Below are 109,944 nucleotides of genomic sequence, written 5' to 3' on the forward strand. Positions count from 1 at the left end.
CACAGCACGTGGGATCTTCCCAGACCTGGCATCGAACCCGTGTCCCCTGCATTGGCAGGCGGGTTCTTAACCACTGTGCCACCAGGGAAGTCCCAGCCTCCTGACTTTAATGAGTTAATGCAGTGTCCAAATAAAACGTGTGGCCAAATGATAGCTTAGGCTCTGAGAAGTTTTGGCTCAGTAATATCTGCGAAATTTGAGCTGATATTAAATATGCCTTAAAACAATACATTTGGGATTTGGCCTCGGGCATCAGATCAAGTCTGACTGCTACACAGAGTCGACTGTTTTGCCTCAGGTCCTCAGATGTTTCTCACTATAGGACTATAGAATCAGCAAGAATATCATTATTGCTTTAGTGAAGGAAAACACCTCAGTTCCTATTTAATTTACGGAACCGTCTTCTTTCCGATTATTTTATTTTCCTGAAATTAGAGAATCCTGCTATCTCCTGCACATACAGCTATCTTCTCCCACCTGCAGCCCAATCTAGTAATTTCTTCCCAGCCTCACCTTTCTCTCATTCTTAGTCATCTAAGTGGCATCTGTCTAACCTTGGACCATCTCTTTCTGTACGTGTTTAAGTAAGCCAACCCTAGCATGGCTGTTGATGTGACAGGTCACAGTTCCAATTGTCTGTATCTCAGAATAGATGAAGGCTCAATCAGGACAGCAGTGGCTATTTGACTGGTCATTAAGTCTGGCCGCAGCAAACTGTTCTGACCGGCTTGGCCAGGAGCCATTTGTGCAGATTAGAGGGTTGGATTTTATATCCTCTCAGAGACAACTCCCTTTCCACTTCAGCCTGTTGATGAGCTAACCATGGTCTCTATGGGGCCACATCCTCATCTTCTGGGTGGCTCACAGAGTGAACAGCCCATTTGGGACAGGGTGGTATTTAGCTAATGTACTTTAATTAAGGCTATACTTGAACTACTTTCTTAAGTTATGGCACAGTTCCTGTCTCGGCCAAGCACAAGAATTAATAAACATGGGACATTTAACAAACCCGAGATAGAAAACATGTTTGTTAAGCCAAACTCATAGAGGCAGAAAGTAGAACGGTGTTTGCCAGAAGCTGGGGAAGGGGGAAATGGAGAGTTGCTATTTACTGGGCATAAAGTTTCAGTTATGTAAGATGAATAAATTCTAGAGAGCTGCTGTACGACTTCGTGACTATAGTTGACAATACTGTCATGCATACTTAAAAATTTGTTAAAAGGGTAATGTTAAAGATCTCAAGTTACATGTTCTTACTACAGAAAAAGAATTTATATTTAGTAATTCCACTTGGATTTAATTGGAAACGAACATTTCAATCCTCTAGCTCTTATTTCATGACAGGAGTTTGTAGATATTAAGATCTCTTAATCTCCTTAAAATATCTGTATTCTTTTTTTTTTAGGACTTTCATATGCAGAGTAAATGGTGATTAAAATGTGCAGGATGACAAAATGGAGCAAACAGTGCTTGTACCACCAGGACCTGACAGCTTCAGCTTCTTCACCAGAGAATCTCTTGCAGCTATTGAAAGACGCATTGCAGAAGAAAAGGCTAAGAATCCCAAACCAGACAAGAAAGATGATGACGAACGTGGCCCAAAGCCAAATAGTGACTTGGAAGCTGGAAAGAACCTTCCTTTTATTTATGGAGACATCCCTCCAGGGATGGTGTCAGAGCCGCTGGAGGACCTGGACCCGTACTATATCAATAAAAAAGTGAGTGTGTTTTATCAGGCATATTTTGCTGCTAATTGCCTTACAGTATACTTTGGACTGTTATAGCACCAACACAAGCCAAGTTAGCACAAAGTCTAAGTATCCTTCTGTTTAGGAAATAAAACACATTTGCACATGTTTTATGCATATACATGACAAATAAATTGATTATATCATAACAGATGGAGCTGTCCCAAATGCACAGTAGATACTTAAAAATAAATGTAAGTTGTAGGCAGCTAATTTAACAAATTAAAAACATCTCCCCAAAGACTGTATTTACTATTTATGGGTTTTCTGTACTTGAAAATCTTGAAATTATCACAAATTATAAAGACCTCAAAAATATTGGTATTCATTTCTCATGGAACAAAATTTGATGCCACAAGGGTTTTCAGTTTCTATATTATATATAAATATTATGTTATATATAATATATCAGTTAACTTCCTGAAGACACTTTTTTTCATTGGGAAAAGACATTCCTATACAAACAATAGTTTAAAAAATTATTTAATCTTTTGGTGGAAATATATTGATATTGGTAAGGATGACCAAAAATATAGTATTCTGAAGAACATATAAATGATATTTGAATATCCATGCTTGAAATGAAAATAGTAAGCACCCAGCCTTTCATTATGACCATGATTTCACCAAACCAAGAAGAAAAGTGTAGAAAAAGATAAAATCAAAAAAGATTATTGTATTGATTTTAGATTAAATTTATGACTAGTTAATTTGCAATATTTTATTATCCTTTTTACCTAGAATAATATATTTGTGAACTCTTGGTGGAAAGGTACAGCACAAATATTGTAATTAAGCAAATGAGATCTTTTAGTTGAACATGGGCCTTAAAAATACCCCCAAAACGTTTAGGGATGCTTTTAGTTGCTGGCACAGTTATCGTGTTAGTTTTCATCAAGTGCATAAGTTTGGAATTTTAGTATTTGGATTCGAGACAGTTTTGTAAATACATTCTCATTGACTACTACAACTTTCAGAGGTAAAAACCTCATAATGTTCAGATTTTTAAAAAAACTTTTCAGGATATAGCCAGCTTAAGTGTAACACACTTTTCCTTTTTAAAAACTGATTTGACCATTTTACTGTGAAGGAAGAGATTAATAATTTTCCATAGATTCATTATCTTTTATTTAACTTTGCTTTTTAACATTGTATTATTAAATCTTAGTAGGTAAGCCATGATCTGTTTCATAACTTCCATTTAAATTATGAGAAAAATTGAATTTTGTCATTAAATCACTCCTTTGGAAATTAATTTAATATGATATCTGAAAAGCTAAAACCCAAATTAAGCAGACTACGAGGGGTTTATTTGTATAAAAAAAGTAAAAATGTGGATAATCCAACTATTCATACATATTAACTTATTTAAAATTATTCTATTATTGAAATAATGACTCTGATGTGTTCTAGCCAGAAATTCATTAACACTAAAGTATGTTACTTTATTTATAGCCATTGGACATAGGCAATCTATTTAGAGCTGCTATTACAGTGGGTTAGTGGGCTCCATGCTCAGCAGGCATTTTGCTACTCCCAGACATCCAGCTCCCACCTCTCCAGTAGTAACCACCATCTAAAAATTATTAAAGCCACCCAGAGTCTACCACTTCATCAAACAGGGCTGAAATCTAGCATCCCATCTCCTGTGCTCTGTCGTTATCTATAAAACAGTAAATGCATACATTGAGAAAGACCAAACTAATGCGTGTTGACAAGGGCAGCTATTCTTCAAGTAGAAACGAGATCATCCAATTAATCTTTTCCTTTAAATTAAAGAGTTTTTAGACTGATAAAAGTTGTCATCTTGAGGGAGTGTCCCCAAACAAAGCCATCCACAATTGGTTTATAATGAATGAGATATAACAAAGGATATAAAGGCAGATGGAAAGCAAAATGATGCAAACCCATCCAAATAGTTAAAAGAAAGGTCTTAAAACTGAGGGTAAAAGACCAATCCTGAAGGAATGACTAGTCAGTCAGATTCTTGTGGTGAAGTAACCCTTATAAACTTTGTTAGGTTCACATTCAAACTTGCCTTTAACATCTTCTGTCCTTATCTTCAAATGTACATTGTGTGAGGAAGGAAAAATATTTTGGTATTTTGGAACAAATCACAGAGTGTAAGTAGCACAACCTGGTAAGAGAAATATTGTTATCAGGAAGGAGGTTTCCCCAAGGTGAGGCACATCCATTGCTTTCACATTGAGCTGACATCCAGCAAGTCTCCAAATGTAAGTCATTCAACAGAAATACAAGTGAAACTTTTTGCAGTACTGAAATCCTTAAAAACTAACATGGCATGCTTAGGACATGATTGAGCTATGTGTTGGAAATTTCCTTCTTTTGCACTTACATGTTTTATAACTTTCTGTGGTTGTGTGTACACTCTTTCTAGTCTTAAATTTTTGTTCATAATTGGATTATTTCAGTATGGAGGAATAGTCTTAAATTCTGAATTAGCTTCCTCTGATTGAAGCTGGAATCCTTAGAAAAATAATAACCTTTTAAAAATGATGAATATTTCCTTTTTCTACTTGATGACCAATTTCACTTTAGTGACTTGAGTGTCTGAGGATGGCAGGGTGATCTTCTTTAAACAATGCAGTAGACATGCACAGTACTCCCAGCATAGATAAAGGGTCTAATGATGGAAATGTCACTGGGGAAAATGCTTCTTAGGATGAAATCTCCCACCATCACTGATATTGGGGATGTGCATTTTATTGCCTGAGTGGATTGTAATATGCAGATATTAATCAGGCTAGTGACTCCCCTAAGTTTAAACTCAAGTACAATACTTAATGTGTCCTTTGTATGTATATCCCAAGTCTCTGGTTTCTTTCTTAAAAATATATAGAATAAACAAAGCAAGCCTATTACAAAAAATGGTGGCAGAATCTATGTTAAGTTTTCAGTTAAAGTACAGTGGTGTGTATATATAAAGAATCTACATGTAAGCAATAGAAAGGACACAAACCCCAGTGAAGCTCTCTGTGATCTTCTACAGTGTCAGTGAGCTTATGACAATGTCACTGCTGATGGTGTATTTTCAGATGGCATATGCCCACATATTTTTATCTTCTTTGCCCTAGCTTAAAATGTACAAATTATATAATGTTCAAATTTTCTGTTGAAATTGCTAAAATAATTTAATCCATGGTCAGTGATATTGTGGTAGTAACTCGAGAAATAGTAGCAACTGTCTCATGAACACTCACGGTACATGGAAGCACTTCCAGACCCTCAGATGTTTTAAGCCTTCAGAAGTCCAAGGTAAGAACTAAGGAATAAAATAACAGTGCTATCAGAGGAGAATCACAGAATTTTCCATACCATGTTAGCTCTGGTCCCGTGGTCTTCAGAACATGATTCCAGGTTGGGTTCCTTTTGTTTGTTTATTTACTTTAGCATTGTGACAAGGCACATTTTAGCTTGTGAACACACCTTTATTTCCTCATGGGATTTTTTTTTTTTCACAGTTTCGTTTCATAGCTTCGGCTGATTTTGCACCATTTGGCTATACATTCAAATTCTTCACCCACTCTTTATTACAGAAAACTTCTTCCTTCTCATGTTCTCTTAAAATTACAGATGACTCATTAGTACCATGGAAGAAAATATCCTTTTGACAGTGTGACAGGGTACTGGAAATAGAATGAGGTGTGTTAGATCTGTAGTGAAAATGCATGTTTGTTAATTCTGGAATGTAGAAATGTATCCATTTAAAAATGTGCTCTTTCCTTGATTGTCTCTTCGATGTTTAAAGACAATTTATTCTCCCTTTTTATCAGCTCTTCTAAAGAGATGCATGCTCCCTCTTTACTGGGGCTGCACGAAGAATCATACAGGAACTTGTGGTTTTAAATTCATGCCTGGTTTGTCATTCCACAGGAGTTTTTAATTGTTACCTGGGGTAGGGAGAGTTGTTTATTTTGTTTTTAATTGGGATTAGGGAGTTTTTCTTGAAAAAGGAGTTTAGGGCTTCCCTGGTGGTGCAGTGGTTGAGAGTCTGCCTGCCAATGCAGGGGACACGGGTTCGTGCCCTAGTCTGGGAGGATCCCACATGCCGCGGAGCGGCTGGGCCCGTGAGCTATGGCCGCTGAGCCTGCGCGTCCGGAGCCTGTGCTCTGCAACGGGAGAGGATACAACAGTGAGAGGCCCACGTACCGCAAAAAAAAAAAAAAAGGAGTTTAAAAGAAAATCAGAAAAGTAGATGGTAAAAGCTCAGGATTCCATGAATTGTCATATTTATGATTTTTCTTTGTATATCATTAGCTCTTCTAGAATTACCAGTCACCCAGGCTCTCCCTTACTTGGAAGACACTACAGTTCACTTCCAAATCTTTCTCTTACCCATTCATTATTTCTTCCTTAAGTCCCTTTCTTCTTTGTCACCTCCCTGTCTCTGCCTCAGAAACAATCCCAAAATGATGAGGATGGTAGTAAAATAATGATTGCATTTATTAAGTACCTGTCATATTAATAAGTTTCCCTTCAAGTGAAAGTGACCAAAAACCAACAGAAAGTAGCTTTTGAAAACAAACTAAGCAACAAACAAATAAATGTATGTGTGGGGTAAATCTCGTCTTAATATCAAAGGATCCAGTACCTAAAACAACATCATCAGGACACAGTCCTTTTCCATTTTTGGTTCTACTTTCACCTATGCTGGCTGCATTCACAGGCTGGCTCTTCCCACAAGATGATAGAAATAGCCACCAGTAGCATGAAACTAACATCCTACAGCCTAGTAACCCCAAGAAAAAGAGCTCTCTTTTTCTTCAAAATTTCTTGCACAAGTCCTGAAATTCAGTCTAATTAGGTCACATGGCCTCTTCTGAACCAACCACTGTAACCAAGGGTTTGTGATGCTCTCATTGGCCAGATCAGCATCACATGTTGACCAGTGTTGCCAAGGGGTGGGTCAGCTCCATCCAAGCCACATGGCCAGACAATGAGGCAGAGGTTTTCTCTAAAAGGAAGAGATGGAGACTTTGAAGAAGGTCAGCTAGGCAAGCAGAAACAGTAGCTCTGCCGTATGCACTGTGCATTAGGAAATTTACAGTTCTTATTTAACCGACATGTCCTTCCAAGATAATTCTTCTCTTTGTTTTAAAATGATGAAAGAAGATATGGTACGTATATACAATGGAATATTACTCAGCCATAAAAAGAAACGAAATTGGGTCATTTGTAGAGATGTAGATGCATCTAGAGACTGTCATACAGAGTGAAGTAAGTCAGAAAGAGAAAAACAAATATTATATATTAATGCATGTATGTGGAACCTAGAAAAATGGTACAGATGAACTGGTTTGCAGGGCAGAAATTGAGACACAGATATAGAGAAAAAACGTATGGACACCAAGGGGGGAAAGCTGCAGGGGGGTGGGGATGGTGGTGTGATGAACTGGGCTATTGGGATTGACATGTATACACTGATGTGTATAAAATTGATGACTAAAAAAGTAAAATAAAATAATGAAACTGAGATACAGTTAATTTTCCTAAGATCATAAAGCTACTAAGTAACAGAGACTAGATTTAAAACCAGATCCGTCAGCTTCCATGGCTCATCACCATGCTACTCTGGGTTTGCAGTTGTCACACTAATGATACCAGTGGAGAAGAGAAGTCAGTGATAGACTCTAAATAAGCCTGTCACTGCTTTTCCTGCCCCTCCACTCATGCCACTTTGCCATCTGTACTCCTCATCTCTTAGGCTGGCAGTATTTCCCAAACCTGACTTGTTGCTTTAGTACTTCTGCTCAATCAGGGGCATCCCCTGCCTTTATAAAAACTAAAATCTTTGAGACTCAGGGGGTCTGGATCAGCTTCTAAAATAATTAGAGAAGTACATTTCCCACCAGATTCTAATAGGGTGATAAGCACCTTTTTTTCAAAGAGGACAGATCCAGGAAACTTAAATTGTATGCTTCTGTAAAGAAATGGCATTTATATTGGGATCTCAAGGGTAGAAAGAAGAAGGGAGAGAAACCTTCCAGGGAAAGGGAATAGCCCATAAGAAGACATGTAATATAGCAGGACTGTAGTAAGTAAAAGGCAAGTAAGATGTGATTGGGGAGGTGGGCCTGGGGCTAGATCAAGGCTCCTTTTAGGACATCTTAAGGAGTTCGAAGTCTAAGGGCAAAATGAATTCTCTGAAGACTTTGGGTAGAGAAGTCACAGTGTCCATTTCACTTTTTTTTTTTTTTAATAAATTTATTTATTTATTTTTGGCTGTGTTGGGTCTTCGTTGCTGCGCCTGCGCTTTCCCTAGTTGCAGCGAGCGGGGGCTACTCTTCATTGAGGTGCATGGACTTCTCATTGCAGTGGCTTCTCTTGTTGCGGAGCACGGGCTCTAGGTGCACGGGCTTCAGTAGTTGTGGCACGTGGGCTCAGTAGTTGTGGCACACGGGCTTAGTTGCTCCGCGGCCTGTGGTATCTTCCCGAGCCAGGGCTAGAAGCCGTGTCCCCTGTGTTGGCAGGCAGATTCTTAACCACTGCACCACCAGGCAAGTCCCCATTTCACATTTTTAAAGATCAAATTGGGAGTCTTTATGGAGGCTTGGTCTAGATTTTTGACAATGAAGACAATAATGGATGGGATCGGAATCTATTTTGGAGGTGTAATGCTTATCAGATGGGAACAAATGGATAGCATTGTTTTCTGAATATGAAATTTGGGAGGAAGGAAACTGAACGGCAAAGTTCGAGTGAGAATTGGCGTTGCTTTCAAGTACACAAGTGTTTGTATGTGTATATATTTGAGAACCAGAGAGACACACATTTTTAATCCTTTAATCCTTAAGTGTATATGGCACTTTGAATTCATTAAGGGGATTCTCATGTTTTATTTCATTTTGTTTCATTTCAGCCTTTAAACAACCCTGAGGTTAGTATTGTTATAATCTTCATTCAGATGTAGAAATTGACATGGAAGAGTTTGCCCAAAGTTCTCACACAGAAAAGTCTGCAATAAAACTGGGCCAATTAGTCCTTTTCTGTCAATGAAAAATTTGCTGAGCATATAATAGTGTACCACACCCATGCTATGGGCTGAAGATAACAGGGATGAGAAATATTTGACCCCCAGATTTTATCATTTCACCCTCTGGCTATAATTTTTTCTCTCTGTCTGAGATAGAGGCAGAGCATCTGTAACCCTGGCTGATAGGAGCCCAGCTGGGGAACTCTCCAGCACTGGCCCCACTGCATCTGTTCTACCCAGCTAAAGCCTAGGGACCAGCAATTTTACAGACTCTTTTCTGGGTACAACTTTTTCTCTTTTGCATGAACTTAAAGCAAAGATAAAAAAACTCTAAGGCCTTGAGCCCCCAGACACATTTTTGTTTGCCTCATGCAATACTGTTTACAAGTTTGAACTAGTGTCTGAGATTTATAAATCAGAAGATTGCACACACACATGTATAATCGTGCATATTTAGGATTTCTCATACTATATCAGATCTAGCATCAGTGATTTGCATGCCCCAAATTGGCAGCTCTCTCACACTGCCTAGCCTCTGTGGGGCGTTTTGGTTTGTGATCCCTGGCTACAAGACCCCTGTGCAATTAGATGAGGGATGGATATTAATGCTTGGTGGGCCACAGGAGGCACAAGTCCACAAGTTGTTCTTTAGGCTTATTATCCCGCATCTAAGGGGAAAGACAGAATGAGATTGGGAGAGAAAACATTTTTTAAAATATTGCACACTAACTTCAGAGTCAGGTAGAGAACCTGTGAGAAAGCTTTCCATCTCCCAGTGAGCCAGAAAAGGAGGAAAATCTTGGCCTGAATCCACAGGTTATTAAAAAAAAAGATAGGCAAGGAAGTAGGTGAGACCATTTAGAGAGCTCACAGGAAAAAAAAAAAAAAGAATTAGATGCCTTGGAATTGGCCCAGAACAAGAGATGTCCCCAGAGATGTGTACTAATCGGAATCTCTTGTCTATGCAGTTCTTTACACCCAAAGCTCTGCAGCATCCCTCCTCCTGCCATGTGGTCTCATTCTGCCTTTTCCCGATGGAACCTCTTCTCGAGCCAGCAGCTTAGAGCTAGAAAAAGTTGACCCCACTTCTGGCAGAAGATAGAGCCAGGGAATTTCCCTAGTTTGAATGCCAAGGCAACATCGAGGAGAGAGAGGTATACCTTGCAACCCAGCTTAGAAGTCTGTTACCATTTTCAGAGTCACACTTGCTTATACACAGGGATAAAATTTCACATTGTCATTATACAGAATTCTATTTAATTAGGAATTACATAGGTTTTTGAATCTATGTGTAAAAATATATATATATATATGTATCTCCTTTCTTTGGGAAAATATGTTCGAAGTTCCAAACAATTGACCTCCAAACACATTTTTGGATCACAGTGTAAGTACAAGTTGAAAATTGCCTCTTTAAATTTTGAGGCTAAGGCATAAGTGGAATCAACCAATAGTATATTCTGCATTTTTCTATTGTTCATGATCATCGCTCACCTTCCTCTGTTATTTCTTGCTTTTGCCAGTACATTTAGAGCAGTGAAATTGCAGTAAATTTGGAGTCAATCCTGTGATTTGGCAATTTTTCAATAATGTTTAGATAAACACAAAGCTGAGCATTAGGTTTAAACCATTTAAGGAACAAGACCCCTAGAGTGAAAGAAAAGTTAAGATAATGGACATATTTTTAAAAGGGAACTGGAAAACTATGGCTTGTTAAATTCAGTGTCCATCCTGAGTAAAAAAAAATAAGCAAACACTTTCTAAAAACCCAGAGACAAAAAAAGACTACTAAATAGTAATGGGTACAGATTCATAAATAGCAATCCTACCAAACTATTATAACCTAAGTGTTTCCTTATTGACTATGCAGTTAGATAAAGGGGAAGGATTTTATTCCAGGTACACAACACGAGAACTGTTAATAAAAACAGATTCACAGCTCTCCTATTGCAGACTCACCTGAGTTATTTATTAAAAGTACAGAATACAAGGCATCAGAATCTGACCTACTGAATTGGAATCACAACACCTCTGTGAACTTAGTGTACTTATTCCCATTTTTCAAAAGAGGTAAATAAGTCACAGAAAAGTTAGTAACTTGTCCAGGATCTCAGTGCTGGAAGGCAGCACAGCCAGATTTTGTGCGAGGCATCCAACTCCAGAGTCTGCACTCAATAAATACGTAAGTTAAAACAAATCCTACTTATGTTTTTCTAATTTGCTTTCCAGACTATTAAGCTTTGATTATCAGGGGTGTTTACCTGTTTGGGTTTTCGTTGTTTCCTTTAAAGCTAGAATTGACTTTTACCTGGCAAGGCTTGCTGAAGAGAGTATGAACTGGCAGTACAATGAATGGTTTACACCTAGGTCTGCGCTGCCCAATTCAGTGGACATTAGTCACGTATGGCTATTGTACTTGAAACGTACTTGAAATGTGGTGAGTTCAGTCTCTGAAGACGTACAGTTGGTATGACAAGCGGATGTAAACTATCTCAATAATTTTTAATACTGACTTCATCCCCAAATGACAATTTATTGGATATATTGGGTTAAAGAAAACATTATTCAAATTAATTTCATCTGCTTCTTTTTCTTTTTCTAAACATGGCTACTAGAATATTTAAAATCACATATGTGGCTTAGATTTGTAGTTCATGTAATATTTCTATTGGGCAGCTCCAGTCTACGTAAACCTTCACTTACCCTTCTAGATTTTCTTCCATTAGTATAGATAGTTGAACATTTACCAGTTTTCAAGCTTCTTGGGGTCATAACTTACTATTTACTCCAAACTACTTGGGGGCCTTTGTTTTCCCTATAAACTTTAGCACAGAGCTTTGCAAATATTGTCCTAAACAATTAACACAAATCTTCTGCATTGAAGTCAATTGAATTAACAATTGAGCTGAGAATTAGATCCAGGCTGCTTTCCAGGTGTCCACCACGCTCATACATATTAACAGCTTATCATATAGGAACTTTATAAATGCTACTTGAGTTTGGTAGCTATACATGAAGAGATAAGTGACAAGCCTGATCAATATCTAGTATGTGAAGAGAGTTACATTCCTACAAATGTGTCTTTAAAAGTGATATTTTTATATATAGAATCTCATCTCTAATTCAGTCAAAATGCTGTTTTGAAATTGGTTCTGAGGCACAGTGTTATTCTCAGGTTAAAATGATTTCATGAGTTTCCTACAGCCTTGGGCTGTAAAAAAAAAATAAAAAGCCTGTTTCAAGCTGGATACTACTATACCAGCCGTTTCTCCTCCACCATCAATTTTGAAGTTTTTCTTTTCTACTGAAGTGACGTAATGCAATAAAAATTGTCCTGAGTAGTTATGTTAATGAAATTTGTATTAAACTAATTAGATTTAAAGGATGCTAAAATACTTTCCTCTAATAAGCCATTCAGTACATTCTTTGAAAAAGTCAACACTGGACTTGTACACTTAGAATGGACAAGATGGTAAATTTTATTTTATGTGTATTCTACCACAATAAAAAAAATGGGGTGGGGGTAATAGTAACATCTTGGCTAGTCTTTTAATTCTTTCCTTTTTGATCCCTTTCTTATCTGTGAAATGAGGAAGGCAAATATCTGTACGTTTGAAAATTCTAGAGTTACTTGACCACTTGTAAGTAAACAGTGTTCCCTTCTGACTCTCTTCTCCCTTCAATACTATCAATACCATTATTTGGGGAAACATGTATTTGAGAGTCTTTAGGGGCAAGTATCCTTTCATTAATCCTCAACACTTAGAAACTAAATGTTTGGCTTCTTCTCTGTGCGAGTAAATATGAGGAGGATGGATACAGGTAGATGAGGAAATAGATAGAAGATCAGTTACAAATAGCAAATTTGAAGTTCTAAATGGAACTTATTGACATAAAAATGGTAACAGAGTCAAGATTCTAATATTGGACTGCTCTGTAATTCAACTGTTTAAAATGAATCCATAAACACTTTAAAGCAACATTTGTGTAGTTTGTATGTAAATATATGTTTCAACCTGGGAACAGCAAAGTCTTCACAGAAGAAACCCTCTGAAATAGTCCCTTAATGCCGGTGTTATCCTCAGCTTCCCAGGAGCTCTATCAAGGATGTCTTATCTATCTATACGGCTTGTGAAAAATTAAAGGAGAACAAATATTGCTGTACAGGAAAATCTCATTAATTCCATTATACATTCTAATTGTAAGCACTTACACACTGTACACATACTTCTTATAAATATGAAGTTAAAATACATTCTTTGAATTTTTTAAATAAATAAAGAGAATATACCCTAAAAGCAGTAAAAGTTTCCATCTAAGGCTTGAACAATTGGGAATTTTGTCGTTTTGCCTTTCACTTTTGTGTCAAAATATTAATTCCTCTATATGAAAGGACTTTTAGATTGAGAATTATTTATCAGCATCAGGGTGCCGTGGCTTTCGTTAGCTTTACCCTGCTGAGTTCTGACCCTTTGCCCTGCCTTTTTGGGTTCCTCTTGGTTCAGCTTCTGAGTCTTGCTTCTTTTTCTTCTTGGTCCTTAGTGCAGAATTTCTTTCTCTCTCCAACCCTTTCTTTTGGCCTCTGCAGCTTTGCCTTTGGTTTCATCACCCTCTTCCTCCATCTCTTCTACTTCTTCTTTTGTTAGGTCTGCTCATGGTTTGGGCTGGAGGGTGGCCACAGAGCCGAAGACACAGGTCATCTCTTCTGCACGTGGTCTCCTCTCCTCAGGATGAGCTGGATTATCATTCTTATCCACTGAGTGACAATCAGTACCATCTTCATCCCCCTCTTCCTCCAGCCCATGATTTAGGTCCCGTATGGACTGTAACTTCTTTTCCAAAATTAGGCTTGTAATATTATTTGAAATGAGGGAATTCTTATTTTAAAAAGATATATTCTACATTATGTTTTTACTGGGTCTCCCACTCCCAGATCACAATATTTCCATCAGGTTTTACTCAGCATAATTTTGGGGAAAGGAAGCATAGGCAGTTGGTTTACAAGGTGGACCATATTCGGTCCTGATTTAGCTCACTCAGAGCCTTTCTGTGTCCTTGCATGTGTGTACTCCCTAGGGCAAAGGCATTTGCATTGCAGAAGTCTGTGCACATTTTATGATGATCTCACAATGCCATTTAGGGACAGCGGCACTGAATGAATCAGAGAAAAAGAGCACTAAGTAGACACGGGTGATTGCTCCTCCAGTAAGCACAGGTGAAACTCTCCCCTCCTATAAATGGACGTTATGACACAGTTTTCTTTGTACTCTGGACCCACAGTCCATCAAAGATGAAAGTGGAAATATGGAGTCAAAGTTAGATGTAGAGCAATGCACCTCAAACTCTCTGTTGTGAAGGTGTGGTTGCCATTCTATAAAATACAATAAAATTAATTTCCAGAAAGTTGAAATGAAAAACAGACCTGCAAAATACACCCTGTCTTTTTATTATTACATTCAACAGATGTAAAATTAGTCTGTCAAATTGTCTTACAAGTTTCTAAATACTTACTCTCAAATCTTGTCACAGATCAGGAACAACTTGGAGACCAGCACTGGTTGGGGGACCATTTTCACAGCCCTGATTTAGGGCACTCTGACATATACCAGCGAGGAAGTGCTATTTTCAAACAGCAACTCAGTAAATGTTTTGGAGTAATTACTCTATTTCAATTTAGAAAACCCTGAAGGTAGAGGAGAAAAGAAATGAGAAATCTATAAATGACCTGCAGACTAAATGTAGAGAATAAACCCTTGTCAAAGATTTTTAGTAGAAAGTAAACATAAGGTTAATGCTTGCTATGTCATAATGTGATCTACACAGATATGTGTCCTCAGTCAGAAAAACAGTATTTTTGGAGAATGGGGTTTAAATTTAAAAGATTTGGAGTTCCCTTCTCAAGATATGTTCTTCATAGAGAAATAGGTTCCACTCCCCCCAGTCTGAATGTACACAAAGGTCTTAGGAAACACTGAGTCAGAATCCTTGATACACGATTGTATGTTGCTGCTTTGTTTTTTGTTGTTGTTTGTTTGTTTGTTTTTGTCCACACACTGCTAATTGTGCTCAGATATGTCTAATTTTTAGAATGCCAGTTCCAATCACATCCATGGATCCTAGATTCTGCAGGGGCTTTGAGCTTTTCCTCTAAGAAAGCACTACATGAAATAGGCAGCCAGTTGGGACTAGAATTCAGTGTGTCAGCTAACTCAGAAATCCCAAAACAGAGTTTAGCACTCCTGGTCAACAGATACTCTCCAGGGAGCTTGGCCTCCAGAACTCAATTATTGGATTACATCCATTTAACCCAAGACCGGGTTTGATGGTGGCTGTGTTTATTTCCTATTATAAATAGAGTGATAATGTTTATTTTATAAGCAGAAATGGTAAAAGAATATTTATTTCAAAAATATTATTTGTTTTACTAAATGATTTTGCATTCCAGAGCATTAATTTTCAAGATATTTGAAATGGAAAAGCTGAAATCGCTGTAAAAGGAATGTAGTGTCCTAAGATCTGTAGAATGAAATGATACGTGCACCCATTTGAGACTTTTTCCTTTAACTCAGATATTTAAAATATTAAGAAAATAAATAAATTATCTTGGCTAGCTGTCTTATATACGATAAAATTGCAGGTAAGTATCAAGTCAAAGGTGAGTTGTACCATTGGATGTTGTCTCTAGTTAAGAAGAGATCCAGTAACAGTTTGTCTTCATGGTGCACGTCGGAAGTTGCAACATTGGAATAATTCATTTTGACAAATGATAGAAGGTGGGTAATAGAGTTTAAATGGTTTATACTTTTATACTTCTATGTGTTCCTATCTTACAGACTTTTATAGTATTGAATAAAGGGAAGGCCATCTTCCGGTTCAGTGCCACTTCTGCCCTGTACATTTTAACTCCCTTCAATCCTCTTAGGAAAATAGCTATTAAGATTTTGGTACATTCATATCCTTTTCATGTGATCAATATCAGCTATTAGTACATAATCTATAAATGCTTTGTAGCTAAATATAAAATTAACTTGGGAAATGTCCATATTCTGTGGTTTTATCACCCTCATTTTGTATTTTCTTTGGTCATGTAAGCCTTATTCTTAAAATTTATTACATAGATGTCACTGAAACTTACATAGTCTTTAATATTATATATGTACTATATATATATCTTTCAAATATATATTATACATCAAAGTCTTTAACATTATATATATCTTTCTAAAAACATATGTATCAAGTCCTACAAATCTAGTGTAAAATAGCCATATTTATTTTTAAGATATGGTACAAAGTTTCTGATTTTCTAGAATTTGCAGTGAATAATGATATATAGCAAAAAATTTCCATCCAGAGCCAATATAGAGCTCTCTATAATACAAAGCATTTTAGTGTGCCTTAGAATTAACCTTTAAGCATATTTTCCATGGGAGAAGATCAGGGGGCTTTGGCCAATATTCAGCTAGTTTTTGAACTTTCCTAATGAAATCTGTGAGGAAGTACTGGAATATTGGCTTAATTTCAAATTTAAGTCATTGAATTATGACTCTGCTGTGCAAAACTGATTGCTTAGTAAAGGCTTTGGAAGTTAATGAAAGACGCTAAGATTGTATTTCCAAGTGGTCTTTAGGGATTTGGCTTTGAGATTCTCATTGGTGTTAAAAAAGGATTCTGCAACTAAATTCATCTGTTCATATTCATTGGCAAAAACCTTCACTTCTGATTATGTCTCATTTGATAGCTTTGGCAATAATAAATATAGAAATATAATTATCATAAACTTACACTCCTGATTTTTTGAAAAAAGACTTTAAAACCTAAAAATCCGTTCTATTTCTAAACTGATAGCAAGAGATTTCTTATGGTATAAATACAATATTAAAAATCAAAGATTTGAAACACAAAATTTATATGTTCGGGGTTTTTACATTTATGGAGGTTTCATCATCCTAGTTTGTGTTCCTAGTGCCATCATGTGGTCATTTGATGAAAACTTTCTTTTTCACACACGGAAAATTTTTGCTTTGGCAGTAAACTGTAGTGGAAAGAATACTGGATGTGAAAGTAATAAACCTGTGTTTTAGTCTGTGGCCAAGTTATCTAATTTCTTTAGATCTTACGCATTATTTCTCTGATTTCTAAAATATAGGGATTAAACAGTTGTTTTTTAAGGTCCCTTTCAGCTCCATAATTCTGTTATGTCATAGTTAGTCATTGGTTTTAGCTAACACTTAGATCATGTCTACTAATATACAGACCTGTTCCAAGTACTTCACATATATTAACCCATTTAATCTGTACCTCAAACTATGAGTTCCATACCTGATTAGCTCCACTACATAAAATTCAGTAGAGATACAAGAAGCTTCCATGGCACAGAGAGGCTGAGTGACTTGCCCAAGTCACTTTTATGTTGCTAAGATCACCTTTATGTTGAATATTAATTACATTCACATCATGTTAAGTCATGGCCTTGAAGAATATTCACTTTCAATCTTATCCAGTGCTGCTACACGTTTACAAACTCAGCTGAAATAGAGCAACCCGACCCTTAACACCATGCTGTACTTTAACTACATAAATTTTAATGTATTCAACTATATTGTATCACATGTATTTAAGAAGTTACAATTCTGCAAGGATGTGCCTTCCTCAACAATTTACTATTTTAATCAACTAAATTAGTTCAAGTCAGTGCTCTCTGCTCAAAAGCTGTACCACTCCAAAGTGCCCACAGGTTTCCCCCTAAAGTCTTCTGGGAGGTAAATAGATTGATTTAATAATAGTAGCAAAAGCCGCACTTTATACTTTTATAAAGCTTTCTCATACATTATCTCACTTAATCTATACAATTACTCTGTGAGGGTGATATTATTATCCAAATTTTATGGATGATAAAAATGAAATTTAAAGAGATTAGATGACTTGCCCATAGGGTATTTGTCCCTGAGTCCTGGCCAAACTGCAGGTTGAGCTTTTCAATGTTAGTTTTATGTAATATGATACATGGATTTGGGTTTTCTTTTGTGTGTTCCTTAACAATGACCTACATTATTCAGCATGCTAATTATGTGCACTATTTTGACGAACTGTGTGTTTATGACAATGAGTAACCCTCCCGACTGGACAAAGAATGTAGAGTAAGTTCAACTTACGTTTTAAGCGACCTACATGAGTATGTATATGTGTGTGTGTATAGATAAATAGACATACAAACATATATATCTATATATATATGTATTTAGTATTTAATCTCTCTCCTTCACATGTACTTGGTGGTTACCAGAAGCCCATTATTCTTGAACACTCGCCACTTTTCCTGTAGGATCTACGGTGACCAAAGCAAATGTTACGAAAGTACTCACAGAAAGGAACCAATATGGTAGACCTTGGTTCCAGTTCATTTCCAGATGAATTCAGTGAGTCTTACACTTGCCCTAAAAGGATAATATTGAGCCTCACAGTTTTCACTTCCATCAGACACATCCACTCCATGCCAGGCCTATATCAGTTTCAAACGTGGTCACCAAAAAAATTGCTGAAAAAAAAAGCCCACAAAATTTGGGATTTTCAAACTTGAAAATTTAATTGAGGGCTAAGCTAACCGAAGTGAAAGTTAGGGTAGGATTTTCAGAAACCAGATGCATTACTAACTGTATTGATGGGCTCTGTTCTGGGATACTTTTGAGGACAGAGAGGCCAGATGTGTGATAAGTGCTGCTGAGTCTGCTTGCGTGGCCGACGTGGTAGCCAGTATTGCTCTGTGCCTGCTGACCCTTAAAACAACCACCACGGGGGTGTTTCCAAGGGCTTTTTCCCTTCATGGAAACTTCCAGGTTGGACCCAATCAAAAAAGGGATAAAAATTCTGAAGAAAATAAAAAATTTATAAACAAAGGATTTCTAAAGTATTAAAGCTACCATGTGAGGCCCACAGGTCTCAAGTTGCCCTAGTTGCCATGATTTCATTCTCCAACTTCTGAGTCGAAGATTAAAACTTTGGAAACATCTAAGTTTCTACTCGGAAATCTCTAAATTTCTGCTCATTTAAACTGAGTAGAAGATTTAAATTTTGGAAACATCTAAGTTTCCAGTCTAAGACTCAGTATTTTATTCTAAACTAAATTTTCACCTCTTATGACCTTAATTAAACTTACCCACTTTTGATGTTAACAAAATTCTTTTTTCCAAGTAAGTTAACCCAGCTTATCTTAAAGAAAGAGAAAAACTTGAAACTAATTTGTCAATGTTCCCTTATTCATAAAACCTGGCTGAAATTGAGTTTTTTTACTTTCTAAAGGAAAATCATTTTATGCTTCTGCAATATTGTTGATCAGCTACTCCATCGTGTGAATGTACTGGGAAATTCTCAGAGGCTCTCTTCATGTATGTCAATACTAAGACATTTCAGATACACTTTATACAGTGTGTGGTTCTCACCCTACTCTTAGGACAATTTAAAGCCAACTCTTCATGTGTTGGGGAGTTGAATTTAAATTTACGGCTATGTTTTATTTCCCTGAAAATAATATTAACTTGCTTAGATTCTTTTTATAATATTCATCTGTTCCCCTAATAGAGTGACAATTAATTGAAATTGCTGTGAAAGATAATGATTAGTTTATCCATTCTTTTTGGATACTTGTCTCCAGGTACACTTTCACAGGAATATATACTTTTGAATCACTTATAAAGATTATTGCAAGGGGCTTCTGTTTAGAAGATTTTACCTTCCTTCGGGACCCATGGAACTGGCTTGACTTCACTGTCATTACATTTGCGTAAGTGCCTTTCTTGGAAGCTTCAAAAGAGACTATATTTTGGCTTCTATAAGTGCTCATGCTTTTAAAGAATAAGCTTGCTTTAACTGTAGAATATTTCAGTGTGATTTATATATTTAAGCTCTGGATTTTAATTTAGCGCAACAGAGGTCAAAGTGGCATTACACTTTGGCATAAAGGCTTTGCAGTAACTGAAATTACAACTTTCACATGTAACAAACATCTGTCAGCAAATTTCATACATGCTGCTTTTTCAACAGGTGCACACACACACACACACACACACACACACACACACACACACACACCCCCTATGAAAGCATAAATGTATTCATAATACATCTGTGAAAATGGCTTTTTAAAATTACAGCCAAAAACAGTTCTGCTGACCCTACAGATTTCAGTTGACCTTACCCACATCACACACTCTCCCCAGCTTCTTTGGTAGAATAATAGAAAATAAACATCAAAACATTCTGACAAATCAAACTAATAGAAAAAATAAGGTAGTTAATATATTATGTATTTAACACTAAATTGTTATTTCATCAGTCAATTGATAATTAAGACATATAAACAAAACACGCTGTCTCTGCCTCTTCCTATATCTTACCTGATCCCTTTCCTTTCTTCCTCTCTTCTTTCCCGTTATAATTTTCTTCATCTTTTTCTTTATATTAACCTTCTTATCCTTATTTCCCATCCAGATACACTCAGTATTGTGCACAATTTCTGCAGTCCTGCTTATTTTTTTTCTTTGTCTAGTAATATACTTCCCCAAGGAAGAAGACACTCAGAAAAGTAACAGAAAGCTACTCAGCAGTAGGTAAAATGAGAGTGTGGAGGAAGGTGGAGCAATACAGTTCACTCTCATCCTTCAGGAGCTGACATTCTTGGCCTCTTACAGGTGTAAGGAGGTGGATGGATGGGCAGAGGAGAAATGGTGCTGATATTCTCGGGGCTACGGAAGCTGCCTATCTCATCTTAATTCCATATCTAGTCAGGATGGTTCTTCACCATTCCCTCTGGCCACAGCTCAGAAGAAGGCATATTGGGGCTACTGTTTCTTGAGAATAAAATAGCAGTAATGGCAGGAGTAACCATTGGGCCCCCATAAAATATTGTTCTTAATTTGCCTAGCTTTCACTTAAGAGTTACACTAGGAAATCCTGATCACATACAGATAGGCAATAAGTCAACCTGTCTAAATTTCTCTTGGATGATTTCATGATTTTCATGTATTTTTTTAAACTAATTCCATGAAACTATAGCCAAGAATTATTTTCTTTTTACTTAATTCTCCTAAATTATACATGATATCGACTGTATTGCTTTTTGAAATGACAACAGGATTGTGTACGTTATGAAGTTTACATCTAGCTAACAGCCTTAAATTATCTGAGTAAAGAAAACCATAGTGATAGACCCAAATTTCTAAATTGTTACTTACAATATTATCATTCAAAATCACCAAGAAGGTCTTTATAAAATACCCAAGCAAATAATATAAATCCTGCTTAAATCTTGAATAACTCTGATTTAATTCTACAGGTATGTAACAGAATTTGTAAGCCTAGGCAATTTTTCAGCTCTTTGGACTTTCAGAGTCTTGAGAGCTTTGAAAACTATTTCTGTAATTCCAGGTAAGAAGTGATCAGTGTAAAGCATAAGGATCCTTGCACCTACAGCTCTTTCTTTGTATTCTGTTATTGTGTTTGTGTGTGAACTCCCTATTACAGATATGTGACAGAGTTTGTGGACCTGGGCAATGTCTCCGCATTGAGAACATTCAGAGTTCTCCGAGCACTGAAAACAATTTCAGTCATTCCAGGTGAGGGTTAAACACTGAGGCTCACCCGTCATGTTTTTTTCAGCAGCCATCTCTTTTCTTGACATTCAGCATTACAGAAAATCAGGGGTCATAATCGTTAAAATCATCAAAATCATAATTATAAAAATCGGGTGTTACTCAGAAAATGACTTATTATTTGAACATAAAATTTTATGTTTTCACATTTTTCATCAGCCTTGGAGCTTAACAATTTCTTGCATGAGACACTGTAATATACAGTCTATGTGATTTGCACTTAGAGATGTCCTGGGTTTTTTTCTCCACATCAGTCATAACAAGGATTTGTTCCATATCAAATGTACCAATCTGTAATTTCTTGTTCATTTTAGGCATTGATGACAATGTATATACAATGTAAATCTTAATATTGCTTAAAAAGGAAGGGAATAAGATAATAAAGAGTAGCATGGGTCTGCATGGAGGATTATTATTATTATTATTATCATTTTTGTTTTGGCCATGCCATGCAGCTTGTGGGATCTTAGTTCTCCAACCAAGGATTGAACTCGGGCCACAGCAGTGAAAGCGCCAAGTCCTAACCACTGGACAGCCAGGGAACTCCCCAAGGAGTTATTATCCTAAAGTGCAATTATACTCCAAACCACTTCCAGTTTTATAGCAAAACCTTTCCTACTTATGAATAGGAATTTTAAAATATTTTTCTTCACGTAATTTGTTATAGAACTGGCCCCAATGAAAGAAAGTATGGGGCAAGTTTCATCAGCAAAACAGAGAAATACAAGACCTTAATATAGGCTTTGTGAAGACCATGAACTTCCAGCTATTTTCTCCCAACCTAATGGGATATGGATCTTCATTTCATGGTTTAGATTTTTTTACATTTCCAGAGTTTATTTCCATAAGCACTTCAGCCTTCCATGAAGTGTTGCTCTCCCACTAGCACTGCAATCATTTTCACACTTATTCATGGAGTGTATGTTTTCAAGAAAATTGTGTGAAGCTTTTGGTATTTCAGACATTCTAAGTCTTCATAGTAATAACCTTCTTTCTTTCAGGCCTGAAGACCATCGTAGGGGCCCTGATCCAGTCTGTGAAGAAGCTCTCAGATGTCATGATCCTGACTGTGTTCTGTCTGAGCGTGTTTGCACTGATTGGGCTGCAGCTCTTTATGGGCAACCTGCGGAATAAATGTGTACAATGGCCTCCCACCAATGCTTCCCTGGAGGAACATAGTGTAGAGAAGAATATAACTGTGAATTACAATGGCACACTTGTAAACGAAACTCTCGTTGAGTTTGACTGGAAATCATATGTTCAAGATTCAAGTAAGAATTACTGTTACGTAGGTTTATTTTTTCATTGTTGATCGTCTTTCCATCTAGGCATGGAAAATTTTTTAAATGATTGCATAACAGGTTGTGATCTCTTAATCACCTTCTAATGGTTTGCACATACATTTAATTATTTTATTGATAACTATAATGGCTATTTTATTGATAACCCTATGGGAGGCTGAAAAATTCAGCTTGAAAGAAATTTTCTTAGGATATTGGGTTGCTGTACATTCTTCTCATCACAGTGTACAATGCTGTATATTGTCTCATTTGAGACAATCAAATGACATAAAATATTTGAAAACCCTTTGTAAACTCCAAAGTATTATGTAAATGTAACCCATTAAACACTAATTGCAGAATGTGTTTTATGTACCAGAAAGTGCACAGGATGCTGGGAGAATAATGGTGATGGCACATGATTCCAGGGTGCTTATAGTTTACCAGGTTATTTTTATTGTTGTGTTATGGAAAGCAAGTGAGACCTAAAGGTTAACATTATTCTTACACTTGTAGAATAAGAATTAAAAGTAGTATTACATCAAAGAGAAGGAAATGAGAGTCAACGTTTAAGAGAGAGAAATTAAAAATGTCATAAAACTGTGAAGTTATGAGAATCAGTTTATCTTTATTTCAAGAGTTTAGACAAAATAGTCAAACGTTTAAATAGTCTACTCTAAAAGGATGAAAAAATAACTGGCCTGATATCCTCTTTTTAAAGTGACAAAATTAACAATCTTTTTCTATCATATAATTTTAATATCTGCCAGTAGCAATATTTCAAAAGCAGAAAGAACCTGACTCATGAAAGGGAATGTCCTTTTAAAGGAAAATATGAAATATATAAGACTTAGACTCTAGATGTGCTTAAATATAGCTGTATCTATTATTTTAAGGTGATGATTAATTCTTAGGAAAAAAATCAAAGAAGAAAGAAAGTCTTAGTGACTGGTTATGTGGAAGAAGTAGAATTAGTCATAAAGTTTACTTACTGGTGGTTTGATAATTCTTAAAGTAATGATAGCATAATAAAAAAAAAACTAATCAGTGTCTTTTTATAGTTATAGATCTGGAAAATACCTTGGTTGATACAGATGTACACTTCCATGATGTTAGTGACATGCCAACAAATAATTTGCAAATAATTGTAAATCGCTGGATTAAGAAAAATGCCTTAAGAAAAATACATGTCAGAGGAATACATGAAATGTCCCTTTTTTACTTCACATGATCCTTATAAGCCCACTGCTGTCACCAACTCCCTGAAATCTGTTTTTTTTTATGTTGTTGTTTTAATCTAAGATCAAGGAACTGATTATGAGGATGTCACTTAGGATTTATTCACTCTACGGAAAATTTATTGGACTCCATTTTTGTTACATTCAAAATAAAAGAAGTCAAGAATATCTGAGGCTACTTTCCGCCCTAAAAATCTGTTTCTTGTCATTTTCTCTAATAATATTCCATTTGTTGAACAAAGATTATTTTAAACCAAATGCAAATATAAATAAAATGGTTTATTTTTGAAAGTAATAGAAAATTAAATTTATTAAAATTAAAGATAAACATTATGACTGAAAGTTATATTTTCTTCAAATTAAACTTCTAGATCAGTGAGTTTAATGGATAAAACTTCACTTATAAATATCTGGTATCAAAACTTTGTCCAAGGCTCCCCTGGTGGTGCAGTGGTTAAGAATCCGCCTGCCAATGCAGGGGACACGGGTTCAAGCCCTGGTCCGGGAAGATCCCACATGCCACAGAGCAACTAAGCCCATGTGCCACAACTACTGAGCCTGCGCTCTAGAGCCCCCGAGCCACAAATACTGAAGCCCACACACCTAGAGCCCGTGTTCTGCAACAAGAGAATCCACTGCAATGAGAAGCCTGTGCACCTCAACAAAGTGTAGCCCCCGCTAGCCGCAACTAGAGAAAGCCTGTGCGCAGCAACCAAGACCCAACACAGCCAAAATTAAATAAACTAAAAAAAAATTTATCCAGAAACTGTCATATTCCTTTCACATTGTTTAATTTCATTTAAAAGTTAAGAAATTGTATCTTAATTTCTTATGTTCAGAGAAGTAAAGACATTGAAAATTAAAATAGTTCCATTATGTATTTTTGTATCTCTTACAGAACTATACGTAGAGTAAATTTCTCAGAAAATTTAGCATCTAGAAAATATTTTTCCTACAAAATCCAAAATTGTCCTTTTTACAAAATGACTCTTTAATTCCATGTGTTTCTCTTTTTGTCACCCCTTCACTTATTAATTCAATAAACTTTATTGAAAGGCTACTAGGTCCCAAACACTAGTAATATGGAAATAATTAATGATTAGACTTTTTTTTCAAGAAGGAACAGTATTTGTAAGCAAATAATCACAATACAAGACAGTGAATGTATAATAATGGCTATACATGTTACTGGTAGCACAGTGAGAGGATTTCTTAATTTTGCTAGTCTTTAAGGGGGAAGAAAGTAGAAGCTATCAAGGAATAATTCACAGAGGAAGTGACACTTCAACAGGACGTTGAAAGAATCTAACGAATTTGCCAGAGACAGAAAACTTTGAGATAATGAAATAGTCACCTATAATAATTATTTTAGCTTTAGTACAACATTTTAAATTATTTTTTATTTCACTTGTTTTAGCAGTTGACATGATTTATGCATCTTTTACTAAGCTGCCTATGATATATTCTATAAGTTGGTAGAATGTAAATTATAATTAATTATTAGTCATTTATAAAGTGTTAAAAAATACAGAAGACAGTTCAGAAAAGTTAAAATCCCTTTATTTTGAAATATGTAGCTGTTTTGAGAACGCAAAGAAATCCCTGTCATTCTTATCTACTTTTACAGAATGAAGTTTTTTTTTGTTTTTTTTGTGTGTGTGGTACGCGGGCCTCTCACTGTTGTGGCCTCTCCCGTTGCGGAGCACAGGCTCCGGACGCGCAGGCTCAGCGGCCATGGCTCACGGGCCTAGCCCCTCCGCGGCATGTGGGATCTTCCCGGACCGGGGAACGAACTTGTGTCCCCTGCATCGGCAGGCGGACTCTCAACCACTGCGCCACCAGGGAAGCTCCCAGAATGAAGTTTTTATTTTTCATGAGGAGGGTAAAAAAACACTGATACCTTTTAAAATACTATGTTAGTACCTGTGATTATCACTAATTTTACATTCATAAAGAAAAAATGCTTTGTACTATTAACTAAGTATCCAATCTCCTTAATATAATATCTAATATTTAGAGGGAATAACACTTGTGCCTTTGAATAAATTATATAATGTATTTAAAACTATAATATATTTAAAATTATAATAATGTACTTAAAATTATGAACTTTAAAAGAGCGGCCTGATCTTATTCTCATTTTGCAATGTCATGCAAATATTCATCGTGTGACTTTTTTTCCTAAACAGGATATCATTATTTTCTGGAGGGTTTTTCAGATGCACTACTGTGTGGAAATAGCTCAGATGCTGGGTAAGACAATCATTTGTGTGTGTGTGTGTGTGTGTGTGTGTGTGTGTGTGTGTGTGTGTGTATTTTCTCTTTTTTTATACAAACTGACAGATAACAGCCAAGTAACTTTATTCATACTAATTTGCTATAATTAAGCTTATTTATAAGGTGGGGGATTATTTAAATATTAGACAAGCTTTCACGTTTCATAAAACAAGAAGTTATACTTTAGCTCTAATGCTGTTTCCCTTAGATGAGTATATGTGAGCTATGAGACAACTCTGGATTATCCATGGTAGGAAAATGAACTAGACATATGTTAACACACTAATTACCAACAGAAAATAGTTTTGTAAAATATAACTAGAAATGCTATGCAATATTTTAATGATGACATCAAGTGGATAGTAAAATTATGTTAAGTCAAAAGTTGGGAAATGTATTAATTGCTTATTTATCATACTTTTATCCCTTGAAATAGCAAATCTTCCTGGCTAGACAATATCATAAGTATAGCACGCTACCAGAATAAAAAGACAGCAGAATTTCTTATAATACTTTCTTTTGCCACGTTTACAGTCAATGTCCAGAAGGATACATGTGTGTGAAAGCTGGTAGAAATCCCAATTATGGCTACACAAGCTTCGATACCTTCAGTTGGGCTTTTTTGTCCCTGTTTCGACTGATGACTCAGGACTTCTGGGAAAATCTTTACCAACTGGTGAGAACCTGAAGAGACACATATTGTGTTTAATTGGAAGTATATAAGAAAACCAGCTTAGTTATGAAATCCAAATCAATTACCCTATTGATTATAACACATATTAAGCATAGCAATGCCAGGAGCAGCAATTCTCTCTCATTTCCCCTTGGCTCAAAACCTATTTCCCACCCTTCCCAGACACAGATCCTCCTAAACAGAAGGCATATATTCCCCTCAACTCTGTTTACCCGCTCAAGTATCATCCTTCAGGTGGCAGGTGATGAAAATGAATAAGCAGATGTAGAAGGATAACTTTGGTCTCTTCCTTAACTTTATTCAAAGCCTCAGCTCTTTGATGGAGATCTCCATGGTACTTTATTTGACTCTGCTTTATTCCTGATAAATCCAAGAATTCCCTCCTACACATCAGAATGTTGAATGCATGAGTTAGGGGAGAAGGAAGAGGATGATGTTAAAGAAACAGACAGTCAACGAGGTAGGAGGGGCTGTGAACGTCGTCATTATTATTTATATCAGAGTCCTATAAGACACACAGTAAGTTGGAGACAGGTAAAGCCACCCGTTAGTGAAATAATATTGAAAAAAAATAATTCTGGTGTTCTTATTTTCAGACATTACGTGCTGCTGGAAAAACATACATGATATTTTTTGTGCTGGTCATTTTCTTGGGCTCATTCTATCTAATAAATTTGATCCTGGCTGTGGTAGCCATGGCCTATGAGGAACAGAATCAGGCCACTTTAGAAGAGGCAGAACAGAAAGAGGCTGAATTTCAACAGATGCTTGAACAGCTTAAAAAGCAACAGGAAGCAGCTCAGGTAAATTCACCAAATCAACTCAGGTAAATTCACCAAATCAAATATGTCCTGTCTCATGGTACAAACTTTCTTTATTGTTTTGGTTGTTACAAAAATACTGGAGAGAAAGTGAGAGACAGATAATTGTTTGTACTTAAGAGAAGCTGGTAGTATAGGGGATTAGTAAGGATTTCTACATTGTTTTCATCATCTATAAGTCATTTAGTTTAATTATTCTAAGATGTTTATGATATGGACCACAATAGAACTCTCTCATGCTATTTTAATCATCATAAAATTTTTAGAATACAAGGGAAAATGTGATTTTGGGGTCTTCTCAGGTGAGAAACTTACTGAATGAGTATACTGGCATTAGAAGAAAATCCTAAGAAATCATCTTTTCTTAGAAAAAAGTTTATTGGTTATTATATAAAAAGATGTTCATGTGGTTCTTAGAAGATTGTCTATTACTTTCTTTAACCAAAACTATGTTGCCTTTTAATGTGGTTGCTTAATTGCCTTTCTTACATAAATAAGAAAGTGATTGACTATTGTAATGTTCTCTGATACAGCAGTATCCAATAAGCATATGAAAGTCACCAATTTTTATGGAGATCGGGGAACCTAAGAATTACTTGTTCTTATAGTGAGGTGTCAGTACTCACAGTACAATAAAATGCCCTTCTTATCCCTTCCATCTTTCCTTACTCTTTCCGTTCAGCATCGAAACTCACTGTCTTTACTAAAGAAGAAAGTTGTTTGGGGAGTATTAATTTATTTGCAAGAGTCCTTGTATTGAGAGTACTCTTGGAACAATGATAATAATCAAAAAGTGCCAACCTAGGGCTAGTACAAGTTGTGATCAAAAAGCATTGTTTTCATTCCATGACCATGTGGCCAGCAAGAACCAGTGCCGAATTAAAGAAGTTGGGGATGGTCTTTGGAGAAGTGAACATCTTGTCTTGCTTAGACGAAACTTCTGACCCTCCCTTCTCCAGTCTTCTGAATAGAGTATTGTGGAGGGGTAAGGAAGGGATTTTATCACCTTCCATAAATTTTATTGATAATATTGTGAGAGCATTGGACAACCCTGTTTCAATAACTGGAAAGAGGATCTCAGCTCTTTATCTCATTCCTCCTATCTTTGGATTAGACCCCAAGTTACTGATCAGCTTTTCTTCCATGCTCTAGTTCTTTTTCAGTGGAAAAAAAAAAAAAAACAGTGCTAATTAGATACCAATTTTTAGAGTAAATCAAATCCCAAAAGTAATATGAATTTATGTTCTTGTTATTGTCTGATTGATCCTTTTGAATGTGCAGTCTGTAAAACATCATACAAATGTAACCAATGTTAGCACAAAGAAAACCAAATTAACTCTAAAAGCCTTTATTAGATGGAAAGAAAAAATTTTTCTTTTATACTTGCAGAGTTTCTTCCATGTAAGATTAGCTGGAGTCAGCTAAATTATTTTTAAAATGCTTTGCAAATACTTTAGCTATTTTTTTAAAGGTAAAGTCTTCTCTAGTTCCATGCTAAGACCATTTCTCCTCAATGTAGCAGGCAGCAGCTGTAACTGCCTCAGTGCATTCCAGAGAACCTAGTGCAGCAGGCGGGCTCTCAGACAGCTCATCTGAAGCCTCCAAGTTGAGTTCCAAGAGTGCAAAGGAAAGAAGAAATCGGAGAAAGAAAAGAAAACAGAAAGAGCAGTCTGGTGGAGAAGAGAAAGATGATGATGAATTCCATAAATCTGAATCGGAAGACAGCATCAGGAGGAAAGGGTTTCGCTTCTCCATAGAAGGGAATCGGTTGACATATGAAAAGAGGTACTCCTCCCCACACCAGGTATGGCACTGCTGAGTTAAATGATGCATGGATGGAAATTAGAATACTGAAGAGAGGGGTAGGAATTAAATACAACTTATGAATTTTTTTTAATCTTTATTGGAGTATAATTGCTTTACAATGGTGTGTTAGTTTCTGCTTTATAACAAAGTGAATCAGTTATATATATACATATGTTCCCATATCTCTTCCCTCTTGCGTCTCCCTCCCCACCGCCCTCCCTATCCCACCCCTCTAGGTGGTCACAAAGCACCGAGCTGATCTCCCTGTGCTATGCGGCTGCTTCCCACTAGCTATCTACCTTACATTTGGTAGTGTATATATGTCCATGCCTCTCTCTGGCTTTGTCACAGCTTACCCTACCCCCTCCCCGTAGCCTCAAGTCCATTCTCTAGTAGGTCTGTGTCTTTATTCCTATCTTACCCCTAAGTTCTTCATGACATTTTTTTTTCTTAAATTCCATATATATGTGTTAGCATACGGTATTTGTCTCTCTCTTTCTGACTTGCTTCATTCTGTATGACAGACTCTAGGTCTATCCACCTCATTACAAATAGCTCAATTTCCTTTCTTTTTATGGCTGAGTAATAGTCCATTGTATATATGTGCCACATCTTCTTTATTCATTCATCCAATGATGGACACTTAGGTTGATTCCATCTCCGTGCTATTGTAAATAGAGCTGCAATGAACATTTTGGTACATGACTCTTTTTGAATTATGGTTTTCTCAGGATATATGCCCAGTAGTGGGATTGCTGGGTCATATGGTAGTTCTATTTGTAGTTTTTTAAGGAACCTCCATACTGTTCTCCACAGTGGCTGTATCAACTTACATTCCCACCAACAGTGCAAGAGGGTTCCCTTTTCTCCACACCCTCTCCAGCATTTATTGTTTATAGATTTTTTGATCATGGCCATTCTGACTGGTGTGAGATGATATCTCATGGTAGTTTTGATTTGCATTTCTCTAATGATTAATGATGTTGAGCATGCTTTCATGTATTTATTGGCAATCTGTATATCTTCTTTGGAGAAATGTCTATTTAGGTCTTCTGCCCATTTTTAGATTGGGTTGTTTGTTTTTTTGTTATTGAGCTCCATGAGCTGCTTATAAATTTTGGAGATTAATCCTTTGTCAGTTGCTTCATTTGCAAATATTTTCTCCCATTCTGAGGGTTGTCTTTTGGTCTTGTTTATGGTTTCTTTTGCTGTGCAAAAGCTTTGAAGTTTCATTAGGTCCCATTTGTTTCTTTTTGTTTTTATTTCCATTTCTCTAGGAGGTGGGTCAAAAAGGATCTTGCTGTGATTTATGTCATAGAGTGTTCTGCCTCTGTGTTCCTCTAAGAGTTTGACAGTTTCTGGCCTTACATTTAGGTCTTTAATCCATTTTGAGCTTATTTTTGTGTATGGTGTTAGGCGGTGATCTAATCTCATACTTTTACATGTACCTGTCCAGTTTTCCCAGCACCACTTACTGAAGAGGCTGTCTTTTCTCCACTGTACATTCCTGCCTCCTTTATCAAAGATAAGGTGACCATATGTGCGTGGGTTTATCTCTGGGCTTTCTATCCTGTTCCATTGATCTATCTTTCTGTTTTTGTGCCAGTACCATACTGTCTTGATTACTTTTGCTTTGTAGTATAGTCTGAAGTCAGGGAGCCTGATCCTTCCAGTTCCGTTTTTCTTTCTCAAGATTGCTTTGGCTTTTCAGGGTCTTTTGTGTTTCCATACAAATTGTGAAATTTTTGGTTCTAGTTGTGTGAAAAATACCAGTGGTAGTTTGATAGGGATTGCATTGAATCTGTAGATTGCTTTAGGTAGTAGAGTCATTTTCACAATGTTGATTCTTCCAATCCAAGAACATGGTATATCTCTCCATCTGTTTGTATCATCTTTAATTTCTTTCATCAGTGTCTTATAATTTTCTGCATACAGGTCTTTTGTCTCCTTAGGTAGGTTTATTCCTAGATATTTTATTCTTTTTGTTGCAATGGTAAATGGGAGTGTTATCTTGATTTCACTTTCAGATTTTTCATCATTAGTGTATAGGAATGCCAGAGATTTCTGGGCATTAGTTTTGTATCCTGCTACTTTACCAAATTCATTGATTAGCTCTAGTAGTTTTCTGGTAGCATGTTTAGGATTCTCTATGTATAGTATCATGTCATCTGCAAATAGTGACAGCTTTACTTCTTCTTTTCTGATTTGGATTCCTTTTATTTCCTTTTCTTCTCTGATTGCTGTGGCTAAAACTTCCAAAACTATGTTGAATAAGAGTGGTGAGAGTGGGCAACCTTGTCTTGTTCCTGATCTTAGTGGAAATGCTTTCAGTTTTTCACCATTGAGGATGATGTTGGCTGTGGGTTTGTCATATATGGCCTTTATTATGTTCAGGAAAGTTCCCTCTATGCCTACTTTCTGCACGGTTTTTATCATAAATGGTGTTGAATTTTGTCAAAAGCTTTCTCTGCATCTATTGAGATGATCATATGGTTTTTCTCCTTCAGTTTGTTAATATGGTTTATCACATTGTTTGATTTGCGTATATTGAAGAATCCTTGCATTCCTGGAATAAACCCCACTTGATCATGGTGTATGATCCTTATAATGTGCTGTTGGATTCTGTTTGCTAGTATTTTGTTGAGGATTTTTGCATCTGTGTTCATCAGTGATACTGGCCTGTAGTTTTCTTTCTTTGTGACATCCTTGTCTGGTTTTGGTATCAAGGTGATGGTGGCCTCGTAGAATGAGTTTGGGAGTGTTCCTCCCTCTGCTATATTTTGGAAGTGTTTGAGAAGGATAGGTGTTAGCTCTTCTCTAAATGTTTGATAGAATTTGCCTGTGAAGCCATCTGGTCCTGGGCTTTTGTTTGTTGGAACATTTTTAATCACAGTTTCAATTTCAGTGCTTGTGATTGGTCTGTTCATACTTTCTGTTTCTTCCTGATTCAGTCTTGGCAGTTTGTGCATTTCTAAGAATTTGTCCATTTCTTCCAGATTGTCCATTTTATTGGCATAGAGTTGCTTGTAGTAATCTCTCATGATCCTTTGTATTTCTGCAGTGTCAGTTGTTACTTCTCCTTTTTCATTTCTAATTCTATTGTTTTGAGTCTTCTCCCTTTTTTCCTTGATGAGTCTGGCTAATGGTTTATCAATTTTGTTTATCTTCTCAAAGAACCAGCTTTTAGTTTTATTGATCTTTGCTATCGTTTCCTTCATTTCTTTTCCATTTATTTCTGATCTGATTTTTATGATTTCTTTCCTTCTGCTAATTTTGGGGGTTTTTTGTTCTTCTTTCTCTAATTGCTTTAGTTGCAAGGTTAGGTTGTTTATTCGAGATGTTTCCTGTTTCTTAAGGTAGGATTGTATTGCTATAAACTTCCCTCTTAGAACTGCTTTTGCTGCATCCCATAGATTTTGGGTCGTCGTGTCTCCATTGTCATTTGTTTCTAGGTATTTTTTAATTTCCTCTTTGATTTCTTCACTGATCACTTCATTATTAAGTAATGTTTTGTTTAGCCTCCCATGTGTTTGTATTTTTTTTACAGATCTTTTCTGTAATTGATATCTAGTCTCATAGCGTTGTGGTCGGAAAAGATAGTTGAAACAATTTCAATTTTCTTAAATTTACCAAGGCTTGACTTGTGACCCAAGATATGATCTATCCTGGAGAATGTTCCATAAGCACTTGAGAAAAATGTGTATTCTGTTGTTTTTGGATGGAATGTCCTATAAATATCAATTAAGTCCATCTTGTTTAATGTATCATTTAAAGCTTGTGTTTCCTTATTTATTTTCATTTTGGATGATCTGTCCATTGGTGAAAGTGGGGTGTTAAAGTCCCCTACTATTATTGTGTTACTGTAGATTTCCCCTATTATGGCTGTTAGTATTTGCCTTATGTATTGAGGTGCTCCTATGTTGGGTGCATAAATATTTACGATTGTTATATCTTCTTCTTGGATCAATCCCTTGATCATTATGTAGTGTCCTTCTTTGTCTCTTCTAATAGTCTTATTTTAAAGTCTATTTTGTCTGATATGAGAATTGCTACTCCAGCTTTCTTTTGGTTTCCATTTGCATGAAATATCTTTTTCCATCCCCTTACTTTCAGTCTGTATGTGTCTCTAGGTCTGAAGTGGGTCTCTTGTAGACAGCAAATATATGGGTCTTGTTTTTGTATCCATTCAGCCAATCTGTGTCTCTTGGTGGGAGCATTTAGTCCATTTACATTTAAGGTAATTATCGATATGTATGTCCCTATTCCCATTTTCTTAATTGTTTTGGGCTCATTATTGTAGGTCTTTTCCTTCTCTTGTGTTTCTTGCCTAGAGAAGTTCCTTTAGAAGTTGTTGTAAAGCTGGTTTGGTGGTGCTGAACTCTCTCAGCTTTTGCTTGTCTGTAAAGGTTTTAATTTCTCCATCAAATCTGAATGAGATCCTTGCTGGGTAGAGTAATCTTGGTTGCAGATTTTTCTACTTCATCACTTTAAATATGTCCTGCCAGTCCCTTTTGGCTTGCAGAGTTTCTGCTGAAAGATCAGCTGTTCACCTTATGGGGATTCCCTTGTGTGTTATTTGTTGTTTTTCCCTTGCTGCTTTTAATATGTTTTCTTTGTATTTAATTTTTGACACTTTGATTAATATGTGTCTTGGCATATTTCTCCTTGGATTTATCCTGTATGGGACTCTCTGTGCTTCCTGGACTTGATTAACTATTTCCTTTACCATATTAGGGAAGTTTTCAACTATAATCTCTTCAAATATTTTCTCAGTCCCTTTCTTTTTCTCTTTGTCTTCTGGAACCCCTATAATTCGAATGTTTGTGCGTTTAACGTTGTCCCAGAGGTCTCTGAGACTGTCCTCAATTCTTTTCATTCTTTTTTCTTTATTCTGCTCTGCAGTAGTTATTTCCACTATTTTACCTTCCAGGTCACTTATCCGTTCTTCTGCCTCAGTTATTCTGCTATTGATCCCATCTAGAGTACTTTTAATTTCATTTATTGTGTTGTTCATCATTGTTTGTTTCATCTTTAGTTCTTCTAGGTCCTTGTTAAATGTTTCTTGCATTTTGTCCATTCTATTTCCAAGATTTTGGATCATCTTTGCTATCATTATTCTGAATTCTTTTTCAGGTAGGCTGCCTATTTACTTTTCATTTGTTAGGTCTGGTGGGTTTTTATCTTGCTCCTTCATCTGCTGTGTGTTTTTCTGTCTTCTCATTTTGCTTATCTTACTGTCTTAGGGGTCTCCTTTTTGCAGGCTGCAGGTTCGTAGTTCCCGTTGTTTTGGGTGTCTGTCCCCAGTGGCTAAGGTTGGTTCAGTGGGTTGTGTAGGCTTCCTGGTGGAGGGGAGTAGTACCTGTGTTCTGGTGGATGAGGCTGGATCTTGTCTTTCTGATGGGCAGGTCCATGTCTGGTGGTGTGTTTTGGGGTGTCTGTGGCCTTATTATGATTTTAGGCAGCCTCTCTGCTAATGGGTGGGGTTGTGTTCCTGTCTTGCTAGTTGTTTGGCATAGGATGTCCAGCACTGTAGCTTGCTGGTCGTTGAGTGAAGCTGGGTGCTGGTGTTGAGATGGAAATCTCTGGGAGATTTTCACCGTTTGATATTATGTGGAGCTGGGAGGTCTCTTGTGGACCAGTGTCCTGAAGTTGGCTCTCCCACCTCAGAGGCACAGCACTGACTCCTGGCTGCAGCACCAAGAGCCTTTCATCCACACAGCTAAGAATAAAAGGGCGAAGAAGTAGAAAGAAAGAATTAGTAGAAGTAGAAAGAAAGAAAGAAAGAAAAGAAAGAAAGAAAGTAGGGAGGGAAGGAGGGAGGGAGGGAGGAAGGAGGGAAGGAAGGAAAGAAAGAAAGAAAGAAAGAAAGAAGATAAAGTAAAATAAAATAAAGTAAGATAAAATATAATAAAGTTATTAAAATAAAAAAATAATTATTAAAAAAAAGAAAAAAATTAAAAACGAAAAATAAAAGGAAGGATAGAGCCCTAGGACAAATGGTGGAAGCAAAACTATTCAGACAAAATCTCACACAGAAGCATACACATACACACTCACAAAAAGAGGAAAAGGGGAAACAATCATAAATCTTGCTCTCAAAGTCCACCTCCTTAATTTGGGATGATTGGTTGTCTATTCATGTATTCCACAGATGCAGGGTACATCAAGTTGATTGTGGAGCTTTAATCAGCTGCTTCTGAGTCTGCTGGGAGAGATTTCCTTTTCTCTTTGTTCTCACAGCTCCCAGGGGCTCAGCTTTGGATTTGGCCCTGCCACTGCGTGTAGGTCGCCGGAGGGCGTCTGTTCTTCGCTCAGACAGGACGGGGTTAAAGGTGCCGCTGATTCGGGGGCTCTGGCTCACTCAGGCCGGGGGAAGGGAGGGGCACGGAGTGCGGCGCGAGCCTGCGGCGGCAGAGGCCAGCATGACATTGCGCGGGCGTGACGTTGCACCAGCCTGAGGCGCGCTGTGCGTTCTCCCCAGGAAGTTGTCCCTGGATCCCGGGACCCTGGCAGTGGCGGACTGCACAGGCTCTCGGGAGGGGAGGTGTGAATAGTGACCTGTGCTCGCACACAGGCTTCTTGGTGGCAGCAGCAGCAGCCTTAGCGTCTCATGCCCGTCTTTGGGGTCCGCGCTTTTAGCCGCGGCTCGCGCCCGTCTCTGGCGCTCCTTTAAGCAGCGCTCTTAATCCCCTCTCCTCTAGCACCAGGAAACAAAGAGGGAAGAAAAAGTCTCTTGCCTCTTCGGCAGGTCCAGACTTTTCCCCGGACTCCCTCCCGGCTAGCCGTGGCGCACTAACCCCCTGCAGGCTGTGTTCACGCAGCCAACCCCAGCCCTCTTCCGGCGCTCCGACCGAAGCCTGAGCCTCAGCTCCCAGCCCCGCCTGCCCCGGCGGGTGAGCAGACAAGCCTCTCGGGCTAGTGAGTGCCGGTTGGCCCTGATCCTCTGTGCGAGAATCTCCCCGCTTTGCCCTCTGCACCCCTGTTGCTGTACTCTCCTCCGCGGCTCCGAAGCTTCCCCCCTCCGCCACCCGCAGTCTCCGCCCACGAAGGGGCTTCTAGTGTGTGGAAACCTTTCCTCCTTCACAGCTCCCTCCCACTGGTGCAGGTCCCGTCCCTATCCTTTTGTCTCTGTTTATTCTTTTCTGTTTTGCTCTACCCAGGTACGTGGGGGTTTCTTGCCTTTTGGGAGGTCTGCGGCCTTCTGCCAGCGTTCAGTAGGTGTTCTGTAGGAGTTGTTCCACGTGTAGATGTATTTCTGGTGTATCTGTGGGGAGGAAGGTGATCTCCACGTCTTACTCTTCCGCCATCTTCCCGGAAGCCCAGCCAAAGCAATCTATATATTATTCTTTTCTGATAATTCTTTCAGTGTATCCCTTCTGGCTTTGTGCAAAGCGATTCTTTGTTTTGTACCTCGCCGCTGCTGAGCTCTACAGATCCCGCTCCTTCCACACAGTTCGCCAATTCTGTGGGCCTTACTCAACTTATGAATTTTTATCAACTGAATTGACTGCTGTGTTTATTATATTTAAACCTATCCTTTCTGTACATAGTTATGAGAAAATTTTAGTTTGCACAGGTAAATCTACAGTGGGGTGTAGTTGAGATAACACTGCATTGAAAGTCAGGGGACCCAGATTCTCACCTGAACCTGTCTGCTGGTACTTGTTGTAACTACTGACATTTCATCTTTCTGGTCTGCAGCCTTTTTAATGAGAAAAAAAATTGTAGATAACTGATCAGTAATCTACAACTCTTTGGTTATTTTATATTGTTTTTTCATCCCTGACTACTTTATAAACTATCATGCATGCTTCTGAAAATATTAGTCATGGTATACTTTATCAAAAAGCACATCACTCTGAATTTCAGAAGTCTTCAAGTTCCAACAACACTGTGCCTTTTAGCTGAAACAAGAACAATAATTAATTTAAAGTGATTTTAGAAAGGTGGACTAAAACAATTTGTGAAAAGTGTTAGAATTTCTTGAAGGGAAAGAGCAACGGAAACAAATGTGCCCCTGTTAAGGTCATGCTACTGATATTTATTGAGTGTTTACCATGTCCATAGTAAGGTACTAAAGATGCTTCCTTTTGAATATGAAATACGGTGGTTCAGGGTTTTGTTTTTCAATATCTTTAAGTTGCGATCTATCTCCCCAGTCATTAATGTCAAGGGCTAGAAATCGTCTCTTAGAAAAATAATTTAATTTAATCCGAATGCACATAAAACGAGAATGTTAATCAAAAAAGAATGAGTCACATTCTGTTTTGAATGCTGAAGTCCCCTTCAACTTAATCTTGCAAAATAAAAGCACATTCCAAATGGCCATATTAATATTATTTTATTATTATTTGTTTTTGATTTCAAACTTTTAGTCTTTGTTGAGCATCCGTGGCTCCTTATTTTCTCCAAGGCGAAATAGCAGAACAAGCCTTTTCAGCTTCAGAGGGCGAGCAAAGGATGTGGGATCAGAGAATGACTTTGCTGATGATGAACACAGCACCTTCGAGGATAATGAAAGCCGCAGAGACTCCTTATTTGTGCCCCAACGACATGGAGAGCGACGCAACAGTAACCTGAGTCAGACCAGTAGGTCGTCCCGGATGCTGGCTGTGTTTCCAGCTAATGGGAAGATGCACAGCACTGTGGATTGCAATGGTGTGGTTTCCTTGGTTGGTGGACCTTCAGTTCCTACATCGCCTGTTGGACAGCTTCTACCAGAGGTGATAATAGATAAGCCAGCTACTGATGACAATGTAAGGAAGTTTTAAATAGTTCAGGCATGGCTGGCTCATTATTGCTGCACCAGCCAGTGTTTCTACAGAATGGAACCCCTTGAGAATGATACCTGGTTGGTCAAGCTGTGAATGCACCTGCATCTTTTAATATCTTTAAGAGAGTATCCAACTAAAACTTAAGGCTTCAGCACCTTCTTGCATAACACCTGAATGCATTTACTTATTAAACGTGCTAAGGATTAATTAAACACAATAGTAAATGACTGCTTCCAGTTGGAGGATTTGCTATATACCCATGCTGAACTTAGACAGCAGGACATCCTCTAAAGCTCTGGTGTAAGAGTAAATGAACGATTCTTATGTTTAACTGTAAAGGGTGTATAATAAATCTTTCCAACGGATTCTTCAATATAGCTCTGCTTTAGTTTAGAAGATTTTCAAGAACACTGTGCCTGAATAGATAGCTTCAATATTATCTTAAAATTTCTAGTACTCATATTTGTCTTACTAAAAAGAAAATGCTGATATAGGTCTTCTCAAAACTAATCTGAATGAAGAGACACAAATAAAAATATTAATACAGGCAGATAAAAGAATTGTCTGTGTACAAAGTTATGTTATGTGTTTGTGAATGTGTACCCAGATGAGGAATTTCTAAACATATGCTGCCTCTTATTAGACTTGGAAATATATCAGCATGGTGAGGCATGACTAAGTCAGAATTAGATGACTTATTGCTTTGGTACCCTGGATGAAACTGTTGTCCATGCAGCATGTGTTGTTATTTTTTTAACATACAGTTTGTGTTGTCAATGATCATCTATGTCTTGTGTCCAGAAAATGAGATGGCAGCTACGAGTGTTGTAATTATTTGTACTTCTTTAAAAATAAAGGGCTACCTTCTCAACATAAAATGCCTTGATCATTTAGATGTCGTTTCAAATCACTACCTTTTACTATTAGTTCAGAAATAAGGAAATTGTTAAATATGTCTCTCACAAATTTATCAATCATATCCAAATTACATTATGTCTCATAAAATTATGAAATCAGAGGGTAAAAAAAAACAACCCTCAATTTTTGCTGTATGAGGAAATGGTTAACAGTTTGGACATTCCAGGCTAATGATACAATAAGTCAGCAATGTCTGCCATCACCAATTAACTATGAACGTGCATGTCGCATGTGTTTCATGAATTTCACAGCGTCACATTGGTTGTTCACTTATCATATTGCTCAAGTTAATCATTTAATACATTAGCATTTTCTTTACAGGGAACAACCACTGAAACTGACATGAGAAAGAGAAGGTCAAGTTCTTTTCATGTTTCCATGGACTTTCTAGAAGATCCTTCTCAAAGGCAAAGAGCAATGAGCATAGCCAGCATTTTAACAAATACAGTAGAAGGTTTGTAACAAATTCCGTTTCCGTTTCAGTTGTTTTCACTGAGCTTATATTGTCTCATTCGAAACGAATGTCTCTGTGAGTTGGAAGCAGTGTATTCTAAAGAGAACATAACAGGTCTTATTTAAGAGTTATTTGTTATACTTACTCCTGTATTCTAGAAGCTTTAAAAAAAGTTACTTAAATTCCGTGATATTGAAACTAAAGAATGTATCCTGTGTGTGGCAACTCCTTGAAAATGCAGAATAAAGCATTTCTGTTAGGGGTTTCTAATCCCATTAGTCATGGTGTTCCTCTCTTCTGTTCCACTTAGCGTAGGACTTCCTAAATACTCTCAAGATTGGAGGGGAGGAGTGGGTCATTCTCACAAAATAAAAACAAATTAAAAAGATGATTCTTGGCTCTACCCTATCTCTCTGTCCTATGTCTTATAGCCTGAGGATGACACCATAGCCAGACATTAACATAGGATTACACACAGTCTACACTACTCCAACCCATATTCTTATTGAGACTTCATTTAAAAGACCATTCACTTAAGGCAAAGTATGGAACCACAGGATCAATGCATAAGAGAAGAAAACCATTCTTTGCTACCTCTGTTCTATGTTTATGTGTGAAGAAATATTTTGGGCCGTCTGAAGATTAAATTGTATAGTTTTTTTAAATCAAGTATAAAAGAGGTTGACTGTTGCAAATGGAAATGTGTTGGTTACTAAAAAGAAGTCTAGTCGATTTGAAAGGAATATATGTGTGTAAAAATATCTTTTGGTGGTTGTTTTTATTTATTTTTTTTATATCTAGAACTTGAAGAATCCAGGCAGAAATGCCCACCCTGTTGGTATAAATTTTCCAACATGTTCTTAATCTGGGACTGCTCGCCACATTGGTTAAAAGTGAAACATATTGTCAACCTGGTTGTGATGGACCCATTTGTTGACCTGGCCATCACCATCTGTATTGTCTTAAATACTCTGTTCATGGCCATGGAACACTATCCCATGACGGACCATTTCAATAATGTGCTTACAGTAGGAAACTTGGTAAGCATATTAGAAGGTAAATGTGTTCAGTCTTCAAACTTTCTGTTTGAGAAACTCTTTACATTGAATAACTTACAGCAGTCTTTCCACCACCCTTTCTACCTCCTGGCTCCCAAAAGATGGGAATTATATCTAGCTGGATATATCCTACTTTTGCCAAAAATAACAGCCCTTAAGATCAAAGCAGAAACTGAGAAAGAGAGCAATAGGCACAGGCCTACAGTACTACTTGAAAAGTCAATATTGTTATTTATAACTATTTAAAGCTACAGAAGCAGTCCATAGTTTAAGGACACACTTTTTGAAATGATGTTATCACAGTTTCCCTACCTGTAGAAGGCTAAAATAAAATTACAGACCTTTTTATCTTGCTTAGTCATCATCATTATAAGCAATAGTTTAACAACTCAAAAATGTCTCCAGCTTTTCCACTTCCAGGATCTAGGTAGACCATGTATTGTTTAATCCATCTATTTTAGATCAAATCCATAAAATATTGAAAACGTCCAGTATATTTTGTGTATTATATGATTAACAGTGCCACTTTTGGTGAAGGTTGCCACTAAATTCTTTCTCTTCTGTGCTTAAAAACCATAAATTATTAAAGTGTTTGTCTGTTGACTCAACATAGGAATATTAGCTTTTGTTTGCTGAAAGAATGGTCTCTAAAATAATGTATGCATTTTCCATAATATTTGTTTTAGGGTTTAAGGTTTTTGATGGTGGAAAGCAAAACATGTAAAGCATCCTGAATTATAGTATTTCTATTTTTAAAGCTTTAGTATTTATATAAGTTTAACCAAAAAGTTTGTTCGGATTTTTCTGTAAGATGTTACATAAGAGGATTGGCCAACCCAATACTATGGAAGTAAATTAATTTTTTTCATGTGCATAACAAATACTGATAATAGTAATGCACATATTATAATATAGTTACATATGTATAATGACAACTATCTGATTAGAGGGAAATGTGAATAAGCTTATAGATACATAAAACTGTTTATGGGAAAATCTTGTCAGTAGCTGTGCTGTATGAAGTCTGAAGGAAAATGCAGTTTGATGTGATGGAAAGAACACTGGTTAAAAACAGATTTGCTCTCAATCCTAGTTTTGCCGTTTTCTAGTTGATATTCGGCAAATCATTGCACCCATCTGAAGACCTGTTTCCTCATCTGTAAAGTCATGGTTATAATTCCTGCATTATGTGTTTAATAGTGTTTTTGTTGAGGATAAAATGAAATAACTTATATGAGAGCTTTTCATCAACTATAAATTACTATGCAAATGTAAGCTAGTAATATAATCATGACTAGTATAAACATTTTGTTCTAAGAGCAAATATTATGTCATTCCACTTTATCATTATCTGATGGAATTAGAGTAACTTTGTTTTGATCTTAGGTTTTCACTGGGATCTTTACAGCAGAAATGTTTCTGAAAATTATTGCCATGGATCCTTACTATTATTTCCAAGAAGGCTGGAATATCTTTGATGGTTTTATTGTAACGCTTAGCCTGGTAGAACTTGGCCTGGCCAACGTGGAAGGATTATCAGTTCTCCGTTCATTCCGATTGGTAAAACAAAACAAAACAAAACAGCACAAAGACAAAAACCTTTCCAACAAGCATCATAGGTTTTACATCATAGGTTTTACCACACACCATTAACATTTTAAGTTTTTGTGTGACATTTGCATTGTCAAAAACAGTCCCTAAATGGAAAACAAAATTGTTCCCACTTATTTAGAAAAAACTTTATTGCAAAAATCCTAGTCACATAAAGTTTCATATATTGCTCAGTTACCATTCTGACTAATTATTGTTTCTAGATATGACTATAGTTAATATTTCTGGATCTAAGAAAATAATGAAAATGTATCACATTTTAATAGGGCTTTAAAAATATAAACACCCTTATATAGTGGTGGATGACAATCAGATATAAGATGTGCATGTAGAAACTCTTCCTAATTCTACCTCTGGAAAATATGCTCCTTCCCAAAATCAGACAAGAGAAATCTGTAGGATTACTTGCTATGTCCACTGATTCACATATATGTCCTTGCAAATCAGGGAAAGAATTATAAAGTCATGGGAAGTATTCCAGGTTTTTAAATGCAGGTACATCTAGCTATGTCAGTGCTCCAAAGGAGCATTATGAATAATAAACACTTTTCTCTACTTATAGCAGGGCTCAATGTGATGGTACTTTGCATGCTATTGACAAATGAGTATCTTTGAGCAGAGATCATTGAGATCACATGTTAATATTAGTGTCAGGCCTGGTATGCCTTACAACCACCTTCACAAAACAAATTAAGGACAGTTGGTCCCCAAGTAATCATTAAAAATTCACTCTCAGGGAAATTGATCTCAAGGTTAAAATATGGAAGAATCAGATTCTTCCTAGGGGGAGTCCAAAAATTAGCCATGCACCTGAAAGTCATCAAGGGCAGGGCAGATGTAAGAGAGTCTTTTTGTTTTGGTTTTTTTGTTTGTTTTGTTTTGTTTTTAGATAAGAAGCTCCCAATGGGAAGACCTTTACTTCTTATTTGGTAAAGTGCAACATTTGCTCACAGCTCTCTGTCCTTGATAGATTAGGAAATGTGTCTTGGAGTAAAGACAAGCACTGACACAAAGACATCCAGACAGCCTGCTCTCCATGCCTTTTGCTTAGGAGAGTGGTGCTATGACAGTGCAGTGGCACCAGGTCATTTCTAATTGGTTAAGGTCCAGAGGTGGATGGATTTAAAAGTTTGGAAAGCAAAGTGCAAGAATGCAAGGTGGCTCTTGCATATTTCCCCAGTGAAGATTCGTAGATTGTAAGTTCTTCAGTCAGTAGTGGGTAGATTGTAAGTTCTACAATCAGTAGTGGTCCAGGATATCCACTAGCTTTTTTTTTTTAATGTCTTTTGTTATAGATATATCTTTCTTATTGAGGTATAATTGATATAACATTATATTAGTTTCAGGTATACAACATATGATCCAATATTTGTATATATTGCAAAATGATCACTACAGTAAGTCCAGTTAACATCCATCACCATGCTTAGTTATAACATCTGCATAGCAGATGTTGTAAGAAATTCAATTTTAATCACTTCTTAGTAAAGCTCAATATATGTAATGCTTTTAAAGATTGATCATAATAATATACATTATTTTCTTAATTTTCCAGCTCCGAGTTTTCAAGTTGGCAAAATCTTGGCCAACATTAAATATGCTAATAAAGATCATCGGCAATTCAGTGGGGGCTCTGGGAAATCTAACCTTGGTGTTGGCCATCATCGTCTTCATTTTTGCTGTGGTCGGCATGCAACTCTTTGGTAAAAGCTACAAAGATTGTGTCTGCAAGATCTCTAGTGACTGTCAACTCCCACGCTGGCACATGAATGACTTCTTCCACTCCTTCCTGATTGTGTTCCGAGTGCTGTGTGGAGAGTGGATAGAGACCATGTGGGACTGCATGGAGGTCGCCGGTCAAGCCATGTGCCTTACTGTCTTCATGATGGTCATGGTCATTGGAAACCTGGTGGTATGTACCCATTTAAGAAATGTGTTTCAGAAATACATTAAGAGCATAATGAAATGATGACCATTTTGTCCAAAACAAAGACTATGATTATTAATTTTAATATCAAAGTATCAAAGTCTATTACCTTTGATACACTTACAGTCTCACTTTGACAACATAACCATATAGCAGTGACCATACAATATTTATACTCAACTCCATTTTGTCAGTCATTTCATGTGAATTCCAATAGAGTATCATATTGAAGACAGGTCTAGTAGGAAATGTTGGGAACATTTCATAAATTCAGATCCAAGGAAGGGAGAAGTCTGAAGAATAAACTTAGAGAAAGCCCAGTCTTACTTGACAGTATAGTACTAAAAAGTGGTGCCTTTAAATGTTCCTAGTTATTTCCCCTTTTCCTTGCCCCTTCATGGTAGTTAGCATTCAGTCACTCTATGTCATATGGCAGATGCGTGAACCAACCTGGATTAACCAATCCTTTAGTGGCTCTATTAACCAAACAAAGGTTGGCTAATGATGCCTGAGATTACCCAAATGGAGTAACTGATCAATCTTCTCTCTTAAGTTTGGAACATTACTGTTATAGTACAGAAATATATAATATACTCCAAAGGATATGTACATTAATATTACAGTCTCATGGAAATATTAGCGACTGATTATGAACAGTTGCCTAATTAGTGAACAGTGGAGTATGAGAAATGCAGTAGATCAAGAAAACATGTGTTGATGCCTATGTTAAGCTCATAATTCTCGTTCTGGGTCATAATGGTTATTTTTCAATTAATATCCAATTTAATATCTCTCTTCATCAAAAAAAAGAAACTAAAATGCATTTAAAGGCATAATCTTAAACACTAATGAATTTTAAGTTTAGAACTCTTATATAGAACATGTATAAATCTTGTTTCTTATATTCGTACAATTTTAAATTTAGTAAAACCATAGGTCAGCTCATTCAGCATCTTCATTTTATAAGTAGGGGAACTTGAGACCAACAGAAATCATGTCTTTGCCCATGGATGAACAGTGAAGTAGCTATTGAACCAGACCACAAATTCAGATCACCCAATTTCTTTTTTTTTTTTAATTAATTAATTAATTAATTTTGGCTGCGTTGGGTCTTCATTTCTGTGTGCGGGCTTTCTATAGTTGCAGCTAGCGGGGGCTACTCTTTGTTGCAGTGTGTGAGCTTCTCCTTGCAGTGGCTTCTCTTGCTGCGGAGCATGGGCTCTAGGCACACAGGCTTCAGTAGTTGTGGCGCACGGGCTTAGTTGCTCCACGGCATGTGGGATCTTCCCAGACCAGGGATCGAACCCATGTCCCCTGCATTGGCAGGCGGATTCTTAACCACTGTGCCACCAGGGAAGTCCCTAGATCACCCAACTTCTGATCACTGTGCTGTGGTGTTTCTTGTCTAGTTGTTAGAACTTATAGTTTCCTCCACACTTTGAGAAATAAGTGATCTCAATCTGCTCTTCTTCACATTGGGGTGAGATTATAATGATGTTTGTATTATTTTTAAGGTCCTGAACCTCTTTTTGGCCTTGCTCCTGAGCTCATTTAGTGCAGACAACCTTGCAGCCACTGATGATGATAATGAAATGAACAATCTCCAAATTGCTGTGGATAGGATGCACAAGGGAATAGCTTATGTGAAGAGAAAAATATATGAATTTATTCAACAGTCCTTCATTAGAAAACAAAAGATTTTAGATGAAATTAAACCACTTGATGATCTAAACAACAAGAAAGACAGTTGTATGTCCAATCATACAACAGAAATTGGGAAAGATCTTGACTATCTTAAAGATGTAAATGGAACCACAAGTGGAATAGGAACTGGCAGCAGTGTTGAAAAATACATTATCGATGAAAGTGATTACATGTCGTTCATACACAATCCCAGTCTTACTGTGACTGTACCGATTGCTGTAGGAGAGTCTGACTTTGAAAATTTAAACACAGAGGACTTTAGTAGTGAATCAGATCTGGAAGAAAGCAAAGAGGTAAGATTTTATAGATGTGGGTGGGTATAAATGTATATGTGTATACTTGTATTATATTGCCTGTATTTATGATTATATATTCTCCATGTAGAATATTTTTGCCATCATATAAAATATTTTTTCATTGAAGAACCAAAGATTTAAGCTCAGTGAGGTGATTAATAAATTGAAGAGTAATATAATACATATATAAGTTTTCTCATCCTAAGTAATGGATATTTGTTAGATAATGAATGAATGAATGATCCAAGAAATGAACAAGCATCATGAGATTTAATCCTTGTAATAACCTCAAAAGGATGTGTTATTTTTCTAACTTTTCAGATAAGAAAACTAGCTTAGGAAGTTTAAGATCATGTAGCTAATGAGGGAGTATAGCTGAGAATTGAATTCATATTCTTTGTTTATGCATTCTGTATATCTGACACCATACTCGTTAGCTCACTTACATGGAAGAGAACTGAGCAACAAGAAATAGTCTATGTCATTCCTCCGATTAAAATTACACTGATCTGCATATTAATCTTCCAGGCTGCCATAACGATGTACCACACACTGGGTGGCTAAAACAATCAAAATGTATTTTCTCACATTTCTGGAGACTGGAAAGTCCAAGGTCAAGGCGCTAGGAGGGTCAGTGTCTGGGGAGAGCTCTCACCTTTGGGTGTGGATAGCTGCCTTCTGTGTCTTCATTTGGCCGTTCCTCAATGCATGGGCATATGGATAAATAGCTCTGGTCTCTCTTCTTCTTATAAGAGCACCAGTGCTGCTGGATTAAGATTGCACCCTTATGACCTCACTTAACCTTTATCACTACTTCACAGGACATATCTCCAAATAGAGTCACATCGGGAGTTAGGGCTTCAAAATATTAATTTTGAGGGAACACAATTCAGTCCATAGTAACTGACTTAGAAATATTAAGCTAAAACTCTAATGGATATAAAAGATAATTCTGAAGAAGTCTAGAACAAACCACCTTCATTTCCCACTTATTGTGTGGAAGTCCCAAAAATGGTAAGGTGCCTTAGGTTACACAGTCCAAATTTTTAAATATTTATTTAAAGACTATTTTTTAGAACAGTTTTACGTTTTCATAAAAATTGAAAGGAAGGCAGAAAAATTTCCACATACTCCCTGCCCCCCACACATATATAACCTCCCCCATTATCACCATCCCCTACCAGAGTGGTATATTTGTTACAGTTGCGGAATCTACATTGATGTGTCATTATCACCCGAAGTCCATAGTTTACATTTGGGTTCACTCTTGGTATTGTCCGTTTTATGAGTTTGGACAAACGTATAAAGACATTTATCCACCCTTATAGTATCACACAGAGCAGTTTCATGGATCTAAGAATACTCTGTGCTATGCCTATTCATCCTTCCCTCTACGCTAACCCCTGGCAGTCACTGATCTGTAACTGTTTTTGCCTTTTCCAGAGTATTATATAGTTGGAGTCATATAATATGTAGCCTTTTCACACTGGCTTCCTTTATTTAGTAATACACATTTAAGTTTCTTCTGTGTCTTTTTATGGCTTGATAGTTCATTTCTTTCAGTGCTAAGTAATATTTTGTAGTCTGGATGTTTAGTTGTCCATTCACCCACTGAAGGACATCTCGGTTGCTTCCAAGTTTTGGCAAATGTGAATAAAGCTGCTGTAAACATCCATGTGCAGGTTTCTGTGTGGATATAAGTTTTCAGCTCATTTGGTTAAGTACCAGGGATGGCAATTTCTGGATGGTATGCTAATGTTTTGTTTTGTAAGAAATTGCCAAACTGTGTTCCAAAGTGGCTGTATAGTTTTGCACAGCCACTAGCAATGAATGAGAGCTCCTGTTGCCCCACAGCATTTGGTGTTGTCAGTGTTCTGGATTTTGGCCATTCTAATAGATGTGTAGTGGTACCCCATTGTTTTTTTTTTTTTTTCCCCATTGTTTTTTAATTTACATTTTATGATGACATATGATGTGGAGCATCTTTTTATATGCTTCTTTGTCATCTGTATGTTTTCTTTGATGAGGTATCTTTTAAGAGCTTTGACCTGTTTTCTGATCAAGTTGTTTGTTTTCTTATTGTTAAGTTTTGAGAATTCTTTGTACATTTTGAATAACAGTCCTTTATCAGCTTTGTTTTTGCAAATATTTTCTCCTAATATGGCTTGTCTTCTTACTCTCTTGACAGTGTCTTTCACAGAGCAGATATTTTTAATTTTAATTAAATCCAGTTTATTAACTCTCTCTGTCATGTATTGTGCTTTTGATATCGTATCTAAAAAGTCATCACCTTTTCCAAGATCATTATATTTTCTCCTGTTATCTTCTAGGAGATTTATAGCTTTGCATGTTTACCTTTAGGTCTGTGATCCATTTTGAGTTAATGTCTGTGAAGGGTATAAGGTCTGTGTCTAGATTCATTTTTTGCCTGTAGATGTCAGTAGTTCCAGTACCATTTGTTGGAAAAGACTATCTTTGCTCCAAATATTGCCTTTGCTCCTTTACCAAAGATCTGTTGACTAGATTCATGTGGGTATATTTCTGGGGTTTCTATTCTATTCTGTTTATCTGTTTGTCTATTCTTTCACCCATACCACACTGTCTTGATTACTATAGCTTTATGTATGTCTTTAAGTCAGGTAGTGGCAATCCTGACTCTTTCCTTTTCCTTTGGTATTGTGTTAGCTATTCTAGGTCTTTTGCCTCTTCATATACACTTTAGAATCAGTTTGTAGATATTGACAAAATAACTTGTTGGGAGTTTGATTGAGATTGCATTGATCAATAGATCAAGTTGGGAAAAACTGATATCTTGACAATATTGAGTCTTCCTATTCATGAACATAGAATATCTCCCACTTTATTTAGTTCTTTGTTTCTTTCATTAGAATTTTATAGTTTTCCTCATATAGACCTTATACACATTAGATTTATACCTAAGTATTTTATTTATGCAGTGCTAACATAATGGCATTTTTTAATTTCAAACCCCACTTGTTAAATGTTAGTCCATAGGAAAGTGATGAACTTTTGTGTATTAACTTTGTAATCTGCAACCTTTTTATAATCACTTATTAGTTCCAGGAGGTTTTTGTTTTTGTTTTTGTTTTTTTATGTTTTGTAGATTCTTTGGATTTTCTACATAAACAATAATGTCATCTGCCAACAAAGACAGTTTTACTTCTTGCTTCCTAATCAGTTACGTTTTGTTTCCTTTTCTTGTCTAATTGCATTAGTTATGACTTCCAGTACAGTGTTGAAAAGGAGTGGTGAGAAGGGATATACTTGTCTTGTTCCTGATCTTAGTAGGAAAGCTTTTAGTTTCTCATAATTAAGTACAATGTTAGCTATAGGTTTTTTGTGAATGGTCTTTATCAAGTTAAGAAAGTTTCTCTCTGTTCCTAGTTTACTGAGAGATTTTTATCATGAGTGGGTGCTATTTGTTGTCAAATGTGTCCTCTGCATCCACTGATATCATCGTGTGATGTTTCTTCTTTAGATTATTGATGTGATGGATTACATTAATTCATATAGTCTAAATATTTTAAAATACTTTAAATACTAAATATTTAAAATATTCAGAGGATCAAATACTATCAACGATATTTTATTAGGGATAAAGTTCTACTAGAATATTACCATGTCCAAGGTAATGCATTTTGACAATTGATCAAGTAAGATATCATAAGCATGTGAATTATTGCCTATGTCCCTTTAAAGATGTTTCAAGCTTTTATAAGTCTCTGAATAGGCTAAGTCATCCACTACTCTTCAGAATGGAGCTAATATCGGAGCTGGAAGCTGCCACCTTGACCCCAGCCTGTGGGCTTCCTTAGGTAAATCAGATTTGTGTAATGATAGGGGGAGAGAAAGCATGTAGAGATGTAATTGTGGGTAGATCCTCATTACATTTCACATGTCTATGGAAATGGATTTGGGAGATAAAAATTACAGATCATTTTTGCAAAGCATTGTAAAATTTTTTCAGGATTTTTAATTTGAATATTATTTCAGTTCAAACTTTGTTCATTAAAAACTTGAGTTTTGCTAAAGAATCTGATGGAGGCTGATTTTTTTAGTTGTTACCTTTATATTTAAAAAATTGGTTCTGAAGTTCTGTTAAACTTGGCAGTATTCTTCCTAGTCTGATTTTCTTTGTCTTGAATCTTCATACCTTTATTTAATATTTGATGAAGACTAATAACTACTCCATGCTATCTGTTGCATTAAAACATGTTTTTCTTTTTCTACTGAAGTATAGTTGATGGACAATATTATATGTTACAGGGTACAATGTAATAGTGATTCACAATGGTTAACAGTTATACTACATTTATAGTTATTATAAAATATTGGCTGTATTTCCTGTGTTGTCCTATATTTCCTTATAGCTTATTTTCTGACTAATAGTTTGTACTTCTTACTCCCTTACCCCTATATTGCCCCTCCCCTCTTCCCTCTCCTCGCTGGTAACCACTAGTTTGTTCTTTATATCTTTGAGTCTGCTTCTTTTTCATTTATTCACTAGTTTTTTTGCATTTTTTAGATACCACATATAAGTGATATAACACAGTATTTGTCTTTCTCTGTCTGACTTATTTCACTTAGCATAATGCCCTCCAAGTCCATCCATGTTGCTGCAAATGGCAAAATTTCATTCTTTTTTATGACTGAGTAGTACTCCATTTTATGTATATGCCACATCTTCTTTATCCATTCATCTGTTGACAGACACTTTGGTTGCTTCCATATCTTGGCAATTGTAAATAATGCTGCTATGAACATTGGGGTGCATGTATCTTTTCAAATTAGTTTTTGTTGTTGTTGTTGTTTTCAGATATATTCCTGGGAATGGAATTGCTGGGTCATATGGTACTTCTAATGTTAGTTTTTTGAGGAACCTCCGTACCTCCATACCACATGGCTGCACCAATTTGTATACCCACCAACAGTGTACAAGGGTTCCCTTTTCTCCACATCCTCACCAACATTTGTTATGTGTATTCTTTTTGATGATAGCCATTCTGACAGATGTGAGGTAATATCTCATTGTGGTTTTGATTTGCATTTCGCTGATGATTTAGTGATGTTGAGCATCTTTTCATGTTCCTATTGGCCATGTGCATTTCCTCTTTGGAAAAATGTCTATTCAGCTCTTCTGCCCATTTTTTAATCTGGTTGGTTTTTTGTTTTTGTATTTTTTGATGTTGAGTTACATGACCTGTTAATATATGTTAGATAGTAACCCCTTATTGGTCATATCATTTGCAAATATTTTCTCCCATTCAGTAGGTTGTCTTTTTATTTTGTTGATGGTCTCCTTTGCTGTGCAAAGGCTTTTAAGTTTAATTAGGTCCCATTTTGTTCACTTTTGCTTTTATTTCCTTTGCTTTAGGAGACAGATCCAAAAAAATATTGCTATAATTTATGTCAAAGAGTGTTCTGCCTATGCTTTCCTCTAGGAGTTTTATAGTATCCGGTCTTACATTCAGCTCTTTAATCCATTTTGAGTTTGTTTTTGTATATGGTGTTAGAGAATCTTCTAATTTCATTCTTTACATGTAGCTGTCCAGTTTTCACAGCATCATTTATTGAAGAGACTGTCTTTTCCCCATTGTATGTTCTTACCTCCTTTGTCATAGATTAATTGACCATAAGTGTGTGGGTTTATATCTGGGCTCCCTATCCATTGATCTATGTGTCTGTTTTTGTGTCAGTACCATACTTTTTGATTACTGTAGCTTTGTAGTATAATCTGAAGTCAGGGAGCATGATTCCTCCAGCTCCATTTTTCTTTCTCAAGATTGTTTTGTCTATTTGGGATCTTTTGGGTTTCCATACAAATTTTAAAATTATTTGTTCTAGTTCTGTGAAAAATGCCATTGGTATTTTGATAGGGATTGCACTGAATCTGTAGGTTGCCTTGTGTAAGATGATCATTTTAATAATATCAATTCTTCCAATCCAAGAACACGGTATATATTTCCATTTGTTTGTGTTATCTTCAATTTCTTCAATTTCTTTTTCCAAGTGCAGTTCTTTTGCCTCCTTAGGTAGATATATTCCTAAGTATTTTATACTTTTTGATGCAATGGTAAATGGGATTGTTTTCTTAATTTCTCTTCCTGATAGTTTGTTGTTAGTGTATAGGAATGCAACATATTTCTGTATATTAATTTTGTATCCTGCAACTGTACCAAATTCATTGATGAGCTCTAGTAGTTTTCTGGTGGTGTCTTTAGGGTTTTCTATGTATTGTATCATGTCATCTGCAAACAATGACAGTTTCACTTCTTTCCAATTTGTATTCTTTTTCTTCTTTGATTGCCATGGTTAGGACTTCCAAAACTGTGTTATATAAAAGTGGCAAGAGTGGACATTGTTGTCTTGTTCCTGATCTTAAAAGAAATGCTTTCAGCTTTTCACCATTAAGTATGATGTTAGCGGTGGGTTTGTCATATATGGCCTTTATTATGTTGAGATGTGTTAACTCTCTACAAATTGGGTTTATCATAAATAGATGTTGAATTTTATCAAGAGCTTTTTCTGCATCTACTGAGTTGATCATATGGTTTTTACTCTTCAATTTGTTAATGTAGTGTATCACATTGATTGATTTGCAGATATTGAAAAATCCTTGCATCCCTGGGATAAATCCCACTTGATCATGGTGTGTGATCCTTTTAATGTATTGTTGGATTTGGTTTGCTAGTATTTTGTTGAGGATTTTTATATCTATGTTCATCAGTGATATCTTTGTCTGGTTTTGGTAGCAGGGTGATGCTGTCCTCATAGAATGAGTTTGGAAGTGTTCCTTCTTCTGCAATATTTTGGAATAGCTTGAGAAGAATAGATGTAAACTCTCCTCTAAATGTTTGATAGAATTCACCTATGAAGTCATCTGGTCCTAGACTTTTGTTTGTTGCGAGATTTTCATTACTCAAAACTATTTTATTACAAAAACCATCCATAATGAATACTTTTCTGCAAAAATTTGACATAATTTATACTCATACATTTTCATTTGTATTGATTAGGGCTAACAGGAACACTGATTTCTTTATTAAGCAGTGATCATCCACTGAACCACTGGAGAAAGTTCTATTTCTTCATACTCTGTCATTTTATATCTTCAAATACTGCATTAATTGAAAATTTAAATGTTTAGTAGAAACTTTAGAGATAATTTAATGCACTATTTCTCAAATTGTGAGTCATAACCCAGTAAGAGTTGATAAACCAATTTATTGTACCACTAATTAAAAAATTTTTTTAATTTAATAAAATAATGATATCAGAGCACACTGAACATTTAGGAAGAACTAGTGAGTGACGCTCTTGTTGCCTGTACTGAACTATAATGCACTGCTTTTCTAATAGAGTACAACCACTAGGTCCATGTGTAGGGCCTGAAGTTCAGGAGTTCTTAAGTGTAAGAAATGCTGTTTCAGCTCTTTAAAGGTAGTGATCATGGAGTCTTCCTGACCTAGGCAGAATGTGTGGCTTCTTTTTTGGTTCCCAGAGATATAAGGCACAAAGTGTGGGTAATAAGCAACTCATGCTCTAGGCTCATGCATCTTACAAAGTTATCATATTATTTTATTATAACCACTGATATGCATGTATGTCTCTCCTTTTATGTTGCAACGTATATACGTGTGCATTCTTGGTAAAAAGTAGGCACTCAAATCAAACTTTTCCAGCTCACTTAACTGTTTTTAATAGAAGCAGTTTGAAGGTATTCATCACAGTTACTCTGATGAGAGCATTCTTGAAAATAAAGTTTTGTTTCCCATCATCCAGACTCCATTTTTCTCTTGATTCAATCCAATATTGAACTTTGTTGTTTTTATCTTTGTTAAACATTTCACCTTGTCAATTTATATTGGGCTTCAAGGAAAGTAATAATCCCTTATCTTTTTCCCATGAATTGCTGTTGAAATACAGTTGTTTCTCATCCAGTTGGTATTTTTATATTAAATACTGAAACTTCTATTCATCCCCATTATATTTCAATTTCTTTCATTCATTTTTGAATCTGGCTTTCTATAAATATTCTTTTATAGATTATTGTCCCAATTTTCTTTTACCATGCACTTTTCTTTACCATGTCTTCCTTTTTGGTTAGAAATAAACCCATACAAAATTGTTTCTCTTCATTGCTCCCCTAGTCTTATATAGTACTCACTTCATCAAAGCAAGGCACAAATCATAAGATGCTCTGCTTTTAGTGGAATTAAACTGAAAATAGATACCCCAGAAGATGAAGATTCTTTATTCTGCATTAGGAATGCAGCCTATAATACGTTAAAGTAGCTTTGCCCTTTTGATTTTTCTGTTTTGGCCTTTACTCTTTTGCCTACCTTAATTTATTCAACAGTTACCATGTGCTAAGAAATGTATTAGATAATGAAGGATACAAATGAGCCATGATTCTGCTTATATATGTACATATATGCATTTAGAAAGATGACTCTCTTCATAATTATATATGTATACAAATACACATTTACATGTATCCACACACATACATACATTTGCATTTTAGAAAGATAACTTTCAACCTTTAAATATGCATTTCCATACTGGAACATACCTTATTGACTAAAAATATTACCTGTCGTGACCTCTGTTTGACCTATTCCATTTTAATATATTAATGTTTCCATTCCTGAATTTCAATAACGAGTCTTATCTACAATGGGCATTATTGAAATTATATTAGTGCCTTGGGTTAAAATTACCAGTGCTCATAGTTTATTATCCATTTTTGAAGCATTTGTTTTTAGACATGTGAGGCTAATTATAAAGTTGTTGGTAATGGAGTATTCTCCGAAGCCAAATACTGGGTTATATAATTCTATTTTAGCCACATACTGTGTGACCTTACTTGACTATCCAATCCTCAATTTCCTCATCTCAAAAATGGGGATAAAATCCCCTACTTTTGGGGGAATATTATTAAATGAAATAGTAAATGTAAAGGACTTAGCACAGTGTCTAGCAAATTGTAAGTATTTGATAAATTGTTATTATTATTATTTCTAGTAGCATTCCCAACACTCTGTTCCTGGTAAGTTTTCTCTTAAGAACTACTAGTAACATTCTACTATTTGTCCTTTTTTGCTGTTTGCCTTCTGCCCTCTGTCATAAACTGTTTTACGTTTATCTGGAGAGAGTGATAAATTTTGTATTTTCTGTCTAATTTTTAAACTGTTTTCATTAAATTCTTGATAATGGTTAACATTTAAAATATTTTAAAAAACTATTTTTCTGAAGGGCATTCCAGTAAGAGGGAATAAATGAACAAAAACCTAGAGCTATGAAGCATAGAGTGTGTTTAGAAATAATTAGTAGTTTGCTGTTGCTGGGACATAAAATCTAGATGAAAGTAGAGGCATAAGCAAGGAGCGGATAGTCTGTTTCCAGGAAACCAAGAATAGACTGATATGAAGAAACACTGTAAAATGGAGGCTGGTACTTGTTTTACTTCCTCCATAAGGTACATACTCATGCATCACTGTCCCCCATTCCAGGACAAACTTGAGAGCTATCTTTTCTATATTTTCCCCCTTTTGGTCCCCCAAAGCAGAAAAGGCATAGCGTGGGTCACATTTCCTCACCTTTTTAAGTCCCAATGGACCTCAACCTTCAAAGAACATTCGGATAATCTAAAGTATTGTTTTTATTTTTTATTTTTTGCGGTATGCGGGCCTCTCATAAGCTAATGATGTAACCATAGAAGTGCTTCCTAATTATTTGGAAGATTCTTATAGGTAGAATTAAACTCAGAAGGGTATCTTCCTAAAGCACAACTTTGAGTAACCATAGTTTCTAAGAATAAGCGCTCTGTAATTAGGAGAACTCCACAGGTCAGAAGCAGATCAGTGTAAATTACAGGCCAGCAGAGGAGGGAAAGGTCCCTCCAGGACTGAGGGAGACTGAGATTCTCCTGGCTATACCATTAACCTGTGCCCAGTGATGAGGGCTTGGTAGTCAACACCAACTCTACAGTGGATACCTATTCTTAGGTCTTCAATAAAGTGTCAACGTGGGCTACCAACTCTACAGTGGATACCTATTCTTAGGTCTTCAATAAAGTGTCAACGTGGCCTCTCGCGTTGCAGAGCACAGGCTCCAGACGCACAGTCCCCGGACGCACAGGCTCAGCGGCCATGGCTCACAGGCCCAGCCGCTCCGCGGCATGTGGGTTCTTCCCGGACCGGGGCATGAACCAGTGTCTCCTGCATTGGCAGGCGGACTCTCAACCACTGTGTCACCAGGGAAGCCCTAAAGTATTGTTTTTAAAACCTCAGAAAGTTTCTTGACTCATGGAAATAAATAGCTAGAAATATGGGTTTCTACTGAAAAATAATAGTAAAGAATGGAGGCTTGGACAGATTTTGAGGAGTTTTGAAAGCTGGGCAAAATCGCTGAGACTATGCAAAAGACAAATAAAGTCATATCTCCCCAATTAGAAAGTAAGTTGTTTTGGCAATGAATTGTGTTTTATATAATTTTAATCCTCTGAAGCACCTACTGTAATGTTGGGTGCATAATAAGGACTCAATATCTTTTTGCGTTTGGGCTGATTTTTATGAATACTAGACTAAGAGTCTGGTGGTCTTAACTCTATTATGGGCAATCACTAACTCTATATTATCCAGTTTCCTAATTTATAATAGGAATACATCTGTTCTGTGGTGCTTATAGGAATGTTATGAGGATCTAAAAGCTGTTTAGAAGTTAAAAGGACTCAAAAAACATAAGGTAGTGATAGCTACTGATAGCGAAATTACTACTCTAATCTGTTTAAATAAATACTTTTAAAATGAATTATTAAACTTAGGCCTCTTTGGAATAAAAACATCATATTATTAAAGTAGTTAGGAAAAAGTACGCTTGTTTTTGCAATGAGTGAACTCCAGAGTGAGTAAAAATGTCATTCGAGTCTTTGTGTACAGTTCGTGTTAGTAACAGGTATCATTTGTTGGATGCTCACCATGGACAAAGCACTGTTTATAGGGCTTTACATGTAGTGTTATGTCATTCAGTCCTCACACCATGAGACAGATACTATTATTCCAAACTTACAGATAAGGAAATTGAACTCAAAGAGTTTAAGTAGCTTGCCAAAGTCACACAAATAGTAAGGATTGATCCTGACCTAGAATCCAGGCTGTCAGTTACAGTCTGTGTTCTGAACCATTACATTAAATTTCCTTAACAATGTCTAAAAAGGTACTATCTCTGACCTCTATTTGAAATGAATGACACTTTATTGAAGACCTAAGAATAGGTATCCACTGTAGAGTTGGTGTTGACTACCAAGCCCTCATCACTGGGCACAGGTTAATGGTATAGCCAGGAGAATCTCAGTCTCCCTCAGTCCTGGAGGGACCTTTCCCTCCTCTGCTGGCCTGTAATTTACACTGATCTGCTTCTGACCTGTGGAGTTCTCCTAATTACAGAGCGCTTATTCTTAGAAACTATGGTTACTCAAAGTTGTGCTTTAGGAAGATACCCTTCTGAGTTTAATTCTACCTATAAGAATCTTCCAAATAATTAGGAAGCACTTCTATGGTTACATCATTAGCTTATGAAGCCTTTGAGAACAGGGAAAACACCAACCATGTCTTATTCACCTTAAGTCCACAGCACATAAAAAATGTTTATTAAATGAATGAATAAATGCATAATGAACAGTTAATTCTAGATCTCATTTGTCCTCCCAATGATATTACCTGTGTTAAAATAATATTTACTTACTGCTTTGCTGATATTTTCTTATTTAATACTTTTATCTTTACTGTACATGGTATAGATTGAAGAACACATGATAATTTTCAACCTGTTGTACATTACTGAATATCAGCAAATTAAATTTGTGCTACCACATAAAGGTCTGCAGTGAATGCCTTATGTGAATAATAGTTTTAAAATGTGCATAAGAACAGGAATTAAGCTTATTTCATATCACACAGTATGGCCCACATTCATCACAGTGCCTAGCATATAGTAAGTAAATGTGTGTTAAATAAAGAAATAAGAATAGGAAGTCTTTGATTAATCTTGAATCAAATGGATATATACCAAAAATACAATATATTTTACAAATATCCAAGTTTACTAACATCATGATAACAATTTTCCCTGTAGAAAAATGTCAGACAACGTATCTGGGGATATTAAGAATCTACTGGGAGATAGGTATATATGCCTCCACACTTTTTTATCTATACTGTCTCTTAACCTCATGGTCTCTGATACAGCAGGTTTTGCCTCCATCTTGTATTACAGTTTCTTCTTCTCTCTAAGCCCTTACCACAAGCTTGTTTAAATGGTCAAGACTCTCTCATTCTAAAATAAAATAAAATCATGTAAATTTTAAAAGTTATTCCTTTGATTTTATCCTTTTCTTAAGTTTCTTTTGTAATTTCTTCCTTGAATTCGTTGCTGATCTTCTTTAAAAGATAACGTGCTCACTGTCTCCCATTTCCACTGCTCAGTCATCTTAAAGCATCATCTCTGGTTTCCACCTTTACTTTTCTCTCTCAAAAATCACGAGTGTTCTCTTAATTGCCAAGTTCAGTGGCCCTATTTTACTTGATATCTGCATCATTTCCTAATTCTTTAAGAGTCGTCATTCCCTGGCTTACAAAAGTCCAAGCTACTTTCCTCCCAACCATATGATCTTCTCAAATAGCTTACAAGAAGCCTGAAGTCCTTCTCAACTTCTCTAATTGGAAGCCCCTCATCAAATTTACTGCCAAATCCTGTAGCTTTTATCTCCTAAATCTGTCTCCAATCTTGACCATCCCCCCACTCCTCATCCTATTATTTCACCAGTATCAATAGAATTACCATCTGAAACACATTTCCATGGTGGGGAGAAGGGCAGTCTTTATCATGAGCAACTTGATTGTCTTGAGATCTATTTCACCAGTCTAATATCTCATGACTTATTTCAGTTCTAATCACATAGTTCTATGAAGTTTATACCTTTTGACTCCACAATTTCTTATTAGAAATTCTCTTCTTATCCCTGTCATTCTCTGCAAAATCTAGCAAAACAAAAAAAGGAACTTTGAGTTGTCTTTCAAGACACTGTCAGTTTATTCATTCAAACATATTGTTGTTTGTTGCTCATGATACCTAGCAATTCTTATTCTGGGTAAGGCTCTGAGACTCCCCTAAGTACAATTACTACCTGCATAACATGAAATGTCTATATTGCACTCTATTTCTCTGTTGTGTATCTGTCTATCCTACTTACTAATCTTGTGAGCAACTTGAGAACAAGACCTGTGGTCATATACACCTTTGTACTTCTAGTAACTAGCACTGTACCTGGCACAAATGAGGTGCTTGATCAATGTTAATTGGCATCATGTAAGTTAATCTCACTTTTCCTGAATACATTTTTATCAGTTATATTTTTTGAAAGTGTACAGATAGAATAAACAAAGCAAGCCTATTCCTAAGTCAAATTAAGTTAGCAGCTTAATCTTTAATGAAGCTTTTCCTCCCTGGGGAGAGGGCAGGGAGGAAGGAAGGTGGAGGAGAAAAGAAAACAGTCAGAATTTTCGTATCATGGCCTGACAGATGCTCAGGGAACACTTTGTAGAGTCCCATCCGGGTATTGACTGGGGGTGTCCCCTTGCCTATTTCCTTGTCTTGAGCTATATAGTTCCTCAGGACCATGATTCCTGTGAGATGGCAACTACTCTGCATGAAGAGTACTACCATCTAGCCAATGGATACCCAAATTCCCTCTCCCTTATTACACCTAATTGATCACCAGATACAACCAGTGCTACCTTGTCTTTGTCTACTCTGCATCCCCACCACCTCCACCCAATGTCAGACCTCCATCATCTCTCAGTTTTACTGCTACAGCCTCCAAAAAGGGCTCCCACATTCATATTCTCCTCACTAGTCCAGTTCCCACATAATGATAAGTGGTCTTTCTAAAAGGTAAATCTGGCCATAGCTCTCTCAGCTTTCTAACCTTTCAGGAGCTTCCCATTGCTCCCAGTCTATACTTCTTAACATGGCCTACAAGTACCTGCAAAAGTGACCATTACTGACCTTTCCAGCCGCATGTAATAGTACTTCCCACCCCTCCCCAGCCAACTACACTGATCTATTGTTTCCTAAAACTCCTCATGCTTTATCAGGTTCTGATCTTCATTCCTGTTCCCTTTATCTGGGATATTCTCTTACCCCATATTTCTTCACCTGACTCACTCCCACCCCAACTCATCCTTCTGGCCCCAAATGTCACTTTTTTCTACCCTGTTCTTCTTAGACTGAGTTAGGTGGTGCTCTCAAAATACCCTATACTTACCCTATCGTAGTGTGTAGCAATTGTTGCTTGTCTTGTCTTATTTTGAGCCCATTAGGTACTGGGCCTATTATATTCACTATTTTATTTTTTCAGGTCCTAATTTTGATGTTTAGCATATACTAATATTTTTTAGCTGAAAAGATCAAATATCAGCAATTACACATATTACAAACTATAACTGTTACGGAAATTGTTGCCATGTATCCAGTAAGCAAATGACATATTCCACGTGTTATCTTGTTCAATCCTTATGACAACCATGTAAAGTAGGGATCATTCTACAAATTAGAAACTTCAGCTTATGGAGGTCAAGATAACTGCCTAAAGTCCATAAAACCAGTCGTTGTGATTCAAACCCAAGCTTGTCTGACTCAAAAGAGAACTCTTCACCCTTTCACTGTAGTTATACAGTTCCCCTATCCAGTAGACACTTTAAAAATATTTGTTAAATATGTTATCATTTAACATTAAAAATTAATGTCAAAAGAATATTAGAGATTCTGCACTCATTCAGCAAAATAAATTTAACAATGGAAATTATTTGGTTTACAATTTTGCTTTCTAGCTTGGGAATTATAAATGCAATTTTGCAATTTTTTGCTTCTAATTCATTTGCAATCACAATAATTTTCTCTTGGCCCATTATGTGATGAGAGGTTATAATACCTCCTTTGTTCCTTTATAGCTAATCATCTATATAAAAATTCACTTTTGACATACTTTAAAGCAGAATTCAGAGTATATCAGAGCTGTATTTCTTCACCTTTACCCCTACCTTAGGCAAGTGTTTGAATGACAGTAGATTTCACAATTAATAAGAAAATTTTATATTAAATGTGAATAATCCACCAAAGATTGTCGTTCCAATGTAAAGCTCGATGAAGAAATCATCTGAGTTGTAGGGATGATATGGGAATTAATGAGTTAATATTTGACTTTTCTAACTGCTCTGTGGAAATGCTAAATCTCAGTACAGAGTCTGTTCCTTTGATATCATATTGTTGCCTTGCTGAGAGTTTTTAATAGAAGTCATTTTAATTTTTAATATGCTTAGTGTACACTAGAAATATTTACTAATGCACAGTGTATACAATGAAATATTAATACTAATATTTTTAAGGTTGTTGGCATCTCAACTGTATGATTTAAGGTATATATCTTAAATATATATGTTAATATATATATATAACAGTAAAATTTCCACCTTTAATATAGTATATGCCTAGCTTTTAAAATATGTATTTTTCAGAAATAAAAAATACATATGTGTATACATATATATACACACACATATTCTGTATCCTTTTGACCCTTAAATTCCAGATTTTTTTTTTTTTTAGCAGTACACGGGCCTCTCACTACTGTGGCCTCTCCCGTTGCGGAGCACAGGCTCTGGATGCACAGGCTCAGCGGTCATGGCTCACGGGCCTAGCCGCTCCGCAGCATGTGGGATCTTCTGGGACCGGGGCACGAACCCGTGTCCCCTGCATCGACAGGCGGACTCTCAACCACTGTGCCACCAGAGAAGCCCCAGATTTATTTTTAACATATTTTTATCACATTATAAATTGAACTTCTAGTAAACCCTATAAATAAGCTCATTGTAACAAACCAAGTCTAAAATAAAAGCATAAACATCCTACGATCGAGTCAGAGAACAACAACAAAAAAACCCATTTAATCACTTACTCAAAGAAATATTGTGGAGTGTACTATTTGCTTTCCTTTGTTTTGCTTCACCCTCAAGGTCAAAATCATTTACTATAGTACAGAACATTTTAAAAAAGCATGAAATGTTGCATAAATCCGTTGAGGAGGAAAAATGCTCTTCCCATCAGGGTTGTAGTTATTAAGTGGTTATTGAATGCCCTGATGTACAAGGCAAAGTGGATGCTTCAGATACGCTGTGGTTCCCGCATTCTCTCTGCTCACTTATTGTCAGCCTGCCAAAAATACATGGACAATATAAGTCCTTACAGAAATTGAGCTATTGAGAGTTACATGTGAAAATATACAGATTTTTAAATGAACTAGCTCATTTGGAAATTAGTAAATTAAAGGTTGATTAATGGCTTAATAAACATTAAAATGGATATTTAAATAGTCTATTAATCTCAAAGACCATGAGAACCAATTGCTTTATTATGTGAATGGTGAATTTCAAAATAAAATTAAATTTCAATGTAAGAACAAAAAAAGGAAAAATTAATTGTCCTTACTGGTTTTTACATCAATACAAGTACTTTTTTGAGAATGTTTTAGTTTTGCTGTTATCCAATTTATTTAGTATTTTATCTGAATTCTTATCTCATGTGCTAATATAGAGATGGACTCTTTCCATACATCTAAAAATTCTTCCCTTTTTGAGTAATAGTGTTATTACTCCAACCAAATAAAGAACTCAGAACCGCATCATCTTTGATTTCAACAATGAGAAATATAAGAATACATTGATAAAAGTATATTGGTTGTGAGAGTTTTAATACCATTCTTTTAGTCTGTGATGAATCAAAGAAAAATTAAATAAGGACATTGATAATTTGAATAATATAAATAGCAAAAATGTTATAAATGTATGTTATCTCAAAAATTATATGTACAGAGAATTCTTATTTTCAGTGGCCCATGGTATTGATATATTTATACAAATTTCAAAGTAAGTCTCAATAAATTCAAACAAGCAGACATTGTAGGGCTATTATACCAATAAATTCAAGATAGAAGATATCATATAGGGTTATTAGCTAATCACAATGCAGTTAAATGAGAAATTAATAATAAAATGATAGAAAAAATATAACCACTTGAAAAATTAAAAATGTCCTCCCAAACAGTAAGAACTTCTTCTTCCAAAATCTATGAAATTGGACCAAGCAGTCACTGAATGTCTTACTATTAACAAGGATGATCAAGAAAGGATGAAAGAACATGACAAAGAACTTAGTTTGAGAAATTAGAAGAGGAACAACAAAACAAAGGGAACATAATAAAGAGAAATTAATGAATTATCAATGTAGCAGATGATATTAGTATAGCACGTGGTTCTTAGGGAAAAAATATCAATAAAACACACAAGCTTTAGTGTTGTCAGCAGAATCCTAAGATGATGCCAATGACTCAATAAGCTAGAGTTCAGTTTGTTAATTTTTTATGTATTTTAATCTATTTGTTTAATACATTTATTATTTAATTTTACTTATTAATGTTCTTTATTTAGCTCATCAGTCAAAACCTTTGTTGCCTCCCGTGCATTGCCTGGGCAAACTTCAGTTCAGTCACTTCTGTATCTGTTTCATTTTGTGTGTTTTTCTTTTCTTTTTCATACTAATTCTATTTATTTACATTATGTATGGACTTATAGAAAAAACACTAACTTTTTTCTCTGGTTAGCATAATTTATCTAGAGTATATTAACTGGCCTGAGCCTACTTGCCTGTGGTTTGGTCTTTCTAACATTCACTTGTCATTTTATCTGATGTCAGTATGACAAAGGTGGGGCAAGTTTCCCTCGCTAGTGTGAGAATCAGGGTCTATCTAGGGGGTCAGCGAGGATGTGGTTTACCAGGCTTCTTTTGTAAAATGTTGCTTTAGGGAGTTATTTAAACCGGATATGAATACTAACTTTAAAACTCGAACCTGTAATCATGTCCCATTCCTGAAATGTATACAAACTCCTACCAACCCCAAACATTAAACTGCTTCATTTTGAAAATTGATACATACTTAAATTAAAATGTGCCTTTGGGCCTCTTGTTCCAGTCTGGGTTCATTGTTTGCGGTTCTGCATCATCACTTAGCATGAGCCACACCTGTAATTCATCATCTATGAGTCCAGTTTAGGTTTTTCAAAGAGGACAAAGATTTTAAAGAACCTTATAAGGCAACCTGAATTTAGCATCCTTCCAGAAATTTATATCCCAGATACACCCCCCCCGCCCGTTTTTTGGCCACGCCCATGGCATGTGGGATCTTAGCTCCCCAACCAGGGATTGAACCTGTGCCCCCCACTAGACCACCAGGGAAGTCCCAATACCCCTTTTTAAAAATAATTATTCACACCTAATTTTACAATAAGTTTTTTTTAATGTGTTTGTATATGTATGAGAGATTTGTCTTTATTTAGTTTATGCAATGATTTCAACTTAGTTTTTATGAATACAATAAATAACTTTGTTTTCAAACTCATTTTATCAAATTATGCAAGAGTAAATTCTGTAATTACATTAATTTACAATAGTACAGGTTGATTTGAACACAAACATAACTTATTTTTGATAAGTACACAACTCACCAGGTGGAAGAAGAGATGTACAGGTGTACTAGAGTGTAGCCCACCTCCTGAGAAAATATCAGCACACCACTGGCATCAGTCATTGTGTTCTACAGAGAAAATGCCAAGCATCGTTAGCTTGGTAAGTCAGTTAGTATGGAGGTGGGATAAATAAAAAGAAGTACGCGCCGAAAGAATTGTGCCGATAAAGTGTTGAAGATGAGAGCGTAATTATTCTTCTTCCACAAAAAGCCACTATAAGCAAAAGCCAGAGAACATTAAGAAGTTCACCTTGACTAAAGGACAGCTTCTGTGAAAGATAGATTTGGGAAATTTGGTTAGAAAGCTAAGTTGGAGACAGAAATTTCATTTGGTAGTAATATCTGAAACAGAGGTATCATTCATTCACCAAATATTTATTGGGCATGTAGCATAATTCAGGTTTTGTGTTCCACAAAGGTCTAGAATTAGGTGAGGAGAGAATAAGGATGAACTTATTATTTATAGCTGTCCAAAAAAAAGTGACAGTAGTCAACAGAGAGTTCATAAGAATTTGGAAGATGAAACTGAGAGAAGAGTTATTTCAAAGGTAGAATTAAATGACTTTACTGTCAATATTTGAAATAAATAAGACAAGGAGGTTTGAGTCTAGGTGCTGAAAGAATGATATTGCGAAGAATCGGAATCAGGAACTTGGTTTAAAAAGTAGGTTTAGGATAGAAAAAAAGAAAAAATAAGACATCTTTAATTAAGAGCATGCTGAATTGAAGTGACACTAGGCACACTTCTACTTTCCTGCCATAGTCCAGGCAGATCATGGAATATAATTACATTGCTTAAGATGTGTTTGGAAATTAATTTGTAAACATCTAGAATATCACTTGTCTATACCTGGGAACTTTCCAGGAGCACATCTTCCAACTGACTACTAATAATGGGCATTTAATCATCTTTTATATCCTTTTAAAATTTCCAAAATGTAGATTGATTCCCAGCTGTATGCATTAAAGGGAAAATATGCTTAGAAGTAGAGTAACTGGTAACATATTACAAAGTTGGGTTATAAGACAAGAATAGATAATTTTAAAGAATATTCTTAAGAATAAAGTTGGATATATTGGCGACAGCTCTCATCTGGAGAAAGTCTGACCCAGTAAGACCTGGAGTAACTATACATAAAAAAAAGGTATCAATTTATTTTATCATCATCTAGGCAAGCCACATCAGGGGAGGATATTTAGGGAGGCAATAAGTAGACATAAATTAATTTTATGTTATTTTAGGTTCACATCAGCACTCACAGTTGCTAACTGAAAACTGAAATCTGGGTTATCAATAATATTTAGTAATGGATACAAAGTTTGATAAGGAGCCTGATATCTAGCACTATGTGTGAAGAACTGTGATAAGCAAAAGCTGGATTTGTTCAGAAATTTTAAAGACTTTTCAAGCAGTCTTTTTTTTTTTAAAAAAATTTCTCTGTGAGTTAAAGTAATATTATACCAAAATGTTTTATTATTGCTTGTGCTTAAGTTACTATTATGACATTTGCTTTATAACAAGTATATAATTCGTTTGGCATAATTACTGTAAACAAAGATTAAATAGAACTCATGTCTACACATATCCAAAAGTTAGTTTTTTGCATCTGATGAATTAATTTTCATGAAGACACTGAATATATGTATTATGTAAAATTCCATTATTGGTTTATGTTATAAACAAGGTGCCTTTGTTTTTGTGTTTCACTTCAAGATTGAATGGTAGATTCTCTTCATCTGTTAGACTCATTTTGATAGTTTTTCTATGGTTTATTTCCGCTTTTAAATTGATGGAAGAATTATAAACATGTGAATACACTGTTTCTTTTATTTCAGAAACAGCGTGGTTGCACAGAAGTCAGAGCATGGGCTTTGGGCTCAGCAATAATTCTCTCAAATCTTGGCTTTCTCACTTGTTGGTTATATGACATTAGACAAGTTACTTAACCTGTCTAAACCTTAATTTTATCATTTGTAAAGTGATAATGATTATCACTAACTTCCCCTCTCCCACCCCTCCCTCTGGGGCTTCTCTAATTCATAGGACAGTGGTTTGCTTAGTACATGTTTTTGATGGCCGTTTGAAACTTCATAACATAGCAGTCTGACTTCATACATTGCAAATTATGGTAAAGGAGTTACCATAGATGATTTCCTTATTTCCCCTTCTTATTCATTCTTTCTTTTTAATCTTAAAATCTCTTCATTTCAAGGAGAATCCAGAATCAGTTCATTGTACTAATCCTTCCTTGCTAGGCTATTTCTTAGGTACCAAAATAAAAGTGATTTACTTTTTATGTCCATCTCATGCTCAGAAACTTAATGAAAGCAGTAGCTCATCCGAAGGCAGCACTGTAGACATTGGAGCACCTGCTGAGGAACAGCCTGTAGTGGAACCTGAGGAAACCCTTGAACCTGAAGCCTGTTTCACTGAAGGTAAAGAACATGATCTTCATGTTAATCTTCCCTTTATAGAATGCATTTTTTTTTTAGCTGTTGATCACCCAAAATGGACCACTCAGAATAGAACTTTGTAGTCAATCTATTTCAATTACCTCTTATATGCCAACAGATTTAAAATCTCATGTTATAGTTTGGTTATATCTGCCCATTATGTGTAAGGGACCATGAACATGGAGAAAAGATATTTTAATGTAATCAAAACTAATGACTAATTTATAATATTTCAAATAAAATGGTGATTTCGCAATAAGTTGGCATCTTAAACACTAGTCAAAATTCTCATACACAAAAGTTACTTTAGAAGTAATTTTTTAGCTATTAAAGTCAAATGAGTTGCAAATGCTCAGATGTATTTTTTTAACAAAATCATTATTTTCCAATGCTTGCTGGGTGAAACAGGAAATAAGCACTGCCCAATACCTGATCCCTGCACAGTATCTAGTTTAGCCTGGCACAATATGGACAATAAGTCTAAGAGCTTTGTTTTCTCCATGATTAGTATTTCCCATGGTCTGAGTTTCTTGGGAATTTGAGTTTTGAAGGTATGAATATATTTGCATATTCTCTATTTTGTGATTTTTTTCCTCATAGGCCTGATATATATTTTCTCCCTCTTTTCCTGTATAAATTATACACATCACTCAAAGTCCTCAGAACTACCTTCATCCGACCATGGTGGAAAAAACTTCTTATTCCTCTGAACAGCTATAAATAAAGATATTCTTTAATTCACCTGATAACTAATCATGTATTATCTTATGAGGGTTCTTCTCTTTCTCATTTGAACTGTTATATATATCTTTACTGGCTTTCTTCCTTCCTTCCCTTCTTTCCCTTCCCTTCCTTTCTCCCTTTTCTTCAAGCATACCTGATTTTTTTTTTTGACTTGAGGCAGGGTTCTTTTGTTTATATCTGTTTTTAAAAACCAGATTGTAGGTTTCCTGGGGGCAAGTCCACGTTCTGTACCTTTTTACATTTTTTCTCTTTTTCTTTTTTTTTAATATCCTCCATGGTGATTGCAAAGGTGCTCACAAATTTCTCTTGATTTAATTATTTTTTTAATTTTATTTTTTTATTGGAGTATAGTTGATTTACAATGTGTTAATTTCTGCTGTACAACAAAGTGATTCAGCTTTATATATATACATTCTTTTTTATATTCTTTTCCATTATGGTTCCTGTTGATTTAATTCTTGTTAGAGTGAGTGAAAGCAGTATAGAGAAGGCAACACCAAATCAAAGCAGGACTAGTCAAATCACATTTTAGTGGACTAAATTAATCTTGAAAATTCTATAAGCTCTTCTAGGAGCACCACAAGAGAACCTAAACAGTAATAAACAGCATTGTTGGGTAAGAACTATATTATTACTCTGCATCCTCTTTAAAAGGGACGTTTTCTGCTTATTATTAATTTCACTTTGAAGTCCTTTCCTAGAGTGACTTCAACAAAGTGCAATAGGATGATATAGTACAAGGCAAAGCTACTTAACATGTACTTGTACTTTACAACGTTCTTTCTTGGACAATAGCAGTTGGGTCAGAAAAAACAGGTATTATCCAGGGAACCGTTTAAAGAGGCTGAATAATTTTCACAACTTCACTCTGCTAATAGATGTGCTCTTACTACTCCAGGCTTAGAGAGTTATCCTAGCAAGATAGAGATGGCAGTAGCAATGAGAAGATGAATCCAGGACACGCCAAAGGGTATCATTGAAGCAGCAGAAGTTATTTACCTACTCCTGTTTGAACATTATACTTGCAGGCTGTGTACAAAGATTCAAATGTTGTCAAATTAGTGTGGAGGAAGGGAGAGGAAAACAATGGTGGAACCTGAGAAGAACGTGTTTCCGAATAGTTGAACATAACTGGTTTGAGACCTTCATTGTTTTCATGATTCTCCTTAGTAGTGGTGCTCTGGTGAGTGAATATTAAGCAAACGTGCTATAATGCCAAGTCTTAGAATCACCTAATACTAATGACTTATTAATCCTTTCAGTAGCATTGTTTTATTATCCAATGCATTATTTTTCCTGAACCCTCATTCTACATCCATTTCTGTGGAATCAGCCATCACCTCTGTTTGATAGCCCCCAAACTGTTATCTCCATTTGTGATTTCTTCCTTAAACATATGTGCATCGCTATATCCATCCATACATACACCCATCCACCCATATACCCACCCACCCACCCTTCTACCCATCTCCAGTGCATCTTTAATTACCCCACTTCATTCTTACAGACTATATACAATGTATAACTATGCAGTTCTGGATTTACTTTTATTATGTATACATATACTTCTAACAAGCTATTCATTAATTTTTGCTTATTATTAAGTAACCCCCCAAATTTGTCCCTCTAGTTTATTCATTATAACCAAAGAACATGAGTATTTAATTACTCATATTTTAACAAGAAAGTAAGCATGGCAACTACGGTAAAGTCCTGTGATTGGGTATATATAACTTCTAAGTTCTGATGAATTTTGTTTATGAATGATATTATTATTATCTCTTTATGGACAGTCAAAAAGTACTTAGGAACCACTTCTCTGTCCGTTTTGAATTGGGTCCACTGTTCTTATGCTACTCAGAGAACAATGGATATTGGTAAAAATAAATATTGGGCAGCGTGCCTAAGGGATTATTTAAGGACTGGTTTCTCTCTATATAAAAGTGTTCATCAGAATCAATTTCTATTTATATGAAAATCATTTACAAAAATATAAAGTATAGCATATAGATAGCATTTTAGGAAAATGCTGACACAAATAGACTACTTAAGCCATAAGATAGATGTAGATAGATAGATAGGTAGATAGATAGATAGATAGATAAAGGATGGAAAGATGATAAAACTTGCCTGATTGAAATGCAATTACTTAGGTTTCTTTAACTTAAAAGTGTATAATTCTAACACAGGCCTATATTTTTCTGCATGTCTCTCTGATGAAATAAATTTTATCTACATGGCACTTTAGACAAGAAATAGTTTTTCACCATTTAAATGAATATATACTTAGATATAAAATATCAAATGAGGTTCATATTAGAAGAAGAATACATATTAGAGTCTAAATGAGAAGTAAATTCATCTTACCATCCTTGTCACACCATATCTTTGCTGAGAAATATAAACTATCAACAAAATGAAGGGGACAAAGGGAACAAATGAACTCAACTGTATAGTAAAATTAGGCAATGTGATGATCAATTACAATTTCTGCTTTATGAAAAATATAAGCCTTCACTTTTTATTTCTTCAACCTCCTTTCTATGGCAAAAAATAAAAATTAAAAAAGCCAACAGGAGGAAGCAAAAGATATGAAACAAAAGGAATAAATAACTTCAAGTTAGGGTAGCAGCATCAAGATGTGACATCAAGAACTATTTCCTGAACAAGTCAAACTAATTCATTAGAGTTACGCTTTTACTTCTTCCTTCCAGTTATATCAATAGAGAGCATAACTTTTCTCCTGATTCATTAAAAGATCTTTGAGATAAAGAAAAGACAGCGATAGCTACTCTTCCTCTACCCTCCTCTTCCAATGAAGTGTCATATATATAAAATCAGGAAAAGATATTTATATGTGGTCAGAAAAAATAGCTCATAATAGTTGTAATAGTATAATAGTTTCAGAAAGCTAAAATGCATAACTTTTCTTTATAGGCATTTGAGGATATATATATTGATCAGCGAAAGACGATCAAGACAATGTTGGAGTATGCTGATAAGGTTTTCACTTACATTTTCATTCTGGAAATGCTTCTAAAATGGGTGGCATATGGCTATCAGACATATTTCACCAATGCCTGGTGTTGGCTAGACTTCTTAATTGTTGATGTAAGTATCCTCCTATCTTTATCTTCCATTCAAGGTAATTTGTTTTATCTATAAACTAATTCTAAAATAGTGAATCTGTGATCACTCTGTTATGCTGACAGGATATGCTACTTAGTAGACACTAAACTAATTCACTGAATAATAGTGTAGTTTTTGTAAGAAATAAGCTAATTTAATACTGATTTCGCATGGGGGGATGGGATTTGTGGTGGTTATCTAGAATAAAAAGCTGGGAAAAAACGTATCAGAACTTTGTAGGGAGAGTGGTGAAATAGGGTATGTTGTTTAAATTACTTACGTTGTGAATCAGACAGAATCGAGCTTGAATCCCAGCCCCACCACTGATTGGTTGTGTGCCACTGAGTAACTTACTTGGCTTTTGACTCTGTAAAATGATGATATTAGTGCATACAGAGTTAAAGACATTCAATAAACAGTGATGATGGTGGAAGCTAATGTCAATTTTTAAAAATTCTTCTTCATCTTCTCAAAGTTTTTAAAGGATATGTTTAAAGAGTAGATTATATAGATTATAACTCCATTATAGGAAATAAGATGTACGGGGTGTAGTGAAAAACTCTACTTCATTCTGTGATGAGGAGTTTCCCCAGTGTAACTGTAGATTTGCAGCAAGCCCATAATGTACCAACAGCCCTTCACAGAGTTTGTAAACCTAATGATTAATATTTCATCTACCCAAAACAAGTGGCTGCCTTTGAGATTTGTTAAAGGTAAACATCATGTTATATGTTTTAAGTTTGGCATAATTTCAGTTTTAGAAAAGTGTGTTCGAAATATTACAAACTTCATAGGCAACAGTTTTATTACCCAAAGATGATAATCCAGCAGAACTATGCAGATTTCTTATGGAAAGTATTTCTAGAACTAAGGGTCATGCATATACATCATATCTCTTTAATTCTGAAAAAAGGCAAACCCAGGGCTATTTGAAAAGCTTAACAGTGTTACTATGAAATGAGTGAATTGAAAAAAGCCTCAAAAGAGTGATAAGGGGTTCACATCCAACATATACAAACAGCTCATACAACTCAGCATCAAACCAAACAAGCAGCTAAATTTAAAATGGGCAGAACTGAATAGAAATTGTTCCAAGGAGAAAATGCAGATGGCCAATAGGCACATGAAAATATGCTCAACATTGCTAATCATCAGGGAAATGCAAATCAAAACCTCAATGAGGTATCACCTCACACCTTTCAGAATGGCTATCTTCAAAAAGACCACAAATAACAAATATTGGCGAGGATGTAGAGAAAAGGGAACCCTTGTACACTGTTGGTGGGAATATAAATTGGTGCAGCCACTATGAAAAACAGTATGGAGGTTTCTAAAAAAGCTAAAAATAGAATTATCATATGATCCAGAAATTCCACTCCTGGGTATATATCCGGAGAAAGTGAAAACACTAACTTGAAAAGGTACATGCACCCCAATGTTCACAGCAGTATTATTTATAATAATATAAAGATATGGAAGCAACCTAAGTGTCCATCAACAGATGAATAGGGGCTTCCCTGGTGGCGCAGTGGTTGAGAATCTGCCTGCTAATGCAGGGGACACGGGTTCGAGCCCTGGTCTGGGAGGATCCCACATGCCGCAGAGCAACTGGGCCGGTGAGCCACAAATACTGAGCCTGCGCGTCTGGAGGTTGTGCTCCGCAACAAGAGAGGCCGCGATAGTGAGAGGCCTGCGCACCGTGTTGAAGAGTGACCCCCACTTGCCACAACTAGAGAAAGCCCTCGCACAGAAACGAAGACGCAACACAGCAAAAAAAATTAATTAATTAATTAATAAACTCCTACCCGCAACAGCTTCTGTTAAAAAAAAAAAAAAAAAACAACAGATGAATGGGTAAAGAAGATATGATAGATATGTGTATATACATATATATATATGTATATATATATATATACACAATAGAATGCTACTTAGCCATAGAAAAGAAATTTTCCCATATGCAACAACACAGATGGACCTGAAATAAGTCAGACAGGAAAAGACAAATACTGTATGTTATCACTTATACGTGGAATCTAAGAGTAAAGCAAACTAGTCAATATAACAAAACAGAAACAGACTCACAGATATAGAGAACAAACTAGTGGTTATCAGTGGGGAGAGGGAATGGGGGAGGGGCACAATAGGGGTAGGGGATTAAAAGGTACAAGCTACTATGTATGAAATAAATAAGCTACAGGGATGTATTATACAGCACAGGGAATATAGCCAATATTTATTATAACTTTAAATGGAGTATAATCTATAAAAATTTTGAACTACTATGTTGTACAGCTAAAACTAATATAATATTGTAAATCAAATATACCTCAATAAAAAAAAGAAAGACACCTCAAAAGAATAATTGCTTCAGCATGTCACAAAGAGAAAGTTTCTAATATTTGAGATTTCAAGCATTAGAAGTTATATCATATTTCAACTGCTCATAATTTTTCACACTAGGCTTTAAATCTAAATATAATTTAATCCTTTTGAAAATTCCTGAGCTTTGCTTTTCTCTTTTATGCTTATTCCATGTCTGAATTTTTTAGTGGAAGAATGATGATTTTATTTATTATTACGAGTTGGTTTTTAATAGCCATTTCCGAAATATTTTAGGAAAATAATTCTGAAGGGAATTTTATAGTTTTGCAATAATAATACTTCTATTTTTCACGGTTCTATTTTAATTACTTCATAAGGATCAGCATAGCACTCTAAAAAAAGACAAAAGGAATTATAGCACATCTCAAGTAAACTAAAAAGCATATTAAACATAAGCCAACTTAATACACTTAAACATAGAAAATTTTGCAAAAATAGTATCCAGTGTATTTGGAACTATCCAATACCAGCTATTCTCAAACCAAAGAAATTCTAACTCTGGATACAGAGTTTTGGTCTTTATTTAGAGAATTACACATCTAAAATTTTTATTTCTTAGTTTTAGTTGCATATTTCATGCAAATGAAGTTAGTTTATTTATTTCTTTATTTGGTAAACATTTATTGACTGGCGATTTTGGGCCAAGTACCATGGCAGAAGCTCTAGATTAGTATAAAAATTTTGAGTAAGTTTCATGATGGAATTACTTTTAAGTTACATTATTTACGTAGGAATAAACTTTAGATAAGTGAAAACACAAAGTATTAGCAAGACAACAAAAATTCATCTTCAAAAAATCAACCTCAAAATTAATATGACAGCGCATTAATTTCTGTGGGTATCAATTATAATTAGTTGAAAATACCAACACAGGATAGATATTTCTTGCTTTTTCTGGTACAATAGCAGTTTTTATATTTTATTACTAACCATTGGCAAAGCCCTAAATTCAGCAGCAACTTAATAAAATAAAGGAAGAATAATCAATGACATTTTCCTATACCTGGACTTCTTCCTTTTTAAAATCAATTTTTACTTAGGTTTTCTAACTAACTGAGTAATTACTAAATCACATGACATTTAATTTTTTTATTCAACTAGTTTTTAATTAACATCATGAAAGCTACTTTCTTTGCATGCAACTAAAAATATTTCCTTAAAATTTTAAAAGGTTTACTGAAAATATGTAGCCACTCATCTTCTGAGGAATTATAAACAAAAATTGTAATTACCACAATGTTGTAAATAACTATACTTCAATAAAATAAATTATTTTTAATTGTAATTATTGTATTACATAGTAACTACAAATTGAATGACAATGATTCTATTTATTTACTTTTGTGTGTGTGCAGGTTTCATTGGTCAGTTTAACAGCAAATGCCTTGGGTTACTCAGAACTTGGCGCCATCAAATCTCTCAGGACACTAAGAGCTCTGAGACCTCTAAGAGCCTTATCACGTTTTGAAGGGATGAGGGTAAGGAAAATGAAAGAACCTGAAGTATTGTATAGAGCCAAAATTATTAAAGTAAATTTTAAAAAAGGAAAACTCATGCATGCAAAAGGAATGGCAAATCCTTGCAAATTGCTACTTTTTCCTTTTATCTGTTGCATATTTACTTCTAGGTGATATGCAAGAGAACTTAGGCCTCCCTTGAAATGATATAATATCATTTATCTGCCGTGCTCATTAAAATGACTTTATTTCCTAATCCATTTTGGGAGTTTCCTTACAAACCTGTACACAAAAAAACAGATGCACTATTAAAGCACTATGTGTAATGATGATGATAATAATCAACTAAAGTGAATTCTACATCATGTGCTTCTCATTTGTGGTGGTCTAAGCTGTACTTAATGAGTTTTATTGAAAACAATATGAATCATACATGTGCCTAAATGTAAGTGTAAAGGAAAAAAATTTTTAATTGTCAAAATTGTGTCTGTACAATGCCAAAGTTTGCGTTATTTGAATGTATTCAAGGGTAGATATTAAATATTAACTGAATTTTTAAAGTTTTTTGTTATGTTAATATAGCTTCAATTTATAACTACATTAATCTTCTTAATTTATATAAATAGCAGTCTCACCTTAAAGATTATATATAAATCTACACAATTTTTCATGAAAATGAATTTAAACTTTTATAACATAATAGAAAATATAATTTTGACCCATTACCATAGATGATTCATAAATTAACCATAACTTAACTATCATTTATATGAGTCACAGAAAATTTTATATTACTCCTTTTAAGGAAATATTACAGCATTCCCTATGATTCATAACACATTAAAAAATTTGTCATTATTGACTTGTTATTTTCCATGTCTTTTTAAAAATATGAAGCATTAATCTATAAGATGTATAACATAAAAATTTAGTTTCTTTGTTTTAATCAAATTTCCTTTTACTAAAACAAAGCTGCTGAACTAAGTGTGATTCCAACAGAAAAATCATTGCTCTTTTGCTGCCTAAGATTTCGTTATGTTTATAGAAACAAAGCTGTATTGCAGACTTGCATTTGCATTTTCTAGTTTGTTGATAGCCTTATGTGTTCTTCTAAAATAAAATTTATTATAAATGTCACCTTTTAAGAACATAAGACTATCTTATGAAATCTTCAATTGAAGACTTCTGCAATTTCCCTAACATATATAAAAAATGTTTCCTCACTAGAAACAATTTAACACAATATAATACGGTCTTATTTTATTTCTCACAGAGATCCTCAAAGCTTACTAAAATGTTATTGGAAATTCTCTTCAGGATATGTGAAAATTAAGTTTATTTTCCAATTAAAATGTCACTTTTGTTTTAGACTGGTAGTTTCAGTTCTGGAGAAAAATATAATTTTTATACATTCTACTTAAACATTTTTTGATTTTTTTTGAAAACATTTGATTGATTCTGCTGAATCAAAGTAATACGTTCGAAAAGTTTTCGAAATCTGAACAATGCTAAACATTTGGAGCTGTTGTAATTATTTCAAATTTGACCTTTTGGAAGTTTATTATATCCATGAGTCAAATGACCAGATATTTTCATATTTAGCACCTTATTTCCATAACAGCATTGACCCTGTGGGCCTTTAATTTTTACAGAAATAACCTTATCTATAATTTTGATCAATAATGCTTTTTATATTATAAGGAGAGGCTAATTTTTGAAACTTGGAGTTTTCAAAACAAAATCCTTATAGATGCTGATAGGAGATGAACTAATCGTTTAAGTTGTCAGATTTATGAATATGGTCCTTGCCTCTTAATGACAGCATATATACAACCCTAAAATGGCTGATGATTTCAACATGTATTTGGCATTGTAGAGACAAAATAACCTGATTATTGATTCTATTTTTGTTTCTTCGTTTCTGGTATTTGGAATTTTTGACTTTGTAAACAATATAATCATGGATGATGGTGAGGATGGAAATAATAATGATGATTATAATTGGGAAGTTAGCTTTGAATATATTCAGAAACTCTCATTTTATTCTTTTCCCTAGCAGCATAAAATCACAATAGCTATGTGAAAGCGTAAATCAGGCTCATTTTATTTTTGTTTTGTCACTTCTTCAAAGCATGTGCTTTAGTGCAACATTACCAAATAAAGCATGTTGTACAGTGCTTGATAAGAAGTTAGAAAGTAAGAAATAAATTATCATCACTCTGCCCTTTATGTTTTGCATGTTCTATGCACATTTCTGGCTGACAGCTTTGAAACATTTATTGTATTTCAAATTTCCAGTCCAAATTTTCAACTTGTAAAATTGAACTGAGTGAATTGATGTCATGGATAACTTAAGTAAAATAAATTTTGTATTTTTAATTTCCTTGTCTAGGAAATCTTAAATACCTTCTTTTTCAAAAGAACTCAAGCCTTGATTGATAGGTAAACAGACAGAGAGCATCATATACAAAAAGTAACACCAAATGTTCTGTCATATCAGATTTCTAACTAATAACAAACTATATATTTCTATTTTATATAGGATAATCTTGCTCCAACTTGGATGGGGTGGAGCGCTGGTTCCGCCCCTCAGCCCTTTATTATGGGTACTGTATTACCCCTTTTGCTTCCTTTCATCCTTTCACTGTGACTTTGTGTTAGTGGGATGAGGGAGGGCTTGGGAAGGGTACTATCACACCACAGTAAGGAAAATACAGTATTTACATTCTAATCCCCTATTTTCAATTGTCTTAAATTTTCTTTTGAGAAAAATACCTTTTGTGAATTTACGCTCTGTGGATTTGAACCTCAACTGCTGATATCTTTATTAAGTTTCACTCAATATGATTTAGATGTGTGTATACTGAGTTATCCATTTATGGGGAGATTATCTGATTGGTGAGGGTGGGGGACCCTGGTTTAGAATGGTTGCGTGAAGTTTTTAACTTATCAAGATGATGATGCTGTTTGAGGCATTTAAAAGAACACTTGCTATTTTCTACTTTGGTCCGGGGCCTGAAAATTGACATCAAGATACCGGCAGTGGCTTCCTTGCCTGTTGACATGTGTGAGCAGATGCTAGGGTGCAGTATTCCAGGTTTCATAAAACTGGTATTGATTATGTGATCATTCTCATGCTTTATTAAGTGTAAGTTTATAGGGGTTATTTTTCAAATGTAACAAAGCAAAAATATATTAAGATAGAGTTGAGTAAGCACATGTGATTTGTGTTTTAAATAAAGTAAATATGAAAGGACCCACTTATTTGAATTGTACAGACTACAACACCCACCTAGAAATAAAACATCTTATTATGTGTATTAAGATAGAATTTAATGCATAAACTTACTTCGTAGACTACGTCACTCCCAACTAACCTTTTAGTATCTTAGAAAATATCATAGTGAAAACATAAATAAAAATGAATCTACATTTTGTTTATTCTTAAAGTTTGGGAATAATGTGCAAGGAGGACAGTTTTTATTTTTGAGGGAGAGAAAAAGTTGGAATTTTTGTTTGGATAATTAATGTAACATATCTTTCAAAAATAATTACCGTAATTAAATCCCATAACACAAATGCAGACATTAGATTTAAAAAAGATACTATTACTCTTCTTCATACTTTAAAATGTGTGATTTCTACTTTGCCTACTTTTGATTTTTATTCACATAGTTTTTCAGTATTTTGATTAAAGAAACATTGCAATCCATGAGTAGTATTGATTTGAAGTTCAAAGACAGTTCATTCAGACAAGAGGACATTTCTGCATGTATCAAAATTCCCAACATTAATTTGCATATTTAATTGTCAATCCCTCATTTCATGTTGATTTACTTAAAAAGCAGATAATGAACCAGAAACAGAAAGAGTTTCTGTAGGAGTGAGTTGTGTGCTAGAATACAGAAATTCTATTTTGATGATGTTTTGCAAAACATTTGTGAGACGCAACCTCTAGTATTAATTCATTAAGATAGTTCCTTTCTTAGAACCTCCTTTTATGCAGCCTGAAACTTCAATTTGTTCTTTCCAACTTGTTTAGTCCAGTTCTGTCTAGTGCCTTCACCACCTGGGAACCAATTACTGCAGTTCCCTAGAGCCAGAAAGGAGTTAATACCCCTCCCTCTGTGCTGAACCAAGGAAGGGCTTGGGGCTCTTGGGAAAAGACAATCCTTTCTCTCATCCTTCATTGCCTAATTTAATGAGATTTTAAATATGAATGGACCTTTGTATAGTAAATCCTTTTATCTTCATAAAAATAAATGTTTTCTCTGGGCCAAATGTATGCCAACCATTGTAAATGTTCCTTGAAAGGCACTGCTGCTTATATCATGAATTACATAGAGTTAATTTTAGTGCAAATCCAATCCCCAGTTTCAAAAGAAACCCCTCAGATTTATTAGCTAACCCCAAATTATTTTGTGTTCAGCTCTTTATTCTCATCCCATATCCAGAAATAGCATTTAAAAATTATATTTTGATCAATAAATGCTAAGCTAACCTTTACTTCATTCATTCATTCAATCACCATTTTTGTAGTCCTGTATTCAAAGCACCTGCTATATTCCTGTATTCAAGGCACTCAAAGCCTTGGAGAATTCACAAATATATTTTTTCATCTTAAATTAAAAAAAAAAAAAGGCTACCATCTGTCAAGATTATGGGAATGCCATTCATTAACTCTAACACAGAGCAATCTGGGTACCGGATAAGTACGAGTGACTCTAAGGAAAATTAGTGAGGTCGAGTAGAAGAAGCACTAGATGCCATTTCTAGTCTACATTCTGAACTTAACCTAGCTTAGCTCATTCTTCTCATTTGCCAAATGAGAATGCAGTAGTAAAGTATCTCTATAGTCCTGTCCAGTGCTGGAATTCTGATTTTTGAATTCAAAAGAGGAAACACTCATCTCTCTTTTGGAGGCTAAACTGAGAGGTGAAGTGAGGCTCCATGACAGAAGTGCTGCTTGAACTACAGCTTGTGAGGAGAGTGTTTCAGAAGGGGAGGTAGTGGACACGGAATTTCAAAGGAAAGGGCATCTCAGTTCTCTGGTAATGTTATTAGCACATGGTAATTACATTAGTTGGATTGGCGTGAAGGCTAGGTGGCTAGGGAAGTTAAAACTAGAAATGCAGATTGAGAAATGATTTGAACATCAAGGTAAGGAAGATGTTTGATAATCAGTGGGAAGCCATTAAATAATTTTAAATGAGAGTCGGAGATGAATTCATCTTATATGAATGAAAGGAAGGAGGAAATTGGAAGACTCTGAAAATGGTATAAGTATGTACTAACAGATGTCAGAACTAGGGTGGCGATCATGAAAATGGAGAAGTGATAGAGGTGAGAAAGGTTTGGAAGAAAAAAGTGTGAGACCTACAGATTGATGGGAAAAGAATTCAAGAAATAGGTGTAGGTAGCCAGTGTTCTGCTCATGGGCTAAATTGGGTGTTGTAGGTAAAAAAAAACAAACAAAAAAAATATGCATTTTAACATGTGCTTTGTGTATACACAGTAGAAAAAGCTTTTTAATCTGGCTGGTAGGCAAAATGTTTGGAAAAGGAGGGAAATAAATAATAACTTGATTTCAGCTTTCATATCTTGAATCCAAAGAAATCTAAGTGTATCCACACATTTAAAGTGAAGTATAAAATAAAGACTTATTCATTCAGTTGTCTTAATGCAGACGGCCACATGAGATAAAGGTGAGGTACCATGTGTCAGCTTGGTAGGCTGCATAGCTCACATCATCTGGATCTGCCTAGATAATTCAACTGACTTCACTTTTTCATTCTCATTCCCCTCTTTGTCATTAATGGTTTTATTATTGCCTTTGGCCCACTTTCAGATCGACAAGAATCATAGAGGTACACAGGTAGAATTCAACTTAGCTATGAATGTTCAAGTCTGAGGCATCATCTGCCACTTAGGAGCATTTTAGGGCCTGTGTTTATCTCTCTCTTAGCTACTCATGTGCATCTCCAATGGGAACTGTAGAGAAGGAAGCAAGGACAGTCCTCCCTACAGTGTTGCTAAAAACTCAGAGTTTTAATTTGTGGTCCAGGAATAAAGATAAGAGGGGCAAAAATGCTTCCATTAAAAAAAAAAGTAGCTAATTATTTAGCACAGAACTTGATATAATCACATCAGATTTAGGAGCTATCATCCCAAAAATGGCATCCCTCCTTTTCTTATTTTCCTAAGAAACTGATTTCTACTATGTTTCATTTAAAATAAGTTTATCAAATTAAACTCAGTAAATGAAACAACTGATATGACTGGAGCTTGAAATAAACGATGTGATGATCTAATGAAATACATAATGCTAAATTGTCTTGCTTCTTATGCAAAAATTATTATTAGTCATAGCAATGCATGAATAATTAAGGACAAAATTATATTAGGTATTTAATAATTTTTTATATTTATACATCTGAATTTTTAGTTTAGTAAAATATATCAATCAAATCAACTCTTGTCCCAACATTTTAGTTTCATTCTTTAATATACTGCCTTTTTTAATGAGTTAATTTTCTCTGTTAGGAATTCTTACTTTTTCTAATAAAAACTTTTCTGACTTCATCCGACAGCAAATTCCTCTGATTTTGTTTTCCCTTTAACTTTTCAGTACTTCTCCTCTCTTTTTAAAATCTTTTTTATCTTTGATATATTATCTAAATTCATTTCCCTAAATGTATTGCTTATGAAAGAATGTATTTCATTTTAAGACATTTTTACTTTGCTTTTAAATATCTTAGAATAATCTTGATAGTAAAAAAAAAAAAAGAATGACTAAAGATTACTAGGGGAATGTCTTTTCTTTTAACCAACAAGAATTCTGACTATTCTTTTTTTCCATTTGTGTATTAGGTGGTTGTGAATGCCCTTTTAGGAGCAATTCCATCCATCATGAATGTGCTTCTGGTTTGTCTTATATTCTGGCTAATTTTCAGCATCATGGGCGTAAATTTGTTTGCTGGCAAATTCTACCACTGTGTTAACACCACAACTGGTGACATGTTTGACATCAGCGAAGTGAATAATCATTCTGATTGCCTAATACTAATAGAAAGAAATGAGACTGCCCGATGGAAAAATGTGAAAGTAAACTTTGATAATGTAGGATTTGGGTATCTCTCTTTGCTTCAAGTTGTAAGTGAACACTCTTTTCTCTGAAATGTGTTTATTGTTTGGAATAATAACAAAGTAATGATATACAGCTATTATTTAGTTACTAAGAAGAAATTTTATAACGTATTTCCTTTTTTCTAATTTTGGTTTATTAGTACAAGTTCATGAGCCCAGATGGGTGGAAGTGTCAGTATATTTAAACAGTGCAGACGTAGTTGATAGTGGCCAGGTATTTTAGTTGATAGTGGCCAGGTATTTTAGTTCTTTCCAAAGGTCTTTTTTTCTTCTCATATTACTCTCTCTTCCCATGTGAACAAGTTGATTAATAAATCAATAAATTTGCTATTATTTTTCCTATTGCAATTGGAAAGCTTGTTTCACTGATGGATCACCCCCTCCCCGCAAACATACACCCTTAACACACCTGATTGGATTGTAACAAATTGGTGGGAATTAAATTAACTGCTACTGAATTGTATCATTTGGATTGAAGATTGGGGAATGATATTTAGATTTTAGGTTTAGATCCTCATAGCAAAATGAAATAATACCAGGTAACACTCAGACACAGAAATCAAACACAAGCAGCTGTTGTCTCACCCCAAATGTCCTTCAGTACAATTACTTAAGTCTTTTTTTTTTTCTCTAAATATTGATGTTTTCACTACTGGGTCTTTAAGCCTGAAACATAGTTCACAATTTATAAAAATGTAAAAGATGGTGGCCTCTTAAACATTTTCATTTGATGCTGCTTCTGACTGCAGCTGCATCACAAGAGAGCAGTGGGTAAAAACAGTCTAGGTCGTTTGAAAAACATTGTAAAAATACTGTTCTATTTTGGCCACTGAAAACTCATCTTAAAAAAAAAAAAACTGCGTAAGTTCTTTCCTGTGGTTCTGCAGAGTCTTTAGGGAAGAAATCTATTTTGTTTCACCAGGGTTGTGTTTTCAGTTGTTCAGCCAGGAGATTAAGCAAACAAACCTGGACTGGTCAAAATCCTCGTGCATCTCTTTCAGAGGTGTCAGTACTGTGATTATTTTACAAGTTCTTTCCACCTTCTTGTTAGAAATTCTTATTTCTCTTGTAGATGTTTCTGACTTACTCTGAACGCTTATGCAATTAAAATAGAGATTTTTATAATCTGGCAAGTATGATTTCTTTAAATATTAGCGTAGACACATGATGATATTTCCTTGGGCCCTTATCCTAATGCTTAACTAATAACCACACTTGTAAATATCACTAATTTATATCACTTCCTCCATAAAATTGAGAAAGAAAAATTGAAAATTTCAAGCAGTCCCTTAAAATGCTAAACAAGGGGTAAAGATCCTGTATGAAGCCATTAAATAAATTCTGCTACTGAAGTACTGATTTATTCTTGGCTTTATACAGAATCATCTCTCTGTTGATTAGCAATTCATTGAAATGGTTCCTTGAATCACTTTTTTCTGTTCCTGTACCTAGTGTGTGATGAACTTGTTCTTTGACCTCAGCCATTGACACATTCAACATTTCCCTCTTTGATACACAAATAAGTTCTATTTTCTAGCTAAAAAACTTTACTTTCTCTTCACTGCCATCACAACCACCCTTACTTGGCTTTCTTCCCATGACATCTACCACTTCACAAGTGTTAGTGTTATAAAAACAAAGATGTGTTGAGATACAGGTGCTGAAAGCTTTTTGCTAGATTTGCTCACTAAGGAATAATCCTCTCAGGCCCGTAGGGCTCAAAATTTATGTCCTAGGGCAAGTAACAAATTACTGTAAGCTATTACACTTGGAATACCAAGTGTACTATTTTTCACTTTCACTTAACTCACTCTCATCAAAAATTACAAAGAGGGACTCCCTGGCGGTCCAGTGGTTAAGACTCCGCGCTTCCAACGCAGGTGGCGAGGGTTCAATCCCTGGTTGGGGAACTAATATCCCACATGCCATGTGGCATGGCCAAAAAAAAACCCCAAAAACAAAACAAAACAAACAAACAGAAAAAAAAAAAAAAGGAGTATTATTTTAAAAAATTACAGAGAAGAAAGTGGAATATAGGATTATTTCTAGATGTTATGCTTTAAAATTCTTAAAATGTTAGTTGCAACTGACTTTTTGTATACCTGTATGATCCTTAGAGTGTTACAATCAAGAGAAATCATAAACTTTCAGTCGCTTTTTCACCTTGTAGATAGATTTTAGTGGATGATCGTCAGGTCTAAGTTGTAGTTGTTTTGCTGCTACAAACATTGCCAAATGTGTTGGCATTTGTAAAGCTTTCTAAAAGTATTCCGCCAAATCTTGATAGCACTTTATATTGCATGATTGGAAGGGAGGGAGATGCAAGAGGGAAGAGATATGGGAACATATGTATATGTATAACTTATTCACTTTGTTATAAAGCAGAAACTAACACACCATTGTAAAGCAATTATACTCCAATAAAGATGTTAAAAAATAATAAAAGAAAAGAACTGAGAAGTATTTGTGAGTTGGTTATCAAGCAGGAAGATATATCAAATGACCACTCTGTTTATTATATGGTCTAGAAATGAAGAGACTTACTGAGATATTGTTGGTCCAAAATCCATGTAAAATTTGTTTTGAGATGTCTTTTAAAAATGTTCCTTTTAAAGAAATATATCAGGAAGAATATTTATTAAACATCAGGTCTGAATTATCTTTACTCCAAAGTAAAACATGCATGTCCTTTTTAATAGGCCACATTTAAGGGATGGATGGATATAATGTATGCAGCAGTTGATTCCAGAAATGTAAGTATTCTTTACATCCTAAGTCTTTTCACAATATTGATTAGGCACTAAAATTAACAGAGCATATCAGCTAAATGGAATGATTCTACAATGAATTTTTAAAAAGGGAAAAGTATGACTCAAGTTAATACTCAAATATTTATCAGAAAGATCTTAGTAAGATTTATCAAAATGGAAGTCAAACTAATGTAACACATGAGTATATTTAATAACCAACAAATATCCATCTATTAACTATTTTTCTATTTTGTTTCCTTTTTATCTACCAATTATATAATCAATAATAATATTGGCATGCTGGAGCAAATGTGAAGAAATACATGGTTACCATCAGTAGTTTACCCTCCACATTAGACAAGAATTAGATTTCTGTAATAGTCACTTTAAAATCCATTCTTTTATATGATTATAGCATCCATAAACTTACTGGAGCCTTTACAGAGACTGTTATCATTTCTGTGATCAACAGTTTCCTTTAAGTTTCTATCACCTAAGACCTACTTTTTTGATTTATCCTACAATAGTCTTTTTCAGGCTTCAAGAAGAGAACTGAAATCCATGCTCATTCCAACTCTGCTCTTCAAAATTTGTAAAATTTAGTATTTTCTCTTTATCTTTCCATTCTGAAGTCCCATCTTCTATAATCATGAAGAATGAACTTTACCCCTGGAATCTTTAAACTGATCTGATAAGCACACTTTTATCTTTCTTGATGTGCATTTCCCATAAGTGGCTTTAGTTTTATGTTGAGTACTTTCTTGATATCCTCCAGAGATGAGTTATTTCACTTTGTTACTTATTGTGTTTGTTTTGTGCGTTTGGTTGGTTTTTAACTCTGTTATCTTTAGGAGGACATGAATCTATTAGGGTACTATCTATAGTGACTCCTTTACCTCTTTACTAAGTGCTAAGTAAAAGCTCAAATGCTTATTTATTATGAGTACAATCTAGAGATTAAATTATCAGTTGAGGATTTAGCAGATAGCATGTCCAATTATGTCTACTCAATCTGAAAAATTCAATGAATGTTATAATGTTATAGGCAGGATGCCAAACATCGAAATAAGTAACTCAATTCTTATTTGCTAAATAAATTCATGCATCAGGAATGATTATTTCTAAAATAATCATTGAAATAGTCTATGCATATTTACTGATGTAAAATTTTTTCGCTATTAATTTTTAAATTATTAAAATGCAATACCTTAAAAATTCCCAAATTTAGTACACTACTGTCCAAATGGCAAGATATTAGTTGTATTTATAGTTAGAAAAAAATACATTTCAAAATCATCATACTGTATTTTTCACATGAGAACACTCTGTTTTTCATATAAAAAATTATCCTAAAGGCTAATTTCAGAGATTTATTTTTCAGAGGTAGCTGATTTAGAGGAAATAAAGAAAAGTACTGCTTAAGTGTTACTAGAAATTTTCTTTTCTATTCTCATGAAAAACACCAGTGACTACCAGCATCAAATGTATTGTAATATCTTACAAAATATTCTCCTTTTGTAGGTGGAACTCCAGCCTAAGTATGAGGAAAGTCTATACATGTATCTTTACTTTGTTATTTTCATCATCTTTGGGTCCTTCTTCACCTTGAACCTGTTTATTGGTGTCATCATAGATAATTTCAACCAGCAAAAGAAGAAGATAAGTATTTCTAATATTTTCTCTCCCACTGAGGTAATAAATTATTTGAAGGGTTTTCAACACCAAATGAGTACTGTAACTCAGAAACCAAATGGGATTATATATTAAAATCTATTTTTGCATCCTCCCCCTCTGCCATTCACTGCCCATGTCTTTCATGGTATAAAAAGCCAAGAAGGAGTGTATTCCATTCTCCTGTGCATAGGTTCACAAAATCTCTCTCCTCTTTAAAGAAAAAATACTCAGGTACCACATTTTTTCTTTTGAAAAAGAATAATTAAAAAAAAGAACTAGGAGAGAACCCAGGCATACACGTGTTTCCCAGAGTCAACCTGTTGTTTTATCTTTACAACTTACCTCTTTGAAATATATTTTCCAGCAAAAACGTTTAAAATCTTTGCAGTAAATTAGGCATGAGAGGTAAGCTTCTTCTAGTGTTTCTTTTCACATTTTTTAATTCTGTTTTGGCTCGTTTTATGTATTCCCACTTCATTCTCCCTGATGTTAATTACAAACTATCAGTTCCAGCCTTGAATTGAACAGTTCTTTATTAATTATTATCACTTATGAAGCCCATTTTATCATCCCAGTTATATATGCATATTATCAAAAACACAGAAAGTGAAGAAATATCATTACTCAGGAGTAACCAGTATTCACATTTTATGTTTTTCTGTTCAAACTTTTTCTACACATATCCTTGTTATTGAAATTATTTGGTCTATAATTATAAATTTTTTGAGTTAACATAAGTATTTTCCCATTTTGTTAAGTCTTCATATACATATTATCATAATTTTCTTAACCATTTTCCAATAGATTGATGATTTAGATTGTTTCTAATCTTTAATAATTTAAATAGTGCCTGGTCAAAAGTCTTTGTGCCGAAAAAATTTGAGCCTTTAATGATTTGTTTAAGATAAATTCCAAGAGTAAAGTGTTTTGCTTTCCCCAGGTAACATGCCCACTCATACTCCCAATAAGTGGTGCTGGGAAAACTGGACAGGTACATGTAAAAGTATGAAATTAGAATCCTCCCTAACACCATACACAAAAATAAACTCAAAATGGATTGAAGACCTAAATGTAAGGCCAGACACTATCAAACTCTTAGAGGAAAACATAGGCAGAACACTACGACATAAATCACAGCAAGATCCTTTTTGACCCACCTCCTAGAGAAATGGAAATAAAAACAAAAAGAAACAAATGGGACCTAATGAAACTTAAAAGCTTTTGCACAGCAAAGGAAACCATAAACAAGACCAAAAGACAACCCTCAGAATGAGAGAAAATATTTGCAAATGTAGCAACTGACAAAGGATTAATCTCCAAAATTTACAAACAGCTCATGCAGCTCAATATCAAAAAAACAAACAACCCAATCCAAAAATGGGCAGAAGACCTAAATAGACATTTCTCCAAAGAAGATATACAGATTGCCAACAAGAACATGAAAGAATGCTCAACATCATTAATCATTAGAGAAATGCAAATCCAAACTACAATGAGATATCATCTCACACCAGTCAGAATGGCCATCATCAAAAAATCTAGAAACAATAAATGCTGGAGAGGGTGTGGAGAAAAGGGAACACTTGCAGCATTGGTGGGAATGTAAATTGATACAGCCACCGTGGAGAACAGTATGGAGGTTCCTTAAAAAACTAAAAATAGAACTACCATACGACCCAGCAATCCCACTACTGGGCATATACCCTGAGAAAACCATAATTCCAGAAGAGTCATGTACCACAATGTTCACTGCAGCATTATTTACAATAGCCAGGACATGGAATCAACCTAAGTGTCCATCATCGGATGAATGGATAAAGAAGATGTGGCACATATATACAATGGAATATTATTCAGCCATAAAAAGAAACGAAATTGAGTTATTTGTAGTGAGGTGGATGGACCTAGAGTCTGTTGTACAGAGTGAAGTAAGTCAGAAAGAGAAAAACAAATACAGTATGCTAACACATATATATGGAATCTAAGAAAAAAAACAGGGTCATGAAGAACCTAGGGGTAAGACGGGAATAAAGACACACACCTACTAGAGAATGGATTTGAGGATATGGGGAGGGGGAAGGGTAATCTGTGACAAAGTGAGAGAGTGGCATGGACATATGTACACTACCCAACGTAAAATAGATAGCTAGTGGGAAGCAGCCGCATAGCACAGGGAGATCAGCTTGGTGCTTTGTGACCACCTAGAGGGGTGGGATAGGGAGGGTGGGAGGGAGACGCAAGAGGGAAGAGATATGGGAACATATGTATATGTGTAACTGATTCACTTTGTTATAAAGCAGAAATTAACATACCATTGTAAAGCAATTATACTCCAATGTAGACGTTAAAAAAAAAGAAAAAGCGTATAGATGTGCTCAGGTCACTGCTGTTTCACTGGCATCAAACATTCTCTCTGTTTTTTGGTACTTGATATTTGAAAAATGAAAATTGTATTTAATTTTCATGTCTTTTATGACTAGTAGGTTTGAATATGTTTTTGAGGCCTTTATTTTTGCCATTTATTTTTCTTCCTTTTTGTACTGATCCTTCATCTCACTTGCTCAGTCTGTTTTCTTATTATATGAGTGCTTTCATTGGATGAGACTCTTTCACTTATGGATCATTTCTGTCCCTTAGCCCCCTTTATTATTACTGATATTACTCCGTTGTCATTATCAAGCTATTTCGTTTCACTTATTAGCCTGAGGTCTAATCCTCTGTACCTACTGGCCTATCATACCACATACCTGCCATACGTATGACCTCTGACTTTTCCCCTAAGTCATCTACCGACTTGGCCAGTTTCCTTTCCATCCTTTTGCTCCAGTTCTTGGCAGAGTGAAAGTGGCTTTTTGTGAGTAACTCTAAACCATCATGCAATATACCTACTCTAACTCTTTGCTACATATGAATAAGAAAATCATTGTCTTTACCTTCTGAAAGGCAGTGTGTGTAGTGAAAGGAACCATGTATTTAGTGTCTCAGTGAATCAAATTGTACTACTTCCTGAGTTTACGGTCTTGGGTAAAATACTTAACCTCTCAGATTCTGGGAATTTTTCCTCCATAAAATAATAGTGAAAACAATAAAGTCAATTTTGGATGATTGTGGGCAATAAATAAGATTATAGTATCTAAAAATTAGTTTTAATTTTTCAAATTTAAAATCCCAGGCATAATTATGCTAATTGGTTGAATTTTGCATTTCCTTTTTTAACTGTCCCTTTCCTATTTTAAGTTTAATGTTAAAAAACTATGTACAAAGGGACACAGTTTTAACCAGTTTTGATTTTTCTTTTCTATACTTTGGAGGTCAAGACATCTTTATGACAGAAGAACAGAAGAAATACTATAATGCAATGAAAAAATTAGGATCAAAAAAGCCTCAAAAGCCTATACCTCGACCAGGGGTAAGAAATATCAAATGATATGGGGGAAAAAAATATAAAAACAAAACTAGCATGGGTTTTCTCACAGAAGAGATAGCAGCTAACGTTTCGAGCAGCAAAGATTTCTCCCACTTTTAGAGCATCATTAATTCATACCTTTTATGGTAATGGTAAAAATTATTTTTTAAAGGGAGAGACCAAAAGGAAAAAGAAGAAACAGGAAATGCACCCTTATCTTCAAGCCATTTAGAATTACACAACTAGAATCCAAACAAAATGGAAAAGGGAAAAAAAAATGGCAAAGGACACATAGGCAGTGTGATATGCACAAGGAATTTGATCATATAACTCAAGAATGTTAGAAGAGTAATCTTGGATGGGGTTAAAAAACATGCATAGATTAACATGTTGATGAATTGTTGAGTGAAATAACACCTTACTTCCATTTTATTTTTCATTAGAGGTACCAGTTGTTTTGGAGAAGGAAAGACTTCTAGTATCTAACATTCATATATAAGGCTATAAAGTTAGAAATTACTAATGTCTACAGAGGTCAGAGTCAATAAGTACAATTCATGATGATAAATAACCCAATGTCATGTTTCCATGATGAACCAATGAGACAACTGCCATGAAATGGAGGAGCCTTATCCCACATTGTACTGATTTTTATGATGATGACCTGTGAGGTTAAAACAACTCCTGGGGTGCTTTAGGGAATAAAATGCTAGTGAATATTCATATTGTGCTAGCCAACACTTGCCTTCTTGAGAATGATGAAAAACATATACTGTCCTCTGTTAAGCCTTAACACTGGAAGTAAAAATGAGTCAACTATGTGTAGGAAAAATGTAAGATAGACGATGTCCTCAAACTTCCTCAGTGGCCTAGGGAAATGGGCCAGACAATGGCCTGTAGTGAATGACAGTGGCAGAACCAGGGAGCAGAACCATAGATCAGTGACAAGGGACATGAATTTGTGACATCAAAGCATAAGGAATGTCATTCTGGCCTGATTATCCCTGTGTAGACTCAGCATTCTGTGTGTGACAATGTCAGCAAAGACTGGTTGGTGGAAGAGCATCAGTATTGCCACACATGGACTTTAAATGCATAATGTTATAGGTGTGTCATGAAAATGACAAGTTCCCTCTAACAATTCTTTGAGAATAAGGCAAGTGGAATGTTATTAGATACTATATTTTGAAACTGCTTCATGGTCCAACTGATCATGGGAAATTCTGGTATAACAAAATTAAGCAGGTTTCTTAACTTCTCATAATTTTAATACATCAATATGCATTTTGTGCCTCTCAGAGAAGCGTATAGTATGCAGTGTTTCTTATCAAAAATCCCCTTTTGACAAGGGATTGTTATTCTGTGGAATACATTTTGGTAAATAGCAATTTAGGTAACTAAATTAAAGAACAATGTGCTATAAACCATCTTTTACAAAATTCAGGGCCAGTGGTTCCTAGGTATAATACTAGACAGTCAGTTAGTGCAGAAAATACTTATGTAGAAGCTAATGTGTACAGGAAAACACCTCTGTTGCTAAAAGCATTTCTGATTCTCTACAGAACAAATTTCAAGGAATGGTCTTTGACTTCGTAACCAGACAAGTTTTTGACATAAGCATCATGATTCTCATCTGTCTCAACATGGTCACAATGATGGTGGAAACTGACGATCAGAGTGAATATGTGACTAGCATTTTGTCACGTATCAACCTGGTGTTCATTGTGCTGTTCACTGGAGAATGTGTGCTGAAGCTCATCTCCCTCCGCCATTATTATTTTACCATAGGCTGGAATATTTTTGATTTTGTGGTTGTCATTCTCTCCATTGTAGGTAAGAATTATTTCAGGTCTCTTAAGTTCAGCTCAATAAGAGTAAAAGTTAGACTAATCAAGTTTAAATTAGAGGTTATCTGATCACTCAGAGAAAACCACTGTGAAAATTTTGATGTATGTCATACTGGTGTGTTTCTCTTTCTTACAAAATGAGGCTCCTGCTATGCATAGAGTATTGTATCCTATTCTGTGCATTTTAGACTAGGTATATTATTTGTCAATATACCAAAGTCTCATTGATTTGAACTAGAAATCTGCTGTTAACTAAGATTGAAATGTTTTTGACTTGTTGAGATTGAATAGTCTATACAATATCTAAATGGCTCTGTTGAAGAGAGGACTAGAAATTTAGTCTGGTACTCAGGAGAGACAGTGCATCAGAGACATAGACACAGAGTCATTAGCATGTATACAGGAGTGGAAGCTGGTGGCAAATAAGGAAGAGCATAGAGTGAAAAGAGAATAAAGCTAAGAACAAAATGTCAGCAATTGCAGATGGTAAGTTCTTTAATGCAGGGTATGGGATATTTTGTAGATTACCTTGAAATTTATAGTAATGATGCACAAAAGAAGTGATGTGGCATGGAACATCATTTCATCAGTCATACACTTCAAAGCCTGGAATGTTAAACAAGTCACGTGACCCATAGCTCATCTCATTCAAGATACAACTCTAGCTCCAGTGAAGTGAAGAAGTCTGCCTGTGGGCCTGAAGTATTCATTCTTTCCTAAACCAGATAATAATATGATTGGGTCAATATTTTACCATCCAATAGGGGGTGCCTCCGTTAGGCAGATTTTTATGCCATTCCTCCCTCTGAAGAAGTTGATTTTCTATCCAACTCATATGTTGTATGTAGCCTTTGATTCCCACAGTAATCTGTGGTATAATTAGTTGTGGATAGGGTACTTAGTTGTATTCACCTCTCTTTCACTCTCTTTCCCTCTCTCTCACTCATACACACACACACACACACACACACACACACACACACACACACATGCTTACTTACTCTTTACAGAATGAGGTAGTGTAACTCAAAGGTACTTAATTTCTTGAGATCTTTTTCAGCTCAATCACTATTTCATTATTTTAAAGGCAAATGGAGAAAGGAGCTTTAAGGAAGAGAGCTGAGAGACCAGTGTCAGACACAGGAAACCAGAAACAGCATCAGCTTAAACCCTTTTAGAAGTGCACCAGACCATATATATACATATATATATGTATTACATATATATATATGAATATTATAGTAGAAGCTTAGGGAAGCATCAAGTTCATGGAGAGATGAAAACAGCATTAAAAACTGCAGATACTTTTAGATGGGGAAGGACTGAATAGAGGGTATATATGATTTGGCATTTTCAGAAAAAAATCATTGAATTCTTATAAACGTGTACGTATACTGTTGGCTACTGCTCTTAAGACGGACTTGAGAATTTTTAATTTGTTTTTTTAGATTCAGTCTTGGGATTTTGTATAAGCTAAAACTAGTCTATAGATATCCCTCAAAGACAAAAGGTACTATAAAATCCTTATTCAATTGAATATTGTCATAGTCACCTTGGACTGCCGTAATAATTACCACAGACTGGGTGGCTTAAACAAGAGAAACTTATTTTCTCAGAGTTCTGGAGGCCACAAGTCGAAGTCAAGGTGCCAACATGATGGGTTTCTGGTGAGAGGTCTCTTCCAGGTTGGTAGATGGCCGTCTTCTCACTGTGTCCTCAGGTGGCAGGGAGAAAGAGAGAGCAAGCTCTCTATTGCCTTTTCTCATAAGGGCACTAATCCTATCATGAGGGCTCCAACCTCATGGCCTCATCTAAATTTAATTATCTCCCAAAGGCCCTATCTCCAAATACCACCACCTTGGGGGGTTAGGGCTGTAATGTATGAATTTGGTGGTAGGGTGGGTGGGGGGTGGGGGTGGACAGAATTTAGTTCACAGCAAATACTGAGTTGAATTTAATGCTGAATGCCGAAATTAAGGTTTATCTATAATATATGTATGATTGTCTGTATATAAAATTGAAGATTAAATAACTGAATTTCAGTACTCTGAACTTTACCTGGGAGCCTTAACAGAAATTTAAGTATTATTTTAATGGATAACTTCTTCACTGGTTGATACTCTGATCTTTTATCCATAGGTATGTTTCTGGCTGAGCTGATAGAGAAATATTTTGTGTCCCCTACCCTGTTCCGAGTGATCCGTCTTGCCAGGATTGGCCGAATCCTGCGTCTGATCAAAGGGGCCAAGGGGATCCGCACGCTGCTCTTTGCTTTGATGATGTCCCTTCCTGCGTTGTTTAACATCGGCCTCCTGCTCTTCCTGGTCATGTTCATCTACGCCATCTTTGGGATGTCCAACTTCGCCTATGTTAAGAGGGAGGTTGGAATTGATGACATGTTCAACTTCGAGACCTTTGGCAACAGCATGATCTGCCTGTTCCAGATTACCACCTCTGCTGGCTGGGATGGATTGCTAGCACCTATTCTCAACAGTAAACCACCTGATTGTGACCCTAATAAAGTTAACCCTGGCAGCTCAGTTAAGGGAGACTGTGGGAACCCATCTGTGGGGATCTTCTTTTTTGTCAGTTACATCATCATATCATTTCTGGTCGTGGTGAACATGTACATCGCTGTCATCCTGGAGAACTTCAGTGTTGCTACTGAAGAAAGTGCAGAGCCCCTGAGCGAGGATGACTTTGAGATGTTCTACGAGGTTTGGGAGAAGTTTGATCCCAATGCCACCCAGTTCATGGAATTTGAAAAACTCTCTCAGTTTGCAGCTGCTCTTGAACCTCCGCTCAATTTGCCACAACCGAACAAAGTCCAGCTCATTGCCATGGATCTGCCTATGGTCAGTGGGGACCGGATCCACTGTCTTGACATCTTATTTGCTTTTACAAAGCGGGTTCTGGGGGAGAGTGGAGAGATGGATGCTCTCCGAATACAGATGGAAGAGCGATTCATGGCTTCCAACCCATCAAAGGTTTCCTATCAGCCAATAACTACGACTTTAAGACGAAAACAAGAGGAGGTGTCTGCTGTTATTATTCAGCGTGCATACAGGCGCCACCTTTTAAAGCGAACTGTAAAGCAAGCTTCATTTACATATAACAAAAATAAAATCAAAGGTGGGGCTAATCTTCTTATAAAAGAAGACATGGTAATTGACAGAATAAATGAAAACTCAATTACAGAAAAGACTGATCTGACCATGTCCACAGCAGCTTGTCCACCCTCCTACGATCGGGTAACAAAGCCAATCGTGGAAAAACACGAGCAAGAAGGCAAAGATGAGAAAGCCAAAGGGAAATAAACAAAAATAAATCAAAATCACTGGGTGACAAATTGTTTACAGCCTGTGAAGGTGATGTATTCTGGTCAACAGGACTCCTTTAGGAGGTCAATGCCAAACTGACTGTTTTTACACAAATCTACTTAAGGTCAGTGCCTACAATCAGACAGTGACCCCTTGTCGGAAAACTGTGACTCTGAAAAGGGAAGATGACCTCGACAGGAGGTTACTGTTCTCACTACCAGCTGACACTGCTGAAGACAAGAGACAAAATGGCTACTCAGACTGTAGGGACCAGTTCAAAGGGGTGCAAACCTATAATTCGGGGGTTGTTTAACATGAAACACTTTAGTGTAGTAATTGTATCCACTCTTTGCATTTCGACTGCCACATTTGTCACATTTTTACAAAATCTGTTAGTGGATTCATCTTTTTTTTAGTCCATACGTTGTTTATTATATGTGACTATTTTTGTAAACGGGGTTTCTGTTGGGAAATAGACTAAAGGACCTCTCTAACAGGTATGCCACCAGGGGTTATGGTAATTGCATGGCCTCCCATCTGCACAGAGGTGTGGTTTGCATGAGGGCATGCTACACTCAGAGATCATGCATGAAAAAAGTTACGAGGAAAACAATGAGTTCTTAAATTCCATCCATGTTTCTGGGAGGGGTAATTAGGTGAAAATTGGAGGTGCCTTGCTGACCTTGTCAAATCCAGCCCCTAGACCAACTATATCATTTTGGGGGGGATAGCCCATGAAATCTAAGCAGGTGAAAACTTCACTCAAATGTCTGGAGTCATAAGTGTTATGTTTCTGTTTCTTGTATTTAAAAACCTGAATAAGTATTGCTTCCCCCCTAAAGACAGAATTGACAAAAAGAACGCTTTATAAATTTCTGCTTAATCCTGCACTTTGTTTAGCCATCTTCAGCGCAGCAAGGTTGACAGTGTATATGTTAATGAAATGCTATTTATTATGTAAATAGTCATTTTACCCGGTGGTGCACGTTTGAGCAAAGAAATAATGACCTAAGCACAGTATTTATTGCATCAAATATGTACCACAAGAAATGTAGAGTGCAAGCTTTACACAGGTAACATAATGTATTCTGTACCATTATAGATAGCTTGGATGCTATGAATGCATGTTTCTAATTACCATGCTGCTGTATCTGGTTTCTCGCACTGCTCAGAATCTCATTTATGAGAAACCATATGTCACTGGTAAAGTCAAAGAAATTGCTCAACAGATCTCATTTCTTTAAGTCATTAAGCAATAGTTTGCAGCACTTTAACAGCTTTTTGGTTATTTTTAAATTTTAAGTGGATCCCATATGTTGTATAGCCTGACTGTACAGACATGTTTTAAAAAAAGCACCGCTTAACCTGTTAAAATGTGTTTAGAGTTTTATAAGCAAATATAAGTACTGTAAAAAGTCATTTTATTTTATTTTTCAGCATTATGTACATAAATATGAAGAGGAAATTATCTTAAGGTTGATATCACAATCACTTTCTTACTTTCTGTCCACCGTACTTTTTCAGGGAAGAAATTTGCTAAATAAGAAATGAAAACAAGACGGGGTAGTTGTAGATTTCTGCTTTTTTATTACATTTGCTACTTTTAGATTATTTCATAATTTTAAAGGGCAAAAATAGGTTCACAACTCACATCCAAATTATGCTTTGCAATTGGAAAAAGGTATAAATTTTTATTTACATTTTTGGTAGTTCCTACACTAACTGATTGAAGATAGTGCTTATTTTTCATTTTTGTCCTTTTTTTCTAACTTCTGTTTATGTTTTCATTTCTTTGGAGTCATGCCGCTCTAGATTGCTCTAAATATAATGCGGGTTTCACAACTTTTTTTTTTCCTGGAAGAACAGAGAGTAGTGAACTTACGTAGTCAGTTATATCAGGACATTTTGTGTTTCTTACAGAAGCAAACTATAGGCACTTTTTCTTAAAACTACTTAAACTGTATTCGTGAACTGCATGCTGGAAAATGCTACTATTACCCTAAGTGATGCTAACCAACATTAAAAATGTGCAAAACTAATAAAGATTACATTTTTTATTTCATTGTTTGCCCAGTTACTTTTAGTTAACGGTGTTGTGTAACAAGATGAAGATGTTTTTATTGTACAAATTGGGGGAGAAGGGGAGCTAAACACACACACACACACACACACACACACACACACACACACACACACACACAGGTATACCCGGGCTGACAGCAAGAAAACCTGGGGTAGGAATGGGGCTGGGGGAAGTGACGTACCAGGGGCTACAAGCAGTAGGATGTGGTCTCTGTTAGGAGAAAGGACTGAAGCTGGAGCATAAGCTGGTGGCTCCAGAAGGAAAAGAAGGATATGGGAACCAGAGCTATGGTGGATGGCCACTTGAGCTACAAAGAGAATCCCTCAGAAGTGTATTAAAATAGTAAAAGTTGCAATGTGTGAGTCGGGTATTTTGTTTGCTCCTCCAGAACCACTTTTCATGCTCCTCCAGGTTGACTTTCTCAGCAAAAGAAGTAAGTCCAAATTACAGAATATATAGAGGAACGAATGAGTAACTCTACAGGCGGATTCAGGGACAATTATAACTGTAAACTCTGATCTGGGTTTGAAGAATGAGAGGGATAGGGCAGTCCAAACAGCAGAAGTATTACAGAAAAGTGGTCAAAAGTATAGATTCTGCAGCCAGATTGCCTGGATTCAAACATCAGCTATACTGCTTACTAGCTGAACAACTTTGAAAGTTTGAAAAGTTTCTTAGCCCCTCTTTGCCTCAATTTTGTCATCTGTAAAATGGTAATAATAATTTGTATGAGGATTAAATGAGTTAATACAAGTAGAGCTTTCAGGTCAACAGTTCCAAGCCTATGGTAATTACTATATAAGTATTTGCCCTGATGATGATGAAGACCAAAGACACACATGAAAATCAGAAACAGGATGGCATGTTCAGAGCATTCACAATAGTTCAATATGGCTACAGTGAACAATGGGTATTGATACTGACGGAGGGGCAAGCAGGGGCCAGATAATAAAGGGCCCTAAGTGCATGTTGGCGCTTTGGCTATAACATATGACATAACAACATAATGGTGACGAAGAACCATTAAGACATTTGTAAAAGAAGTAAAGGTAGAAGTGAAGATGCTAGAGTAGATTCTGACTTTAAGGAAAAGGAAACAGAAAGCAGGGTCATAACTTGAGAAGTTACTGGAAGAATACAGGCAAGCAATGATGAGACATAAGCCTTGACTACTTCCTCATCTATCTTTCTACCTCTGAAATCAAACCCATCCTTCAGGATTCAGTGACATTTTTCTTATGTCTTATTACTGGAAGAGAATTTTCTCTCCTGTGAACTTCTGTGGGACTTTGATGTATATGTTCACACCCAGACCGTTTTGAGAGTGAAGGAGGAGACTATTAATAATTATAATAAAGCAATAGGCGTACATGAGGACTCTCCTAGGCAAAGCAGGACATAGGGTCACCACTGTGCTCCATTTGTATGGCACTTAGCCATGAAGCAGTGGTTTAAAATACAGTTTTCTTCCTCTCATCACCCTCCTCCTCCAATTTTTGCCACAAGAACACACACACCAGAAAGTGTATGATTGGCAGAAACTGGCCTTAAATACTTCATCCTCTGTAATACTTTGTACAGAGAAGGTGTTTTCTAGGTATTTAGTAAAAGGTCAGATTAGTTAATTTTTAGCATTGCTCTAAATACTTCTATTTTTAAAAGAGTCATTTATCCCTCTAAGATATTTTGCCCTTTGCTTATATACTCTAACAGAGGGCTATCATTATATGCAAGATATATAAAAGAATAAAACATCAGAAAAGTTACAAAAGAAAATTGACCTTGGCATATTAAAGTAATATTGGATATATGTAATAAATATTTAAATGGACATATATTACATCCATAAGAGCAAACATACTACCTCTCTGTTACCTATAAAGAGACATAGATATAAGTGTGAGTATATGTATAATTATGTACATACATAAATATTTCCAAGGTATAAGGTCCATAAATAGATTTTTGACTCTTTAGAACTTAAAGATTATATAATACTTACCTCGTTCTTTGCTGTGATGGAACTACTGAGCTTGCCATTTAAAATTTATTCCTCTAAAAGGAATTAGGGATGCTGGACCTTGTTTTCTCTTCAATATCACTTGGCCTGATTCTCATCTGCATTATTAATGTCCATCGTTCATCAAGGTTGGTAAAGAAACGTTTTGTTCAGCAGTATTTCTTGCAGTCACAGAAAACACACATTTCTAAAGGCAAACAGATTGTGCCTTTGGTCAACCTTAGTCATAAGTGCAGCCATTCTCCCTACCTCAGGAAAAATGTCTATTGAGTTATGCTGACAGATATTGTCAGTAGGTGCAACACTAGAGCAAAATATAGTAACTATAAGATTGTGATCTTATAAATATGCAAGGAGGTGGATAATAGGATTTATGGAGAATGGTTAAAGTATGTAGACATATTTCTTTCAGAGACAAGGATAGGAGGAAGGACTTCATTCAAATGCAGCAGAGGTTTCCAATTTGTAATATGTTATGATTTGCCAAAATAAAACTCATCAGGCAGTTAACTGCATGAAATTTAGTCTGAAACTAGCCAGGTACGTCTTAGAATTTTATGAGAATTTTATGATACCATTCCTCTTTCCCCACCCCAAAATCTTGGCATTTCCATGGCATTCTCTCTGGACTATGCCTTAAATGTCCAACTCAATCCAAAGATAACTTCAATGTGGTGAGCTCCAAGTCTCTGGGCTTATTAGATAACCTCTCTTACCTTCCAATCTTAGAGCATTAAAAACAAAACAACAGCAATCACAAAAACTCATCTAATTCTAAAAGCCTACAAGAGCAATGGTTATAAATACAGTTCCAAGTCTCATCTCAAATTAAATCAGAATCACCATAAAAGGGCCTAAAATGTCTAATGAGTTGTATTGTTAGAATGAGGTAGAAGAAAGCTATAGCAAGCTCCCTAGGAGGGTCTTATAATCAGCAAGTCTGGGAAAGCCTGGCTTGGTGGTTGGTAGCCTGGTAAGGGTCAAGGCCTTCAGGAACTAATCATTAGTTGATTATAATAATTAATAAAATACTCAAAAGTCAGAATGGGCACATCACCAAGTATCATCCCTGAGTTACAGAGTTTGATTCAGTATGATACTGTTATGTAACCAAAGACTTCCCAGCAATATGGGCTGAATAAAGAGAATAAAACAGCTTATCCTTCAGCCTACATGATTTAGATATACTAAAAGAAAATGAGTTCTAACATCAGGGACTTAATTAGCTCATATAGACCTTTGTAAAAATTAGGGAAAAGTCCCCTTTTCTCCTCTGGGGAAAACAGCTCTGTGCTGGGACAAAGGATACAGTAAATGGATTTCAATTGGCACTTTCGTGCAGAACAACCTGAACAACTGGTTGTCATTATTGATCTAAACTACCAACACCAAGAGAGATCACAGAGGAAAAGATTAACTTCTAGGCCAAAAACCATTCTAATAGTTCAAGGCTGTGGAATGCTTTTATCCACCCCAATGGCATATTATGATTCACATGAGGATTAAGAAGTTATGATAGGGAATGGGACAAGTACCCATAGGTCTTTGCAAACTTCATTGAAGTTTGCTGTTGCTTTTTGGTTAGACTGTAAAAATATTACCTATTATTTAAGGAGAAAAAAATTAACATAGTACAGAAAGGTATAAAATACTATTATCCCACTCTCCTCTCAGAACAATTTCCTGAATAACTGTCCAGGCCTTGTTTCTTTTGTTTCTGTTTTTTAAAATTTATTGTTTATTTATTTATTTATGGCTGCGTTGGGTCTTCACTGCTGCGCGAGAGCTTTCTCTAGTTGCGGAGAGCAGGGACTACTCTCCCTTGTGGTGTGCAGGCTTCTCTTGTTGCGGAGTACAGGCTCTAGGTGTGCGGGCTTCAGTAGTTGTGGCACGCAGGCTCAGTAGTTGTGGCTTGCCGGCTCTAGAGCGCAGGCTCAGTAGTTGTGGCACACGGGCTTAGTTGCTCTGCGTCATGTGGGATCTTTCCAGACCAGGGCTTGAACCCTTGTCCCTTGAATTGGCAGGCGGATTCTTAACTACTGCACCACCAGGGAAGTCCCCAGGCATTGTTTTATACATATGCAAACATATTGTTTGTTATTATAAATAATGAAATGTTTTTACATCATTCTACACTTGACCTTACAATTAATATAGCTTAGATATATTTCCATTTGGCACATATAAATCTACTTCATTCTTTGAAAATAATGTGTAGCATTCCATTCTATAGATTTATTAAACATTTATTGATGGACACTTAGATTTTCCTAGTTTTGCTCTATAGCTAGCAAGGCTGTAATGAATATCTTTCTTCCAGTATTTTTGTGAAACCTATGAATATTTCTGTTGGATAAATTCTTGAACCTGGATTTTCTAGGTCTAAAGTATTTACATTTTCCATGTTTATTTTAGACAGCTGGATTAAGTGTAGGTGCTTCTCCTTGCAGCAGGGGCCATCATACGATCCTCTTTAATTTTTCATCTCCCAACATATCTTCTAGGCCAAATAATTCTACAACCATAACAACTGTAAGGGGAGGAACCACGACCATCTTACATGGTATAGAACAGTGCCTGCATTGCACTTTTTAAAAAGTTGAATAAATGAATAGAATAACCTACCAACTTGAAGAGAGATTGCAAACTGCACTGAAAACATCCTTCACAATATCTTGAAATTTAGGACCAACCACATAAAGCCAATAATGCTTTTTTTTTTTTTTTTTTTTTGCAGTGAACGCAACACAATCAGCATGTACAGCAATGTCATATTTCAAATGGTGGGAGCTGCATGACATCATATTAGTATTCAAAAACAATGACTACTTGAGAATGAAAATGAGGAGGTATAGCAAATACTATCAGCACATCTGATGCTGTTCAACTGTGACGTATCCTATGAATGAGAAATGAAGAATGTAATTTAAACTATCTTTGAACAATTATACTTAAAAGAAACTATCTCATTCAGCAATAAAGTTTTTATTTTAAAATACTGAAGGAGACTGGAACATTTATTTCTAAGATAGGAATTATCTACCTTTTTCATTACAATAGCAAAACATGGTTATCATAATAAAGTCAAGACTACCAAATTTACACAGTAGAAAATAAGAAGCCCAAAGACAACTGTTGCTAAAACTTGATTTATATTTTCTCATGAGTTATTACTACATGTAACATTAGAGCAAAAACATTTACTTAACCTTTCAAACTTCCTAAGCTGCTGTTTCTTAATTGATCTTCCAGAAGACCAGAAATACTATTGTTATAAAAACTATAATACCTGAAGCTCATCATTTAACTTTCCTGAACACTGGATTCTTATTGACATAATGAAGTGTTTGGAAGACATGAATTTTCAAGGTCCATTCTAGTATCAAAACACTATTTTTCTGAGAATAAAACCAATTTCTGGTGGCATAAAACAATAAACTATCATAATTAACATGGTGAATCTAGTAAACCTCACATTAGTTTTCTAGGCTTTTAAGACAATATACAGAGGATTTCTCATAAGAAGGGATAGCTGCTGTCTACACATTGATTTTGGTATAACAACTGTCTGGGGGGAAGAGATGTCCACATTACAGAAGGTCACCTGGTTCTTAGGAATCTGTGGAAGATGATTTTCTTTCTGCTCTGTGAGGCTGTATTTCATCAGGCAGCCCACGTCCCAGCCTGTAACGCAACTCTAAAATAAAACCTAACTCTGAATTACCCTGACAAATCTAGTCTCCTTGGTATTACCTGAACTACAATTTGGAAATGAATTGCTGAATTTTAGGTCCTTTTATAGCCAGGTACAGTTTTCGAGAGCATCTCCTAAATCAATAGTTTAGGGATCAAGCTCTGCCTAGACCTAAGCTGTGTCTCAGAAGCCATTTAGTTTTTTGGTCTTAAACTTCATTGCTGATCCCCTTCCGCCATATATATATAGAAGGATGAACGTCAACTAGATAGGAACTATGACTTTCTGAAGTGCTGTTACTATTGACACCTTAAAATCACATATAACCTTTTTCTATGCTAGACTAAGGCCAACTATTAGTACAGCATGCAGATTTTTCTCTGTGTCCATTATAATATCCTAATGATGAAGGAAGGTTGGTCAATAAACAGTTTTAATATCATATTTTAAAATTGTTATTAAAGCAGTGGTTTTCAAAGCATGGTCCCCAGACCAACAGCATCAGTGTCACTTGGGAATGTGTTGGAAATTCATATTTTTGCCTCCCCGTCCTTATTGAACTCGAACCTCTGCAGGTGGCAGCCTAGGCATCTGTGCTTTAACAAGTCCCCCGGGTGATTCTGACATGTGCTCAAGTTCAAGAACCACTGCTCCAAAGCATTCCTTGTCTTATGCATAGGGCAACAATGTTCCCCAGTGGCCAAAAACATATACACTATTTTTTAAAAATTATATATACATATTGTGTGTATATATGTATATATATATATACTATATGTAATATGTATACTATATTTTTTCACAATTTTTGCTCTTTTTTAAGTGGGCTTGGAACTCAATCCCAAAATTCACATATGCAACAAATTTCTACCTCTTCTTCTTTTAAATCTCATAAAATCCAAAGCTGAGCACTAGTCTCACTGGATTGCCAGGAAATTAAATCTCACTCAGTATTACAACCTTCTCTCCCAGGACTCAACCAGAACCCAAGAGGCTTATGTGGTGTTCAGAAAATAGGAAGTCCATCATAGCCTCTGATGGCATCCTTATTTTCCAAACTACTGTGGATCCCTGAGGCCAGTATTCCAGATTCAGCTCTGCTGGGCACACCATGCAACCATTTTCCTGAAGTTTTGCCTCCTTCTGGGTGCACTGTCACAGATTAGGGGGTGGAGCCCTAGAAATCACAGGACCCTATTGCACTTGGTCCCCGTCCCAGTTTCTGAAAAGGGCTCCTCCCTCTCTTGCCTCAGAGGCACTTCTCTGGCTCCTTCTACCCGCCAAGAAACCAACTCATTTCTTTAGTAAACTTAGTCCTTTACAAAAGACCCCAAAGCGTAAACTGCTTTAAAATAGAATTTCCTGAAATGATGCAAATGTCCTCTATCTGTCCTGTCCAATCCAGGAACCACTAGCCACAGTGGCTCCTGAGCATTTGAAATGTGGCTAGTGCAACTGATGTATCTAATTTTTAATTTTAATTAACCTTAATGTAAACAGCCTCATGAGGCTAGCGCCACCTTTCTAAAGGCTTTTGCTTCCACCCTGCGGCAAAAGTACTAATGGCCTAGCCATCCTCATGAATCTGGCCAATGGAAAATATGGAGAGCAATACGATACAGCATCTCAAGAAAGTTCTCTGGTGGTGAGTAGAGGGGTGTTCGTTGCGTTGTTCAAATTTGCTGCATGTTTGAAAATTCTCAAAATAAAAATTTGTGGAAAAAAATATCCTGCTGTAAAAGCCCATTTGTAAAGCCCAGTTACAAATGGATTATGCGCAGGGATCGTGAGGGATGAGCTCCAGCTGTTTTTAATTCAGCCGATTCAGACAAGTGGTAGGACTGATGAGGAGGGCCCAGTGCCTGAGTAATCAGGAGATGGATGTGAAGACAGAGAAAACCTGGGTACTTTCACGTGAGAACAACAAGAAAGTCTCAGCCGAAGCAGAATCTCCAGGCTCTCCTCCGAAAGGGAGGCTTCTCTTCCCAAGGGAGACGGAGGCTGTGCCTTCGGGGTGGAGGGGCCGTCAGTGAGTCAGTGTGGGGTGGTGCTCTGGTGAGCTTCTGGCCTAATTTGTTACAGATAAAGTAGTCAGGCTGGGCTTCCCTGGTGGCGCAGTGGTTGAGAGTACACCTGCCGATGCAGGGGACACTGGTTCGTGCCCCGGTCCAGGAAGATCCCACATGCCGCGGAGCGGCTGGGCCCGTGAGCCATGGCCGCTGAGCCTGCGCGTCCGGAGCCTGTGCTCCGCAACGGAAGAGACCACAGCAGTGAGAGGCCCGCGTACCGCAAAAAAAAAAAGAAGTCAGGCTGGCGGAGTGGGAGGTATTTAGGGCAAGCAAGTCGGAACCAGAAGCTAGGAAGAGGCAACCTGGTGGAGTAGAGGCATCTACACAGCGGCTGTTAACACACAGATGCTGAAACGGATGCAGGGAGGGGAGAGACGAAGGGAAAAAGGAGAGAAAGGAAGATGAGTGAGAAGAATTGCATTTGAGGTACCCAAAGAAGATCCTGCCATAGAGCATAACATCCAGCGGCAACCGAGCCTGCCGGGCAGGCGCGAAGTCGCTGTTGGCTCCTTTCTTTTTACAGACTGAGCACTTGACATTAGCATGTATTGACTCCAAGGAACGTTGTGACTGCTTGGAAGCACTGCCATAAACAAAGTTTCCAGAATCAGACACCTAGAAAGCTAAGGCCTGATTCTTCTCCACCTTAAGATAAAAATTAGAACAGAGCTCTGGTTATCTCACATCCAGAAATAACAGTGTCTAGGAAGATGTGCAGTGTGAATTTGATGTCAGGGAAGATTTTTCAGATGTGAGCTTGGACCTAAGTGAGTAAAATCTAAAGCAATGTGCTGTCTACCTCAATGTCACACCAGGCAGAGGGGGAGTGATCACTATTTGTTCTTACTCTATCGACCAGAAAAAGATTCTTTAAAGGAGTAGAAGGAAAGACAGATGGCATCTTGACAAGATATTCAGTATATCACAGTTGTAAACATTTAAATAATTCATTGTTTCTATTTCAAAATACCAGACTCTTTTTGAAATCTATTTTTCTGTGTTTTCTGTCTCCTACTTTTGCATAGATGAAATGTCAAGATATAGTCAAGAACATCAAGAAAAAAATAACTCCTGGTAAGTCTCTGTCATGGTGTTTAAGTAGAAACATTTGTTACATCTGCTAGTTCAGGTAAGCAAGAAGCAAATTTCCTGTTATCAGAAGTTCTTAGCCATCAGATACCTGAGCTGCTCAGGTATTTTTAAAGAAAAACGAAGTATCATTCAGTGGTCTAAAAGAAGTTAATTGTAGGAATTGAGTGGAAGGATTCCCTGGACTGCAACAAGTTAATGTGAGTTTCACTTCATTATTGATATATTAATCCTTAAAACTGGGCAAAGGCCACACAGTTTAGTCTGTTTATTGCACTTACTAAAACAGCTATTAAAGCTGTCACTACTTGTCATTTATTCATTTCCTTTTGTGAATATCTCTTCAATGTCTGTCTCCTTTTACTAGACTTTAAATTCTGGGAGGAGAAGACAAGAATTTTATTCTCTGCCATCAGCACTCATTAAACGTTTGGTGAATAAATGAATGATTAAGTAACACATGGTTAGAACTCTGATCACTTCCTCAACTTTCTCCATAGTATCATTTAGCAAAACAAAATGTGAAAGGTAAGTGACTGACCATTATCATCGTCTCCCTAATTTACTTAAATGAATAAAATTGGAGAATTTTAAAGGGATGAGTTATGACAACCATCTTATTTTTTGCATCAGCAGACACCATGCTTCATGCACAATTCAAAAGAATGGTACGTTTGTGCTGTGTTATTTGGAGAAGAAAAGAGCACTAGATAGCATACGGAAGGCTGGATGATAATGTCAGGGAGGTAAGATGTCTTGCCCCATAGTCAGCTCATTTAGGTAAGAAGCTTTCCTATAACTGTGGTATGAACTTTTACGAGGTGGTTTTCAATTTTTGAAATATTTTCACATAGTCTCATTTAGTCTATACACTAACAAAACAAATATTACAATCCTAGTCCCAACTGCCCACTGTAAATGTATAAACTAAAGCAGAGAAAAGTTAACAACTTTGCCCAAAGTTGCAAAGTTATTAAGGGATAGAGCCTTAACTTAGATTCAGCAATTTTGACTTCAGTTAACTTCTAACTTTTCCATGGTATCACCTGTGAGACTAAACTCTGTGCCAATTTATTTGGATTTCATACATATTTACTCTCATTTACTGCTTCAACTTTATAGTAAAATAGCCTTAAGAAGAAAAGACAAACACCTCATCTCTTTATTATTCATAACTGCTTTGAAGGCTAGATTGGGAGTAGAAAACTGTGAGACCTTGGGTAGATTATTTCATATCTTTGGGCTTCATTTGTAAAATAAAGAGATTGGACAATCGTTTCTAAAGTTCTTTCCAGCTCCCAAATTTAATGAGGTCATAGATTTATCTCTGTTTTATTTTCTGTGTACTTACTTTTACTTTTGTGTTCACCAGAACCACCTATTTTTCTTAAGGGTTTCCTTTAACTTCTCGAATAAATGATAAAATAATATATATACAAGTGAATCGGTGTAAGAATTGGGGGGAAGAAAGCCAAACAGAGGCACAATTGAAGGGCTTCAATAGTCCTATAAGATTTACTAAATGCTGATGGAATCAATACTGTGCTCTGTGTTCAGAGTAGTTGGGAGTACAAATAATTATAGGTTAAAGTTATTCAATGCCTACCATATATCTAACACTGCTGTGTTCAGTAAATGAACACAGTGACTCATTTAATCTTCTTAACAGCTTTCTGAGGTATTAGTCCCACTTTACAGCTGAAGCACAGAGATGTTAAGTAGTTTTTCTAAGTAAACAACTTGGAAATGGTGGTGTCAGGATTTGACTGCAGATGGCCTAGCTCCAGGGACCAAGCTGTTACCCACCTCACTATATTGGGTGGCTTTAATGTACTCCTCATTTAGTAGAAAAGATTAAACAAACAAAAAATACACCATAGCTATAATGCAAAAAATATAAAGGTGTGTTAAGTCTTACAGAGCACTATGTGTTTCATGGAAATTAATGGTTATGTCTGTTATGTGTTAGGAACTTTTCGTATGTGGTTAGGTGTTTAATTTCTTTAGTAAATGGAAAATTAAGCTCAGGAAATTACTTGCCCGAGTCACAAAGATAATAGCGTGCCAGGAGTTCCATCTCACGTCTGAGAGACCATATTCTTCCTACTGCACCAGGCAATCTCACACATCCAATCGGTTATGGCCATCCCTAAAGGCTTCATACACAATGAGATTTGAGATGAACCCTGAAAACAAGAGTAGGTTTCTTTTTTCAGATGGAGAAAGAGCTCAGAGCAATGTAAGGGAAGGCACCCAGAAGAAGGAATGGTTGTCCCATTTGCCTGGAATATAAGGTTCTATGAATGGAGAAGTAGGAGATAAGGCTTCAAAGACGATGAAAGGTCTTAGATGGCAGACTGAAACGTTAGTAGGTAAAAGTGAGCCAGTAGAAATGCTTGAGCTAAAGAACACCTCAGTTTTTCAGGGAAGACAGAGTTTTTCCTGGCCTGAGATCCAAAAGAAACTACTCACGTGAGGCCTTATGCAGGGAACAAGTTTACCAGGAGTGTCAAAGCAAATTCCCAAAGTAGTTTTAATCCAACAAACACTCATGGAGTGCCAGGCATGGGGTTTTGTGCTAAATACTTTAACCTTAGAACAAAATTCAACGAAGGAAATTTTATAAAGGGCTAAATTAATAAGGCCCAAGTGTACAGTCTTCCAGTAGTCTGACAGCCCAAGTTTAGACTTTAAAGATCTCAGAAAGGTAGCTTGATCATCTCTTCCTTTAACTATGATGCTCAGAAACTTTCTTCTGGATGAACTCTTCACTTGAAACCCAAAGCATACAGGTTAAGATTATATACTCAGATGAGCATCTTAGTTTCTGATATTCTCTGCTGCATACCAAGTGCAGATTAATCCACAGGCTTTGAAAATCAGACCAACAGGTATTACCAGCTGTCCATTATCACAAACATTTAGCTTGACTATGAATGATGGAAACAAACAAAAGCAATCTCATGAAAATAATATGTGCCTCTCTGGGTCGAATGCACTTTTAACGGAAACCAGAGAGAAATATTGCCTAGCACTGAAGTCTGTAGTCATACTCACCCTTTCCCTCAAGATTGTCATTACCTAACCTACTGGCATGGAGAAAAGGTTAATGTTCGTTGACTGCTTAACAAACTTAAAATCTGATTAAGGCAACTATGAATCACATCAACTAAAGTAAGATACTTAGAACTAGGATTGAAATTTGGGATCCATGTAAAAGATTCCACAAAGATTACTTAAACCTCAAATCTTATTTTAAAAATATCTTTAAGCAGAAATAGGAAATCTCTTTGTTCATTCTATTTCAATTCAATTCACTAAATAACTGAAGAAATCTACGAGCAACTAACAGTTGCCTGATCCGTGCAAACATAAACGTTTGCGTAGGGATTAATTTTATTCTCAGTTTAAAATCAGCAGTGTTATTATTTTTTTTAACTGAAAAAATAGGTTTACTTCATTGGTTCCTCCCATTATCAGGGCTGGTAAAAAGAAAAAAAAGACTAATTTAACGTGCTTTCTAACAAAACACACGGGATTGCAGCACTGCCTGCAAAGATGGGCGCAAGAAGCTCATCCCTTTCTGTTAAGAACTTGTGATTTTTCTGCTCCACCTTGTGGCCGTAATGCAACCACTACATGTGAAAGTTCAAGGCTTTTCTCTGAGCTGGTCAGGCCTTCTAAATAGCCGCATTGCGGGAAGCCGCCTCTACACAAACGTGTAGAAAATGGTGTCTTGCTTTGTAGCCGGAGATGGGAAACAAACTTG

General features: G+C 35.8%; 1 protein-coding gene across 6 annotated transcripts; it reads left to right on the plus strand.

Annotated features, from left to right (window-relative positions):
* The first annotated feature begins 1,454 nt into the window (after positions 1-1,454).
* On the plus strand, positions 1,455-97,245 carry SCN1A (sodium voltage-gated channel alpha subunit 1). Of its 6 annotated transcripts, none has more exons than XM_019922209.3 (26): positions 1,455-1,718; positions 15,576-15,694; positions 17,793-17,882; positions 19,394-19,522; positions 21,262-21,353; positions 22,391-22,660; positions 26,097-26,160; positions 26,719-26,860; positions 27,475-27,681; positions 29,219-29,503; positions 37,881-38,261; positions 39,519-39,651; positions 40,453-40,691; positions 42,096-42,269; positions 43,876-44,232; positions 45,762-46,244; positions 67,224-67,344; positions 69,135-69,289; positions 71,044-71,217; positions 74,976-75,098; positions 81,948-82,229; positions 84,923-84,976; positions 86,495-86,632; positions 89,952-90,056; positions 91,616-91,886; positions 94,040-97,245. In XM_019922209.3, exons 1-26 carry the CDS (start codon positions 1,455-1,457, stop codon positions 95,215-95,217), a joined length of 6,030 nt encoding a protein of 2,009 aa, XP_019777768.1. In that variant the 3' UTR covers positions 95,218-97,245. The 6 variants fall into 6 exon arrangements, with proteins under 6 accessions (XP_019777768.1, XP_019777769.1, XP_019777771.1 ...); XM_019922210.3 differs by having other exon boundaries at positions 37,881-38,228; XM_019922212.3 differs by having other exon boundaries at positions 37,881-38,177.
* The last annotated feature ends 12,699 nt before the right edge of the window (positions 97,246-109,944 follow it).

This window comes from Tursiops truncatus, chromosome 7 (genome assembly GCF_011762595.2).
Source record: "Tursiops truncatus isolate mTurTru1 chromosome 7, mTurTru1.mat.Y, whole genome shotgun sequence".
Taxonomy (NCBI): Eukaryota; Metazoa; Chordata; class Mammalia; order Artiodactyla; family Delphinidae; genus Tursiops; species Tursiops truncatus.

Excerpts from the sequence above, each read along its gene's own strand:
- SCN1A (XM_019922209.3), top strand. The coding sequence starts at position 1,455 with ATGGAGCAAACAGTGCTTGTACCACCAGGACCTGACAGCTTCAGCTTC. Across the intron at positions 27,682-29,218 it reads AGCAACAGGAAGCAGCTCAG|CAGGCAGCAGCTGTAACTGC; the intron begins GTAAATTCACCA and ends TCCTCAATGTAG. Across the intron at positions 44,233-45,761 it reads TGGTCATTGGAAACCTGGTG|GTCCTGAACCTCTTTTTGGC; the intron begins GTATGTACCCAT and ends ATTATTTTTAAG.